General features: G+C 52.6%; 6 protein-coding genes across 14 annotated transcripts; 4 read left to right on the forward strand and 2 right to left on the reverse strand.

Moving 5' to 3' along the window:
• Positions 1 to 22,151: 22,151 nt before the first annotated feature.
• TMEM187 (transmembrane protein 187) lies at positions 22,152 to 27,355 on the reverse strand. The gene is made up of 2 exons (XM_028522924.2): positions 27,038 to 27,355; positions 22,152 to 23,239 (listed from the first exon to the last, which is right to left on the reverse strand). Exon 2 carries the CDS (start codon positions 22,978 to 22,980, stop codon positions 22,180 to 22,182), a length of 801 nt encoding a protein of 266 aa, XP_028378725.1. The 5' UTR covers positions 22,981 to 23,239; positions 27,038 to 27,355; the 3' UTR covers positions 22,152 to 22,179.
• Positions 27,356 to 28,070: 715 nt separating this feature from the next.
• HCFC1 (host cell factor C1) lies at positions 28,071 to 54,139 on the forward strand. Of its 6 annotated transcripts, none has more exons than XM_036016660.1 (26): positions 28,071 to 29,237; positions 35,435 to 35,583; positions 35,766 to 35,926; positions 36,710 to 36,918; positions 38,075 to 38,159; positions 38,679 to 38,785; positions 39,867 to 40,046; positions 40,173 to 40,532; positions 40,810 to 40,970; positions 41,911 to 42,108; positions 42,467 to 42,691; positions 42,834 to 42,938; positions 43,190 to 43,409; positions 43,713 to 43,855; positions 44,005 to 44,143; positions 44,350 to 44,570; positions 45,372 to 46,899; positions 47,154 to 47,317; positions 47,788 to 48,361; positions 48,786 to 49,109; positions 49,302 to 49,420; positions 49,507 to 49,644; positions 50,001 to 50,186; positions 50,883 to 51,183; positions 51,808 to 51,871; positions 52,101 to 54,139. In XM_036016660.1, the coding sequence occupies exons 1-26, from the start codon at positions 29,045 to 29,047 to the stop codon at positions 52,138 to 52,140; spliced, it is 6,294 nt and encodes a 2,097-aa protein (XP_035872553.1). In that variant the 5' UTR covers positions 28,071 to 29,044; the 3' UTR covers positions 52,141 to 54,139. The 6 variants fall into 6 exon arrangements, with proteins under 6 accessions (XP_035872553.1, XP_028378379.1, XP_028378380.1 ...); XM_028522578.2 differs by having other exon boundaries at positions 28,072 to 29,237; positions 47,785 to 48,361; XM_028522579.2 differs by having other exon boundaries at positions 28,072 to 29,237; positions 47,785 to 48,361; positions 48,789 to 49,109.
• A 3,235-nt stretch (positions 54,140 to 57,374) lies between these two features.
• Positions 57,375 to 65,596, forward strand: LOC114505727 (renin binding protein). Its single transcript, XM_028523475.2, has 11 exons — positions 57,375 to 57,463; positions 57,789 to 57,898; positions 58,047 to 58,122; positions 58,341 to 58,416; positions 58,596 to 58,768; positions 59,257 to 59,481; positions 59,981 to 60,062; positions 60,433 to 60,608; positions 61,267 to 61,398; positions 65,268 to 65,355; positions 65,442 to 65,596. Exons 2-11 carry the CDS (start codon positions 57,792 to 57,794, stop codon positions 65,561 to 65,563), a joined length of 1,257 nt encoding a protein of 418 aa, XP_028379276.1. The 5' UTR covers positions 57,375 to 57,463; positions 57,789 to 57,791; the 3' UTR covers positions 65,564 to 65,596.
• A 241-nt stretch (positions 65,597 to 65,837) lies between these two features.
• Positions 65,838 to 70,638, forward strand: NAA10 (N-alpha-acetyltransferase 10, NatA catalytic subunit). 2 transcript variants are annotated; one of them, XM_028522648.2, is made up of 8 exons: positions 65,838 to 65,996; positions 66,457 to 66,555; positions 66,894 to 66,952; positions 67,775 to 67,820; positions 67,907 to 68,022; positions 68,224 to 68,268; positions 69,532 to 69,616; positions 70,314 to 70,638. In XM_028522648.2, the coding sequence occupies exons 1-8, from the start codon at positions 65,976 to 65,978 to the stop codon at positions 70,548 to 70,550; spliced, it is 708 nt and encodes a 235-aa protein (XP_028378449.1). In that variant the 5' UTR covers positions 65,838 to 65,975; the 3' UTR covers positions 70,551 to 70,638. The 2 variants fall into 2 exon arrangements, with proteins under 2 accessions (XP_028378449.1, XP_028378451.1); XM_028522650.2 differs by lacking the exon at positions 68,224 to 68,268.
• A 3,896-nt stretch (positions 70,639 to 74,534) lies between these two features.
• On the forward strand, positions 74,535 to 94,168 carry ARHGAP4 (Rho GTPase activating protein 4). Of its 2 annotated transcripts, none has more exons than XM_036016290.1 (22): positions 74,535 to 74,679; positions 78,927 to 79,131; positions 79,207 to 79,369; positions 79,596 to 79,658; positions 79,891 to 80,079; positions 80,789 to 80,917; positions 81,005 to 81,226; positions 88,197 to 88,298; positions 88,451 to 88,642; positions 88,735 to 88,819; positions 89,104 to 89,131; positions 89,383 to 89,485; positions 90,041 to 90,101; positions 90,187 to 90,264; positions 90,349 to 90,483; positions 90,591 to 90,696; positions 90,792 to 91,025; positions 91,120 to 91,199; positions 91,281 to 91,464; positions 91,659 to 91,751; positions 92,067 to 92,160; positions 93,325 to 94,168. In XM_036016290.1, exons 1-22 carry the CDS (start codon positions 74,613 to 74,615, stop codon positions 93,556 to 93,558), a joined length of 2,847 nt encoding a protein of 948 aa, XP_035872183.1. In that variant the 5' UTR covers positions 74,535 to 74,612; the 3' UTR covers positions 93,559 to 94,168. The 2 variants fall into 2 exon arrangements, with proteins under 2 accessions (XP_035872183.1, XP_028378938.1); XM_028523137.2 differs by having other exon boundaries at positions 91,120 to 91,193.
• Positions 94,169 to 94,267: 99 nt separating this feature from the next.
• Positions 94,268 to 97,653, reverse strand: AVPR2 (arginine vasopressin receptor 2). 2 transcript variants are annotated; one of them, XM_036016291.1, is made up of 4 exons: positions 96,794 to 97,653; positions 96,232 to 96,285; positions 95,015 to 95,899; positions 94,268 to 94,748 (listed from the first exon to the last, which is right to left on the reverse strand). In XM_036016291.1, exons 2-4 carry the CDS (start codon positions 96,254 to 96,256, stop codon positions 94,507 to 94,509), a joined length of 1,152 nt encoding a protein of 383 aa, XP_035872184.1. In that variant the 5' UTR covers positions 96,257 to 96,285; positions 96,794 to 97,653; the 3' UTR covers positions 94,268 to 94,506. The 2 variants fall into 2 exon arrangements, with proteins under 2 accessions (XP_035872184.1, XP_035872185.1); XM_036016292.1 differs by having other exon boundaries at positions 94,268 to 94,824; positions 96,794 to 97,650.
• Positions 97,654 to 101,770: the final 4,117 nt, after the last annotated feature.

Below are 101,770 nucleotides of genomic sequence, written 5' to 3' on the forward strand. Positions count from 1 at the left end.
CTGGCATTGACTCCCCCCTTGCCTTTTTTAAATACTTTATTTATTTATTTTTAGAGAGAGTGGAAAGGAGGGAGAAAGAGAGGGACATCAATGTGAAAGAAAAACACCAATTCGTTGCCTCCTGAACATGCCACACCCAAGGGGTGAACCTGCAACCCATGCTTGTGCCCTGACCAGGGGTTGAACCTGTGACTTTTCACTTTGTGGGACAATGCCTAACCAACTGAGCCATACTGGTCAGGTTTCCCCCTTGCCTTTGACATTGTTCTTTTCATATAGTGTAAATGCCAAAGGACATTACTGGTGTTGTTTTAAACCAGTGGTGTCAAACTCATTTTCACTGGGGGCCACATCAGCCTTGAGGTCACCTTCAAGGGCCGAATGTAATTTCAGGACTGTATACATGTAACTACTCCTTAACAGTTAAATGAGAGCTCAGTGCTGCGGGATAAAACAAGGTGGAGGGCCGGATTCGGCCCGCAGGCCTTGTGTTTGCCATCTGTGTTCTAAACTGTTTTTGCTTATACTTACTCACATATATTCCCTTTGTAGGATCTCCATATTGTTCCATTATGGATCCCTCCCTCCCTTCCTTTCTTTCTCAAATTACTTCATTTCTTGGTAGAAAATAAGCTCAAGAAAACAGCCAGAGGGTAACATCAGTGTAAGAGGCATTACCAAATATGAGACATCTTCAGCTGTTTTCTGGTCCTGACAAGCCCCACAAATGGCACGCAAACCCTCCACTGGTTCCACAACAGAGATGTCAGTCTATTTTGAGTAACACTTTAAATAACAAATGTGTTATGATTGTCCTCTGTAACCCGAGGGAAATGCGTGTCTCCTTCATGTGTGTATTAAGAGGGCTGGGGCAAATACGCTACCGTTATTAACAACTTTGTTAAGACGTGATTTGGGGGGAGGAGGTATGAGGAAACTAAAAGGCAATGTACACAAAAACAATAAAGATTAAAATTTTAACAGAGACATAATTCACATGCCATAAAGTCCGTGTGTTGAAAGCATGCTATTCAACGTTTTTTCATATATTTACGGAGTCGTGCAACCACCCTTGTGACCTATTTTACAGCATTTGTATCGCCACTTAAGGGAACAAGGCACTCATCAGCAGTCAGTCCCTCTGCATCCTACCCTGTCCTCTTTCCAGCCTGAGGCAATCCCTAATTTCCTCTCTGCCCCTATGGTTTCACCTATTCTGAATATTTCATATAAATGGGACCATTTGAATGCAATCTTTGGTGTTTGACTTCTTTCCCTATATATAATGATTTCAACGTTCCCGCAGGTGGTAGCATGTGTCAGGACCCTGTTCCTTTCTATGGCAGAATAATGTCACATTGTATGGGGAGACCCCAGTTTGTTTGCATCCATTCATCTGTTGATGGACACTTGGGTTGTTTCCACTTGCGGCTACTATGAATAGTGTCATTATAAACATTTGTGTAACCATTTGCAACTGTGCATAGTGGCTGTGTCTTTGAGTGGCCATGTTTTAATTTCTCGAGAAGTGCAATTGTTAGGTCATGTTGTAATTTATGAGATTTAGTTCGTATCTATGTTGCTTAATGTTTGTAGCCTCCTTGACTCTGGGTTTTTGTATCTTGTTGTCAGCTTTGGAAACTCCTCAGCCAGCATTTCTTGAAACACCGCTTCTCCCCCCACCCCGAGTTGTGTGGGGACAAGCCAGGGTGACGGTGGTGCTTGCCTTCTACGTGCGCCCTAATCTCAGTGATTGTAGCGTTTGGAGTCACGTCTTTGCTGTTTGTTCTCCACTTCCTTCAGAGGGTCTGTTAGAAAATACATTTTGTCTAACTTATATAGCCATTTGCAGCGATAGCCCGATAGAACATCAAGGCCAGAATCAGGAGTCTCCAAAAGTTATCCCTGATTCCTCCTGTTCCCACACTCACACCCCAAACACCAAATGACCAATGTTTCATCTTCTTTCAAATATTTCTTTTGTTATATAAAGTTTTCATTGTAGTTCAGTTACAGTTGTCCCCATTTCTTCCCCATTACTCTCTGGTGCCCTACATACCCCAACCTCCCACATTCAATCCTCCCCATCCCCCATTGTCCTTGTCCATGGGTCCTTTATACGTGTTCCTTGACTGGACCCTTCCCCTTCTTTCCCCCATTATCCCCTTCTCCCTCCTCTCTGGTCATTCTTTCACCAAAAAAAAAAAATCTAAATCTCTCTCTCCCTCTCTCTCTCTCTCTCTCTCTCTCTCTCTATATATATATATATATACACACACATAGAGAGAGAGAGGTATATATATATATATATATATATATATATATATATATATATATATCCCATGTGCCTAGCACCATCTCCACGGCCTGAGCCCTAGCCCAGGGCACCATGATGTCTGTCAAGACGGAGGGCAGCATCCTACTGTGAGTAGCCCACCCCTGCCTTGCCCCTCAGCCTCCTCTCCTACCACTTGGGTTTCAGGGTTCTATGTATCAACATGACCACAGCAGGGCCACTCCAGAAAACTCAGACATTGAACTCTGCTGTTGGTTAACCCCCATTTAGACAGTTCTGTGCTCAGGCAAGCCAGAAGGAAGTCAAACTGAACCATATACTCAATTCAGCCACTAGTCATGGGTAAAAGGGCAAAACCAACGCCATTTTCTATTGTGGCACCATTTGCTGAGCAGGCCTGTGACCTTGACTGCCATTTTACTCTTCTGAGCTCTGTCCCCAGGACTAGAAATTACTGAAAAACAAGAACAGAATGTAACTAACCGCTCCCTACAGCCACAGGCAGGAGATAACACTGGAACACACTGCAGCTTCGGGTTACAAGGCCCAAACAGCCCAGGGCCACACAAAGCACCCCCCTCACCCTTTTTGAACACAATTGCTGATTATAATCCAATAAAGGCTCAAAGCCCCCACCCCTCAATGCCAATGTGTCTCTCCACACCATGCCCTCTTCTTTCTTGGAGAGTGAATAAAAACTTTCTTCTCTGCACTTTCTTCTCTTTGTGAATTCTTTCACAGCCTGTGACACCGACCACCCTAATAGGTAGGGGTTTTTTGTTTTAAAGATCTCCAAGAACCATGCTTGTGGTCTCCAGGCCACCAGTTGCTGCAGCAACCTTGAGCGAGCATTTGTGAAAGGAAGCTTGCTTTATATATTGTCAGCTGGAGGGTCTAGAGCAAGCACCATAAACAGAGGCTGCATATTAGGGCCAAAGGAGTTAAGGGGTCTTCTAGGGACAGGAGAGCAGAGAAATGATGCTGAGCTAGTGAGAAACAAGAAGCAAGGGTCGACTTGGCCCACACCATCATGTTTTATCCTCTCAGCAGATTGCAAACAGGACACCAGAAATCCCTCCTCCCTGTTGTTTTCCTGGAGGAGAATGAAAGCAGGTGAAGCAGCAAACGGGAGATTGCCCTCTGCATTGGGTTTTCTGCTGAGTCACTGCCTTAATGGCCACCCCAGATACCCGACTCCCCCTCTCTTTGCCTGTTTCTACGGCAACCAGTGAGCAGGTTGGGAGCGAAGCCAGCCTGGGATCACAGGGACTCCCATTCTCGGCCGGCCACCGTGTGGCCATATTTGTTTTCTTAGCCAGAACATTTTTAGAGGCCAATTTTTAAAAAACAAACTTTTTCTTTTCAAAATACTTGCTCATTACAAAGAAATTCAAACAGTACTGAAGAGTAGTGTACAGAGTAAAAAAAAAAAAAAAAAAAAAAACTCTTTTCACTTTCCTAGCCTGAGCTCTCCTCTCAGAGAGCAGCTTCCTGGTTCACCTCCCGTGACTCAAACCCCATTCGCCTGCCTGCACCTTGCTGCCTGGCCTAGTGGTAGACACCGAGGCTGCTCCATAGCATGCACATGAGCCTTACTTTTGTTCTTCTGCAGAGCCGCAGAGTAGACGCTGTATGAATGTACTGTCAAGTTACCTAACCGGTCCTCTGGGAAGAGTCAGTTAGGTCGTTTGCAGTTTTTATGCAAACAGGTTGATGGCAGCTTTTGCCAACATGAACGATCCTACATCCTTGTACTCACACTTTTGCACACTTAGGCAAGGATATCTTTAGGCGAGACCCTCTAGGAGCAAGAGAGATGAAACCAAAGTAGCCTGCAAAACACTGGGTATTGGCAAAAGTTTCACTTTTGCAAATTTCATCAGTAAAAAAGCTTATCTTGCTTTTTTCATTGGCATTTCTTTCAGAATGAGTGAGGTTGGACATTCCTTTGTCTTCATGGGCCTTTTGAATTTGAATTACTTTTCAGTGAGCTATCTAGTTATATATGTATGTGGTCAGACTTCCCCTGCCTGTGGGGTCTTTTTCTTATTGGTAGGAAGACTTCTTTCCATATTCAGGACATAACCCTTGGTTTCTCAGTATGTGTTACAAATATCCTCTCCCGGTTTTTGATGTGTCTTGGACTTTGTTCATGGTACTTTCCATGCAAACATTTACTAATCTTTTCCTTTACAGCCTCTGGCTTGCAATATCAGACTTAAAAACGGTTTCTCCACTTCAAGATCATTTTTAAAAAAGCCACTTGTGTTTTCTTCTGGTATGAAGTTATCTTTTAATGTTTAAATATTTTTTGGTTAAGCATTTTATTTATTTATTTTTAGAGAGGGAAAGGGGGGAGAAAGAGGGAGAGAAACATCAATGTGTGAGAGATGTATAGGTTGGTTGCCTCTCGTATGCCCCCAACTGGGGACCGGCTCGCACCCCAGGCATGTGCCCTGATTGGGAATCAAACCAGTGACCTTTTCGTTCACAGGCCGGCACTCAGTCCACTGAGCCACACCAGCCAAAGTTAATGTTTAAACACTTTATACAAAAGACCAATATTGACCTGATAGGTATACACAGAGAACTATGCCCAACAAACAGAGGATACTCACTCTTTCCAAACATGCATGAAACTTTCAGGAAAATATTGTGCCGTGGGCCACAGAGAAAATGTCAAGCAATTCCAATAGACCACTAACTGCAACACAAAGAAATTAAGATGAACTGCGAAAAGATAACACTGCCTCCCTGCAAAATGTCCAACTAGAGATTTAAAATTGCCCTTCTAAATAAGGCGGGCTGGGTTAAGGGGGAAATTAGAATGAAAAATACTAAATGCTACATATAATTCGATGACAATACACTTGAAATTCTAGAGTAAATGAGCAACTTTCTTTGAAAAATAAGAATTTCCAAATTTGTCTCAAAAAGAGGTAGAAAACTGAGTGGAACACATATCACTTGAAATGGAGCTGCCAGCCACAGCACTAAGCCTCCACACAGCCCGAGGCCCTGCGATGAGACGGGCACAGCCCATGGTTGTACAGATCATTCTAGCTTTTCATAAAGGCATTCCTGCAAGGTGGGGAACTCAGAGATCCTCGTGTGTAAGCAGAAATGAGCTCATCCCAGACTTGGGGGTCTTGCCTCGCTGAGGCATGTTGCGGGACGAGGGGCTGCATCAGCTCCTGCCCTGTGTGGCCATCTGGATTTTGACAGTATTCTGCATCTTTGGCTAATTAACTTGGGAACTGAGCACAACCTCCGTTGAGAATGTGTGTGTGGTTTCTCTCGACCTGTGTGCAGCCACCAGAGACACTTGGAGGTGATAAAGGGGGATTTCCCTCATTTTTTCTAATCGCAGTTGTTGGCTGTAGACTCCCCAGAATGGCCGCCTGAAAAAAACTTGTTGATCGGGCAAAGTTGAGTTTACCGGACTCACTACAATGAACAACACCGTCTCAACAAAGGAAGGCGGGGAAAATGCCCAGGTGTTTAGAACTGGTGGCAATTTCCAGGTGGTGTTCCGGTAGAATGAGCAGCCAGAGAATAAATAAAGGCAGGGAGGAGGTGGGATACGTGTCCCACCCACTGACTCAATAATCCTTGAAATTCTATGTATCTTTTCCACTATCTGGGAAAGAAAGTCTTTGAAACTGTGCTTTCATCCCAAGGCCTGATAGGCTGACAAGAGCCCCTAGTGCCTGAAGGAAGAAGCCCAGGAATAGCTTGGGGTATTCACACCCATTGTCCTGAAAAGCTAGCACCACCTTTATCTGTCAATCAATATGCAGCTTCCTCAATCCTGCGAACAATGTAAATCCTTAGAACAAAGGGGCTTGGCTCTGTGGCCACTCAGCCTCAGGCCACCTGGCCTCTGGCTGTGTGAGCGCTCACCACCCCAGCTTTGGCCTCCCTTACCTTTGCAGCCATTACCCTGCTTTACCCTGAACCTATGCCTTTCAGCCCCAACCCTCACCATAATTAGGCTCGTTCTCTTCCATGACAGCAGATCACTAATAAACTCTGCTAGCATGCTAATAGACTAGCTGATCTTTAATTCTTTACTGCATTGGCGACAAGAACCAAGTTTCTGGGAGTTTCTCCCATGACAGTGGGACCTCAAGGTCAGGCGAAGGTGATGACATTGCTTTGAACTGGTGGACACAGCAGAGGCCAAGCCCAGACAGGGCCACGCGATGAGGATCCACAGTGTTGAGGCATAGACTCACCTCCCAGGAACAAGTATGTCCTGACACCAGAAGTTACTTTGCTTTGCTCTGTTCCCAGTTTGATAACGTAATGGGAAAGGATTCCCAATCCCAGACTTGCTTGTCATGGCGACAGGAAGGTGCGTTGGCTTGCAGTGTGGTTTCACATGGGGCTAGGAAAGGATGTTGATTTAGATTTCACAAGTAAGACCCCTAGGCCACTGTTGGCTCCCCCTCCCCTATAAGACCTCCAAGATGACTTACTGTTCAAGCAAAACCAACATCATTGCAGAGAAAGATACCACAAACTTGACAGAGCCTTAGAAGCTTCTTGCAAGGGTGAGGTTAAGGGTGGGGTGTTTCTAATTAGGTTTTTTCCGAGTCTGGCTTAAGACAAGTCTTTCAATGAGGAGACCCGACTGAAATGGAGCAAACCTTGTTTATGTGGGTGGATACTTCAAAGGAGGGCTTTGAAGGTCACCTTGAAGAATAAAGAGCCCTCTGAAAAGCGAGGCTGAGCAAGCTATTGTTCTCAGCTGGGGCCTATTACCAGGAGGAGGGCTAGTTGAATAATCTAAAGTTTGGATACATGGATTTTTCAGAAGTTCCTGAAATCAACAAGTAAGTTATTTGCAACTTCCTCTTCCTGGAACCAAATTTCCTGGCACTGTAAAGACCAGTTACTACAGGGGGACCAGAGGCTGGGTGATTGGCTATGGTTTCAGTTCTGACTTGAGTGGCTCACATTCTGACGTCTAAAGCTGCTGTCTGGAGGAAGCCACCTCCTTGGGGCTTGCTGAGAGGCGCAGAAGTGGCCCTTCCAACACCACCACTGCTGAAACACCACCCAGACGATGAAATGTAGCATTTGCAGGGAGTTCATGGAGGAAGGGGGGCTTGTCCTCTGCAAGGCCCAGGGAGGGGTACCCCAGAATAACTCCTGTATACTAGGGGTGCTTGGATCGTCCCAGTCTCATCTGGAAGTGGCAGAGCTTCCCCCAGCACTGGGGGCTGCGGCGACCCTTAGGCAGAGCAAGGAGCTGATGGGTTTCAAGTGGGCTGTCTGTCTGACTCCTACTCATGAAGGTCTCCTGCTGAGGCCCCCAGCAGCAAGACCTTTGGGGTTAGCTGCCTGCAGCAGAGCTGAGAGGCCAGGTAGAGGTAGGACACCAAGACAGATGGACTCCCCTGCAGGGGAGTGCTTTGAACTGGGTACAAGGGTAATGTTTCAAAATGAACACCACTGTTTTCAAGGACCATAATGAGACTAACTATAGGAGACCTGAAAAATGACGGCCTCGGCCTCTGTGGTCTTAAGGGACATTCGGTATAACCCAATGGCAGGGCAGTTGCTGATAAATCTAAAGCCATTCCGTGCCCCTGCTTCCAAACTGTTGAGACTACTACAAAGATTTGTTGAAGGCGTGAAACCTGATGGGAAAAGAGAAAATAAGGCGCAGTCTCAGATCAGGCCAGGTGAAACCCAGATTCAGGAGGTGGCCAGGCAACTCCGACCCTGCCTTACAAGCCATTCCAGCAGCCCCAGATGCCTCCAAAAAGATGCCTCTCTGACACCTCGGCTGTCTCCCACCACCACGGGCAGAGCCCTGGGCGGCAGAGGAGCCCTCTCCACTGTGGGGACCCACTGCCAAGAGGAACACTGTGCCTCATGTCACCAAATGAGACTTGATATTGGAAAGACAACAGCTCTCTTGTCTCTTGGTTGGTTTTTCTCACTGGTGGGATTGCTACAGGAAATGGGACCGAACAGGTCCCCCACTGCATTTGCTAACTTGGTTTTATATGGAAACCCACTCTTGTTTGGTATGGTGTTCATTTGTAAACAGCCAAGTGGCTGCATTTATTTTTAGGAACTCTTTTTCAGTTGACCTTCTCAGACTTCTCAGTTGCACAATCATCTTATTTACAAACAATGAGACTTTTGCTTTGTCCTTTCCAACGTGTATTCTTTGTATTTCTCTGTTTCACTGTGAAATAATAATGGTGATCATGGGAATATTGTCTTGTTCTTGGCTAATGAAAAGGCTTCTCCCTTAAGCATACCATTGCTCTTTGGCTTGAAACATATATATATATATATATATATACGCGCGCACACACACACACACACACACACACATACACATACAGTATCAGCTCGTGAAGCTATCATCTGTTGCAGCTTTCATTTCCTACAAATGGCTAGAACAATATTTCCCATCCCACTTGAGTTTCTAAGACATTTCCATGCCCTCGTCAAGAGGTGGAGTCCCCTGGACCCCGGGTGGGCCTCTGTCACTGCCTTGACTAGATAGAGTCTGAAAGGAGGGACACTGGTCCAGACTTCCAAGGTTAGGTCCTTCTCTTGGGATGCTCACCCTGGGAAGCAGACACCATGCTGTGTGGAAGGTGACATGAGGCCCACGTGCCAAGGAACAAATGCCCTCTGCCCTCTGCTCTCAGTCCTGGCTGAGCTCCAAGCTAACAACCAGCACCAAGTTCCCCACTTGCCATCTTGGTTTTGGAGGCTTTAGCCCTCAGTGGGCTTGCTCCAGCTGATGCCACACAGAGCAGAGATTCAGATCCATAAGCAAAACGAATACTTGGAATTGTTTTAAGTCACTGTTTGGGGTAGTTTGTTCTGCAGCCATAGTTAACTAGAATAGCATCAATTCCAATTCCTATGCATTAAGAGAACTAAATTTTGTCAAATACCTGTTTTCTTTATATTTCTAAAAAAACTTTATTTATTTATTTTTAGATAGGGGGTAAGGGAGGGAGAAAGAGAGGGAGAGAAACATCAATGTCTGGTTGCCTCTCACATGTCCCCAGCTGAAGACCTGGCCCGCAACCCAGGCATGTGCCCTGACTGGGAATTGAACCAGCGACCCTTTGATTCACAGCTCACACTCAATCCACTGAGCTATACCAGCCAGGGCTCTTTATTTATTTATTTATTTTTTTTTCTGATTTGCTGAATTTTTTTTTAAGATTTTATTTATTCATTTTTAGAGAGGTAAGGGAAGGAGAGAGAGAGAGAGAGAGAGAGAGGGAGAGAGAGAGAAACATCAATGTGTGTGTGGTTGCTGGGGGTTGTGGCCTGCAACCCAGGCATGCGCCCTGACTGGGAATAGAACCTTCGGTGCCTGGTTCGCAGCCCGCACTCAATCCACTGAGCTACGCCAGCCAGGGCTTTATTTATTTATTTTTTTATTGTGGTAAAACCTACACATCAAATTTACCATTTTGACAATTTTTAATGTACAGTACAGTAGCAATTAAGTTCAGACCATACACATTGCTGTGTAACCATCCTCACCATCCACCCCAAGAACTTTTGCATCTCCCCAAACTGAAATCTGTCCCCATTAGACACTAACTCCCAATTACCCTCTCCCAGTCCCTGGCACCAACCATCCTACTTTCTGTCTCTGAGAGTCTGACTCCTCTAGGGACGTCATGTAAGTGGAATCACACAGTATCTGTGCTTTTGTGACTGGCTTATTTCACTCAGCATAATGTCCTCAAGGTCCATCCATGTGGAAACAGGATCAGAATGTCCCACCTTTTTAAGGCTGAAGGACATTCCATAGCATGGACCGATCACAGTTTGTTTATTTGTTCGCCCGTCAATGGCCACGTGGGTTGCTTCTGTCTTTTGGCTACTGTGGGTAATGCTGCTGTGAACACCAGTGTGCAAGTATGTGTTCTAATTCCTGCTTTCAATCCGTTTGGGTAGACCTTCAGTTTTCTTTGCAGTGTGTGTGTGGCTGTGTGATCTTTGTCCAGTCTGGAAACTAGATTCATTCAGTCAGTCAGCCCAGGAGCACCTACTAAGCAGCAGATGTGGCTCTGGACTCTGGGAATGGAGCAGTGACTGAGACACGGTGTCCGTTTCTGTGGTTACTAATATTATTCTAGGAGAGAAATGTTCTTCTGGTTTCATGAAACACATTTGGGAGCTTTTCTTTACTTCCTTAACACACTGCAACTACCCATTTCTGAAAGGCCAGAAAGAGTTCATTGGAGGCGTCAGGCTGTGGCAGTGCTGTCTGTCTACAAACCCCCTTTCTTTTCTGTTCAGCTGCTCTTTCTTCTGGGGTCAATTTTGGCAGTGTCAGTTCCCCCTGCAGTACCCCATGTGTGCCTTCAAACCCTTTGCACCGTGGCAGTGTCAGGGTCCCTCCTGGCCTGTCACTTAAGGCCACCTCTCAGGCCCAGACAGAACATACCTCGCCTTGGGTTACAGTGGTTCAGGAGTGCGGAGGCCAGCCCTGAGGGGCCCTGTGCTTCTCCCTGTGGGACCCTCCCCCTCCTCGCCGCCTCCCCTCCCTCTCTTCCCACCCCATCACCTCCTCCCACTGCTGTCTCCTGCTCTCCCCACTAGGACAGAAGCAGATGAAAAGATGTGCAACCCCATTAGTCATGGGGAAATGCGAGATAAAACCACAATGAGATAGCTGTACGCACACGCCAGAATGACTAACACTGAAAAGACTGGTCATACCAAGTGTTGACAAGGACATGGAGCCAGGGGGGATGTAAACTAGAGCAGCCACTTTGGATGACTATTGGGCAGTTTCCTATGAACTTGAACTTCACCTGTCCTAAACAAGCAGTTCCACTTCTAGGTGTATACCAAAGAGAAATGAGAGCATATGTTCACAAAAAGACTTGTACTTCAGTGTCCATAGTACCTTTATTCATATGAGCCAAAAACTGGAAACAAACCAAATATCCATCACCAGGTAAACAGATAAACAAAGCTGTCATATATCCTCACCATAGAGTGCTACTCCATACTGAAATGGAGTGAATGTGGTGATATCTGTATGAATGTCACATACACATGTGTTGTGTGCTTCCATTTCTATGAAGTTCTAGAACATACAAGACCAGTGTGAATGGCAGAGGTCACAATAGTATTTACCTTTGGGAGGTAGTTTCATGGATACTCCACTGCATAAGTAGGGAAAGTTCAAGGTGCGCACTTAGTATGTTTGGGCTCAATAAAAATAATTTAAGCCCTGGCTGGTGTGGTTCAGTGGATTGAGCACGGGCCTAAGAACCAGAGGATCGCTTCCCAGTTCAATTTTCCAATCAGGGCACATGCCTGGGTTGGGGGCCAGGTCCCCAGTAGTGAGTGTGCGAGAGGCAACCACACATTGATGTTTCTCTCCCTCTCTTTCTCCTTCCCTTCCCCTCTCTCTAAAGATAAATAAATAAAATCTTTTTTAAAGAATCTAAAAAGCATAATTTAAATATGCTAGCTTCTAAAGATATCAATTTCACTTTAAGTACCTCTTTCACTATCACCCACCAGTTTTATTATGCAGTTATTTTTATTAATGTAGTTCCAAGTATTTCAAAACTCTCATTATGATTTTTAAAACTTTGCAATGTATGCCAATTATGTGGGCATGCATGCACATGTGCACATGCGTGCACACTGTTGACCTTAAACCCAGTCACATTGTGCCCCAGCCATGTGGTCCGACACCAAGTCTTACAGCTTCCTTGCGTCTTGCTTTATGGCTAGGATGCCTTCATTGTCTTTAGATGCCACTTGTGGACATGGGGTGACCGGGGAAGACACCAACCTGTCACAGAGCCCTTAGTCACAGGCTCGTTCACATTTTCTATGTCTTTATAGAACTGTTGTCTGCTTGACCTAAATACCTTCAAGGGAAGCCCGTACAAACCTCCCTCTATTTTGCTAGATGTGTCTATTTCTTCCTGGATTTCTCTGTCAATGTTTTGCTTCATGTATTTTGAACCTATTTTAACATTATTGCTAAAATGTTCTTATTTTATCCCAAAGTCTATTTTGTCGGATGTTAATATAGCTACACCACGTCTCTCCTGATTGGTAGGTGCCTAGTCTCTTTTTTCTCATTTTTTCACATGCACTCTTCCTGCAGACATATGGTTTAGGTGTGTCTCTAGTAGACAGCATATGCCTGGAGGCTGTGGTTTTGATACAACATAACAATCTCTGTCATCTCTGACAGTCCCTTGATCTGAAGTCCTCTTTCAGAGGTGACATCTGTTATCTGTTGTACCCACTCCTGCAGAAGCCTCCAGTGGGGCTGGTTCAGCTCACTGTTGGTGTGATAGGCTCAGCTCCTCCATCTATTTGGGTTGTACCATATAAAGAACAATCTGAGGGGGGGAAGCCCATCTGAATGGCAAGGATGAAGAGTTTCCGATGGTAAACATTTCTGAATGGCTCACCTGGCAGGGCCGGGTGCTGTCTGGTGAAGCTGAGAAGCTAGGGGCGGGGCGGGGTGGCCTCAGTGTCTACACTTTACCCCCTGACACATCCAAGTGCAAGTGCTATTGCATTCCCGATTAAAGACTTTTGAAAATGAAGAATGTACTTTCAAGCCATAACGATACTACCTTCACACTCACTAGGATGGGTATAATAAAAAGTCTGTAACAAGGGGTGGTGAGGATGTGGAGGAATTGGAACCATGGGCCTTGCTGGTGGCAATGTGAAGTGGTGCAGCTGCTGTGGGAAACAGCATGGTGACTCCTCAGAGGGTTAAACATGGAATTGGCATATGACCCAGCACTTCCACTCCTAGCTATGTGCCCACGAGAAAGGAAAATGTCTGTTCCCACTGAAATTCATACAGAAATGTTCACAGCAGCATTCCTCACAGTAGCCAAAAGGTAGAAGCAACCCAAGTGTCCATCAGCTGATGACTAGGTAAGCGATGCATGGTCCATCCATACAGTGGAGCACTGTCCAGCCATAAAAAGAGATGAAGCCCTGACACATACTCCACATGGATCAACCTTGTACACGTGATGTGGAGTAAAAGAAGGCAGGCACAAAAGTTACATATCGAATGATTCCATTTATATGACATGTCAAGAATAGGCAAATCTATACACATAGAAAAGTGGATCAGAGGGTGCTGGGGGCTGGAGAGAGGTGGGTGGGGGATGAATGTGTATGGGTCCAAGGTTTCTTCTTGCGTTGACAAAGAAGTCTCACGTTAGATAGGCATGACAGTAGCACAACCTTGTGAATATACTAGCCACTGAAAAGTACACTTTAAAATTGTAAAACTGTGGTATGTCATTTATATCTCAATCTTTTAAAAGATTTTAGTTATTCATTTTTAGAGAGAGGGGAAGAGAGGGAGAGAAACATCAATGCGTGCTTGCCTCTTGCACACCAACTGGACACCTGGCCTGCAACCCAGGCATGTGCCCTGACTGGGAATCAAGCTGGCGATCCTTTGGTTCACAGCCCGAGCTCAATCCACTGAGCTACACCAGCCAGGTTATATCTCAATTTTAAAAATGTATTATCAAAATAAAATTTGAATCCCAAGTTGAGGTGGCAAGGGCTCCGGTTACACACAACAGAGTAGCAGCCAAGAGCAAGGGCGGGAAGTGGTAGGACAAACTACACCTTGGCCGCCTCCTACCTCCCATGAACTTAAAGGTCATTCAGCTTCTCTAAACTCACTTTCCTTGAAGTGAGCCCTTGGTCACTGTTAGCTAGTCTCCAGAATGATTCATGTCTCCGCATCTACAATACAGCCATGAGAAAACAGCACAAGGCCATGAGGAGCCGGCAGTCCTGACGCGCCCCCCCCGCCCCCAGCTGCCCGTATGGGTCACCTGCTCTAACCCCCTCAGCCATCCAGCACCACAGGAGACAGGTGCTGCTGGGATCTCCTTTTAGAAAGAGGAAACTGAAGCACAGAGATTATGAAACTAACCCAAAGCTTCCCACCTAGTGAATGGCAAAGACCAATGTTGAGTTTTTTATAAAGGGGTTAAATACAGATACCATAAAATGCACTGTTTTCATGACTTTTCAATGTATAGCTCTGTGGCACTAAGAGCTTTCATATGTTGTGTCACCATCACCAACATTTGTCTCCAGAACTGTTTCATCTTCCCCAACTGAAACTCTGTCCCCATGGGACACTAATTCCCCTTCCTCTCCTTTCCCCAGCCCCTGGCACCAACCCTTCCACTTTCTGTCCCTATGAGTCTGACAACTCTAGGGACCTCACAGAAAGGGAATCACCCAGTATTTGTCTATTCTGACTTGCTGGTTTCATTTAGCATCATGTCCTCAAGGCTTATCCATGTTGTAGCGTGTGTCAGAACTTCCTTCCTTTTTAAGGCTGAATCATTTTCTACTGTTTTGTCCATCCATTCCTCTGTCGATGGACCTTTTGCTTAATGCGAAGAATACTACTATGTACATGGGTGTGCAAATCTCTTAGAAATTCTGCTTCTAACTTTTGGGGGTATAAACCCTGAAGTGTAATTGCTGGATCACATGATAACTCTGTTTATTTTATTTTTTTCAGACAGCCTTACTTTTAAGCCAGGAAAGGCAAACAAGAAGGAAATGAAATTCTACTTCACCCCTATCAGATCGACAGATAGTAAATCCTCTAACAGCACCAAGTAATGACGAGATGGTGGAACAGTGGGAACTCTGGTGGGCAGTAATTTCAGTAACCACTTTGGCAAGGGATTTGGCAATTTCCAGTCAAGGTGAAGTATAGCTGTGCTGCACATGAGCGCGTTCCCTTGCAAAGCACTCACACATAAGCAGAGGCACTGCCAGCAGCACTGAAAGAGGAAGTACCCAGATGGACACCCAAGGCCTGGGGAAAACTCGCACCAATAGGGTCCCACAGCCAGTGGGAGCAGGATCTGCACCGCATGGTACACTTACAGAAAGTTACAATGCACACAAGATAGTACAAATATTGCTGGTACACATGCGAGGTCGTCAGAAAGGCATGAAAGCATGCCGGGGAATGGGGCATACCCAACTCCGGATGGTGGTTACCGCTGGGATGGACGGGCAGGGATGGGACTCCAACTCTGTTAGGGTTTCATGTCTTTTAAAGGAAGAGACCTGTGCTGGCTGAGACAGTGGTGGTAGCGACCAGTAGAGGCCCCCGTGGAAGTTAGGCGGGGTAGAGAAAGAAGAGGCAGAAGTAAAACCAGAAGTCAGCAGTTCTGAAGAGAAGCAGAAGGCAAAGATCAAAGTGAAAGGTGGGAAATGGAGAAAAAGATTAGAAACGCATAAAAATGGTTAGAAGGATCCTCCTGTGCTACCATGGCCCAGGCTACAAATAACGTAGTTCTCCGAACCCACAGGGGCTGGGCGCTGGCAATTGGCCAGCCCCCTGCCCAGTCGTGTGGTCCAACAGCCATCAGGCCACCTACCAGAGAGGCGGCAGGGACCCAAGGGGCATGTAGGACAGAGACTGCTTATCTTAGCAACGAGCATGGGTGTTGTAGAACTATATTAGAGCTGAGAAAAAACAGGGCCCAAAGTTCCACTTAGCAGGGGAAGAGGCGCCCTCTCATTGTATGACTATTTCGGGGGCTCACTTGAGGACACAAATCACTTAGTTGATATTCATCCAAAGATTTCTACTCATGGAGATCTTTAGAGGTGAGAGGAAAATGTTTTGCCTGTTGGACATGCCCAGTTTTAACTGCTGAGAAACAAAATCTCCTTTGTTCCCCCCACTCCGTGCAGTGAAACATCCTACACAGGGTTTGGGCATTTCCTCTCCTCAGTGACACGTGATCACTACGTGTGCCGGTGAACTATGCTTTGCTGAACCACTGTGGTGACAACGACGATAGCGGCTCTACTTTATTTCTAAATGCAAAGTATAACTACTTTTATAATAATTATTGTCTTGAATATTTTTCTAATGAAAAATATCTGAAGTAGATATAGGAGAATGTTAAGATTTGACAAAGCTAAGCCCTGACTGGTGTGGCTCAGTGGGTCGGCCACTGTCCCACAAAGCAAAAGGTTGTTGGTTTGATTCCTGGTCACCGTTGATGTTTCTCTCCCTCTCTTTGTCCCTTCCTTCCCCTCTCCCTAAAAATAAATAAATAAAATCTTTTAAAATGTTGACAAAGCTAGCTAATGTGTAGAAAAGTATAATCTAGAAAACTAGAAAATTGTTTTTTCTTAAAACTTTTATTTATTTGCTCTTTAGAGAGAGAGGGAGGGAAGGGGAAACAGAGGGAAACATCTATGGGTTTCCTTTCTAACCCCAACTGGGACTGAACCCACAACCTAGGCCTGTGCCCTGACTGGGAATCGAATACCCAACCGACTGAGCCACACTGGTCAGGGCCAGAAAACTGTTTTAAGCAACACTAGGAACCCCAAAGCTATGAAGGAAAAGATGGACATACAGACATGTATGACAGCATTGATCTTCAAGCATGTTGCTTTAGGATACCTACAAAGTCATAGATTAAGAAAATGAGACAAACCATAATTAAGAAAATATATTTATCATCTGTATGACAAATAAATAGTTAATATTTACAATAAAAAAGAGCTTCTAGCCCTGGCTGGCGTGGATCAGTGGATTGAGTGCCTGCCTGCAAACCAAAGGGTCGCTGGTTTGATTTCCAGTCAGGGCACAGGCCTGGGTTGCTGACCAGGTCCTTGATTGGGGGGGCACACAAGAGATAACCACACACTGACATTTCTCTCCTTCTCTTTCTCCCTCCCTTCACCTCTCTAAAAATAAATCAATAAAATCTTTTTTTTAAAGAGTTTCGAGCCCTGGCTGGCGTAGCTCAGTGGATTGAGCGCGGGCTGGGAACCAAAGTGTCCCAGGTTCGATTCCCAGCCAGGGTACATGCCTGGGTTGCAGGCCATAACCCCCAGCAACCACACACTGATGTTTCTCTCTCTCTCTCTCTATCTCCCTCCCTTCCCTCTCTAAAAATAAATAAATAAAATCTTTAAAAATATATTTATAAAAAAAAAGAGTTTTGGCACATTGAGAAGAATGAGAAAAGGATATAAACAAATAACTTCCAGAAGAACAAATGTGAACTTCCAACAGACAAATGCACGAGCACCGGTTGTGTACGTGTGTGATGTGTGTGGAGGAGGCATGAGATAGAATCACAATGAGATCTCGTGTTGCACCCCCCCAACTCAGATTGGTACAAAATGAAAAAGCATGCTAACAGGTGGGTGGGGGTCCAGGGAACCCTCTCTTGTCAGTGGTAGAAATGTGAATCCTAAGCGTCAGTGGGAAAATCAACCCAGGGATTTAAAATCCACATGCCCTTTGATCACACTTCTGAGACTGACCCGGGGTAGGTGAGCTCCAGGGCCTGGAGGCGCACATGTTCACTCTCTACCAGGGGGTTAGTGTGCTGGATGAGGACAGGGTGAAGCAGTCAGGTGCCAGCCCCAGCTGCGCATGGGGCGCCTGGGGCAGTGTCTGCGCCCCTCACTATGAAGTGGGGAGAACAAGTGCATGGGAGTACATGACCCATAGTGGAGCCACCAGATTCCCGACAGTCCTCTGATAGGACCCATTGTCCACCTACCCCGCCACCACGAGCCTATGTTACTTATAATCAGAACAAAACCAACTCAGCTATTTTCACTAGGGAACAAATCTCCAGGCCATGGCATGACAAGGATATCCTTAGCAACACTATTGCCACTTCTTCCAGGGAGAGCTAGAACAATAGAGGTGGATAGAGCTTTGGTCCAGAACGGGAGGGGGGGGGGGAGGCCTGGGTTTCTAATGCTCAAGTGTTGCAACTTGCAGCCGAGTAGAACTTCTAGAGTTTCAGTTTCTGTGAAACGTGGGGGTTGATGCAGATGGTTTCTAAGATTCCTCCCAGCTTTGGAGCTTCTAAACCGTTAAGCCAAACGTGGGGAGAGGGCCCATTGGGTAACCTTTGGCTTCTCAGCTGTGCTGTGTGTGTGGGTATAAGATGGAGACAGTGATAGTAACAACAATGGACAAACGAACAGGGAGGGGCAGCAAGGACTTCTGAGAGCACAGTGGGCTGGGGGCACAGCCCTAGCCTCCTTTCTCCAGTGTGTCAAACACTGCTAGCACCCTCGAACCCCAGGGCAGGGCTGGGGCGGTCTGTGGTCCTGGCCCCAGGAGCCATGGCTCAGCTCAGCAGAGTTGGAGGAGACCAGGAAGCTGCATGGCTAATGCTGGCCAAGTGTTTTGAGAAACACTGATCAAAAATGGGGCAGAAAGAAAAAGTTCCAGGCCTCTGCCTTTAATTGGCTTGGTTCAATATAGAGTTATCTGATTTAACAAATAAAAGACATGTCCAGTTCAATCTGAATTTCAGGCAACAACAAATAATTTAAAGAACAATATTTTCTAGGAGAATTTTATTTTATTTTTTTATTGATTTTTTATTGATGAGACTCGGGAGAGAGAGAAAGAAACATTGTGTTGTTGTTCCACTTATTTATATATTCATTGGTTGAGTCTTTTATGTGCCCTGAGCAGGTATCAAACTCGCAACCTTGGCATATTGGGATGACATTCTAACCAACCGACCTACCTTGCCAGGGCCCCAGTTTTTCAATAAAAAGCACACTTGATAATGATATTTTGGACATACTGGTACTAAAACATTATTCACTGTCTTGCATTTCATCTGACAACCTTGGATGGGAGCCCCTGCGGGAGAGAGTGGGGTTGGGCTTCTGGAGGCCTCTGCCCTGCTCCAGCTGTCGCTTTCACAGGAGTCCCGAGGGTGGGGCTCACCCTTCCCAGGGTCTCCCCCAGCTCTGGAGTGGTAAAGTCCCCCTGTGGTTCCCCTCGCCCCGGCAAAGTGGTGCTCTAGTTCTCTGTGAAACTGTCTTGAATCACCCTGATCTGAGCGTACCACCTGTTTCCTGTGGGGACGCAGCCTGACATGGGAGCAGAATAAAAACCAGAAGGTTCTCAGGCTTATTTATTAAGTAGGTATTGGTAGAAATAAAATAAGTTATTGGTGCTTGTGGCTCAAAGGTGTGGAATGAGCAAGACTATGCAAAGCCCCAACAGTGGATCCACTCTGTCAATCAAGCAAACAACGACTAAGAGACAAATAGCAAGAAGGGCGCAAGTCACCCAGATACCAGGTTAAGAGCCTGCCCCTTTCATTCCTCCGCCCTCCCACCCCCCTTTCTAACTGAGCCACCCAAGGAAGCACGTCTTCCTCTCTCTCTCCCTCTGGCCTCTTTGAGATAAGGGCACCCAGTCTTTTCCCTCTTCTAGGGCATATAGAGCCTTGCAGACAACTGTAATGGAGTAAAGCTGCCTTCCTAAGGAAGTGCTGCCCCTACTCTTCCCCTGCTGGCATGCCCTGCCTCGGGGTTATAGTCCTGCGCCAGGCCCCACCATTTGCCCAGGCCTTGGGGAAGAGGTGGAAGCTGGTCGGCAGGCACCTAAGCACAGGAAATGCTCATGGGCTCACACCTGCTGGGTTCTTCAGGTGACGGCTTGGTTGAGACCCATTGCCCATTTTAAAGTTTTTTTTTTTTTTAATCCTTACCCAAGGACATGCTTATTGATTTTAGAGGAAGGGGAAGGGAGGGACAAAGAGAATGAGAGAAACATTGATGTGAGAAACATCGATTTGTTGCCATTCGTATGTGCCCTGACTAGGGACCAAACCCACAACTTAGGCATGTGTCCTGACAGAATTGAACTTGGACGTCCTGGTTTGCAAGACGATGCCCAAGCAACTGAGCCACACTAGCCTGGGCCACCACCCATTTTATTTTTAAATTTTTATAAAGATTTTATTTTATTTATTTTTAGAGAGAGGGGAAAGGAGGAAGAAAGAGAGGGAGAAAAACATCGATGTGTGAGAGAAACATTGATCGGTTGCCTCTCACACACCAACTGGGGACCTGGCCCGCAACCCAGGCATGTGCCCTGATTGGGAATCAAACCAGCTTTGCAGGCCAATAGTCAATCCACTGAGCCACACCAGCCAGGGCCCACTACCCATCTTATATGTGCCCAGGCAGGACAAGACATCTGGCCCAAGAACCCAGTTTCAAAAGCATCTCAGTAGTCAGTCATAGCAATAGTCCACATGCCACCCTGAGAGACTCTGGGGGGGGGGGGCTCAGAGGGGCACTGAGCTAATGTACATGTGCGTCCAGTCCTGGTATGCCATTTGTCAGGGACTGGGCATCCTCTCTCTGTCCCCATCTTTGTCTTTAAAGACCCCAGGCTATTCAGGGAACTGAGGGTGAAACAGGCATCTAAAGAACACATTAACAAGCAAGGAGAAAGAATGCAGAGGAGGGATGTTCTCCAGGGGCGTGCAGCGGGCAACCCAAAGAGAATCCTCAGCTCCAGAATCTCTTGAGCTGCAGAATCACCCCCAGGCTCACCTCCAGGCTCACTGGCTCAAACATTGCCATTTGCACGAGAGGCATGCTGAGGGGTTTAAAGAAGCCAACTCCAGGGACCCACCCTGAGATGTCATCAGGAGATGGTTCCTAAGGACCTGAGGTGACAGGGATGTGGGGACTACTCAGACCACACTCTGGGTCTCTCCAATGGTGGCCGACATATGACACTTACATAACCCTAAGGAATTCAGCAACCCCACGGGAATTTTTTTTTTTTATTTTTAGAAACAGGTGAAGGGAGGGACAGAGAGAGAGAAACATCTGTGTGAGAAACATCGATCCCTTGTGTCTCACATGCACCCCAACTAGAGCCATACCTGCAACCCAGGCATGGGCCCCACTGGCAATTGAACCCATACCTTTTGGTTTACAGGATGACCCTCCAGCCGAGCCACACTGGCCAGGGTGCCACAAGGATTGTTAAAACATGGAATACCCAACTATTTAGTCAGGGGCACTGACCTCTTTCCCCTTAGATTGTCAAATTAAAAAATGATAACAGCCAACACAGCCATCCGGTGTGAATGTATCAAAACTATACCACTTTTGTCAGATTGGCAAAAAATATATTTTTTGGTGTGCTGCAGAATTTCAGTAATCATCAGCTTGTGTGTGCCATGAGATGAAAATGGTTGAAAATCACTAAGCTAAGAACATCTAAGGCACACCCTGCCTCTGAGGGTAGACCCACTAAGTGATGTTCTGTTGAGATGGGTGTTTCTTCACCTAGACACACCCTGCTTTCTTCCACAGAGGGTATGAGGTGACGTGGCTTCCTTGTGACCTGCTGTTAGCTTGGTGGTTAGGATGTCATGGTGACCTAGTGCTCTTGCCTTCTGATTTCCCCATCAGTCTGCTGGGCATGCATTTCATGTGACTCACTCTCCCTGAACCCTCACCCCTGGGAACACTCACTGGTAACCTCACTGCCCGGCCCGGTGCACTGGCCAGCAGCTACACTACCCCTCTGTCACAAGTCCACATTTGTAACCTGCATCCTGAAGTTATTGCAGACAACCATTCTCTCTCCAACTGCATCATGGATTTCCTTTCCATGTCATTTTCTCCCAACATTTTATTGTGAAAAATTTCAAACTACAAAAAAGTTATAAGAATAATACAATAACATTTCTCCCCTAAATATTGAAGCCCATAACTTTGAAGGAAGGGACAGTCTTCTGTAATAATATCTTACACACTCAGGAAATTTTTTAAAAAGCATCCATTTATTGTTTTATTTATTTATACATTCATTGGATTCACTGGTTGATTTTTGTATGTGTCCTGACTGGGGACTGAACACACAACCTTAGTGTAACAGGACAGTGTTCTAATCAACTGAGCTACCGGACCAGGGCACATCCAGGAAATTTAACACTGAGGACAACATGTCATCTGTTTGTCCATTTTGATGTTGGGGGTGAGCAGCTATAAGGTCTTTCCACACTTTACTGCATCTTCCCCTCAGGAGGGAGTCTCTGGCAAGTGTTAAAATTTGTCAGAAATAAGAATGCGAAGTGGAACTGAAGCACATCACAGACTTTGGACCAGAAGTGGCCTGTGAGCCGCTGGAAGAGATGCCACTGCACCAGCTGATGGTCACACAGCTTGAGGACCACAAAGCCCAGGCAGGAGAGCACTCCCAGAACCAAGTACACTCCTGAGCAGTTGCTGCCGTAGCACCTGTGGACACGCAGCGCCTGACCCACGGTGACAGCGATGTGCGCACCCAGCGCAACCTCAAACCCGCGGGGGTGCAGCAGGGCAAGGCCATAACTGAACAGTGAGAGGCACTCGATGGCAAGGAGCAAGCGGGGCTCCCAGCCCCTCTCCAGGTAGAGGCACCAGGCCACTGGCCATGCAAAGATGGGCAAGGTGAACCACTGGTCCAGCACAGCAGTGGGGTGCGTCTGCAGCCCAATCCGCAGCCACTGCACGGGGCCGTAGATCAGGGCCATGCCTGCAAAGACATCCTTCAGGTAACAAACATGCCTCACCTCATCGGGGTGCCCTATGGTGTCGACATTTCTCCGGAGCCAGTATACTCCTAGGAGCACATAGGCCAAGTTAATGAGTGAATTGAAGGGCATGGCCAGGAAGGCAGGGAAGCTGGCTACTGGGGCTTCCGCGTAGTGCTCATAGCCCACTTGCACAGCAACACTTTCAAAAATGCCCATGTAGACAGTGCCCATACAGAGGCAGCTGGCCACAGCCACGTGGCAGAGAGCCTGCCTTGACTGGGGCTTCATCTGGAACCCTAGTTGTGACCTGGGGCAAAGAGCTTAAAAGAGTGGCAGCCTTCGCAGTTATTTCAAAATTCAGACAAACAGTTTTTGCAAAACGCTCCTTGGCCTCCCAGCTGAGCCAACAGGAAGAAGTCCTGTGATTTCCGGTGACTTCCGATGCAGATGCTGTGACCTTGCCCTGGAGTGGCAGTGGCAGGCCAGAGGAAGGCGGGGGTTCTGCTGATTGGCTGGCATGAGCAGAAGACCGTCCTGCCTTTTTCCTCTGTGGTTAGAAAAAGAGTGTGGTTAGAAAGAAAACCATCCAAAAAAAGAGTCTCCATCTTGCCGACTCTCGGCCTCAGGATCCATCAACAGTTTTCATCAGAAAAAAAAAAAGTGAAGCAATAGCTCCAGTATGTTCACCTTCTTACACATGGGCTCTAGAATCCTCTCTTGCCTAAGCATTTCGTGCCTCTCCTGATACCTATGCTGTGCTCTCATTTGTGGACCAAAAATCCTGCTCCTGCCCTGACTGGTGTGGCTCAGTGGATTGAGTGCCAGCCTGCAAACTGTAAGGTCACTGGTTCGATTCCCAGTCAGGGCACATGTCTGGGTTGAGAGCCAGCTCCCCAGTTTGGGATGTGCAAGAGGCAACCGATTGATGTTTCACTCCCTCTCTTTCTCCCTCCCGTCCCTTCTCTTGAAAAATGAATAAATAAAAATCTTCTTAAAAAATCCTGTGCCTTGCCCTACTTCCCTTAGAGCCACTGTATTTACAGACTCCAACCTTTCCTAGGTTTGTTCTTAAAACTCAAAACGGGCTTTCCCACTTCACTGATGTCATAAATGTGGAAGTTTCCAGGCTAGCCCCAAAACACTTATAACCAAATAGCCAGCTGAATGAGAGACTGAGCCGTAGTCTGAGTTCTCAAATCCAAAGCAAGAGATGGTGTGGTGCTGGAGGAGGAGGGGGAGGAGGGTAAACATCTCCCCTCTGCTTCTTGGGTGTGAGGCCAGGCAACACAAGGAGCTCTCCGAGCCTGCTACCCTGGCTTGCCCCCCTGCCGTCCCCAGAAGTGCCATACCATCCCCAAATCACCTAAGCTATTTAAAACAATGTAGACTTATCATTGACTGTCAACTGCTTTGAGGCCAGCTGTGGGGTGATTTGGCCTAGTAGCCTAGAAACATATTAACAAAGAAAGAAGAGGTTCAATGCTCTGAAAATGACTCAAGGCCAAGACAGCTGTTGTGCAGGCATGGGGAAGAGAACTGTGTTCAAACCTCCCCCCCCGCCCCGCAACCTACTGTGTGACCTTAGCCATTCGGAGCCTCAGTTTACATACCTATAGAATGGGGATGCTACCGGTACCTCCTCCACAGAGTCCTTGTATGAATTAAAGGAGTTCGTATGCTTGAAGGCCACTTAGCACCATTTTAAAAAAGATTTATTTATCTTTACAGAGAGGGGAAGGGAGAGAGAAAGAGGGAGAGAAACATTGATCAGTTGCCTCTGCTACGTGCCCCAACCAGGGAGAGCCCAGGCATGTGCCCTGACCAAGAATTGAGCCTGCAACCTTTCACTTTGCAGGACGACACTCAACCAACTGAGCCACGCCAGCCAGGAGTAGCACCATTTATTTTTAGTGGCACAATCTCTACCTCCCCTCCCGCAGTTTAGGACCTGAAAGGGCAGGACAGGGGCTGATTTTTTGCTTTCCCTTTGGTGCTCAGCGAAGACCCACTCATTTTCTTCCCTTTTTTCATTTGTAAAGTATATTTATTTAATGTTTTTAAATTTTTTAAGATTCTTTATTGTGTTTTTCCATTTCCATGTATTCCCCCTATAGTCTCTTCCACCTCCATCCACCTCCATCCACCTCCACCCCCTCAAGACCTGCTCGATTTCCATTCAATTTCATTCAAGCACCAAGCCAGCATCTTTACTCTTTCTCCTTATTCTTTCATTGGCCCTGTTTGCCACTTCAGTTCTTAGCAGGACCAAGGGGGCCCACCTGCATTCTTTGGGGAGGGAGCTGCTGGGCATCATGCTGACCTTTCTTGCTCTCACCTGTCCTGCCTTAGGGGTCTGCTCTTAAGGAGGACCAAGCGGCTTAGCATTTCTACAAGTGAATGGAAACCCTCACCCTGACTCTGCATCTGCTGGTTGACCACAAGCCTCCATCTCAGCATGTGGCACTGTTGGCACCTCCCACTCCCTCTTCTCTGGCTAAGGAGCTTCCAGGCCACCCCTGCCCTGGGGTTACCACTTCCAGGCTGGTGGCCACTAAGGTGGTTTTGCCGTGGTTTGCACACAGCAGTCCCCCCAGGGTCTTCCCCAAATATCCCTGAATCGGATCACGTCAGCCCCTGCTCAACACCCTTCAATGGCTGGCTCTTCATGCATAACCCCATCCCAGCCTCTTGGCCAGACATCAAAGTGTCATCCCCATGTAGCGCTGAGAGCTTCCCAGGCCTGGTTTATCCTCCCGGCTAGAACAAGACTAGTCTTCCTTCTCTCCTGCACCTGGCCTGCTCACACCCCCAACTTGGCTGTCATTTCCTCTCAGGTGCTTCCCCACTGAGCTCCTGATTCTGGCTGGGCTTCTGGCTGGGTGGGGAGCTGAGGCCTGCCTGGTGTCCCTGGGTCCCTCCCTGCACCCATCTGGGGCCTGGCTTCCTGGTGTGAAGTACCAGGCCTTCAGGGCCCCATGTAGCCCAAGCTAGCCTGACTCTCCTATCTGCTAGCAAGCATAGAGGAGAGCCAGGGACAGAAGTCAAACACTGTCAACCTGATAGAGAAGGAGGTCCAGGAAGGACATGGCAAGTGACTCTTCCCTTCTGCTACCCTGACAGAGTCCACTTGAGCCCTTTTGCAAGTTGAAAATGACATGTAATTAAACCAATTTCCCAAGTTCACCAGGAACACCACTACTGAGTGCTTTATGATGTAGCTCCTCTACACCCCTGAAGTGCCATGACCTTTGTTGCATGACACTCCAAGTTCTTCATAGATTTCCCCAGCCCCCGGCACACAAAGGCCGAAGGATCCATAGCATCAGCTCCCTGTTCTGGGGTCTTTGGGGGAAGTCCTGCAAAGGGGCTAACACACATTCCTTAGATTCCCTTGCTTCCTGGGGTGATACGCATTTAAGCAGGAAACACTATCACCTGTCACAGTGATGGCTTCTTTGGCCTGTAGCATTTGACAACTGCTTGTTGTGCCCAACTACCCTAATCACCCTTGCTGCCTTTCTGCACATAAGGGGATGCCAACCCTAGGGCTTCAATGTGGGACACCCCAAAATGAAGTCAATCTGAGCCACCTGAATGCCCAACGAACCTGGAGCAACCATATGGACCCCTGAACTCTGGGGAGGGTGTTGCTGAGTGTGGGTAAGGGCCCTGGGAATCAGCAGCTCAGCTTCCTTATGTTATAGGGGAGGGATTCAGGGTCAGAGAGGGGAGGTGAATCTCAAAGGTCATTTAGGGCAGTTGGTAGCACTGCCACACAGGTGAGGCTTCTTTGGCTTTTCTCAAACAATTGCTTCCAAATGCAAAAGTAAAACAAGAGAATGACAACATAAATATGTCAAAAGACAGTTACTAAAATAGTTTTGAAAATGTGAGATTATGGTAATATATGTGCTTCTTTACTAATAGGTTAAATTTCAGGATCTACAGGTAGGTTAAATAACTACAATAATTTCAAAGTAGTTATTCTGCCTGCCAGTAGGTCTTGTCATTTAATTTCAGGATATCTACAACAAAAGTTATACGATCTACAATGATCTATCATTTTCTCAGGTGACAAAGTCACCTGGCTAACGGTCTTTGCTCTGCGGCTTACATTCATAATTGCGGGAAAAGCCAAATTTTGGCTAAAGGCTGGTGAAAATAAAGACAAAATAAATGTGACAGTGAAAAAAATCATCCGTTGTCACTCTCAGCTCCCAAACACCGGTGCAGGGCTCCTGCATTACAGCCTGTGTCTGGCATTGAGCCTGACGGTGCAGCGCCCAGGCGGCCTCTTGTAAGATTTGTAACTGACTTGGAACCCGGGGGTAACGTCAGTACCCACCTCTCAAGGTTGCAGTGAGAACTCACAGTATTGGCGCGAAAAGGCCAGCGATCACCATCCGGGTATTTTGTCTCTCTCGCTTGGCTAGGGGAAATTCAAATCCTGAGAAGGGCGGACCCGAAAAGCGGTCTTGCGCCTGCGCGCGGGGCGGGGCGCGGGGCCCTGGGAAGCAGGCGGGAGGCGGGGCGGGGTGACGCGAGGCGACACGGAGCTCTCCCGCGCCCGCCCGCTCAACTCGAACGGCACTTGCCCAGCTGCCAGCCCTGCGGCCTGCGGGGCTGGGGGCGGCCCAACGCGCTGCGGCGCCCTGGCGCGCAGCTCGGCTCATTTAGTTGGAGCGCCAGTGGAGGCGGTGGAGGCGCTGCTCCCGGGGGGCGGAGCCGCCTGGCCTGGGAGCCTGGGAGCCGGATGCGTCACCGCCCACTCTCGCCCCGCCTCCGGCTGTCCTCGCTGTGAGCTCGCCGGCTCTCCAGCGGACGCTGGGTGTACGGAGCGGGAAAACGTCCACCCCCAGTTCCAGGCGCGACTCTAGTGTCTCCTGTCAGCCACCCTCAGCAACCTATGTCCTGTCCCCACTGCTAGTTAAAAACAACTCGGGTGTATGTACCTTCCGTGACCCGGGGCGGGGGACCTTCCCGGGGGGGCGGGGCTAAGCTCGTCTGAGGCGTTCTCATCCGGGCATTCCCCAGATGCCGCAGCCGCCATCTTTGTTTTGTGCTGAGAGTCGCTATTGACGCCCGCGGACAGCCGGGCGACGGGAAGCGGCAAGATGGCGGCTCCCAGGGCGGAGGCGTGGAGGAGCGTTGAGGGGGCTCGCGGGGCTGGGCGCGCTTGCACCTGACACGGGCGCAGCCTGAGCCCTAGACAAGCGCGCAGTGACCCCAGGCCCTCGCCGCGGGGCAGTGCAGAGGCTTCTTTTAGAGGCGCGCCAGAGACGTACCCGAGCGAGGGCTGGAGGTGGCGGTGACGTCACCCAACCCCGCCCCTCGCCCGACCGTCGTCGCCGCCATGTTTAGTTGTTACTTCTTCACACAAGATGGCGGCTCCCAGGGAGGAGGCATGAGCACCCTGCCGTTACCGCTCCTCATGCCGTACAGGTGCCACTTCGGGGCGTAACTCTGGCTCTTTGAAGCGGCTCCTGTGGGAAGGAGTCATAAGGCGGGAAGCGAGGATAGGACGTTTCCTTGCGTTTGGTTTGCAGTGGAAGAACTGACCCAGGAGGAAGAGAATAGGGGAGAAAGGGGAGCTAATCTCAAGATGGCGGCTTCCAGGGCGGCAGGCGCAGCCTGAGCAGCAGAGGCGGACTGAGGGGAGAGGTTCGAGACCTCACAAGCCGTACAGTGCAAGCCTCCGAACAGTCCCCGAGAACTCGAGCTCATTCCACTGGCCTCCGGCGCGCCTCTATTCCTTACGAGTGTCGAGACTGTTTCGGGAGCGGCGGCTGCACTAAGTGCTGGGAGGGGAAGCGGGACGGTCTCAAGATGGCGGCTCCCACAATTGTGGTCTGAGCACCGGCGGGGCTGGGACAACCGCGGCGCTTGTGGCTCCTTTCCACCCGCCCCGGAAGCCGGCCAGTGCAGGGGACTTGGGGGGTGTGGGAACCGGGCCGGGGCTCCGCCATTTCCGGCGGGTGAGGGCTACGACTGAGGAAGGGAGGAGAGAGAGGCGGCTCAAGATGGCGGCTCCCAGAGCCTCCCACTCCAGCTTGTAAGCAGGAGCGTCCGGACGAGTAGTCAGAGCGGCGAGACTCGACGGCCTCCAGCTTCTCTGGCCTAGGCGCTCGACAGTTTCGGGGCGCTCTTGAGGAGTCGGGGTGAGCGAGAAGGAGGGGAAGAGCCAAAGGGAAGGAGGATAGTTAAGATGGCGGCCTCCATGGAGCCGTCCACCGCTGTGTGAGGAACTGCTTGTCTGTGAGAGCTGCCTTAGACGAAAGGGGGTGTGTGGGAGGTGTTGGGGGGCTCCCTTCCCGCTTGGTGACTTTTTCCCACCGTGCCCTTTCCTGGAACTATGGCTTCGGCCGTGTCGCCCGCCAACTCGCAAGCGGTGCTCCTGCAGCCCCGCTGGAAGCGAGTGGTAGGCTGGTCGGGTCCAGTGCCCCGACCCCGTCACGGCCACCGCGCCGTGGCTATCAAGGAGCTCATCGTGGTGTTTGGCGGCGGCAACGAGGGGATAGTGGATGAACTGCACGTGTACAACACGGGTGAGTGCAAAGCTCGCTGGGTCCTCGGATCTTTCCCTCCTTCCATCTCCTCTCTCCTCTTCCCTCTCTCTCTTTTCCCTCCCTCTATCACTTTCCTCACCTGTCTCCTTTCTTTCTCATCTTCCTTCTCTCTCCCTCCTCCTATTCCTCCCTTCTCCTCCTCAGTGATCTGCTTTCTCTGACCCTTTGGTCTGCTGTGCCTTTGCTCTTTTCCCTGATCTTACAATCCCTGACTCTCCTGTTTTTGAGTGGTTTTTTCATTATTGAAGAGGAACTGTCTAGTCCGGCTGGTGCGGGGGCGTCGTTAGCGGTGGTGACTTCAGACATACACCGTTACCCGGGCTGGCGGGCTGGCGGGCTGGCGGGCTGGCGGAAGCGTCCCTTTGGCGCAGGCAGATTCCCACCCCCTCCTTCCCTCCCTCTCTTCGTCCTCCTGCGCCTGCTCATCTATTCATCGCTAGTGCTCATTCGGGAGATATGACAACTTCTAGATTGCAGATGAGTTCTGTCTCGAGAAAGGGGGCAGAGTCGAGCAGCCTAAACCCAATTTCTGGGGGTTGTGGGCAACCTTTCTCAGATGGTGCAGGAGCCTTGGGAAACCACAGGTCAGGCAGCATTGCCACCGCCTCTTCTTGGCATTCACTTCTGCAATGCTTCTCTGCAAATTACCGGCTTTCTTGGTCCTTGGGTGTAGGAGATAAATTCTAGTGCCCCTTACCTGGCTAGGTGGTCCCTTTCCTGACTCTTCTCTTCCTGAGAGCTTGAGGAGGTTAGGTGCTTCCCCCAAACCCAAGGCCTCATTCTTTCCTTGCGAGGGGCGGGATTGGATGGCAGACTGAACACTGTGCTGCACCCGTCTTCGGGTATTGGTGGCATGTCAAAGGCTTTCAGCCTTTTGCCAGGTGTGCTTGCTAGGTCTCTAGGACTTAGCGTCCTCCTGCAGCCCCCTTTCCTATGGTGGCCACTTGGCCTGGTTTGCACACCTATTGCCTTATTCTGAGTGGGCTGTTGAATGGCTGGTGGCCCATAGCGCCTTGCCTTGTTCGAAAGGAGGGGTTACTGTTTCTGTTCTGGGTGAGAGCCTGAGGGACTAGGGCATGAGCTGGGAAAAGCCCGCGCCCGACCTCCCCCCCCCCCCCCCCCCCCCAGCCATCAGACAGTAGTCTTTTAGGAAGCTCTCCTTTGCTGCAACAGGGAGGTGTGTTTCCTTTGGACATGGCCAGGGGCCATCTGCCAGCTCTTTCCCTCTTGCCATCATATCTAGCAAAGTCCGTTTGCTCCAGATCTACTTTTCCAGGGCTCTGATGGTACCAGTATTGGGTCCTTGAGTCTGGGCACCTCCTCCAGTTTTGAGGTTGCTCTAGGGTGGAGAGTTGGCAGGCTGAGGGAGAAGTTAGTTAGAGTGGCAACGGTTGGAGGAGCCGGGTTCGTGGTTGGGTGCGCCCCCCTCCACCGCCCGCCCCATCCCCAGGCAGAGTGCAATTTTTTCTGAGCCTTGCAGGTTGTTGCCCCCAACCGACCCAGTTGACTTTCAAAGGCTGGGGGGTTGCAGTGACCCTTTGCATTCCGGGTCTCAGCACCTGTTGCCTCCAGCGAGGCCAGGCTGGTTGGTGGCACTCTGTGCCAGCTCAGACAGCTGCGGTGGCAGCAATTAGCCCAGTAAGGTAAGGCTGAGGGGCATGGCTGTTTTTAGAGAGGCCGTTGCCCTGAGCAGAACCTCAGCTCCTTGGACTGACTTTATTCTTGCAAGGCCTGGAGCAGGCTCTTTGGCAGGGAAATACCATTTTAGAAAGTAGGGCAGGGGCCTAATTAGCATCAGCTCCAAAGTCCACTTCTTCCTAGGGCCTCTACATATTCGTTTGTTACAATGAACTGATCGTTTTGGCCTTGATTTATTCCCAGACTGTAAGGATATGTTGTGTAGTAGCAGATAGCCAACCCTCTGAAGGGCTGCAGCCTCAGTTCCTCCAGGGGAGCACTTTGGAAATTGCCCTAATCAACTCCTTAGGTGACTTCCCAGGAGAGCGACTAGCAACCCCACTATCTGTTCAGGAGTGTTTATGCTCCATCAAACATGGTCAAATAACTGAACAGGGATCTCTCTGGCCTTTCCTGTAGCTGCAAGGTTCTTGTGTTCTCTGAAGAGATGGGGCTTGGTGTTGCCCCTCTCCCACCACTGGTGGCGCAGATGTCTGTCATCCTTAGCTGTCGCCTGCCCCCACAGCTGCTTTCCTGCTTACCTTTGTTTTGTTTTAAATGAGGTCAGAGCATATTGTCCTTAGGCCTCTTCTCTTGCACTTTATCTTCTGCAGGATGAGTGCTCAGAGACTTGCTGATAAGGAAGCATTCCTGTTGCTAAGATAAAAGACTCCAGGGGGCACATTCAGGGGGTGTATATGCGCCCTTGTACTTTGTGCTTAGACTTTGCTCCTTTGGTTAGCTCAACAATCTGGGGATGACTAGGGGCCGAGGGGTGGTAAGCTTGTGAGAAAAAGTGCTTGTCCTTCCTCTTCTGCTGCAGTCACCATAGCACCTGTGGGACACTTGACTGGCCTCTGGGAGGTCTTAGGGTAGCTACTGTCCTTGACCTCAGGGAATTTTATTTCAACCTAGCAAAGCCGATTACACAGAGGACCTGGTGCTGTCAGGGTGGGGTGTGACCTGGTGAGGGGAGGGCAAAGCTGGTTGCCAAACAGTCACCCGAGGCTAGTTGGCCTCAGTGGTTCTTTAAGGTCTGCCACCTGTTTCAGCTGGAAGGAGCCTTGGAAAACGTGTAATAGAACTTCCTTGTTTTTGCACATGAGGAAATTGGGGTCCAAGAGGGGAAGTGACAGGTCCAGGGTCACCCCACCAGCTGGTTGTGGAGTCTGGCGGGTGTACAGACCTTCATGGAGACTGTTGGGCTGTTTCTTTCAGTTAACAGGCAGAGGCCACCACCTTGGAAACACCTCCCTGTTCTTTTGTCCCTGTAGCTAATTGGTCACTGAATTAAACTTGTCTCAAATCTGTTCCCCCTCCTTCCGGGCCCTCTCTTCTCACATGGTTCTTGCAGTTACTTCCTGATTGGCCCTGTTAGTTTCATTTGTCGGGAAGTCTTGTTCACCCTTCGAGGCCTGGCTCCAGTGGTCACCTCTTCTGAGAAGCTTCCCCCCCCCCCATAATTGCCCCTGCTCAGTGCAGACCTCTTTCCAGGCTGCTCTTCCCATGGCAGGAGGAGGTCATGGCAGCCTCCCCACTGGACTGGGAATCTGAGTACGAGAGCTGTCTCCTCCGTGCTCAGTGCCTCCCAGCACCCGGCACCGTGTCTGCCACACAGGAAGTGTCTCAGCATGACAGAGGGAACAAAAAGGCAGCTGGTGTAGCTTGACCATCTACCTACCCACTGTATTGGGATGGGTCTCTAGGTGGTGATGTGTAGAGGTTGACGGGGTGGCAGCAACTACAGACAGAGGGCACAGTATGGGGGGAGCTGATAAAACACAGAAGCTGGGGTTTCAGTGTTGTTGAGGAGAAAGAAGGTGGAGTCGTATTTCTGGGCAGCCCGTGAAGGGTCCCAGGTGCAGGCAGCCTCCTTTCCTCAAACCCTGCTCCCAGCTGAGAGTGGTGACAAAACCAGAGCACATCGAGAATGGGGGACCCAGAGCTTAGGTTACACGATGCCCTCCACTAGATGAGTTAGAGATACTATTAAGGGGTGACTGCAAGCAGCTGTTGTATTTAAGAGATGGTTGTTTGTGCCATCTCGGAGGCGGAATTGGGACTGTGGATGAAATGAAGAGACAGAGTTGGCAATTTCATACTAGAAACTGCATTGCCTGACAGAATGCTGCTGATGGGGGTGCAGAGGGCCTCTACCCTGCCTGGAGTGTTCTAGAATGAGATCGAGACCTCTTGGGTACCATAGAATGAGCTGGTAATTGTGAGCTCTTAGGACATCCCAGGTTACTTGTAGCCTGGCAGCTGGGTCAGGGATCAGTGTGGCGGGAAAGCTGTGGGCTGATTCCATTTGCCATGTTGTTTTGTCCCAGCTCTGAGTGATGGCCCCATAGCTATGTGTGGCAGCCACAAGAGTGCTCGGGTGAGTGAGGGTGGCCAGTGCTCCCTGTGCTTGGGGCCCAGAGGTGGGCACCTAATGATCACTTTAAGTTGATGATGAGGTTCTTGTCTGTTTTTCTCTGTGACCTCAGGTAAGTCACTTCCCCTCCTGGGTTCTGTTCCTTTATCAGTTGAAGGACGTTTGGCCGAGGTGATCTCAGAGGTTTCTGCCAGCTTTTATCCCACTGACTTGGATGAGGTCCCTTTCAGGGACCATTACTTGCAGGGCAATTCGCCTCAGCATGAGAAGCTGCTGGCTTTTCTTGGTGTGTGTTTGCACTAGGAATGAGAGCAAGGCACTGACCTGGGACCTGGGGTCTGGGTGCCTGCGCATGGCAGGCAGTACAGCATTGTATCTGTACTCAGAAAGTGGCAGAGGAGGGGAGAGGAGGATTGGTGCTAGGCATCTTGAAGTCCCTGTGACTCAGCTAAACTACAGAGGGGACAGAGAGCTTCTTCCAAACCAACCTGTGCAGTTGGGTAGCGGGCAGTGACAGAAAAGGCTGTAACTGTCTCTGGAGGTGCACTTGTGGTTGTAGATGAGGGCAGGCCTTTTGGGGTGAAGTGCATGTTGGGCCTCGGGGGTGATGACATAGGATTTGGGTTACCCAGCATGTAGAGGAGGGATCTGGGTCAGTGACCAATTGCATGCTTGGCGGAAGGTCAGGCAAGAAACCGTGAGCAGCTGGGGCCTCCCAAGGCCCTCCCCACTGGACTAGCTTAACCCCCACTCAGGTCCTAGGAAGTGCTACATTTACAGCCAAATCCCAATCCCTTTGCTTGCTCATGTTGACCAAAACAGATTAAGGGGCATGGAAACAAGCAGAGTTGATTCTGACAGCCCCCCCTCCATTTGATTTTTGGAAAGAGTGTGGCATATCATCTAGAGGACAGTCCTTTAAATAACATGTGATGAAAGGGACTCCTCAAAAGAGAGGAGGACGTTTGCCCCATTACTTTTCCAGGAAGCCCTGGCACCTCTGGTATGAGGGGTGTTGAATGCAAGGACTCAAAAGAGGGCAAGTCATGAACATCACAGAAGGCTGGGCCACCAGGCTTGCTGCCTGGCTTCTCATTCACCCTCTTTCTTAGTGGCTTTCCCAGCCCACCCTCCAGCTAATGGTGATGGGCTTTGGGGAACCTTCTGTGGCTGGCAGAGACTGAGACTGCCGCAGAAGCTCAAGTTACTGCTGCTACCTCTGGCTTCTGACAGTGTTCTGGAGGGGTGTGGTGATGGCATAGGGAGAAGGTGACTGTGGACCATAACCTAGGAGACACCAGCAGAGATTGTTCTTGTGTGTCCTCGCTACCCACCCCCTGACCAGCAGGCCAGGCTGTCTTGATTGGCTTCCTTCAGGTGCCCTGAACCTGCAAGGAGGAAGGACACCAGCCAGTACCAGTCACAATTTGAGCCACTTAAAGCTACAGCCATGGCCCCAAGGAGGAGGAGCGTGGGGCCACTGAGAGAGTTAGAAGTTTCTTTGTTGAAGACCCACCAAGTGGTAGGGGAAGGAAGTCAGTGACCATATTCTCAGAAGCTGATGAATTACCTTGGTCAGTAGTGACTCCTGGCTTATTAAGGCAAACTTGATGAGAAACAGGGTGCTTGCAGGCTGTTTTGAGGTAGCCTCTGAGGTCAAGAGCTTTTGAAGATGGCTGAGATAGAGGACTGACACTTGAATACTCAAAGGAGAAAGTCCCCATATCCTTGGGAATAGAGTCGATGTGTCAGCCCCTCCTTTCTTGGGCCATATTTTGAATGAATGAATGAATGAATGAATTTAATTATTTATGTATTTGAAGTGGGGATGGGAGGGACAAAGAGGGAGAGAAACATCTATGTGCAAGAGATACATCCATAGGTTGCCTGTTGCATGCCCCCTGGGTTGCAGGACCTGGCCTGCAACCCAGGCATGTGCCCTGACTGGAAATTGAACTGGTGACCTTTTGGTTCGCAGGCTGGTGCTCATTCCACTGAGCCACACCAGCCAGGGTTTGGGCTGTATTTTGTCAGCAGGTAGATTTGGGGAATGAGAGGTGTGGGGACTCTGGTTCTAGGAGTTTCCAAGTTGTCCTGACTTCTGCTTCCTTTTGTTTGCCAGCTACCAACCAGTGGTTCATCCCAGCTGTGAGAGGGGACATCCCCCCTGGGTGTGCAGCCTATGGCTTTGTGTGTGATGGGACTCGCCTGCTGGTGTTTGGTGGAATGGTAGAGTATGGGAAGTACAGCAATGACCTCTACGAGCTCCAGGTAACAGCCCCTGGTGTGCTTCTTACAGTTGTGGCTGGGGGGTGGGGTGGAGGTGGTGAGGCGGGAATGAGGTGGTGAAGGGGCTGCTCAGGAGGCTGGCCGGCTCCTCCCTACATGACAAATAGCCAGGGCCCAGAAGACAGGCTCATCGCTGATTTAACCACCCAGTCTTGATTTTGCAGGCAAGTCGCTGGGAATGGAAGAGACTCAAAGCAAAGACGCCCAAAAATGGGCCCCCTCCATGTCCTCGGCTTGGGCACAGCTTCTCCCTCGTGGGCAACAAATGCTACCTGTTTGGAGGTTTGGCCAATGATAGCGAGGACCCCAAGAACAACATTCCACGGTGAGGCTGTGTCCTCTTCATGTAGAATCCCATACACCATCCAACCAACACGCCTCACCGTGCCAAGTCCCTTTCCTTTGTGAAAAAAGAAGTGGCACTAGATATTCTGTAAGGGGCTTTTGGGCTCTGAGGTCTCTAACCCTGAGGAGGAGATGTCGGGAAAGATAGGCCAGGGAGTCAAAACCGTCTTTGCTTTGGGCTGGTTCCTACTCCTTGGATTCAGTTAGAGCCAGCGATTTCTGAGGTTTCTGCTGCCTGAAGGGTTAGTGATGGTTTTTATTTTTAGAGAGAGGGGAAGGGAGAGAGAAAGAGAGGAAGAGAAATATCAGTCAATTGCCTCTCACACTTAGCCAACGGGGGACCTGGCCCGAAACCCAGGCGTGTGCACTAACCAAGAATTGAACCAGCGACCTTTTGGTTTGCGGGACGATGCCCAACCCACTCAGCCACACCGGTCAAGGCAGTAATGGTTATTTTTATTTTTCAAGGCCGGTAACCAAGGGCCTTTCTAAAGTCTGGAAGTAATACCAAGCTGGAGGCCCTGATAAAATGCCCAGCCTTGTGCAAGGCAGCCCAGCATGCCCTGTCCTGCCACTCCTCTTGGACTCATGGTCATCCTTGGTAGCTTTTGGCAGTGCCTCCTTGGCAGCGAGGGTAGAAGAAGTTGTTCATGTGACCATAGCCCCCTTTGTGTCCCAGGGAACCCACAATTCACCCATAGAAGCTGGTGAGCCCTCTGGCACCTGGAGTTGGGGCTAGCCATAACTGACCTTTCTTTTCCAGGTACCTGAATGACTTATACATCCTAGAATTACGGCCAGGCTCCGGAGTGGTAGCCTGGGACATCCCTATCACTTACGGCGTCTTGCCGCCACCACGGGAGTCACATACTGCCGTAGTCTATACTGAGAAAGACAACAAGAAGTCCAAGCTGGTGATCTACGGAGGGATGAGTGGCTGCCGGCTGGGGGACCTCTGGACCCTGGATATTGGTAAGATGTGGGTGCAGCTTTTCTGGTAGCCTCAGAGCAGAGCTGGTCTGCTGGGTGGCCAGCATAGGGTGGTTGGGGTGGGGCTCACGGAGAGGAGGGTCCTGCTTGTCTCTTTGTCATAGGAAGGTAAGGGAGATACCCTATTTGGGACAGTCATCTTTGCCTTGAGTTTACGGCATTGCTTTTAAGAAAACTTGTCTGCCAGCTCATAGGAGAACAAGGGGAGAACGAGTCTTTCTAAAATTGAATTGTCTAGCTCTAGCTGGGGTGACTCAGTGGACTGAGTGCTGACCTTCGAACCAAAATGTTGGTGGTTCAATTCCCGGTCAGGGTACATGTCTGGGTTGCAGGCCAGGTCCCCCACTGGGGGCGTGCGAGAGGCAACTGATCGGTATTTCTCTCTCTTTTTTCCCCTCCCTTCCCATCTCTCTAAAAATAAATAAATAAAATCTAAAAAAGTAAATTTTAAAAAGTAAAATAAAACTGAGTTGTTTAGATTAGGTGGCATTAGTCAGTCCTTGCCGATTTATCGGTGGTCAGGCTGTACCAGGAGTCATGCATCCTGGTTTGTCAAAGTCAAATGGGATCTTGAGCCCATGAAACTTCTGGGGGCTGCTTGGGCTGGTAACCAGTGGGGTGTTAGGAATGGTAGGAAAAAGAATGGATTTTCAACCTGAAGAAGGCTGAGGAGAGAAGGCGGCTGACAACATATCTTTGGAAAGTGGATTAGGTCATCGTGGGTACTCAAAAGAAGTAGGTTTTTGTGAGTGGAATTCCCAGGAGCGTGATGCTTTCCCACGCTCAGTCTGTAGACAGCGGAGGTGGTGTGTGTGTGAATGTATTTTGTGGAGAGTAGGACCCTCAGTGGCATGTCTCACACTCCCTGCTCCTACCCCAACCCCAAGAGCAGTGCCAGCACGTAGCAGGTCTTTGAAGAGACATTAATTGCCAAGATTGTGAACACAGCTTGAGAAATGCCAGGACCTGACCCACTGGCCTCCCGTTGGCTATAGGGAGGCCAGGCACGGAATTCTTGGACTGGATTGGCTGGTACCCACCTTCCAGAACCTTTTCTGAGGCCAGGAAACTTCCTCTGGGTCAGAGGGCATGTTTCTGATCACTTGTGGCTAACTCCTATCTCCATTGCTCTGCACAGAGACTCTGACGTGGAATAAGCCCAGTCTCAGTGGAGTAGCACCTCTTCCTCGAAGTCTCCACTCAGCCACAACTATAGGCAACAAGTGAGTAGCTAGCCATTGCTTTTCTCTTCCTAGCCCTCTCCCTGCCCACCATCACCCCTGGCCCCAAAAGGCTCTCAGTTTTGTTCCAGTAATTCTGAGGAGGCCTCTTTCTGCCTGGACTGGTATTTAGCAGCCCTTTGTTTTCATTACCACCCTAGGGGATAGAGAGAAGACAGACTCAGGGTAGAGGGGCACAGACCATTCTAGATTCTCTGCGTATAAATAGCTGGGTGTCTTTATCAATACCAAGGTCCCAAATTGAATGTAAGAATGATGGGGACTGAGATGAGCTTTAGATGAGCTAAATAGTGGTTCCATATAGTGGAGGTGACACAGTTCTTGTGAGGGCTGAGCCACCAAGCAGAAGAGGGCAACATTGAGAGCTTCGTGCACCCTAGGGAACTCTCCTGGGGAGAGCTAGAGGACCAAGTGTGTTTAGAACTTTCTGGATGGAAGAGGTGGCCTCTAGCTTGGCACCTCCTCTACAATCGTCTCCTACTCTTCCCTCCCTCGTCCCAGAATGTACGTGTTTGGTGGCTGGGTGCCTCTCGTCATGGATGACGTCAAAGTGGCCACACACGAGAAGGAGTGGAAGTGTACCAACACACTGGCTTGTCTCAACCTGGGTATGGCCTCCTCGGGCTTGGAGTGGCCTATGGAGGGCTGTGAAGGTTGGCCCTTCTTGGCCCCGAGAGCTGTGTGGGATGTGCAGGGAGCAAAGCCTCTGAGGCCTGTGCCTCTGGAATCTATGAGAAGTAGCCATTGGTCAGAGTGTTTGGAGAGACCCTCTTCATTTGATGAATAGGCTCTTCTTGCACAAGGTCTGACATACAGAAGTACATACACCTGAGGGTGCAGAGCCTCCCATTCTGCTTCTCAGGGGCAGCCACTTTGGTAGTTTCTCATCCCCCTTGCAGGGACTTCTCTGTAAATACAAGCATTGCCTAAACGTTCCTTTAGAAACAAAACGGGAGCCTGCTCTACACAGAGCCACACCTGGCCTTTTCCGTTTCCTCTGTCTTGGAGACCATCCCATCCCCACATGCCAAGTGGCCTCATTCTTTTGAATTGCTCTCCTGGTGCTGAAACCTGCATAGACACTGCTGCCTGAGTATCCTTGCACCGTTGTCACCCACGTGCCAAGTGTATTTGAAGGGTGACAACCTCAAGATAGAATTGTTGCCGAGCTGCCCTGCACGGTGGCTACGCCCGCGTAGACACCCCTAGAGTGCCAGCACAGTGACTGTCAAACCTTTTGCTCTTCACCAAACCCAGTAAGTGATTAAGTCTTCCCACGGGCCAGCCCCGTACCCCCTGCTCACCTTGAGCCCCGGCTGCAACAGGCACTGAAATCAGACTGCCAGCATCTTACAGGTTAAGTTTGTACTTCTCTTATTTCGAGTGTAGTACTTCAATTTTTTTTTAGATCTGTTGCCTTTTTCATAACTTACATTTCTCCTTCCCCGTCTCTTTTTATAAGATCTTGTGTATTTTGATGGGCAAGAGGTGAAACGTGTGTTTCAAATAGTTTTCCCAGATTGTAGGTCAAGGCTTAGCATTTTCTTGTTTTTTTTTTTTTCTAGCTTAGTGATCTTTGATGACTTCCTGGCTTTAATTCTCCATCCCTGACAGCAAAAGGCCAAAGGGCTAGTAGGAGTTGTGGGATCCTCTGCCCCCTTGCTGACCTCCGCCTCCCGCTCTCCCCAGATACTATGGCCTGGGAGACCATCCTGATGGACACACTGGAGGACAATATTCCCCGGGCCCGAGCTGGCCACTGCGCTGTAGCAATCAATACCCGCCTCTACATTTGGAGTGGGCGTGATGGCTACCGAAAGGCCTGGAACAACCAGGTCTGCTGCAAGGACCTGTGGTACCTGGAAACAGGTAAAGCCAACTGGAGGAGGCAGCCTTAGGGCCCTCCGCAGTGCAGCTGAGCCTGAGGGCATAGCCTTCCCTCGCGCTCACCCCTGAAGCCTCTATTTCTTCCTCACTGACTGTGCTCTCTTACAGAAAAGCCACCACCTCCAGCCCGGGTACAGCTGGTACGAGCCAACACGAACTCCCTGGAGGTGAGCTGGGGGGCAGTGGCAACCGCCGACAGTTACCTTCTGCAGCTCCAGAAATATGACATTCCTGCCACGGCTGCTACTGCCACCTCCCCCACACCCAATCCAGTCCCGTCTGTGCCTACCAACCCTCCCAAGAGCCCTGCCCCTGCAGCAGCCGCACCTGCTGTGCAGCCACTGACCCAAGTAGGCATCACACTCCTGCCCCAGGCTGCCGCCACGCCCCCGACCACCACCACCATCCAGGTGTTGCCGCCGGTGCCTGGGAGCTCGATTTCTGTGCCCGCTGCAGCCAGGACTCAAGGTGAGCTGGGGCCCAGGCACCTGGCCCACCGGGAGAGTATGTCCCTGAGTAAGAGCTGCTAAGCAGCATGCCTGGCAGTCATTAGTGCAGGCTTGTTAGAGTGCTAGTGCTTGGGGTGGGGAAGCAAACTCAGTCCCTCCTGTGGAGACTGTCACCAGAGGGTATTTGGAAAGGCCAGACAAGAAGCACCAGTGGTTCGTGTCTAAATGCTGAAGGATCCAACAGAGGGACTGCGGGGTGGGGGGAGCCTCTGCTCATGGCCACCCCCTCTCTCCAGGTGTCCCTGCTGTTCTCAAAGTGACTGGTCCTCAGGCTACAACAGGAACCCCATTGGTCACCATGCGACCTGCCAGCCAGGCTGGGAAAGCCCCTGTCACGGTGACCTCCCTTCCTGCAGGCGTTCGAATGGTTGTGCCTTCACAAAGCGCTCAGGGCACGGTGAGGAGCCATTTTGAGATTGGGTTGGGTGGGGCGGGACTTGCCAGTGATTGATGGTGCCCTGACTGAGTTAGAATCCCACCCAGCTGCAGCACCAGGGCCTTTCTCATCAGTAGAGCACTGATGAGGTGACCTTTCATTGCCAAATTAATAAGAATGAACAAGTTAATGCCTCAGAAGGACCACCTTGCCATCTGATCCCAAAGGCCTTTTTGTAGTTGTTTTTGTTTTGTTTTGTTTTAATTTTGTTTTAGAGAGAAGGGAAGGGAGGGTGAAAGAGAGGGAGCGAAACATCGATTGGCTACCTCTCACATACCCCCAACTGGGAAACCGGTGGCATGGCCCACAACCCAGGCATGTGCCCTGACCTAGAATTGAACCAGCAACCTTTCCATTAGCAGGCCAGTGCTCAATCCACTGAGCCACGCAGGCCAGGGCCCAAGGGCCTTTTGAATTTTTTTAATATTTGTGAGGTTTTTATAAAATTTTTATTGATTGGGAAGAGAGATCAATTTGTTTTCTACTTATTGATTGATGCATTCATTGGTTGATTCTTGTATGTGCCCTTACTGTGCATCAAACCCACAACCTTGGTGTGTTGGGATGATGCTCTAACCACCTGAGGTACCTGTCAGGCCCCTAAAGGCCTTTTAAATGTGAACTTTCTTATTCTGAAGCTTGAGGGTAGGAGCTGAAGGTGGGGAGGATGGTTGACCCAGGCCCATGAAGAGGGAGCCATCTCTGACTGGTCTTTAGAAAAGATCCAGAGCTGCTGACAAACTCCTGCCTTGGGCCCACTGTGCCTGCTCAGTGGTAGGAGTCCAGGTTTGGGGCCAGAAAATTTGAGGTGCTCCTGTGAGGAGCCCTGGGCGGGAAGGAAGCTCCCTGGTGAAGTCTGTGGAGCCAGTCCTCTGGTTCACGCTCCCTGTGAACACCACAGGTGATCGGCAGCAACCCACAGATGAGTGGGATGGCTGCGTTGGCCGCTGCAGCCGCTGCCACCCAGAAGATCCCTCCTTCCTCGGCGCCCACAGTGCTGAGTGTCCCAGCAGGCACCACCATTGTCAAAACTGTGGCTGTGACACCTGGTACTACCACCCTCCCTGCCACTGTGAAGGTGGCCTCCTCGCCAGTCATGGTGAGCATCCCTCGGGCCTGGTTCTGAGCCAATAGCCTTGGGGCTAGGGGCTTCTGGGCAGTAAGTATAATCTGACAGTGGTCGCTTCTCCAGGGCTTCAGACCAACCCAAGAGGCTGTTGGTCTATGATTGGTGCTTGCATTGGGCTCTGGAATAACCTTTCACCCTTAGGAGTGTCACAGCCTTAGGCTAGACCTGGGGTTGGGTTGTTCAGTCAACCAAACCAAGCTTTTCAGTCTGGCAAGGGGAAAGGGGAAGAGTTGGAAAAGGTGAGCCGACCTGTAGGCCTGCTGGGACCTCCTAGATAGAGGCTCCAGCTCTTGGTTCTAACCATGGCTTGTCTTTCTCCCCCGCCCAGGTGAGCAACCCGGCCACTCGTATGCTGAAGACTGCAGCTGCCCAGGTGGGGACCTCCGTCTCCTCCGCTGCCAACACATCCACTCGCCCCATCATCACAGTGCACAAGTCGGGGACTGTGACTGTGGCCCAGCAAGCCCAGGTGGTGACTACAGTTGTGGGTGGGGTCACCAAGACCATCACTCTGGTGAAGAGCCCCATCTCTGTCCCAGGAGGTAGTGCTCTGGTGAGTGATGGGTGCCACCCTGCTGCATATGACAACTGCCAGGCTCTGGTACTGTGCTGGGCCTGAGCCAGGAGAGCCCCAGCCCAGGCCACGCCCTTGACTGGTTTCCGGATAACTCCCTGCTCCATTCTTTGCTTTTTAGATTTCCAACCTGGGCAAAGTGATGTCGGTGGTCCAGACCAAACCAGTTCAGAGTTCGGCGGTCACAGGCCAGGCATCTACGGGCCCAGTGACTCAGATCATCCAGGTGAGCTTGTGTGTCCCAGACTCTGCAAGTCAAGCAAGTAGAACTTGCATCCCTGCCTAGAGAAGATCCCTTGAAACTCGTGTTGCACAGAAAGTCTTGCTGCTCAGTCGTGTCACCACGATCTTCAGAATAGTCCCAGTGCTGTTTGGGCTGCGGTGGAGGATAGTCAGACCAGTTTCCATCAGACTTTGTTTCCGTCCTGGCAGTGATGCCGGTCCGCCTTGCCCTCCTCCACCTATTTTCCCTTGCAGACCAAAGGGCCCCTGCCAGCCGGGACCATCCTGAAGCTGGTGACCTCAGCAGATGGCAAGCCCACCACCATCATCACCACCACGCAGGCCAGTGGGGCTGGGAGTAAGCCCACCATCCTAGGCATCAGCAGCGTGTCCCCCAGTACCACCAAGCCTGGCACAACCACCATCATCAAGACCATCCCCATGTCAGCCATAATCACGCAGGCGGGCGCCACAGGTAGTGGTTTCCCCTAGTGGGTGGGCACCAAACTGTTAGGAGGCTAATGCCAGACAGGCATAGAGGCCAGGGTCTGGCATGCTCTTGGTTTCTGTTTGTTTTTTTCCCCCTCTTCTCTACCCTTTCCTTGCATTTTGTTTACGGTTCGTAGGGAGGTGGCAGAGTGTGGCTGTAATTGGCACTTCATCCTTTTAAGTGAGGGACATCAGGAGTAACTACAGGAAATGGGATGTGGGAGCTAGCGCTAGTGGAGCTTCAGGAGCCCAGCCTGATGCCAGCCTACCCTTTCTCTGCCCTGTCCAGGTGTGACCAGCAGTCCTGGCATCAAGTCCCCCATCACCATTATTACCACCAAGGTTATGACTTCGGGAACTGGAGCACCCGCAAAAATCATCACTGCTGTCCCCAAAATTGCCACTGGCCACGGGCAGCAAGGAGTGACCCAGGTGAGGTGTGCCTGACCCTCTTTTCACCCCACTGTCCAGTCCAATATCTGAGCAGAGCAAATGTGTCCTGAGGGTCCTGGGAAGGGGGGACATCATGGGATCCGGCCAACCTGTGAGTGATATTGGGGATGGTTTCCACTGTGTTCCAGGTGGTACTAAAGGGGGCCCCTGGACAGCCGGGCACCATCCTGCGCACCGTGCCCATGGGGGGCGTCCGCTTGGTCACCCCTGTCACTGTTTCTGCTGTCAAACCAGCAGTCACCACATTGGTTGTGAAGGGCACCACGGGTATGTAGCTGTTTTGAGTATTTTTTCTGGGTCTCCCTCCCATGGGAGGGTTGAGGGAGGGTGCACGTACTCTCTCTGGAGCTTTCGGTTCCTGTTGGGAGCAGTCTAGAATTCCCAGTGCCCCCAGCCCTGTCCAGGGAGGGAAAATGCTGGAAAAGAGGTACCAGCAGCAGCTTCATCTCCATCCTGCCTCTCTCTGCCTTTAGGCGTCACAACCCTAGGCACGATGACCGGCACTGTTTCCACCAGCCTTGCTGGAGCTGGGGGCCACAGTACCAGCGCCTCTCTGGCCACACCCATCACCACCTTGGGCACCATTGCCACCCTCTCAAGCCAGGTGATCAACCCCACTGCCATCACTGTGTCAGCTGCTCAGACCACACTGACAGCGGCCAGTGGTCTTACCACCCCCACCATCACCATGCAGGTAAAGTGGGTTGGGAGTGCGTGGGGGGTGTAGGGGGGTGTCAGTGAGGGCTGTGGGAGAGCATGGGAGCCACAGCCTGTTCTGCTACTGTGTGCGCCAGGTGTAGCACCCATGGGATGTGTTCCCTGTTGCAGAATCACAATTCTTCATTTTTAAAGATTTGATTTACTTAGTTTTAGAAAGGGGGTAAAGGAGGGAGAAAGAGAGGGAGAGAAACATTGATGTGTGAGAGAAACATCCACTGGTTGCCTCTCACACGTGCTCCAACCAGGGACCTGGCCTGCAACCCAGGTGTGTGCCCCAACCGGAAATAGAACCAGCGACCTTTCGTTTTGCAGGATGCTCAACCAACTGAGCCATGCCCGTCAGGGCCAGAATCATAATTCTTGATTACTAACAGTCTGTCGTTGAGATACATTTTGGTCATTTAGTTTTTGAACACTAGGTTCTTCCTTTTTGTGATGTAGACTACATGACCAATTATCTTAACGTACATGCAGCATTTTTCTTTCCTCATATAGCTTAAGCTGAATTCCTGGAATTAGTGAAGCATCTATTGCTGGCCTTTGTGTGGTGCAGGGTTCCTTCCCTAACCAGGGCTGGCCCCACCCAGGCCCTGTGGCCCTTGGGGCGAGGCAGCACCTCTTCTTTGTTCCTTGAGCAAGTCAGTGTCTTGGGATCAGAGGGTGTATAGGAACCAGGTCTGTGGTCTCAGCTGCTCTGGGTGACACTGTAGGACATTGCGAAGGACAAATAGATGGAAAGCTGTGGCACTAACACTTCTGTCTGGCATCTTTCCAGCCCGTCTCCCAGCCTACCCAGGTGACTCTGATTACGGCACCCAGTGGGGTTGAGGCCCAGCCTGTACACGACCTCCCTGTGTCCATTCTGGCCTCACCTACTACGGAACAGCCCACCGCCACTGTCACCATTGCTGACTCTGGCCAGGGTGACGTGCAGCCTGGCACCGTGACACTGGTGTGCTCCAATCCACCCTGTGAGACCCACGAGACGGGCACCACCAACACAGCCACTACCACCGTTGTGGCTAACCTTGGAGGGCATTCACAGCCAACCCAAATGCAGTTTGTCTGTGACAGGCAGGAGGTAGCCGCTTCTCTTGTGACCTCAACGGTAGGGCAGCAGAATGGCAGTGTGGTGCGCGTCTGCTCCAACCCTCCATGTGAGACCCATGAGACAGGCACCACCAATACGGCCACCACTGCCACCTCCAACATGGCTGGGCAGCATGGCTGCTCCAACCCACCCTGTGAGACCCACGAGACAGGTACCACCAGCACCGCCACCACTGCCATGTCGAGCATTGGCACCGGCCAGCAGCGAGACACCCGGCACACCTGTGTGGCCACCACCACCCCTGCTATGGTTCGGGTCAGTGCGGCTGCTGGGGCACCGGAGGGAGCCCTCGGTTCTATCAAGTCTTCATGCCAAACTCGCCAGACCAGTGCGACCAGCACCACCATGACTGTGATGGCCAGCGGGGCCCTGTGCTCAGACAGCCCACTTCTTGGGCACAGTCTGGCACTAGAGGCTGGAGACCACAGCACTACTTTTGCTCAGTTGGCCTCTACAAGTAGCCAAGTTAGGCCCAGCGGCCCCAGCAGCAAGGACAGCCCTGTAGCCGATCTGGGTCAGTTGGTGTCCATGGAGTATCAGCTGGAGGGACATCACACCCACACAACCAACACCCCCACCACAGCCCTCTCCACCATGTATACTGGAGAGCCTGGTGAGATGCAGGGGATCCCCATACTTGCATATGAGAGCTCACCGAGCTCTGCTGCGACTGTGACATCCCTGGAGGCGCTGCTGTGCCCCTCGGCCACCGTGACCCAAGTCTGCGCCAATCCACCGTGCGAGACCCACGAGACGGGCACCACCAACACGGCCACTACCTCGAATGCATGCAACGCCCAGCAAGCCTGCTCCAATCCACCCTGCGAGACCCACGAGACAGGCACCACCCATACACCCACCACGGCCACTTCCGGTGGAGGTGCAGGCCATCCTGAGGGGGGACAGCAGGCCCCTGCTAGCCGCCCCTGTGAGACCCACCAGACCACGTCCACTGGCACCACTATGTCGGTCAGCGTGGGTGCCCTGCTCCCTGACAGCACCCCCTCCCTCAGGACCCTGGAGTCCGGGCTAGAGGGGGCAGCACCGCCCACCATTGCTCCCCAAACCAGTGCTTCATTGCTGGCTCCTTTCCCAACACAGAGGGTGTGCTCCAATCCCCCCTGTGAGACACACGAGACAGGCACCACGCACACGGCCACCACCGTCACCTCCAACATGAGTTCAAATCAAGGTGAGTGCAGCGGCCAGCCTGGCATCCGTGGGCTTCTGGAACCCAAAGCTCAAAGGGTGAGGGAAGTGGTGGCTGAAAGCTCTATTTAGCCAGTGCCCAACAGATTCTGTGGGACTCAGTTTACCTACAGGTGGCCCTCCTGACAACTTCATCTTCTAGTGGCAAACCTAGGTAGAGGCCCTGGGGCTCCTATCCAGCCTCACCCCTAGGCCCCTGCTGGCTAAGTGACTGTCACCTACTTTGACTCCCCACAGATCCCCCACCAGCTGCCAGTGACCAAGGAGAGGTGGAGACCACCCAGGGCGAGAGTGTGAACATCACCAGCTCCAGTGCCATTATGACAACTGTGTCCTCCACGCTGACACGAGCTGTGACTACCGTGACACAGTCCACACCAGTCCCTGGCCCCTCCGTGCCGGTAAGAGCCCGAGAAGGATCCTGCTTCTTCCCATTGTGCTTTTGGCCCATGCTGTTCTGGAGTCGGACACTGGGTGTCGCTCTTGTACCAGGCACAGTGTTGCTCCTGGTCCCTTTTCCAGATTGAAAGAGCAGCTTCCTGCCGTGATGGGGCCAGGGGCAGGAACCCCCAGTCCCATGGCTTGCTCTTTCATTGTAGCCTGTAAGAGTGGCAAGGCGGTTATCTGAGCATCCCTTTTTGACTAGACGAAGAGGGTTCTCTGAGGATGGGTTAAAATTGGCCAGCAGTTCTCAAAGGTCTTTCCTTTTGCCACACCTCTGCTGCTCAGTGACCCGACGACCCCCTCCCCCATTTAGTAGGGTTATGCTGGTCCATTGAGAATGGGAATCCAGGTCCACAAGGAAAGATGGAGGCTACCTGGTTCTGGCCTCTCCTCCCCTCTGACAGGGGCTTCTCTCCCTTTCTAGAAGATCTCATCAGTGACTGAGACTACCCCAGGGGCTCTGACCACCGAAGTCCCCATCCCGGCCACGATAACAGTGACCATAGCCAACACAGAAACTTCTGACATGCCCTTCTCTGCTGTTGACATCCTGCAGCCCCCAGAGGAGCTCCAGGCCTCCCCAGGGCCTCGCCAGCAGCTGCCGCCGCAGCAACTCCTGCAGTCTGCCTCCACACCCCTGATGGGGGAGTCCACCGAGGTCCTGTCAGCCTCGCAGACCTCTGAGCTCCAGGCCGCTGTGGATCTGAGCAGTACAGGGGACCCATCCTCAGGCCAGGAGCCTGCCAACTCAGCCATGGTGGCCACTGTGGTGGTCCAGCCACCTCCACCCACACAGTCTGAAGTAGACCAGTTGTCACTTCCCCAAGAGCTGATGGCCGAGGCCCAGGCAGGCACTACCACCCTCATGGTAACAGGGCTCACCCCTGAGGAGCTGGCGGTGACTGCTGCAGCTGAAGCGGCTGCCCAGGCTGCAGCCACGGAGGAAGCCCAGGCCCTGGCCATCCAGGCTGTGCTCCAGGCCGCACAGCAGGCCGTCATGGGTAGGTGCAGGGGATGAGCAGCTCATCACACTGTCTGAGGTGAAGGCCAGACAAGAGCCCCAGAGGGAAGGTGACGGGCCCCTTGGGAGGAGTGAGGACACAGGGTTGTGGATCCCCCCTGCCGATGAGCAGCCAAGAGAAGAGGAGGCCTGTTCCCTGCCACGTAGCATGTGGGTCAGACGTGATGGAGGATGGGCACGTTGGCTGGGCTGGGCACCCAGAAAGGGGGCAGGACCCCTTGGTTGGGGAAGGGCAGCGTAGAGGTATGCCAAGAAATAAGCTTGGTGGGATAGGCTTGCAGGGTCTGTGTCCCTTAGCACTGCCCATAGTATTGAGTGGGACCCTGGAGGTGCTGTTGGGAAGCCAGGGATGGGCTCTCCCTGGCTGGTGTCCCTTTTGAGTAGTAGTTTTCTCCATCCTGGAGCAGGCAGTGGGGAGCCCATGGACACATCCGAGGCGGCGGGAGCTGTGACACAAGCGGAGCTGGGCCACCTGTCAGCGGAGGGCCAGGAGGGCCAGGCCACCACCATCCCCATTGTACTGACGCAGCAAGAACTAGCCGCCCTGGTGCAGCAGCAGCAGCAGCTGCAGGAGGCACAGGCCCAGCAGCAGCACCACCACCTCCCCACGGAGGCCCTGGCTCCTGCCGACAGCCTCAATGACCCGACCATTGAGAGCAACTGCCTCAGCGAGCTGGCTGGGGCTGTCCCCAGCACTGTGGCCCTGCTGCCGTCCACAGCCACTGAGAGTAAGCAGAGCCCAGTCTGGCCACGTGCACATTTCCTGTAGCATCGTCCTAAGGGAACTCATTTGACTGGGGAGAGGTTTAGGGGGTATCTGGGCCTCCATGCACGAATGGGTTGTGGCCTGGCCCGAGGGAGGGACTCCCACACAGAAGCCACATGTCTCAGATCTTTCCCACTGACTCCTTTCCCCCCAGGCCTGGCTCCCTCCAACACATTTGTGGCCCCCCAGCCAGTGGTGGGGTCCAGTCCCGCTAAGCTGCAGGCTGCTGCTACCCTGACTGAGGTGGCTAATGGCATCGAGTCCTTGGGCGTGGTGAGTCTGGTCTGATGGGGCTTCTGGGGTCCTTGCTTCTGGGTCCTGAAGGCTGAGGGCCTGACATCTTTTCTTCTGTCTTCCAGAAGCCAGACCTACCACCCCCACCCAGTAAAGCTCCCGTGAAGAAAGAGAATCAGTGGTTTGATGTGGGGGTTATTAAGGGCACTAATGTAATGGTGACACACTATTTCCTGCCACCAGATGATTCTGTCTCATCTGATGTAAGTGTCCCCAGGAGTTGATGTCTTCAGGTGGGTGGAGCCTTGGCCATGAGGCCCATACGAAAGCTCGAGGAAACTTCTGAAGCTCCCCAGGGATGCCCTCCACCTCAGGGCCAGCCCCAGGACGGCCACGTGCAGAGCTTTCCCCGGCACGCCCTCTGCCTGCTCCCCTTGAAGCAGTGAAGACGCTCGGTTCCCCTCTTGTGAACGGGATGCCATTACTCCCCTCCTCCCCTCCCCTCTCCCACGTGGACCTCCATGGTCCCCAGGTTGGAAAAAAGGTTCTGCCTGCCCTAGTAGGGTTTATGTCACTTTTCTTCTCTCCTTCTTCCTATTCTTCCGGCCTTTTTACCCAGGACGACTCGGGCACTGTTCCAGACTATAACCAGCTGAAGAAGCATGAACTGCAGCCTGGCACAGCCTATAAGTTTCGTGTTGCTGGAATCAATGCCTGTGGCCGGGGGCCCTTCAGCGAGATCTCAGCCTTTAAGACGTGTCTGCCTGGTTTCCCAGGGGCCCCCTGTGCCATTAAAATCAGCAAAGTGAGTCTTGCGGCAGAGCGGCCTTTTTGGTCCCTGGCAGGTCCCCTGCCCAACTATAGCAGAGCAGGCCACAGCTGAGTTCACACACAGTGCTGGGCCGGGTGGGGTGACTCACGAGGGGGCCACAAGATGTGGGCAGAGTTGGCCAGGTCTGGGGTGAAACTATTACTCGTACTGTCGCCATTTGCCAGGCTGACAAGGGCAAGTTCCTTCCTGTCCCCTGGCCTCATTCTTCCTCTCTAACAGGGCAGCTGATATTCATTGAGTATCTACTACATGACATGTTCAACGTGTTGTTTTTTTGTTTTGTTTTGTCTTTTTAATCTAATTCTTAGGCTATCTTGAGGAGGTCTGGGACCTGTTAGCTCCATTTTCCCCAAAGAGGAAACTGAGGCAACCAAGAGGCTGACAAATCATTAGGTGTCAGATTGGGTATAGGAAGGCTGTATTCTATGTTCCTGTTCATTTTATTTTGCCATTACATACACAAAGCTGCTCTTCAGATGGAGGCAGATGAGGCCATCTCTCTGGAGCTCCTTGAACTCTGCCATGAAATAAGTCTGTTGTGCTAGGAGGAGTGGTGAAGTATGAGCCGTCAGGTCCGGAAGTTGTGGAGTGGTTTTGGCACAGGCAGGGTGAGATCAAGTCGCAAAGGCTGAGGATAGCACAACTCGATCTCTGCCACCTTGGTTCTAGAGTCCAGATGGTGCTCACCTCACTTGGGAACCGCCCTCTGTGACCTCCGGCAAGATCGTTGAGTACTCGGTGTACCTGGCTATCCAGAGCTCACAGGCCGGCGGCGAGGCCAAGAGCTCAGCCCCAGCTCAGCTGGCCTTCATGCGGGTGTACTGCGGGCCCAGCCCCTCGTGCCTCGTGCAGTCATCCAGTCTCTCCAACGCTCACATCGACTATACCACCAAACCCGCCATCATCTTCCGCATTGCCGCCCGCAACGAGAAGGGCTATGGCCCAGCCACCCAAGTGAGGTGGTTGCAAGGTACGTGTCGTTCACAGGGCTCCTTGGGCAGCCTCTGGGGAGGGGCAGGTTGGTGAGTGGAAGCCCCTGGCAAGCATCAGGTAGGTGGGGGGGTCCAGCTCCAGGTTGAATTTTGGGTCTTTACCTATCATCTTGTGGGGGCGGGGGGGAGGGATGGCCTAGGGTACTGTGGAGGTGTCTTGTGGGGGGCACCCTGCTTCATCTGAGGGTTCAGGGAAAGTTTCCCAGGGGTGTTTGAGGTGAGACGGTGTGGAAAGGACTAGAAGAGCCTGAAGTAGGGGGCACGAGGTGTGGCTGGAACCCAGTGGACAAGGGGCAGGATGGTGGAGGCTCCAGGCTGCCCTGTCAAGTTACAAGCTAGCTCCCACAAGGCTGACCAAGGAGGACAATGAGGGGCTCTAACCTGAGTCCAGGGCCACCCTGAAGGGTAGCACACAGGTGGTCAGGACCATGGGGAGCGCACCCACCAGAGGGGCCGTCATGTTCAGCTGGTCATGCTGCAGGGCTGAGAGGCTGTGGGTGCAGGGGTGGGTACAGGTATGTTCTCAACCTGAGGATGGCTGTGTGATGGAAGTTATGTGACCCACCATGCTGTGTTGCTCAATTCTCCCTTTTTCCTTTTAGAAACCAGTAAAGACACCCCTGGCACCAAGCCAGCCAACAAGCGGCCCATGTCCTCTCCAGAAATGTAAGCAGGAATCTCCTTTTTGGGGGGAACTTTCTGGGACTGAGGGTGGATGGCTTCTGGGAAGAAGGAACAGTGGCAATAGTAGGGGACTCCACTTCCTGAAAGACTTGAGGGGCCTAACTGGGTGTGAGCCTCCATTGGGTACCAGCCAGAAACCTGCAGTGAGTCTGCAGTGTTAGTGTTGTCAGGAGACATGCTAACGCTTTCTCTTTTCCTTCCATTTTCCCAGGAAAACCGCTCCAAAGAAATCTAAGGCAGATGGTCAGTGAGAGGCAGCTGGCTTGCACCTGGATTCCTCTCCCGACCCCCGCCCCTGCTTCAGGAACATCACCTTCCAGGGCCCTACCTGCCCATCCCACCCACCTGGCGCTCACACCCTCCCAAGCTACTGGCCACCATTCATTCTCTCTCCTTTCTTGTCTGTTTATAAAATAATATCAAGAAAGCACATTTTACCATTGCTGTTGGGTGGAAGCAGAGGCAGGTCTGGAAGAGCAGTGAGCCAAGTGAGAGCAGTGCGCCTGCCCTCTGAGTCCAGAGGCCCTGATGGGGAGAGACACAAACTTAGAGCAAAGATGCAAAAGAAGTGGAGGCGTGCACCTCTGCATCCTGCTAGCTTCTTGCTGTTTATCACCCTTGGCTCCAGGGGGCAGTCAGAGGCATGGTTGAGGGGAACTGAGGCCAGAGCAAGGCCACCCCTCAATCCTCCTCCCCTGCTCTGCTCCTAGAAGCCAGAGAGGCTTTGTGGGGCACCCTGTGCTGGGTGTGTCTGATTTTATTTTCTTCCCATTGCTTTTCCTGCCACTTAACAGCCCACCCTCAACTTACCCATCCCATCTTTCATGATCCCACCAGAAGCTTATATTTTCTCAGAGGCCTTCTTATCTACCCCACCTCCTCTCCCTTTCTGTCTTCTTTCCCATTTAAAACAAGAGGAGAAAAAGGGGGAGAAGGGGTCCCATGGTGGCCTGAACAGTGTTCTGTGAAAACCTGACTCCCACTGGGGCTTACAGAAGCCCCCTCCCCTCCAGCCTGGCTTCGGCCCCCCCAGGTCAGGGCTAGGGGCCACATCACCAACTGCTGCATTTGTTGTATTTTTTTTAAGTTGAAATTGAAGCTAACATTTTTATTGTAATTTTAGCCTTAGCGTGTGGGGTTTTGTCCCTTTTTTGTTAGCCATGTACAGAATGTGTATCTTTTTTTTTTTTTCCTTTTTTTTTTTCTTTTTTTTTTAATTCTCTCCTTGGCTAAGCCTTGGCAGGCATCTTTTCGGAGGAAAAGCAGGGGGCAGCCAGGGCAGGAGAGGCATGGATGGAATCCCCCTTATGGACCTGGTGTTTGCTGCCCAGCTCAATTTCCTCTTGTTGGCCTCTGCCTGTCCCTGGGCCTCTGGGACAAAGGAGGGGTGAGCTGTCAAACTTTACTCCCCATGGGCGAGTGCTCCACATCACACCACAGGATTGAGCTTGAAAATCTGAGAGCCTAAAGTCCGGTTTCTGAGGACAGCCCAGAAGCAATGGGTCCTCCTGGTCCTGGTTCACAGAACTCACCACCCCCCACCCCCAGGTTCCTTCCTTGGCATACATAGCTGGCTTAGAGTATCTGACACACTTTAATCGCAGCTTCCTGCAGCCACCCGCTCTGCAGGCAAAGTTGGAAGGAAAAGGTGAGGTGGGGGCATGAAGGGGACCCCGTTTTCAGAGGTAGTCTGAGAGGGTGAGTGGCCTCACCCAAGAGGGAGCCTGGGGGTGCAGGAGGCATACAGCACCGCCCCCCTGGTCTATGAATGTGCAGCATTGTCCCCAGGCTGTGCAGTCCTAGGATCAGACTCGATGGAGGCTCTCCTTTGAGGTGGCTAATGAGCTACTTTCTGCCCCACACCTAAAGTTTAGGCAAGGAGCAAGGCTTACAAGCAGGTCACACAAGATTGAAATTGAGTGGCCCATCGTCCCAGACACCCTTCTCCCAGTCTGCCCTGGAGACCAGCTGTGGCTTCACCACCACCACCATGCTCCTTCTGGGGCCTCTGGTTTGTTGTATTATAGTATATTTCGCTGTGGAAAAATGTAATGTTTAGTCACCTTGGAGCTCACTCGCCTGGTCCCGTTGTTTCCCTGTCCCTTGTCCCAAGCACCCTTTAATTTCTCTTGTTTCTGAGAACAGTACACCCGTTCATCTATTGTAGAGTAACCCCTGTGACTCAATATTACCATAGTGCAATGTCGTTTTGTGCTATTTTGAACAATTAAAAGACTTTTTTTGAAATAACCACCTGTAGTCTCTGTGACTGGAGCTGCCATGGGAGGGGGCTGGGTGTGGGGAGCTGGGATCCCCAAGCCTACCAAATCCCCAGGGCCCCGCTTGCAGGGCCTGTCTTTGAATGGGATTCTATTTCCCAATTGCCTCCCAAGTTTTAAGGTTCCATCACAGCCCGCGACCTTGGGTAGGACTGAATTGCCCTAGGTAGTTCTGCCAATCTCCCTCCCTGACCAGAGGACAGGGTACCAGGGCAAAGGGTTGCCAGGTCACCGGTTGGGGAGGGCTTAACCAGACCTTCCATCAGGACTCAGGACCTCAAGGAAGCCCCCAGAATATCAGTTTCCGGGACACTCACCCATGGGGTGGGTTCATGTCTAGCACTCAGCACACCCTGTAGGAGTGGATTCTCCTGGCTGGCTTCCCTGTGCACTGGAGCCAGGGCCCCAGAAAGGAAGAAGCAGAACTCTTGAACCAACTGTGTGGTAGCCCCGCTGTTGGGGTGGGGCGGTTCTGCTAGGGTATAGCCAAGATTAGGTACACCGAATTCTTGGTGCCAACCAGCCTGGGGCCCTGGAGAGCTTGGATGTGGCCAGGTGGTCCCCCTAGTGCTAGTGCTAGGGGCAGAAAGCAAGGGGAGAATTCAGTATGACTGCCTCCTTACTCCACCCCTTTGCAATTTCACTCTGGTACCCAAAACTGCTTCATCTCTGCCTGCTAAGTGCACACTCCCATGCAGGACCAGCTCACGGTTGCAGCAGAGGCTGGTTCAATTCATCTCTACCAGGAGCCTCTTGGGGCCAGCTCTTTTCCCTGGTGCTCAGTCCACTGGGCTCTTGTGGGGTCCTGTTGATCCTGACCCTGGGAGCCATAGCCCTGTCTTCCCCACTGCACCACCTCTGACCTGACAATCCTGGGGCCTCCAGGGGTCCTGACCTCACATGTCCCTCACATTGGAGCAGCAGGAGCAATGCTCAGTGGTGGGAGGATGCAGTTCAGCTGTAGGCAAGAGTCTGGGGCTGGTCCCAGAAAGGGCTGGGTGTCGTGCAGATCTGTCAGGTGTGTGACAGATGACTGTGGATGCTTAGCCTTTAGAAGGCTTCATGGGTTCTTCCCACACACCTTCTGCTTTCTCGTGCTCATCTGCCTTAAGGCAGCCTGTGTGGCACTAGGGAAGGCAAGGGCCACACCAGTTGGTGCTGGTCTCAAAATAACAGGCTCACCATTCATCAGCCTCCTGGGGAGAGACCTGCGAGGGAAGAGGAGTGGTATCAGGAGACTGGCCAAGGCCTTGTCTACCGGATCCAGGGCCAGGGGGCCCACCAATAGGAACCTCAGAACCCTCCATGTACCAAGGCTTGCCCTTGGTTGGGCATGAGCGAGACAGAGTGCAAGAAAGGCAGGGGTGAGACTGAACATAAAGAGGTACACTATAAATGATGACAGGCATCTGGGAACAGGGCAGGTCAACACAGACCCCCCACTGGGCCCAAAGCAAGGGGTGAGCCCCGCTAAGCATGAACTAGGGTGGAGGGTAGAGGCAAAACAAAAACTGCAGTGCACAGGCATGCCTTGTTTTCTTTTTTTAAGATTTTAGTTATTTATTTTTAGAGAAAGGGAAAGGGCGGGAGAAAGAGAGGGAGAGAAACATAGATGTGGAAGAGAAACATCAATCAGTTAGTTGCCTGTCGCAGGTCCCCAACTGGGGGCCCATTATTTTGAGACCAGCACGAACAGATCTGGCCAGCAACCCGGGCATGTGTTCCAACTGGGGATAGAACCAGCAACCTTTTGGTTTGCAGGACGATGTACAACCCACTGAGCCACATCCATCAGGGCTGGCATACCTTGTTTTATGTACAGCATAGATGTTCTGTCTTTCACAAATTGAAGGCAAGACACTCGACCAGCAAAAAGATTACAACTCATGCTCTGGGTTGTGGGTTAGGGCCCCAGTTGGGGGCATGCCAGAGGTACATTGATGCTTCTCTCCTCTTTCTCCTTCCCTTCCCTTCTCTGTAAAAATAAATTAAAAACATATTTTTAAAAAGATTAGAACTCACTTTATTGCAGTGTCCTGGGACAGAACCCGCAGAATCTCCAAGGTATGCCTGTAACCCTACCCACTGAGAGGTCAGTCTTATTCTCAAGCATTGCAAAGGGGATTTGTTTGGGGTTGGGAAGGTCAACCCACAGCAGGAAGTCGGCCTGCCGAGCAACCAGAGCCTGGAAGGAGTCAGCTACTGTGACATCAAAGACCAGCACACAGCGGTGGGAGCTGCAGCATAGGGCCATGCCCAGGCACTGGAACCTCTGCGTTCTGGCAGAATTCTGGAGCTGCACTGATGAGGCAGGGAGGCCCACTTACACTCCTGGGCTGCAATCCATCCTTGCAGAAGAAGGGGCGACCGACCCAGAAGTCCAAGCTCCCACAAGCCATACTGGGAGCCCAGGGCCCTCAGGCAATCCGGCCCCTAGATCACAGCTTCCACATAATTATGCCCACCCCAGGGCAAGTGAGGGACAGTTGGTCAGCCAGCCTTGCTCAGGGCACCTGATCAGGTCAGACAGTCACAGAGTCACACAAACCACATCTGGCCACTGGAAGACAGGCCTGGAGAACTTGGGGACTAGAAGACAGAGGTCCCAGGACACCCACTCTTACCTGCGCAATTGATGCCTGGCTTTTGAGCTGCATCACTTGAGCCAAGAAGTCAATGCCAACGGTTGCCCTGTACTGACCCTGACGACTGAAGCAGTTGATGAGGAGCTGATTCGTCCAGAGGAGTTGCTCACTCTGTGGGGTCACAGGTCAGAAGGGCCTCAGTTCGTGCACTTCCAGCCATCCCCTCTCTTGCTGCACCTGAGCCTCACACCTTTGCTGAGGCCAATGCCCGTGGTCTCTCCCCTTGGCCCAGCCACACTCCCACACTAGGGCCCCTCTCAGGATTTAGTTCATGGGTGGGGAGAGACGGCTGGACAGGGAGAGCTGGCCCACGTTCCCCAACACACCCACACTTCTAGCGCCCCCACCCCGCCTCGTCCCAGGCCTTCCTGCAAACTCACCCAGAATTTCCCACCAGAAAGATCTTGAGCTGACGGCCCCAGTGGCAGCGATGGCGGGGTTCAGCCACTAGAGGGTCGCAGCCAGCCCGAGTGTGGGGGCGGAGCCGGAATGGGGGCGGGGCATAGCGACTTGTCGAGCCCCGCCCCCATCGCGGCCCCACCCCCAGGCCCTGCGGAACCCCTAAGGAGGGGGTGGGTGGGGCGAAGCTGGGTCAGCTGAGTGACAGTCACGGGATTGTGACCATCTCTGTCTGGCGTCCTGGAGGAGAGGTAGGGATGAACGGGGGGGTGGGGGGGTCCTCTGAGTGTGGCGGCTCAGTGGTGGGGCCCATGGGGATTAAGCTTTTGTTTCGGTTTGGTGGGGTCAGTCTTGGGGCTGGTTCCAGGCCAGAGGGCAGCGCTGCACACGAGTTGGGGGAAAATCAAAGGCTGGATCCCCAGGCCTGAGGGCCTGGGGGAGACAGGTCAGGCAGCCCCGGTGCCCACTCAAGCCTAGGGTGACCTGGGGCACAGGGGAGCCCGTTCAGGAGGCTGGGATCCAGGAAGATGGGGAGGTCTGTGGGGGAGCTGCACCTCCAAGTCCCAAGTTCCCCAGGAAATGGAGAAGGAGCAGGAGACTCTGCAGACCTGGAAGGAGCGTGTGGGGCAGGAGCTTGACCGTGTGGTGGCTTTCTGGATGGAGCACTCCCACGACCAGGAGTATGGGTGCGCCTCGCCCTCCTTCCCGTGCCCTCAGCAGGGTCTTTGCCTCACCTGAGCCCCTGCCTCACTCTTAGCTGTCTCAGATCTGCTGGGCCCAGCAGGCTGTTGGGGGTGCAGGGCCCCTTCCCTTTGCTAACGCTGTGTCCTACAGGGGCTTCTTCACGTGCCTCGGCCGTGATGGGCATGTGTATGACGACCTCAAGTATGTCTGGCTACAGGGGAGGCAGGTAGGGATGTGCCCAGGCTTGCTTGCAGCTTTCCCAGGGGTGGAAGACAAAGCCAGCTTGGTCTGCCCTGCTTCGGTCCACAAGTGCACACACATGACAAAGTCTGTCACCTCGACACTATCCCTGCCCTGACAAGGGCACCTAGGACTCCCCCTCACCCCAGCCCTGAGGACCCTGCTGCCCCTTGCTTAAGCCACATTCCCTCTGCTCCTTCACAGGTGTGGATGTATTGTCACCTGTACCGCAAGTTTGAGCGCTTCCGCTGCCCTGAACTTCTCGATTCAGCTAAAGCAGGTGTCCTCTCCCTACCCCTACCTCCCCAAAGGCCACTCCAAGTTTACGCAATAGCTCATATCTGCCTACTTTCTAGAGGGGTCTAGAAACAGTGAAGAGCCTGGGGACGCTCACAGGTGGGAAGAAGAGGTGAGAGTGTCCTCACCTGAATTCTAGCATGTCAGTTTTCCAACCACCAGGTGGCGAATTTTTGCTGCGTTATGCCCGAGTGGCACCTCCTGGAAAGAAGTGTGCCTTTGTCCTGACACGGGATGGCCGCCCGGTCAAGGTGCAGCGAACCATCTTTAGCGAGTGTTTCTACACCATGGCCATGAACGAGCTGTGGCGAGTGACAGGGGAAGCACATTACCAGGTGCATTGAACAGAGGCTGCCCTGAGGATCTCTGTGCTCTCGCCCGTGCTGGGCAATAGCCACCTGATGCACTCCCGCTCTGTGTGCAAGCCTTTCCCCCAGGCCCTGTCTGCAGGCTGGGTCTGTTGTCAATGTCAGTCCTTCCCCTGGGCCCCCATGGCTCCAGGGCTGCTGGCAACACCCCTCCGTATTGCACTGTATTGACACAGTGTCTGAGGGTATCCCCACAGAAGTCTTCTTCACTTCTGAACTCCTTCCCCCTCCCCGCACCTTCACAGGGACCCTGGGTACAGAGGGGCCGATCCATGGCCAGCCCCCACCTGGGTGGGGGCCTCTCCCTCTTCCCTGGTGCCCCTTGTGCTCCCAACCTCATTGCTTGGGAGTGGCATGTACTCCCAGACTGGGAGCCCTGAGGCAGCCTCAGCCTGGGCTTCCCCTCACCTCACCCCCACTCAGCCTGGGCCTCCCCTCATCTCGCCCCCACCCAGAGGGAAGCGGTGGAGATGATGGATCAGATCGTATACTGGGTTCGGAAAGACCCATCGGGGCTGGGCCGGCCCTGGCTCCCAGGGACTCCGGCCTCAGAGTCCATGGCGGTGCCCATGATGCTGCTCAACCTGGTGGAACAGCTTGGGGAGGCGGATGATGAACTGGCGGGCAAGTACGCCGAGCTGGGGGACTGGTGCGCCCAGAGGATTCTGCAGCATGTCCAGGTGAGGCAGGAGGCTGGTGCCAGCTGCCAGACGGGACCTGGGTGCCGGGAAGCAGGGTACCCCCACTCCTCAGGGCAGCTCCTCCACCTGCACCCACACCAACCTGGACCCTGGTGGTCCCCTTTAAGATAAGGAGGCTCAGCCCAGGACCCTTGGGAAGGTGGAGAGCCCAGGGAACTGGGTGGAGCCAAGGGCAAGAGGAAGGGTGCCAGAGCCTCAGGCACATCAGAGAGCAGGATACCCAGCCAGACCCAAGTCCTTCCAGGCTTCTGTGGGCAGCTTAGCCCACCCAATCTCGGTGCCTTCAATGTCCCACCATTGTCACCTTGGTGGGCCCTGTCCAGGCCCTTGGCAGTGAGTTAGCCTCTCCTCAAATGCCCCTCTGAGCCAGGCCTGCCCAAGCTTGCAGCTTATGGAGGGAGGGAGGGAAGGAGGGTCTTTATGGTTGGATGGTGGGGGCTGAAGGCAGAATTACTTTCTCCTGCTCCTCTCCTGGCAGAGGGATGGGCAGGCTGTGCTAGAGAATGTCTCAGAGGATGGCAAGGAACTTTCTGGTTGCCTGGGAAGACACCAGAACCCAGGTGAGGGGCAAGGTGGGCTGGGTGCCACCCTGGAGGAGGGAAGCACTCAGCTTCAGTCTCTAGGCATCAGATGAGGGGGTACCTGGGAGCCGCCTTCTTCCCTTCACCCTCTCCCAGCCAAGGACCAGACAAGGAAGGGGTGACAGACCTCCCAAGCTGGGGCGTCAGCAGCAGGAGGGATAGTCCGGGACGGATTGGTGTTGGGGGAGCAAGCTTTCTATATGGGAGGGTCTGTCATGTGGGCCGGGGAGCTCTCAGCAGCTCCGGATGTTAGGGAGCTAGGAAGGGAAACACGGTGGTCATTGTGGGGGCTTGAGCCTCCCAGCCGAGGGGAGGATCCGCAGCCTGCCTTACCCTGAGCCTTCACTAGGCCACGCCCTAGAAGCTGGATGGTTCCTGCTCCGTCATGCCATCCGGAAAGGTGACCCTGAACTTCGAGTCCACATTATTGACAAGTTCCTGTTGTTGCCTTTCCGCTCTGGATGGGACCCTGACCACGGAGGCCTCTTCTATTTCCAGGATGTGGATGGCCTGTGCCCTACCCAGGTGGGAATGTGCTCAGGGCCACGTGATACTAACCTGTTCAAAGCTTTCTGTTTTGAGAGGTTCAGAGCTTGCTCTCATCACCCATTTCACAGAGAGGGAGCTGGGCTCAGAGGGGTAAACTTGCCCAGCATGACCCCAGTGGTAAGCTTTTGACTTCGGTACCAGCGGTCCTTGAGCTCGTGTGCACAGACAATGCCTATGCAGAGGCACTTGTTCCCTTCACCTTGAAAAGGCTCTCTGGGTGATTTTAAGGTGTTAGCAGGGGTAGCAGATTTGCTCCCTTATGCCTGGTCCTCTGATTGTGCCTTGGTCCTGCTGACATTGGCAGAGTGGCTGACTCTGCCACTGGCAGGAACTGAGTGTCCTGGGGGCTTTAGACAGACTCGCAAGACAGACAGGTTTTAATTCCAGGGCTAAAGGAAAGCCTGCCCATCCTTGCCCTTTGGTGTGTACTGGGTCCAGAAGCCACTCCTGTTCGAGGGGCCATTCAAACTCCCAGAGATGTCCATCCAGGACATCTCTGTGATTAAGCTCCAGGTGCTTGGGCCAGATGGAGTCTGAGCCAGGGCCTGAAAGATGAGGGTGACTTTGCTGTTGAGAGAGGTGGTGGAGGGTGGGACCCTGGGCTCTCAGATGCCTTCGTCTGCTCTGCTCTCAGCTGGAGTGGTCCATGAAGCTCTGGTGGCCGCACAGTGAAGCCATGATTGCCTTACTCATGGGCTACAGTGACAGTGGGGACCCTGCCTTATTGCACCTCTTCTACCAGGTGGCTGAGTACACCTTCTGCCAGGTAAGTGCTGCTTCCTGGTCCACAGCCCTCTATGGGCTCAGCAGGAGTGTGGAGGAGACACAGGCAGGCTTTCCTGAGCTGTGGGAGAAGGCTGGCCAGGGATGGTGAGGGTCATCCCACACCCCCTAGGTGCTCTCTGTTCAGTCCACAGAGCAGTCCCTGCTCCCTTGAAGCTTATATTTCAGTATGGGGTGGGGGGACAGACCATAAACAAGCGAGCAAACACAGATGGCAGTGAGAGCTGTGGAAAATAAAGCAAGGTCGGGGGGCTGTGGGAGGAAATAATAGTGGCAGGGATGCTCTGTACAGAGCTGTCACCTTGCCTGATTTAGGCATTACTGGGTCCTGGGGCTTCAGGAGGGGAGGCTACAGGGCATGGGGCAAAGGCAGGGAGACAGGAGACTATAGCTGTCCTCCTGGCCAGTGAAGATGGGGCCTGGCCTGGGGTGGGAATTGCAGTGTACAGATGTATCAAAGTCCAGTTAAGTGGGAGAGGTCTGGGCCAGGGTTGTTTGGGTGTTATAAGAGTATAGATGAGCCCCGGCTGCTGTGGCTCCATGGATTGAGTGCTGGCCTGGGAACCAAAGGGTCGCTGGTTCAATTCCCAGTCAAGAGCACATGCCTGGGTTGCAGGCCAGGTCCCCGGTTGGGGACGCACAAGAGGCAACCACACAGTGATGTTTCTCTCCCTCTCTTTTTCTCTCCCTTCCCCACTCTCTAAAAACAAATAAATAAAATATTTTGTAAAAACAAGAGTATACATGATACTGGAAGCCAGGAGACAAAGTAAGCTTCTGAAAGTACAGAAGGAGAAGAGGGAATAGGAAGCCCAACAAAGGAGACAAGAATCAGCTTCAAGGTAGGAAGGAAGCTGAGGCCTCCCGGAGGCCAAAGAGTGATGAGCTATACCAGCTACTGCTGAGGGGTACCTCAGGTGCTGAGCCTGGTGGCGAATAAATGAAGATTACTGTTTAACTTCTAAAGCCACACCGTAGTCCACTGGTAAACTCCAGAATGGGAGAAACTATAGCAGGAGGTCTTATTCTGCTATAAGAGTCCATGGGCTTCAAAACCTGAAAGAAAATTACATCTTTATTTGTACTAAGCTCTAACTGAAATCTAGCATTTATTCCCATTATGAATGGAGGCAGTGACCATAGTAGTATTAGCAGCACCCAAATTTCTCACCAATAATAATTCCAAATAGGACCTGGCTGGTGTGGCTGAGTGGATTGAGCATCAGCCGGCCAAACAAAAGGTTGCTGGTTCGATTTCCAGTCAGGGCACATGCCTGGGTTGTAGGCCAGGCCCTCAGTTGCAGTCTTGCAAGAGGCAACCGGTCGATGTTTCGCTGCCCCTTTTTCTTCCTCCCTTTCCCTCTTTCTAAAAATAAATAAAATAAAATACTTATCCCTGGCTGGTGTGGCTCAGTGGATTGTGTGCCGGCCTGCAAACCAAAGGGTCGCCAATTCGATTCCCAGCCAGGGCACATGCCTGGGTTGTAGCCCGGGTCCCCAGTAGGGGGCATGCTAGAGGCAACCACACATTGATGTTTCTCTCCCTCTCTCCCTCCCTTCCCCTCTCTAAAGGTAAATGGATAAAATCTTTAAAAAAAATTTTAAAACAAGAAATCTCAAATATGTTCATGTTACATTGTACTTAGAGAGGCATCTCCAAGTATTGCACAAGCTCATCACTACTTCCAAACCCAGGAGTCATGAGACCCAATGCTGTATCTTAATATTGAATGCATTAATAAAGAACGTGTGTTAGAGGCCACCAGTTTTAACTGCCTCAAGTTAAATTTAAGGAATGCATTTTAAAGAGATAGAGATTGCATTTGAACAATTACAAAAGTTATCACCAACAGGTCAATCATTATACACTAGCCAACACAAACTACAAAACGCAAAAATTTAGACACCCACAGAAAAACTGGACAGGAAAACAGTTAAATTCTTTGTTATCTATCTTTCCATGTCAGATCAAATAGTTAAAAAATGAGTGAGGACACTATGTCTCTAGAAAGATAGAATGAATAGATACAGAACTAGTTTTACCCCCTACAAAGAAGACAGCAACTCATGGGCCCTAAGTTAAAGAGATCCTTTTTTTTATTGATTGAGTTTTAGAGAGAGACAGAGAGAGGGAGGGAGAGGGAGGAAGGGAGAGAGAAACATTGCATTGTTATTCCACTTATTTACGTATTCATCTGTTGATTCTTTTATGTGCCCTGCCTGGGGATTGAACCCAAAACCTTGTTTGTAACAAAACAATGCTGTAACCAACTGAGCTAGCAGAACCTGAAAAGACAGTTTGAGCCTTAGCCTAAGTGGCTCAGTTGGTTGGAGCATTGTCCTATAACCAAAAGGTTAACAATTTGATTCCCAGTCAGGGCATACACCTAGGTTGCATGTCTGTGGCATGTATGGAAGGCAACCGATTGATGCTTCTCTCTCTCTCTCCAAAGATTTTATTTATTTTTAGAGAGAGAGGAAGGGAAGGAGAAAGAGAGGGAGAGAAACATCAATGTGTGGTTGCCTTTCACATGCCCCCTACTGGGGACCTGGCCTGCAACCCAGGCATGTGCCCTGACTGGGAGTCGAACCAGCAACCCTTTGGTTTACAGGCCTGCACTCCATCCACTGAACTAGAGCAGGGCCGATGCTTCTCTTTTGCATTGATGTTTCTCTCTCTCTTCCTCCATCTTTAAAAAAAATCAATGAAATAGGGTATTAATATTTAATAATAATTAAGATACTTTAAAAAGGTTGTATTTATTTATTTTTAGAGAGAGAGGAAGGGAGGGAGAAAGAAAGAAGCATCAATGTGTGGCTGCCTCCCATGTACCCCCCACTGGGGACTTGGCCCACAACCCAGGTATGTGCCCTAACTGGGAATTGAACTAGCAACCCTTTGGTTTGCAGGCTGGCACTCAATCCACTGAGACACACCAGCCAGGGCAGATACTTTGATAGTGGACTTCAATGTCATTGATTTCCTCTATGACCTTTCTCAGAAGGGGCTCGATTCCATTGAAGTCTCTATCCAGGAAGGAAAAAGGACTGAGGCTAGGGCTCTGAGGTCCATCCTGGGGCGTGTGAAAGGAATTGACAAGCCTCTCTGGACAGGTGGCCAATGGGATTCAAGCAGGAGAGAAGGGAGGAATGCGGAAGGGTCAACAGAGTTGCTGGGCAGAGGCAGACTTCAGGTGGCTCTGAGGGAGGGGGAGGTGCATCTGGGACCTGTGTGGAGCAACGCAGGAATCAGATCTCGGTGACAGACATTCACAGTGTCAGCTACTGGAAGACAAGCCTGGGCATTAGGGAGCAGGGACTCCAAGGGACTAACTTGTTATAAAGTTACCTGACATACCAGCACCTCCATCAGGGTTCTCTTTTTTCTTTCTTTAAATCGACTTCATTGAAATACAAGTTATAGACACTACAATGTGTCCATTTGGAGTGCCCAGTTCACTAAGACTTGGCAATGTATACATCTGTGTAATCACAAGCACAATCAAGATATATAACGTTTCTATAATCCCTAAGCAGGGTTCTTTTCAGTCCGTCTTGCAGTATTTAATCTATCAGGCTGTGCTCCTTTCCCTCAGTGGGTTATCTAGCTATAGACTCTCAAACCCCTGCAGAAAAGAGAGGGGGGAAAGCCCCTCGCTTTTATCCTCGTCCGGGATGCGGTGTGGTGTGTTGTTCTAAGAGCACCGATTCTGGAGCCAGGTTACCTGGGGTCAACCTGAGCTCTGACCCGGGTCACAGTGCAGTGGGGACAGTGAGACACCCTTCCCTAGGCCTGTCGCAAATGGGCGGCTCCTGCAGATGCTAGCTGTCAATGTCTCATTGTTATTCCAGTTTCGAGATCCAGAGTACGGGGAATGGTTTGGCTACCTAAACCGAGAGGGGACTGTTGCCCTCACCATCAAGGGGGGTCCTTTCAAAGGTGAGTGGGGGACGGGAGGCTCCACGGGCTACGGGAACTTGGCGGACCCCGGTCCTCCCAACCCGCCATCTGTCCTCTCCCCGCAGGCTGCTTCCACGTGCCGCGGTGCCTAGCCATGTGCGAGGAGATGCTGGACGCTCTGCTGAGCCGCCTCGCCCAGGTCCCTGATCGCGGCGCCGCGTCCCCGTCCGCCGATCCCGCCTGCTGAAGCGCTGAATAAAGCTGAGGATGCTACACTGCCCGCGTGCGCGTATCTGTGGGGTCGCCGGGGTTGGGTGTAGCCGCCGTCCTTGCAGGACGGCACCTGTTCGCCCAGATGGTAGCCCGCCCGCCGACAGTCCTGACTGCTCGGTGCATTAGCCTTCCCCGAGCACCGCCCCGCCCGCCGACGGTACCGCCCCAGCCCTCGGGGATCTGGCTCATTGGCCGTGCGGCCGAGAGGGCGGGTGCGGCGGCGAGCACTTCCGGCCGGTGGCCAGTCTCGGAGCGCACCTCCCCTTCCGCCCCCGCCCCCGCAAGCCCGCGCCCGGCCCCGGCCCCGGCCCCGTGTCACTTTGGATCGCGGCGGCAGCTGACTGCGCGTTCACGAGCCGCTGGGAGCCGCGATCCCCGCCGCCGTTATGAACATCCGCAATGCGAGGGTGAGGGGCCAGGGCGGAAGGCTGTCCGCGCCGCGTGGGTGCAGGTCGGGTGGCCGCGTGCGCATGCTCCCGAGGGGCCTGCCGCGTCCCGGGCCGGCCGTCCTGCGCGGGGAGGTGAAGGCCAAGGTGTCCGTGGGGTGGACCTACCCGAAGAGGGGGCCGGACCTACCCGAAGAGGGGGCCGGGGCTGCGGACCCCGTCTTTGCGGGATGTCGGGGTTCAGTTGCGTGGTGTCCGGGAGCCCCCCGTGGCACCCACGTTCATACCACGGACAGACGATTTTTGCACGGCGCCTGTGGGCCAGGCCTGTGTAAAGACAGCCACTGGCCGGCTAAGTCCTGCGGGGGGTGGGGGTGGTCGGTGACTAGACAGACAGCAGGAAGGCTTCTGACAGGACCGAGGCCTGCTTAGTCACCGCAGTTCCAGGCCTGACTGCATTCCACTGCCCTCCTCCCCGCAGCCAGAGGACCTGATGAACATGCAGCACTGCAACCTCCTGTGCCTGCCAGAGAACTACCAGATGAAATACTATTTCTACCATGGCCTCTCCTGGCCCCAGGTGGGCAGCTGGGGGATTTGGGGACTGCAGACATCAGGCATCAGTTTGGGAGGAGTGGGTGTTTTCACCCAGAGTGGGTAGCTTAGAACTGGACCAAGGGAGGGAGGGACAGGATTCACACCTCTGTCTGTTCTCTCCCTGGGAAAGAAAGGGGCGCAGTGTGCTGCGGGGAAACCAAGCCACTGGGCCTGGAGGTCAGGAGCTGTCACTGTACTCACCACTTGATGGACTTCTGTCTGTCATGTAGAGGGCGGGCTGTGGGCCGAGGTGTCCCCTAAGGGCTCCTCACCTGGGACAGGAAGTTGTTTTCTGACTTCTTTTTCCTCCCTGTCACCCAGCTCTCTTACATCGCTGAGGATGAGAATGGGAAGATTGTGGGGTATGTCCTGGCCAAAATGTGAGTCACCAACAAGGGAGAGAAGCTGGGTGTGGGAGCTGGGTGGGGAGGGGGCGGCGTAGGAACACTGCACGTGTTTGGTGGATGCTGCCTGGGTTGGGTTTTTTCTTTTTCTTTTTTTTTTTTTTTCATTAATTTACAGACTGTTTTTTAGTTTAGTTTTAAGCTCACTGCAAAATTGAATGGGAAGTACAGAGTTCTTATATACCCTTTCCCCCCTAGTTTCCTTTATTGTTAAGGCCTTGTGGTATATTTGTTACACTGGATGCAACAGTATTGCTGCATTGTTAAAGTCTATAGTCCCCATTAAGTTTTATTCTTGGTGGTGTACTTTCTGTGGATTTACACAAATATCTAATGACATGTATCCACTATTAGAATGCCATGCAGAGTAGTTTCACTGTCCTAAAATAAAAATCCTCTCTGTGTGCTTGCCTCTTTTTCCCACCCTCTTCCTCCTGGCAACTACTGATCTTTGTACTGTCTCATAGTTTTACCTTTTCCAGAATGTCATTCACTTGCAACCAGAAACTATACAGCCTTTTCAGATTGGCTTCTTTCACTTAGTAATGTGAATTTGTTACTCCATGTCTCTTCATGGCTTGCGAGCTCATTTCTTTTTATCACTGGACAATATTCCATTGTACTCCGTTGACACTACATGTGGCTGCTGTGAAGGGTGTTGGGTGTCCCAGCTGTCCCCCCATCCCAGGTCTGGGGGAACTTTGGGGCCAGCCAGAGGAGTTCGTGCTCCTGCCATGTACATATGCGGGGTGGGGGTGCAGGGTAGTAGCTGCATCCTTTCCTTTCTTCTTGCTCTAGGGAAGAGGACCCAGATGATGTGCCCCATGGACATATCACCTCACTGGTGCGTAGGGCCCATGCAGGCTCTGATGGGGGTGGAAGTAGGGGTTAGTTGGGGCAGCCCTTGAGGACGCACCCTTCTTTCACCAGGCTGTGAAGCGTTCCCACCGACGCCTTGGCCTGGCTCAGAAGCTGATGGACCAGGCCTCCCGAGCCATGATTGAGAACTTCAATGCCAAATATGTTTCCCTGCATGTCAGGAAGAGGTGGAAGCCAGGGCCTAGGGAAGGGAGGAGTAGGGAGGAGATACCGTCTTGATGTGGATCCTGGGGTGCCCTGGCTTTTGGAGAAGATCTGGAAGTGGGATTAGTGGGGAGGGGGGGCGCTAGGAAGAGGGATAGGACCTGGACGTGCTATCCCTGCCTGACCGAGCCTGTGCAGCTCAGTAGTGCCTTGTTCCCCTGCAGTAACCGGGCCGCCCTGCACCTCTATTCCAACACCCTCAACTTTCAGTAAGTAGATCTAGATTTTTCTAATGTAGTGGGGGTGGTCTCAGGTCTGGCTCATCCATGTGGCTGGGATGGGCTGAGCTGACTTCCAGGCAGTGGGCTGGGGGAGGCTGACACGGGGAGCAGGTCCTGGACTCCACACACGTTGTCAGGGTGCCTCCTCCACTCTCAGTGGTGACGGCACTTACCTGCTGCCATCTGCTCAAGGCATGAGATGCAGAAGGATGTGTGATATGTCTTGCTCAGTGGAGGAGCGATTGCTTGATGCCGGCCGTGCAAAGGTGAAGAGCACACAGGCTTTCCAGTGAGGGTTCAGGAGAGATGAGGGCTCAGGACATGAGCACAGGCTGAGGAACAAGACTCAGAGTGGTCAGGCACCTGGAAGCATCTAAGTGGGGCCAGAAGAAAGGAGAACATGGTGCTACAGAAGCCTCTGCACGAGGAGTGGAGGGAGCTAGAGCCCCGGGCATCCTGGTGGATGAGGGTGGGTCCACTCAGGGACAGCAGGGTCTCTGTGTGCCTGGTACAGGACAGAAAGAGCCTGGCAGGGAATTGACGCACCCAATACATGATGGCAAAAGCTACTCGAGTAGGAGGCCGGGATGGCCTGTCCCTGGAGGGCCCACTGAGATGGTACTCAGTCTGCGTTTAGTGGGGGATGAGAAGGGACTGTTGTGAAGGGTATTTGAGGAGGGATCTTTGACCCAGGTGCTGATACCTTCAGTGGTCAGCAATTCCAGGGGCTTAGGTATGGCACAGCCTTTCTAGGCCATCAAGTCCAACTACTATTCCAGTGGCAGGTACCCAAGTCTGCACACACACCTCCTGAGCTGCTAGGGCTGGGGGCCACACTGCCTGGCAATGACTATCAGGAGCAGAGGGTGCAGCACCCCTCCTCCCCTGTCCCAGCTGCTAGGCATAGGAACTGACCATGCAGTCTCAGTAAGTGACAGGGAGCAGGTCAGGGAGGGAAGAGGATGGCTAAACTCCAGGCCTCAACTCACAAGAAACCACAGAAAGATCTTGGTAGTCAGATTAGGGATGCTGGACCATGGCAGGACCTGGCAGAGGGGAGAGAGGGATAAAGGCGCTGGGTATTACTCTCTGCTGGAGAGAGCAGAGGGAAGGCTATGTTGGAAATGGGGCTTGTCTACAAAAGGGTCCTTCAGGGGGAAACGACACCCTGCCCCACTACATGATGCCAGAAGGCTGAGGAAAATTGGACCACTGATTTGGGTCATCCTTCTATCCACCCCCTGCCCACAGGATCAGTGAAGTGGAGCCTAAGTACTATGCAGATGGGGAAGATGCGTATGCAATGAAGCGGGATCTCACCCAGATGGCCGATGAGGTAAGAGTGGGGCCAGGGCCACAGTCCCCACAGATAAAGAAAAGCAAGGCAAGTAGGGGAGGCCCTGCTGAAAGGAAGGTGAAGCTCCCAGGGGCCCTAAAACAGCAGGAGGGCTGCAATGGCTGGAGGTGAGATGGACCAGGTGCCAGCTGTTGTGGCCACATTGCTGGGAGTCCTGACCCTTGTCACCTCCGTTTCCTCAGCTGTCAGGGAGGAAGCTGGGCCTTGTCAGGGCTTTGAAGGAGGCTACATCGGCCCAAGATTCCATTTTCAGGAAGAAGCTTGTGCCGCCCTGAGGCGTGATGTGAGAGGCAAGGGAGGAGGCCCCTGGATGCGCTGAGAGTGAGGGCTCCAGGATAGCAGTGGGGGCCTGGGGACAGCCATGGCCTGCCTCAAGGCTCAGGGGTAAGACAAAACAGGGCTGAGGAGAAAGTCAAGGTCCTACAGCAGCCTGTGTGAGGGAGGCATGAGCAAACTCCCTTTACAGGAGAAAAAATGGGCCCAGAGAGGGCAGAGCCAGAATTCAACCCAATGCGGTCCTTTGTTTCCTGCCCTGGCCCTGCTGCCTCTCACTGTGCCCCCTGCCCCCAGCAAGTGACAGGCACAGAGTCCCCTGGGCTGCTTGAGAGGGCCTACGTGGTCTGGAGACTTAGTCCTATCTCCTTCCTCCTGCTTCTCCCTGGGCTCCCAATGGCAGCTGAGGCGGCACCTGGAATTGAAGGAGAAGAGCAGGCACACAGTGCTGGGCGCCATCGAGAACAAGGTGGAAGGCAAGGGCAACTCGCTTCCAGGCTCAGGAGAGCCCTGTCGTGAGGAGAAGGGCCTGGCTGCAGAGGACAGCGGTGGTGACAGCAAGGACCTCAGCGAGGTCAGTGAGACCACAGAGAGCACCGACGTCAAGGACAGCTCAGAGGCCTCCGACTCGGCCTCCTAGAGCCTGCAAGCACTCATCTCCCTACTCTGGCCTGCCCATCCCATCCTCACCCGAGGTTTCACAATAAACTTCACCCAGTGGCCTTGGGGGATTTGTGTGTGCGAGTGGGCACATTTGGGGGGTGTGTGCCTCAGGCCCTTCTGTGTCCCTGTGGAGGTGGACCTCACAGCCTTTTGGCACAGCGTGTCCTGGAAAGCCCAAGTAGAAGGGAAGAGCTTTGTCGGGGCTTTGGAGGTGGAGCTCCCAAGTCTGTTGGCTTTCAGCATCTTTGGGCCCTAGGGAGGAACACCCTGGAGTTCTGGATGCCACACCCACCTAGGGGGGCAGATGCTCTGCCTTCTGAGCCCTGCCCAGTCACTGCCTTGCTGGCCTCTAGACGCCTAAGTCCAACTGCTCACTGGGCTTATCTACTGATGTCCTATCTGGGTTATGGCCCAACCAGCTACCATTTGCGGAAGTCCTGGCAACTGCCCTTGATTCATCTCTCCCCTGCCATCCAAAAGGTCCATGAGTCCTGTGTGTTTGACCACCATAGTACTCCTTGAATCTACTCCCTAATCTAAGCCTTAATTTGAAAATAATTAATAGACTTTTAGTAGTTTTAGGTTTACAAAATGGACTGATAGTACAGAGTTCCCATGTACCCCCTCTACCCCCCGCAGTTTCCCCTATTAACATTTTGAGCATTGTGTTGCATTTGTTACAATTGAGCCAATATTGATATATTATTAACTACAGTCCAGGGTTTACATTTCCCTCTTTGTGTTGGTACATCCTATGGATTTTAAAAAAGATTTCATCTATTTATTTATTTATTTTTAGAGAGAGGGAGAGAAATATCAATTGGTTGCCTCTCGAACACCCCCCCCCCAACTCAGGACCCCCACCCACAACCCAGGCATGTGCCCTGACTGGGAATCGAACCAGTGGCTGTTCAGTTCACAGGCCGGTACTCAATCCACTGAGCCACACCAGCCAGGGCTGTACATTCTATGGATTTTGACAAATGGATAATGTTATTTCATGCAGAATATAAAGACCTCTGTTTTGCATGGCTTCGCTATAACCCCCAAATTTGTTCCTGTGCCTCTTCCTTTGGCTGCAGCACCATCACTTGCTGCTCCTAGACCCTGAGCAGGCTGTCCGGGCTGCCCACCTCCCAGCGAAGCTCAGCACTCCTGAGCTGTCACTGTCCCTTAAGTCCCTGCTACTGCAGATGGCACACTACTTCCCCCGCCAGGCTGAATGTTTCGCCGCCAGGCTTGAAGCTCAATTCTCTTTGGCTGGCGCTTGGCACGTGATCAACAAGCAGCCGGGGAAGCTGTAACTACGGGGTGGGGATGGTGAGGATTGAAAGTTGAGTCTGCGCATGCCTGCCTGCTCCCTGTCTCGGGCGAATGCTGTATTCTGATCGGCTCAAATCGCGGTCCTCCCTGCAGGGGTGGCAAACAGATACTTGTCCCGCCTTCTGCGCCGGGCGTCAGAGCTTTCCGCTTCGCGAGCTGCGGCGGCCTCGTTCCCAGGCTCTGATTGGTCCAGCGGCAACGGCGAGGCGTCCCTGCGTTACTCAGCGGCGCCCCAGCGCTGGAGGGAGGGAGCCGTGACGGCTTGCGCGGTTCCTTTGTGGATCCCGCCTTCCTCCCTCTGCCCAGCCCACAAGAACCCGGCCCGCCCTTTGCCCTTGGTGCCCTGCGTCCTTGGCGGGCGCTGACGCTTAGCCGCCCCCAGGCAGTTCGGTTTCCTGGGCGGAGGTGGGAACTGCTAGGGGAAGGAGGGGAAGCCGCAGGCCCGACTGGCCTTTGGGGCCCAGCACTTCCCTCGCCTCTGGGAGGGGCCGCTTTCGTTCCAAAAAACCAAGTTGTGGCTGGAAGGCTGATAGAAGGAAAGAAGGCTTTGCCCTTCTGGGGTAGGCTTCAGGGACCTTCTCCCCGGCCCCCCATGAACCTATATGCTGAGGTGCATAACATTATACCTCATTGTTAAGCTTCTGGAAAGCCGATTTGTAGGAAAATAGGAGGGGGCCTCACTGCCCAATTCATGCTTTCATCTATTGTTGCTGTAATGTGGGCTGCTTGTAACGGCTTCCCTTTTCATTGATCTCTCTCCTCTGGTTTGTCATCCAGGCTGCAGACCTGACCCCGTCAGCACTGTGGTCACCCCTGAGGACCAGTGTACACTTCACTCTTCACTCGTGGACAGGTTTAGCAAAGTCCTTTGGATCTGGTCTTTGCCTAATGCATGATAATGGGATTTTGGATTCTTTGGGAACAATGGAGCCAAGGATAGAGCAAGCCTTAAGTGCCAAACGAGTGCCCTGAAAGCCAGGCTAGTTACTTGAGGTTTTAAAGCAGTGGCTGAATGGGGCATCACGTCTGCATTCTGGAGTCAGAAAAGCACTGAGGAGAGCATTTGAAAGTAGGGGCTGGGGTGAGTTCAGCAGTTTCCAGTGGTCTTGAGCCCTGTGCCAAGCTCTGTTGAATGGGTAAGGGACTTTTGGGGACCATTCAGGGCTTGGATGGGAAAAACGGGGCCAAACTGTGTTGGGGTTAGCTGATGAGGGGTGTGGATTCCTGACCAGGAGCAGTTTCCAGGGTGGGTGCATCTTTTCATGCTTTGGGAAGAGGCAAGAGGCTCACTCGCCTGCCTTGCTGGAGGATTTGAACAGTTGGTACAGCTCAAACCAGCTACTGGCAGTCTAGGTCCTGGACCTACTGGGGACTGGCCAGCTCCCAGGTCTTCCAACCCCAGACTCTGTGGACACATAGCATCTTAGAGAAGGCCCTTGGTTCTGGGGGGTGGGGAGGTCTGCAGCAAGCTTAGGAGTTATGTTTTCACCTTCTGGGTAAGAGAATTGCTTGTAGTTGAAAGGCAGGAAGTACCTGCATAGCCTGCCCTCCCTCCCAAAGAGCTGCAGGTCTAGGTCACGTGTGCTCACATGTACACAGAGCCTGACTTTGACATCCATGCACACAAAGGCTTGGACCCTTTGCACTAGTACATACAGGCTTGCATCCCCAAGCACAAGCCTAAGTGCGTCATCACTCCTCCCACGATCTAGACCCCAGGGATTTTCCTCCCAGCCAAGGGAAGACAGTTAAATAGTCTGGCTTGTCACCTGCCACCTGCATCCTGACTTCCCAATTTGCCAGAGAAAAGCTGTTGCCCTGTGGCTGTGAGTTGGTAGAGAGGGAAACTACAGTACCCCTGGCTAAGGGAGGCCTCAGACTTGCCTCCAGGCTTGCTAAGACCTTACTCTGAGGGGGTAGTTGGAAAGCTGTGTCCCCACCCCCAGGCCTAGGACAAGACAGGTGCAAGCTGCAGGGGAAAGGAGACAGAAGAGTCTCTTCCGGCAGCAGGAAGTGGTAACCACCTATGGGGAAACAAGGCTTGTTCCTCCCTATGGGGTGGAGAAGGGGAACCTTAGCTGGACACTGATCTCCCCCTCATGTGGGGGTCTGAAAAGAACAGCTGCTGAGGTCCTGTTCTCTGGTGCTGACTTTCTTTCCCACCCCACACTGGGAATCTCTCAGGGCTGTGACTTGAGAACGCTGGGCCGCATCCGATGTCCTGGGGATCTGGGGGAAGCTGGTGACTGAGGGGAGTCCAGGGCCTGGAGCAGCTATGATGTCCCCACCCACTGGCATTGAAGGCCAATGGCCATGCTGTGAAGGGTGTTGTCTGGCAGTGGTGGCCAGATAGCCTTCTGGGGGGGAGGTGGGAACCGCAGCCAGAGGCTGCCAGCTTGCTGAACACCTTGGGGCTCTCACACTGGCCCAGGCTGCTTAGCAGGAGAGCTTTGGGCACAAGGCAGTTCAAGTATGGCCCAGCACCCAGTGGGAGGGAAGGCAAGGACCCAAGTTGGTGGGACTCCCACAGAACCACAGAAAGCCCTTGAGGGCAGTACAAAACCTTGGTCGCCCCGCCCCCCGGGTCTCTCTGGGGGCGGAGAGGGGCGGGGCCGGTGCAGGGTGCTGGCTTTGGAACCCCAGGTCCCATTGCCCAGCCTACTAACGGCTGCTGCATGAGAGCAGTGGGGCTCGACGGCGCCGCTGCCCGGCTTCCATGGCCACGCACGGGAAGCTGCGTCGGGAGCGGGGGCCGCAGGCCGAGTATGAGACGCAAGTAAAAGGTGAGAGGGCGCTGGGCTCTCTTCTGGTCCAGTTCCCTGCTGAGACCCCAAGGCTATGGGGGAGCCCAAAAAGTGCCGCTGCCACAATCCCAGGTCCCCGTATCCTCCCCTAGCGACAAGGGTTGGGTGATGGAGGAAGGAGCCGGAGCCCCCTGCCCGCTTCTCTGCACCCCTTTGGCCTCAACCGCCCTGCTGTTCTCCCTTGCTTTCCCCCTTCCTTCACTCCTTTATCCCTCCATCACTCCCTTCCTTTGGTCTCACTACCCTAATTGGTTCTCTTTGCACCTCACCCAGTGAGCCTGAGGAGAGAAGGGGGCCTTTGGGTACACCGAGGTGCCCCCCCCCCCCCCCCCCCGCAAAGTGGCATTCTAGCCAAAATCAAACACCCTGATGTTGCTGACAGGGGCCAGCTAAAGGAGTCTGGGTACCTAGGTGGATGGCTTTGTCCTTAAACCACTTCAGTGCCTGTAGCCCAGTCCCTTTGCCCTCCCTTGGGCACTGAAGGGGCTCAGAGCTGAGGGCGGTGGTCTCTGGGTCAATCTGGCACAGTGCCTCTTGGCCTGAGAAATTCAATGAGGCCAGCCTCTCAGCCTTCTGAAGAGTAGACCTTTTCAGGTGCTGATAAACACTCTGTACAAATTGCATGCAAATCAGCTTTGCAAATTCTTTGTCGGCAACTTCTGTGGTTTGATTTGGGGGTTTTATTTAGGGCGTGGTAACTCTTACAAAGGGAAGGAGGTAGCATCCAAGCACCAGCAGTTGGGGGCCAGAAAGTTTCCCAGTGTCTTTCATGTCATTCTCAATCACTGTTTATGGATGGAAGACACTGAGGCTCTGAGGAGCGGTGACTTGCTCATGGTCATAGAATGCCACAGCTCCTAGGAGGCAGAATGAAATGACCCTTGAAGTTCCTTCCAACCCAGAGGTGCAGGTTCCAATGTAATTACCAGTGCAAGCCATTTACACCAAAGTATGCCTGAGTCCTCCCCAGGTGAGGGAAGCGGCCTGCCAGCCAGAGCCAGCTCGAGGCAATGGTGCGGGGTGAGCCGGCTCTCCAAGCCTCACCTTTGTCATTTCTGAGGGAAACAATGACTCCCATCCTGCTGCCCCAAAATGCCATGAGGATGAAGGACTTTGGAAACTCTTTAGCCAGCAAATATGGCTCAGTTAATTCACACCGAAAAATTGAGAATTTCAGGAAGGCTGTCTTTAAGATGTTTGCCTGCTGTGGCCCTCCAAAGATTTCAACTTCTGTTCCCTGCCCCCCACCTCCTCCAGCGCTGAAAGAAACTTCCTACCATGCTAGAAAACAGGATCATTGCCTTGATACCCTGAATTATGAAAGGTCAGCATAGTCGTGGTTGGGAGGCCATCTTCTCTTCTGCTTTGCTTGTCAGCAGAAGTGAGACCTGGGCCTTGCTCACAGGAAGTGCTGGTGGGGCCCGAGCACAGCAGATTCCATCCTTCCCTGTGACAGATGTTTTGTATGCCTCTCCTTTGCCCCAGGCCCTGGTAATACAGTGTTGAGCAAAAGGGAACCAGTCCTGTCCCTCCTAGAGCTCAGACACATCTGATAAATAAGGAATCACACAGTTTCTATTACGATGCTAACCACTTTAAAGGGAAAGCCGGTGGTCAAGAAAAGGGGTGGGAAGAGGGCCAGTCCTAGTTTGGGGAGCGGTCAGGGGGTGGTTGTCTGATGAGTGCATCTGAACTGAGATCTGGGAGGTGGACAGAGACACAGCCCAAAGCACTAGCTCCCAAATCTCCTACTTGACGCCAGCCAGTGCGTTGGTCTGGATCCTGACTGAGGCGTGGCTGCCCTGAAGAATAAGTGAAACAATTTGGCGGGCTGGTCCATTCAGCACTGTTTAGTTGTCCCCAGGGAGCTGTTGCTGCTCTGGGAAGGTGGGGCAGGTGCCAGAGGAAGGTGTGGTGAGCTGGGAGGTCTCAGACATTTCTTGGAATGAAATGAAATATACTTCTATTCACAAAATGTTACTGCGATTCAATGAAGATTCTCCTGATTGCAAGTGGAATAGAAACCGCTCCACCTGGCCCACGGAGCTGAGAGTCAGCCGCTGGAGCCTGGCCTCAGATAATGCAAGGACACTGCTTGGCTCTGCCCTGGTCTGCATTGGTTTCACTGTCAGGAAGCACCAACCCCCCACGCCTTCCCGTACCCCAGGCTTCCACTTATGTAGCTTGACCCTCAGTGGAAAAAGAGCACCTGTTCAGTAATTCTAATGAAAGTGTGGGGACCGTGGCCCCAGCCCCATCACCGAGCCAATGGTGGATAGGGATGGAGGTGCCGAGGGACTGGTTATGCAGGCAGCAACATCTGGAGCAGCTGGAGTCAGGGAGAGGGACCCAGGGGCTGAGAATAGGAAGCAGGTGTTCTCCAAAGGGAGGTCAGAGTCAGAGATGGGGATGCCCAATGGGCAGAACCCACTGAGGCTACTCCACACTCCACAACCCCTGGGAAGTCACTGGCAGCCCAGAAATCCAAACGGTACTGGTAATGAGCTGTTCACAGTGGAGTCCTCTCATACAGCCACCCCGGATCCTGCCACTTCACGCATCTTCCCAGGCTGGCTCCCTGGTCTGAGCCCTTACTGTCTTTTGTGTGGACTGGTGCAGTAGCTGCCAACCTGGCTGGGCGCTTCCCTCTATCACCTGGCCTCCTCCTGGGCTCCCCATGGCAGCCCCAGGGAGTTGTGGCTGCCCTCCCTCGGCTTCAGCCAGGTGTTACCTGGACCTGGGTCCCTGTGCATTTCATCCCCACTGGCCTCTCGCACTCCGCACTCCCTCGCTTCCCCTGGCACAGCTGACCGCAGCCACACTGGCTTCAGCCACCTTTACTGTTCCCTTGGCCTAAGCACTCCTCCCCCAGGCGTCCCCACAGCAGCCCCCATCACTTCCTTCAGTTCTTCTCCAGTGTTACTTGTTCCTGACCACCCTCCTCTAAAATAACCCTTCCCCATCCCCCTGCTCTGATTTGTTCGCTGGCTGTCTGTGCCCCCAGCCCCATCACAGCTGCATGAGGGCAGGCGCTCAGTCAACCCTCTTTGCCACTGTATCTCTGTGTCTAGCATGTAATCAGCATTCTGCTGGATAAAGAAATCAATTACTGCCCCTCCCTAGACACATGACAGATTCATAAGTGGGTGACCTGCTTGTCAGAGCCAAGATGGTGACTTATTTTATTTATTTACTTAATTATGTTTTGGAGAGAGAAAGCCATCGATTTGTTGTTGCATTTACTCATGCATTCACTGGTTGATTCCTGTACGTGCCCCAGCTACTGGGGATCAAACCCACAGCCCCGGCATATCGGGGTCAATGCTCTAATCAACTGAGCTACCTGGCCGGGCCTGGCAGTGACTTATTTACCCAGGAGCCCCAGTGCCCACCTGGGCACGCAGTGGCTGGTAAAAGTGTTTGCAGAGGTTGCTTAAGCTTGTCATTCAGGCAGTTCTTTGTTTTAGGCCTATGTGGGGAAAGCAGTGTTGCCCAATCGAGCCAATGATAAAGTGTCAAAAGCCATAAGTGTGGGGGCCCTGGGTGTGGCTCTGTCTGCTGGGAGGTGGGGCTCCGGTTGCCCTTGGGGGTTGTGATCAGGAGTGGGAACTGGGGGCCAAAAACAGGCCTGTTTCTTCACTCTCTTCACTTGTCAGACCCAATCAGCACTCCCCGGCCGCCGGCCTTCAGTATGGGGCTGCTCTTTGTCACAAGTCTGCTGCAGGTTTGGCAGAGCTGCAGCTGCCTTGCCCCCTCGCAGCCCTGTGTGTCTGTGTTTGCAGGGAGGCTGTTCTGCCTGGGATCCTGGACACCTGAGGGGCAGGAAGTGGCAGGGGAAGCAATTCAGGGGCTTTCCTGGAACCAGAGAGTTACGGGCAGCCTAAGTGAAAGGCGCCTGGCTAGGGCAGCTGTATTTTCTCACCATCACAACTGGTTCCACCCCTCCTCTATCCGCCAGACTCCTTGTCACCTGTAGGCCTCTGCGCAGCTCTCCTCTTACCCTGAAACAGCCTTCCCATTCCTCTTCAACCACTTGGGCCCGGCTGGTTTCCTTCAGCCTCAGCCTAGAGGTCCCTTTCCTCAGAGCTGTTCTGAGCTCAGCTGGACAGTTGAACCTGTAACTTCTCCCTGGGAGCCAGTCTCCTTCTTCCTCCACAGCCCCAGCCTTCACCCTCAGGGTGGACAGGATGGCCTCCTGCCCAGGCTTGAGCCATGGTTCCCCACAGAGATGCGCTGGCAGCTGAGTGAGCAATTGCGCTGCCTGGAGCTGCAGGGTGAGCTGCGGCGGGAGCTGCTGCAGGAGCTGGCTGAGTTCATGCGGCGCCGTGCCGAGGTGGAGCTGGAGTACTCCCGAGGCCTGGAAAAGCTGGTAGAGCGCTTCTCCAGCAGAGGAGGACGCCTGGGGGGCAGCCGGGAGCACCAAAGCTTCCGGTAGGTTCTCGTTGGCAGGATGGTTGCAGTGGGGCCCAAGTCCTGCTCCCATTCTGAGTGCCCCTCTGCCCCCAGAAAGGAGCCTTCTCTCCTGTCGTCCTTGCACTGCTGGGCTGTGTTGCTGCAACAGACGCGGCAGCAGAGCCGGGACAGCGCAGCCCTCAGTGAGGTGCTGGCTGGGCCCTTGGCCCAACGCCTGAGTCACATTGCGGAGGATGTGGGGCGCATAGTCAAGAAGGTAAGGCCCTTACCCTGGGTATAGGAGATGTGGATAGCCTTAGGATCTATTGAGGGCAGTCTGTGGGTACTCAATCTAGAGGCATCAGGGTTGGGAGGGCAGAGGAAGCCAAATGGGTATCAGGTGGCAAGGAACTGGGTGTAGCCTTTAGTGCCAAGCTGAAGTGACTGCCCCAGTGTGTGCTGCACTGAGGTAGTGATTTGGTCACACATCCCTTCTTCCCCAGAGTAAGGATCTGGAGCAGCAGCTGCAGGAGGAGCTCCTGGAGGTGGTGTCAGAGCTTCAGACGGTGAGGATGGGGTAGGGTTCACCCCAGTCAGAGCGAGGCTATCACATTGCATCTCATCAAGCCAGGCTCAAGGAGAATTGGGTGCCTTTCTCCCTGCCCTAGGCACAGGGTTGGGGGGCTAGGTGCTCACATGGGATTGCCTAGCTCTCAGGTCTGAGTACCAGGAAGAGGGGGAGGGTTGGCTGTGGCCTTGGCCTACAGCAGGGTTGCCTGGTCTTGGGCCTCCTTGCAGGCCAAGAAGACGTACCAGGTATACCACACAGAGAGCATGAATGCCGAGGCCAAGCTCCGGGAAGCTGAGCGGCAGGAGGAGAAGCGGGCCGGCCGGAGTGCTGCTGCTGCTGCCACAGCCACCACCAGCACGGAGGCGGGGCCCCTCCGCAAGTCCTCCCTCAAGAAGGGATCACGGCTGGTGGAGAAGGTGGGCTTGGAGGACATTGGTCTGTGTGTGAAGGCTATAGCTCCCGGCCTTTGTCCCTGTGAGTCCCTGGCCCACACTGGGGCCTATGGGAAAGTGGTGCATGGAGGGGCAAGACGAGGCTGCGGAGGACCTGAGCCTCTGGCAAAGCTGCAAGGGGAGGGCCTGGGCCTGGACCTGCTTAGCCCTGCCGGCTCTGGAAGGCTCCCCATGACAGAGTGGTACACAGAGACGTCAGGAGGACAGTAACTGTCTCCCCTGTGCTCCTAGCTGTCCCCCACCCCAGCAGAGCTGGGGTGAAGAGAGCTCTGGTGCTTCCAGGCCTTTCTCCCCACCTTCCTTGCTTCATACAGTGCTATGAGGTTTCAGAGCCAAGAAGAAACGTAGAATGGGTGATTGGGTACTATACAGGGATAAAGGGCATTTGAAGTGGGCCCTGAAAAGAGGATGAGGAGGTTGAGGGTGGCAGAAATACCAGGATGTGGAGGTACCAAGCTGGGAGGACCTGAGGCAGAACCGGGGCTGCCAGCCCGAGACAGGAGGGTTTGTGCACAGCAAGGCGGGCTGGGGGAGTGCGTCAGGGCTTCTGGCCACACTGTTGAGGGGCCTGTGGGACTTCAGATGTAGCTGTCCACATGGAGAGGACAGGGGAGAAAGACTATGAAGTCTGACTAACTAGATGGCCCTGGTGTACTTGTGTGGTTTTGAGCAGCGTCAGGCCAAGTTCTTGGAGCACAAACTCAAGTGTACGAAGGCGCGCAATGAGTATCTGCTCAGCCTGGCCAGTGTCAACGCTGCCGTCAGCAACTACTACTTGCATGATGTCTTGGACCTCATGGACGTGAGTGCTGGGTGGACAGACGGGGTGTGGGGGGCAGCGCCCAGTGCACTGTGGCCTATCCAAGCTGTGTCCTTGCTTTCTCCTCAGTGCTGTGACACCGGGTTCCACTTGGCCTTGGGGCAGGTTTTCCGGAGTTACACAGCTGCCGAGAGCCGCACCCAAGCCTCCCAAATGCAGGGCCTGGGCAGCCTGGAAGAGGCAGTGGAGGCCCTAGATCCTCCAGGGGACAAGGCCAAGGTGCTGGAGGTGCATGCAGTTGCCTTCTGTCCCCCGCTTCGTTTTGACTACCAGCCCCACGAAGGCGATGAGGTGAGGGTTACTGCCCCTGCCCCTTAATGCCCCCAGAATTGATGCCAAGGGCTTTGTGTTGTCTTCCCATGAGGTAAGTCAATGAATTTCACTTTGCTAAGGAGTTGAAACTCCTGAGTGCAGCTTATTTCTCAGACCCTCAGTCAACGGCTTGGAGGCAAATGAGGTGTCCCATTCGCATCTGAAGCAAACAGACTTCTGTAGGACATTGCAGTTCATCCAGGGCACAGACACCCCCCACAAGGCAAACACAGCAAAAATGTCACTGTTGACACCAGGTGGCAGGTGGGCATATAGCTGTCCACATACACTTCTTCCAATCATTCTGTATGTTTCAGACACTTCATAACATAAACTTAGAGGCAAAGAAACCATACAAGCAGGAAAATGTAACTAGGCATCTTTTTACTTGGCTCTGAGCTTTTTTTTTCCCCTTTACCCATTTATCCTAATGGGTACTGCGCATGGGCTGGGATTACATGGAGCTTTTAGTTATTTTATCTGTATTTTGACCAAAGTAATAGTTTAAAAACCTAGAGGTTACTGAAGGCTTACAATGGCACACAGTTATTCTCCGACTCACCCTTTCTGTTCCCATTCCCACTCCCCAGAAATACCCACTTCCCAGTCTTCTAGCTGCTGCCTCTGGAATTCCCTCTGTGTGTTCAGATCATGCAGCAGGCTGCTAGCTGCTTTTCAACTTGCCGTAGGCCCGACCAGCTTCCTGTGGAAGATCCGAGCTCAGGCTCTCCCCCACCACCACGTAGTAGGGCTCATGGCCCTGCCTCCACACCAGACAATCAGCACCCTCCCTCTTTTTTTTTTCAGAGCTCTGCTCTGGAGCAGATCTGAAAATGTCTGTATTCTTTCCTTGAAATTGATTGGTAGTTTAGCTGGATATAGAGTTCAAGGTAGAAAATCAGTTTCCTTTCACTATTATAGGTGAGAAGTGCAATGCCATTTCATTTCTGAGTCTTTGTACACGATCTGTAATTGTTCTCCGTGAAGCTTTCAGGATAGTCTCTTTTCCTATTGTTGTAAAATTTTAGGATGCTATACTTTGGGGACTCTCTTCCCTTCATGATGCTGGGCAAACAGTGAGTGGGTCCTCTCAGTCTGGAAAGTTGTGTCCTTAGGTTTTGCTTGTATTATTTCTTTGATAATTTTCTCCCCTAATAGTCTTTTCTTTTAAGAATTCTTATAAGTATGCATGGAACTAGAGGGTATTATGCCAAGTGAAATAAGTCAGGCCAAGAAAGACAAACATGGCCCTGGCTGGTGTAGCTCAGTGGATTGAGCATGGGCTGCGAATAGAAGGGTCGCTGGTTCGATTCCCAATCAGGGCACATGCCTGGGTTGTGGGCCGGGTCCCCAGTGGTGGCTGCACAAGAGGCAACCACACATTGATGTTTCTTTCTCTCTCTTCCTCCCTTCCCCCATCTCTAAAAATAAATAAATAAAATTTAAAAAAGACGAATAAGATTTCACTTATATATGGAATCTAAAGAACAAAGTAAATGAACAAACAAGACAGAAACAGACTCATAGACACAGAGAACAGACTGATGACTGCCAGATGGGAGGGGGTTGGGGGCTGGGTGAGAAAGGTGAAGGGATTAAGAGGTACAAGTTGGTAGTTACAAAATAGTCACGGGGGTAGAAGTACAGCCCAGGGAATATAGTCTATAAATATTGTAATAACTATGCATGGTGCCAGATGGGCACTTGAATTATCGGGGGGATCCATTCATAAGTTATATACTTGTCTAACTACTATGCTGTACACCTGAAACTAACAGAATAATATTAAATGTCAACTGTAATTGAATGCACAATACAAAAGATTTCTTATAATTAAATGTTGGACCTCATGGGTTAATTCTCTAATTTCTTTATCTTTTTCTCTATCCTATTTCCTATTTCTATGCCTTTTAATTCTGATTTCTTAGAGGTTTCTTCAACTATCTCTACCAACCCCATGCTGAAATTTTTTGAAATTTACTGTTATACTTTTTTTTCTAAGAGTTCTTTTTTGTTTTCTAAATTTCTGTTATAACCCTTTGTTATTGTTTCACGAATACAATATTTTCTCAAATCTTTCTGAAATGTTTATCTTTGTTTTCTTGGTATTTTCTCTGTTCCTTGCATTTTCTCTGTTTTCTTGCAGTATTTTTTAAAAAATTGAGTTGAAGGAGGGAAGGAGAGAGAGACAGACACATCAGCTTGTTGTTACACTTATTTATGCATTTCTTGGTTGATTTTAAAAAGAACATTTTATTTATTTATTTTTAGACAGGGGGGAAGGGAAGGAGGAAGAGAGGGAGAGAAACACCAATGTGTGGTTGCCTCTTACACGCCCTCTGCTGGGGACCTGGCCTCCAACCCAGGCATGTGTCCTGACTAATCAAGCCAGTGACCCTTGGGTTCTCAGGCCAGCACTCAATCCACTGAGCCACACCAGCCAGGGCTCCTTGGTTGATTTTCGTATGTGCCCTGACGAGGGATTGAACCTACAATGCTGACGTATCAGGATGCCACTATAACCAACTTTACTGCAGAACTGCCAGAACTACCTGGCCAGGTTCTCTTGCAGTATTTTTTTAAAACTTGCTTTGATCTATGTCTGTCATTTTAGAGCTTTCCTTAATGGCTGGTTTGGCCATCAGTTCATATTTAAGAGGGGGCACAGAGAGGGAATTAGATACATGATGTGCGTAAGCCGTGCTGGTCAACAGTGCTGTTCCCTACAGGGTGGCTGGGCAGGAACTCAGATCATTGCTGCAAGCGAGACTCATACCTTGAGGGGAACCAGGGAAGTGAGTCTCAGGAAAAACTCTAGGACTTGGGCTAGAATCGGGGTGGGGATTGGGGAGAGGATTGACTCTGGCTTGGATGCTGTCAGAAAGCAAGGGTAACTTTGTGTGTCTTATTTATTTATTATTTTATTTTAATTGTTGTTCAAGTCCAGTTTTGTGCCTTTTACCCCCAGCCCTCTCCACCTCCCTCCCGTTTCCACATCCCCTTGTTATTGTCCCTGTGTCCTTTATACTTGTTCCTGTAAACCCTTCCCCTTTTTTCCTGAAATTCTCTCTCCTCTCCTCTCTGGTCACTGTCAGCCTGTCCTCTATTTCAGTGTCTTTGGTTCTATTTTGCTTGTTTGTTTGTTTTATTGTTAAAGGTGAGATCATATGGTATTTGTCTTTCACCGCCTGGCTTATTTCGCTTAGCATAATGCTCTCCAGTTCCATCCATGCTGTCGCAAAGGGTAGGAGCTCCTTTTCTCTCTGCTGCATACTATTCCATTGTGTAAATGTACCACAGTTTTTTGATCCAGTCATTTACTGATGGGCACTTAGGTTGCTTCCAGCACTTGCTTATTGTAAATTGTGCTACTATGGACATTGGGGTGCATAGGTTCTTTTGGATTGGTGCTTCAGGGTTCTTAGGATGTCTTGATAAATCTTCTAGAAGGCAGGGTGGGGGATGAAGGGAGAGTAAAGCTGTCATTGATGAGGAAGCAGTAGTCATTCATGAGCTGGGACAGGGTCAGGTTTACTTGTTTTTGTGGCTTGGCCAATATGTGTGTGTTTGTCTGTGCTCAGACGTGATTACACAGTGGTCTTGTTTCAGTCTTCAGCCATCATGGTCACAAAGGGGCCTTGTTTGATGCTGATTGTCTATGACGTTCCTCATGTTCAGTGGGACAGCAGTAAGACCCAGCTGGGGCTGCTCCACATGGTGGCGGCTGCTCCGCTCTTTCTCATCTGTGGGGGGTTTCGCCTCCTTCTTCAGCTGTGACTAGTGTCCCTGAGTCCAGAATTCCCCCAATTTATCCTTTCCAAAGAGTAAATCTCTAGCTTTCTGTTAACTGTAGGTTTGAGGGGGTGATTCTTCTAATGTCATTGCTACCTATGGTATAGAAAGACTTTTTTAAAACAATATTTTCTTTAATTTTATTTTTTTAATTTATTTTTTTTAAAGATTTTATTTATTTATTTATTAGGGAGGGAAGGGAAGGGGGGGAGAGAGAGAGAGAGAGGGAGAGGGAGAGGGAGAGGGAGAGGGAGAGGGAGAGAGAGAGGGAGGGAGAGAAACATCAATGTGTGGTTGCTGGGGGTTATGGCCTGCAACCCAGGAATGTACCCTGGCTGGGAATCAAACCTGGGACACTTTAGTTCCCAGCCCACGCTCAATCCACTGAGCTACGCCAGCCAGGGCATTAATTTTATTTTAATTGTTGTTCAAGTACAGTTTTCTGTCTTTTACTCCCATCCCAGCCCACCCACCCATCCCTCCCCACCTCCCGCCCATTTCCACCCCCACCCCCAGTTTTTGTCCATGTGTCCTTTATACTTGTTCCTGTAAACCCTTCCCCTTTTCCCCTGAAATTCCCTCCCCTTTCCCCCGTGGTCACTGTCAGCCTGTTCTCAATTTCAGTGTCTTTGGTTATATTTTGCTTGTTTGTTTTATTTTTTAGAAAGACCTTTTTTTTTTTAAATCAAGATTTATCTACCACCCTGGCTGGTGTGGCTCATTGGATTGAATGCCAGTCTATAAACCAAAGTGTTGCTGCTTGGATTCCCAGTCAGAGCACATGCCTGGGGTGCGGGCCAGGTTCCCAGTAGGGGGCATGCGAGAGGCAACCACACATTGATGTTTCTCTCCCTCTCCCTCTCCCTCCCTTCCCCTCTCTCTAAAAAAATAAATAAATAAAAATCTTAAAAAAAAGATTTACCATTTTTGTAAACTATGAATTTTCTAAAAGATTTTTTTTTTTTTTTTATTTTTACAGACAGGGAGAAAGAGAGGGAGAAAAACATCAACGTATGGTTGCTTCTCACATGCCCCCAACTGGGGACCTGGCCCACAACCCAGGCATGTGCACTGACTGGGAATCAAACCAGCGATCCTTTGGTTCACAAGCTGGCATTCAATTTACTGAGCCATACCAGCCAGGGCCGAGATTTACCATTTTAAGCATACAGTTCAGTGACATTAAGCCCATTAACCACAACCACCATCCATCTCCAGAACTTTTCATCTTCCCAAACTGAAATTCTGTTCCTATAGACACTTAACCCCCGCATTCCCCTCCCCCAACCCTAGCACCAACCACCCTGCTTTCTGTCTCTGAATTTGACTACTCCAGGGATCTCATATAAGTGGAATCCTACACTATTTGTCTTTTTTTAATTTTTTTTTTAATTTTTAGAGAGGGGAAGGGAAGGAAGAAGAGAGAGAGAGAAACATCAATGTGTGGTTGCCTCTCGGCGTGGTCCCCACTATGGACCTGGCCTGCAACCCAGGCATGTGCCCTGACTGGGAATCGAACCTGGGAGCCTTTGGTTCACAGTCTGTGCTCAATCCACTGAGCTACGCCAGCCAGGGCTCTAGTTGTCTTTATGTAACTGGTTTATTTCACTTAGCATAATATCCTCAGGGTTCATCCATGTTGAAACATGTATCAGAATTTTGTTCCTTTTTAAGGTTGAATAACATTCTGATGCATGGAGAGACCATGTTTTATTTGTCTATTCCTCCATCGGTGGACGCTTGGGTTGCTTTCACCTTTAAATTTTTTTTATTTATTCATTTTATATAGAGAGAGGAAGGGGTGGGGGAGATAGAGATTTGTTGTTCTACTTACTTATGCATTTGTTGGTTGATTCTTGTATGTGTCCTGACTGGGGATCGAACCCGTAACCTTGGCATATTGGGCAGACACTCTAACCAGCTAAGCTACCTGGCTAGGGCTGCTTCCATCTTTTGACTACTATGAATACCTCTGCTATGAACAGAAGTATACAAATATCTCTTCTAGAACCTGCTTCCACTTCTTTTGGGTAGATACTCCAAAGCACAATTGCCAGATCATGTGACAAGTCTATGTGTAATGTTTTGAGAAACCATGGTATCATTTCCTAGACAGACTTTTAGCTAGTCCCCTGCACCTGGGAGGCACCCACTGCCTCCACCTTCTGAGTTTTTCTGGCTTCAGTGGCTGCTTTGACTGGCTACTGTCTGAGCTCATTTGAGTCAGATACTCCGGTCTCCATCTTCCACAAAACTGTTGACATTTCTTCTATGCTGTCGTCTCCTCCCCTCTCCCGGGTGTCCCTGTGATTTCTACCTTCATGCGTCCCTTTATGGTGGAGCATGGGGGAGCAGAGAGCAGGTTGTGTTTAGCCTGTCATGGGTAAGGGAAGCCCTCACTCTCAATTTGAACTTGATGTCAGAGTTTTCTGGGTGTTTACGTGTTCTTTGCTTCCTAAAGCTTTCTCCTCCCAGCCCCCCACCCCCACGTTGCTCATGGGAATCTATTTCTGCCTGATTAGAGTAAGCCGTTTTTCTGCCCTCTGCTCTCCCCAGGAGAGGTGTGGCCAAGCCTTCCATCTTCTGACTCAGGCCCCAGCCTTCCTGACCATTAAAAAAAATAAGTAGTCACTCCCATCCCTTCTCCCAGCCCCTGGTGTGCCTGCCTCTATAGATCTGCTCCTTCTGGACATTTGACGTAAACAAACTCATACCATATATGGCCTTTTGTGTCTGGCTTCTTTCACTCAAGAGAATGTCTTCAAGGGTCACCCATGTTGCAGCACATGGCAGGCAGGACTTCATTCATTTTCGTGGCTGAATAATATTCTATTGTGTGGATACAGCACATTTGCTTACCCATCCATCAGCTGCTACACGCTCAGGCTGCTGTCACCCCGGGGCTATTATGAGGGTGCTGCCCGAGTGTCTGTGCACAGGCCTGGGTGTGTGTGGTTGTGCTCCTCTCCCTTGGGGCAGTACCCTTGCCATTCTCCAGGACCAGATGTGCGAAGCATCGAGGCCTGGTGGTCCTGTGCATCAGGCAGTGGAACTGCACTCAGTTCCCTCATGCCCTGGAGACCCTGCTGTCTGCTGCCCAGCCCCACTCCCACTCCCATGTTTGAGTCCTCAGTTCCTCGGATGCTGCCCTTTGTAGGTGGCTGACATCCGGGTCGAGGTGGAGCTGCGGGATGAGATTCTACCCAGAGCCCAGAATATCCAGAGCCGCCTAGACCGACAGACAATAGAGACAGAGGAGGTATGAATGGCCTGGCCTGTGATGGGGACAGAGACTTGGAGACACTGAGCCAGGTGGCCATGGCCACCCCTTCCCTTTTCTTCAGAGTTGGACTTCTTGTCCCTTGCCTGTCCCCAGTTTTTCCTGCCCTGAGCTTCCTGCCTTCTCCCCAGGTGAACAAGACACTGAAGGCTACACTGCAGGCCCTGCTGGAGGTGATGGCACTGGAAGATGGGGAAGTGGTCGACTCTTTCCAGGCCAGTCCCTCCACTGAGTCCCTCAAGTCCACCAACTCGGACCCAGGTGCTCGGCAGGCTGGCCGCAGGAGGGGCCAGCAGCAGGAGACCGAGACCTTCTACATCACGGTGGGGAGGGCTGGGCTGGAGGGCAGGGGTAGGGTACAGAGGGTGCCCAAAGCTGGGACTAAAACTTTGGGTTTTGGGGGGGGGCTTCCCAGAAGCTACAGGAGTATCTGAGTGGACGGAGCATCCTCGCCAAGCTGCAGGCCAAGCATGAGAAACTGCAGGAGGCCATTCAGCGAGGTGGGCCCCGGTCCTGGTCTCCTTGGTCCCTTCCACTCCACCCCAGGGGCCAGGAGCGCCACCTGCCCTTGGCTCTCCTGCCTTGGAACCTCACCCAGCCCGTGCTGCTCTCTGACCAGAGAGGAGCTTTGCTGGTGGGATGGAAATAACCCAGCAAAGGTCCTGGCCTCTGTTGTGCCCTTGGCCCCACTAAGCGCCCTTGGCCTTTAGGCCACACGTTTCTCTCTGTGGAGCATCGAGAGCCTCCTGGCCTGAGAGGCACACCAACATTTTCTATCCCCCAGGTGACAAGGAGGAACAGGAGGTGTCATGGTGAGTCCTTCATGGAGGCTGGTTTGTTTTGAGGAGCTGGGGCTCTGCAAGGGTCAAGCTGTGATGTCCCCTGTCCCTTCTCCTCGGGGCCCAGCTCTGCTTCCCATTCCTCTGTGGCTTCCATTTTCCACTTTGCCCAGTGGGTTCCGAAGTAACTCTCAAGCTCCAGGGCCCTGTTTGGTTGGGCTGGGTGGTGGGGCACCCTATTCCCCATGCCCGCAACCCTCAGAGTCAGCTTCCATTCACTACAGGGCCCAGTACACACAGAGAAAATTCCAGAAGAGCCGCCATGCCCGCCCCAGCTCCCAGTATAACCAGAAACTCTTCGGGGGAGATATGGAGAAGTTTATCCAGGTACTTGCTTTGCCTCCCGCTCCAACTGAATGCAGGCCCTCCCCTGCATTCTCGTCTCTCTCCAGCCCCGGGCCGCCTCTGTAACCCGGCTGCCTGTGACCCTGGTGTCCTTCACTGCCAACCGCCTTTCCTGGGCAGGCCTCTGCCAGGCCTCCGCTGATCAAAGGGAACATCCTGAACTAGAAACAGGCATCTCCCCAAAGCCTCAGGCAGCATCTATTATTTGTCATGATATGATTATGCATGTACACATTCCAAAGAGTCAACAGAGCATTTAAAAGAACCAATTTGAGTTGTGCACTGCTACTTGATTCGAGGTCAACATGCAGAATCGGATGCCATTTGCACATCCTGGCAAAGTTAGCAGGTAAAATGTAAGGCTCTGCCTAAAACGGCACGGGGGACATCAGACACTTGGGACTGAATCTTGCAAGCCGCATGCTGGGCCTCATTGCCAACAACCATAACGCATTGTTAGGATAAAATAAAAGCAAGCAAATGATGTGGTGGGACTTGCTGTGCCCAGAGAGAAGTGAACACCCTCTCTGTCCCCAGAGCTCAGGCCAGCCCGTGCCCCTGGTGGTGGAGAGCTGTATCCGCTTCATCAACCTCAACGGTAAGCCTGGCACCCAGTACCTGGCACCCATGTGGAGGGTGTGGGGAGAGGACTCGGTGCCCAGTGGCTCTTTGTCCTCCTGCAGGCCTACAGCATGAGGGCATCTTCCGAGTGTCGGGTGCTCAGCCCCGGATCTCAGAGATACGCGACGCTTTCGAAAGAGGTAGGGACAGGCAGGGTAGGGTGGCGGTGGGGGGCTAGCTAGAATGGGTGTGATCAGCCTTCTCGTACCTTGCATTGTCGTCAGGGGAGGACCCGCTGGTGGAGGGCTGCACAGCCCGTGACCTGGACTCGGTGGCGGGAGTGCTGAAGCTCTACTTTCGGAGCCTGGATCCCCCACTCTTCTCCTCAGACCTGTTCACAGAGCTTCTGGCTTCTGCTGGTGAGGCCAGGGCCTGAGGTCGGCTGGGTGGGAGGGGCCGATCCCCAGTGGCTGTGTCCACACTTGTGGGCTTTTTTCCTCTTTTGGGGTGGTGGCCTTGGCCACAGAGCTGGAGGCCACGGAAGAGCGGGTGGAGCTTGTGAGCCGCCTTCTGGCACAGCTGCCGGGACCGGTGCTGGTGGTCCTGCGTTACCTCTTCACCTTCCTCAACCAGTGAGTACTTCTCAGGAGGCAGGAGCGGCTGATGTGGGGGGTGCCCGGGACACTGGGCAGGGAGTTCCCTGCTTGTGACTTGCATGTGCCCCCAGCCTGGCCCAGTATAGTGATGAGAACATGATGGACCCGTACAACCTGGCCGTATGCTTTGGGCCGACACTGCTGCCTGTGCCCGCTGGGCAGGACCCTGTGGCCTTGCAGGCCCGGGTGAACCAGCTGGTGCAGACGCTCATCGTGCAGCCTGCTCGGGTTTTCCCGTCCCTGACCCTGCTGCCAGGCCCTGTCTATGAGAAGTGCATGGCGCCGCCTTCTGCCAGCTGCCTGGGGTATGCTGTTTGTGCTGCCTGGAGTGGGGCGGGCCGTCCAGCCGAGGGGAGCCCCATCAATCACCCATCTTCCTCCCTCTGCTCTGGACTTCAGGGACACCCAGGTGGAGGGCCTGGCAGGGGACAACGAGCCGGAGCTGGAAGCTGGGACCCTGGCCCAGGAAGATGGTGAGGGTATTGAGAAGGAGGACCCCACCCTGTCCCCACCCTGGATGCCCACTTCACCCCTCCCACTGAGATCCTCTCTTCTTCCAGTCCTAGAGGGCGTTGTGGAGGCCGTGGCCTGCTTTGCCTACACAGGCCGCACAGCCAAGGAGCTAAGCTTCCAGCGTGGGGATGTGCTGCGGCTGCATGAGCGGGCCTCCAGCGACTGGTGGTGGGGCGAGTGTGCTGGCAACCGGGGACTCATTCCCCACAAGTACATCACGTTGCCTGGGGGGTAAGTGAGTGCCACATGCTTCCGGGGGGCTCTCCACAGCTTCCCTTCAACCCAGGTCTTGGCCGTTCCACCAACCCAAGTCCCAGTGTCTGGAGGCTTTCTGTGTACCTTTCTGACTACTTCTGGCTGGCACTGAGACACGAAGCCTGCCACCCTCCTCCAGCATCCTAAACAGGCCATTTTTCTGACCACAGAGCAGAGAAGCCATCGGTGGGCCAGGGGCTGCAGGCTGCAGGGGAGCTGGTGAGCAGTCCAGAGGGCCTCCTGGCCATGGAATTTTTCCATCGGTGAGCAAGGGGTATTCGGCCCGTCAGGAAGACCCGTTCTCATGGCCTCACTTGCCCACTCCCACCTGAGCGCTGTTGGGGGTTGCCAACCCTGTCCCAAGCCATGAACAGGCTGGAGGGGGCTGGGGTCAGGCTTTGGGCACATGGAGAGGGGGCCACTTAGGTGAGGGATGTCAGTGGATGATAGGATGAACCCTCTGGGCCAGCCCCGCTGTCTTTTTCCCTTGGGCACACCCTGAGATGGGAGGAGCCACTGCCAGTTCAGTGCAGGGACTTCCCAGGGCCCCTGCCGGGCTCACTGTCTGTGCCCTGCAGGCCAGAGCCATGCACCTCACCCGGGGGCCCTTCTGGGCACAGACGGCACTTCGTGGTCCCAACCTCCCCAGACCGACATGTGGAGGTGGATAAGGTGAGAGCGGGCACTGGCTGAGTGGCAGGTGAGAGCATGTCTCTTGGGGGTCTCTGCCTCCCCTTATGAATCAGATTCTTCCTTCCTAAGATTTAAGTCTGCCTCTCCTGGCCTCAGACAGGCTGCTTGAGGCTAACCCAAAAAGTGACAGGTCAGCAAGGGTATAAGTTTAAGGGGAAGGACATGCCCAGAGGCAGGGGACAGGGTGACATGAAGGCACATGCATTTGGGTGTTATGGTTGGTTGAGCAGGAAGTGGTTAGTGGCATGGGCATGGGCTATCAGACAGGCTTTAAGGCTGGAATCTGGAGCAAAGCTAGGTGACAGATGGTGACATGGCAGGAGCTTGGTGGGCCAAGGAGGATGAGAGGGACAGATGGAAAGAGGCTGGAGGGGGTGGCTGGCTGGGGAGCTGGGCAGCACAGTGGCTCTGTCAGGAGGAGAGAGGAGGTGCTGTGTGCAGCCCCGGGAGGGTGCACAGCCTGGGGAGACCCAGCCCCTGCTCTGTCTGATGAGCCCATGTTGACTACCTGATGGGTGCTCGCTGTTCCCAGCCAAGACAGAGGCTCTAGGGACAGTCTGCGCTCACAGAGAGAGCTGGAGAGCACACTGTGTCCTAGGTATAGCCCAGTGGCCAGGCCTGGGAACACAGGGACAGGGGGCTGAATTGGATCAGCAGGCGGTAGGAGTGGGGCAGTGCAGCCGAGACATTCCGGGGGGAGGCAGGCAGCAGGCAGGGCCAGGCGAGGTGCAGGCGACTGCAGACCTGGGAGGTCCTGCATGCTGGTGGCCCCCGAGGTCATGTGGCAGGTCTCAGCCACGGAGAGAGTAGGTATGAGGCTCCCACACATCAAGGCTGGGTGAAAGTTGCTGTCCCCAAAGGAGGTTGTGAGAATCCCACTAAAAGTGGCAAAAGGTAAACTGGGCAAGGGAGGAGGGACAGTAACTGAGGGTGCATAGAAAGGAAGGGCCCGGTGACAGGTTGGTGGCAAAGGACTTTGTTTTTGGAGTGGGGAGTTCTGGTGGAGGCTCGGACAACAGAGGGTAGGAGGGCCTCATGCCCGGGTTAGTTGTCATCTCACTGACCCGGGGGGCGGGGGGGGGAGTGGCCGGGCAGTGGGGGACACTCCTACCAGAGGCCCTTCTTCTCTCACCTCTCTGCCAGGCTGTGGCACAGACCATGGACTCGGTGTTTAAGGAGCTCTTGGGCAAAGCTGCTGTCCGTCAGGGCCTTGGGCCAGCATCGACCAGCTCTCCTGGCCCCGGGCCCCGTAGCCCGAGGCTTCCAGGCTGCAGCCGCCTCGGCAAGCACAAAGGCTTCTCCCGCAGCCCTGGGGCCCCAACCTCACCCTCAACGTCCCACCCCCAGGGCCCGGACTCACCCCTCAAGCCACACTGAGGTGCTGCTGGCTCCTCAGCGGTCCCCCCACCCTAGGGGATCACTGGCAAGACTCTACCCTTCCCAGGCCCTTTGCTTCTCCCTGCCCTGTCCAGCCCTGTCCAGCAAGCACTGAACACCTGCTCCTGACCCTCTGCAGAGAGAAGGACATGGCCGACCAAACAAGCCCCTGCCTGCCCCAGCCCTGGCTTGGGCCCTTTTAGGAGGCAGCCAAAGAGGGAGGCTGGGGGCAAGCCCCTCCCTGGCTTTTCTGTGAGGGCTGTCGGGTGGTGTGTGCCCTTGCTCAGGGGAGCATGCCTGTCAGTACCCAGGCCCATCTCTGCTTCAGCCAAGGACGTGAGACTGGCAGGGCTTGGCAGCATCCATAAAGACTGACCCCTGACATGAGCCAGTTCTCTTGTGTTGGTGGACTGGGCAGGTGGGTGCAGGGCCAACCCCCTGGTGCCCCTACTGTTTGAGGCCAGATGCCAGGGTGTTCAACAAAGGGGGAAGGTTGGGCAGCCGGAATAGCCTCTGCGGGCAGCGGGAGAGACTTGGCATAGGGCTGTGTGGGCTGGGGACTTGTACATTTGAAGGCTCAGTCACCTGCATCATGGGTTCCAGAGTCACACATGTGTCTGTGGAGCTGTGTGTATTCGGGGGCTTCTGAGAATGTCTTTCCATGTCACCTTCAACCCACTGTTAGCCTGATCCAAGGAGACTCACTGGGTGGAACATGAGCTGATACTTTTATTATTATTATTATTAGAGAGTGAGAAGGGACACAGAGGGCAAATACACAAGTGAAGAAAGGAAGCTCCCCTGGCCTCGCCCTCTTTCCTTCCTTCTGGGCTCCCCGGGACCTCTATCTCAGGGGCAGGTGCTGCCTAGGGCAGAAGCCATGGACCACGCAGTGCCACTGCAGCCCCTCCTCATACCTGGTGCCAAGGAGCTGCCCTGGGCCTGTCACTATCTGGAGCCAATTCCCAGTTGGCCCTCTTCTCTCTGAATGCCAGGACCAGCCCCTTGACAGGCAGCTGAGCTCTGTGGAGCTTCTGGAAGGAAGGCGCCCCCTGGCTTCTCAGGAGGAAGTGTCCTTAGCCAGGAAGGAGCTGGCAGTGGCACAGGACTCCTCTTGGGGCCCCAAGCTGGGTGGGGTGCGCCTCCTAGTGCAGCAGAGCAGGCTGCGCAGCTCTGAAGAGACACTGCTGCTGAAGGAGGCATAGATCCAGGGGTTGGTACAGCTGTTGAGGCTGCCCAGCAGCATGAGCAGCACGAAGGGGGGGCCTGTGTAGGTGGAGGAGAAGGGTTGGGGCTGAGGGTGCCCAGGCAGAGGCACGACCCCATGTGCCTGCTAGCGGTTAGCAATCCCACAGCTAGATGTTCGTGTGTGGGGGCGGGGGGGGGGCGGTGGGTAGAGGCGCATATGCATCCAAGCCCCAGCCCTCCCCGTAGCTCTAGCCACAGCCACACCTACCTTCCAGAGGTGCCTCGGGGTCCCACGCTGCCCACAGTTGTACAAGGAAGAAGGGTGCCCAGCACAGCACATAGACAATTACAATCACCAGCGTCATTCTCACGGTCTTGGCCACAGCTGCTGACACAGGGGCTCTCTCGCCGGGACTGCCTGTCTGGGACCCTCTTCGGTGCCTCCCAGGCCTCTCCGCTGGCCCCAGAACCAGGCTGGCATGAATCTCCCGGAAGATGAGCACCTGACAGGCAGCGATACCCAGGGCAGGTGCTACAAACACCATTAGGGCAATCCAGGTGACATAGGTACGAAGGCCCCAGGGTTCGATAAAGTGACCCCAGCAGTCGAAGACCCCGCTGTTGGCTCCCACCTCACGCTGGGCAAAGATAAACAGCTGCGGCAGGCTGAAAAGGAGCGAGAAGGCCCAGGCCGCCAGCACTGGCCGGTTCCAGTGAGCTCCACCTCCGTGGCGGTGTGCCAGCATGGGATAGCAAATGGCACGGTGGCGGTCCAACGTCATGGCCAGGATCATGTAGGAGGAAGCATACATGCCCACCATCTGCAGGTACTTGATGATTCGGCACAGGGCATCAGGCCCTTGGAAGCGGTCGGTGGCATCCCAGGCCAGCTGGGGCAGCACTTGGAACAGAGCCACAGCCAGGTCAGCCAGGCACAAGTGGCCGATGAAGACGTGCATAGGTGCCCAGCGGCCATGACGGCCCCGTCGCGCCAGAGCCCCCAACACCAAGCCATTGCTCAGGACCACAGCCACAAAGACTACGGAGAGCAGGGCCACCTCCACCTGGGCTAGCAGCTGGTTCCGGGTGTCTGCAGGCTCCTCCTTGCTGCTGTTGCCAAGTGGGAGAGGTGGAGAGACGGCTCCAAGAACAGCTGGGCAAGGATGGGGGGAGAGGGCAAGTTAGGGAGGGTACTGTGCAGGGGGATCAGAGAACCAAAGGAGGTTCCAACTAGACAGGCAGAGCAAGTGACCTGGATCTTCTGCTTCCCTTCCACCAGCAGAGCGCACATCATCTCCCCACCTCAGATGATATGGAGGGAAGGGCAGCCCCAGCCCCCATGGGCAGCCTTGAGAGAAGGGTGAACGAACTGTCTGAAAGAGGGGCTTCTTGGCTTCTTCCAACCCCACTCCAGGCGACTCCACTCAGCCCACCTGGCTCATCCCAGTGCAGGCAGGGGTAGGGACCCAGTGGCTAGAATCTTACCAGAGGTGGTGGAAACCACAAGCATGTTGGGGCCGGGATGGGTGTCCTGAACACCTGGAGGAGAATAGGGTGGCGAGCTCAACCTTCCATCCAAAGGGCCCGCCCTGCTGCCGGGAGTCTGTGGACAGAGGCCCTTAGAAAGGTGCCAGGGTGGCAGAGTGTCTGTGTGTATGGTGGGGGGGGGGGGCTCCAGCCTGTGCATGCAGCTGTGTATCAGCCATGAGGTGCTGGGGTTTGTGTGTGTGCATGTGTTCTCCAGCAATTGGGAGCTAGGTGCACACCCTCAGCTCGATCAAGGTTGGTGAGGTGTGGCCCCATTGAGCAGGCATGGACCTCGGGACCCTGCTATGCTCCTCCCAGGACTGGGCAGGGGGAAGACAGAGAAAGGGGAAATTAAATAGTTGGACAGACTGAGCCTAGGACCCAGCTAGGCAGTCCACGAGACCCAAGGCAAACATCTAGAACCTCCTGCCCTAACAGAGGCCAAGAGACGGGACATGGAAGGGCTGAGGACTGGGTGGGAAGGGCCAGCATGCCTCCGGTACCCCTGGCAGCCCCTTACCTGGCTGGGCTCCTGGATTCTTGGGAAGCTGGGCAGCAGTGGACTCGAAGGTATCCCAGGAGCTCAGATCTGCTCTCCATCGCCTGCCCCGCCCCAACCCAGCCTCTGGGAGTGACCTGCCCAGGAGGGGACTTCCTCCCCGCTCCCCATGCACCTCCCCTGGCCTCCTGCCTGTGGCACCGGGAAGGACTGCTTCCCTTCCTGCCCCCAGCCACTCCAGGGACTTTTCCCAGGACTCCTTTCCCCTACTCCGTTCCTGAGGGCATTGAGGCTGGTCCCCATCTTGACCCAGCTGTGACCTTTAGGCCAGCTACCCTCCCTCTTCTGTCCTCTGAACTGCCCCCACCCCTGCAGGGACCAGCTTACTGGAATGTCGGGTCTGGCAGGGCTTTGGGAGATCGCTTAGTTCAGGGTCCCCATTATAAGTGGGGAAACTGAGATCAGAGATGGGTGGGACTGGCTCAGGATCATACAGCTTTTTTTGTGGCAAAGCTTGACTCCCCTTTCCCAAGCCAGGCTCCTTCTGGTCCTCTTTGGGCAGGGGTAAGGAAAGGGTGAGAGCTCAAGGAATCCCCACTAACAGAGGGACAGCCCTCCCAGTCCCACAGAGGCCCCTCCCCCTCCTCAGTGAGGGCCGGCCGGAGATGAGGGACAGGAAGGGAAGAGGTGGGGTGAGATCAAGCCGGGTCTTAATGTGCCCAGTGAGATCCAGTTTCCTCCCCAAGGCCCAGTGGAAGCCCGGGACCCTCTGCCCTCTCCCCCCTCCCCCCATCCGAAACTACCTGTCCTAGGAAGAGGAGGCTTCTGAGCTCCTGCACTCAGGCATATTCCAGGTCTCCCTGTCCCCGCCTCAATCCTGTCTCCTCCCTGTCTCTCTCCCTCTTCCTCTCCCTCCCTCTTCCTCTCTCTCTCCCACACCCCACACCCTCACATACACCCACAAAGGCATATACACAGCATCGTAGGTAGACAGACAGACATGGACATTTCTGCACCCTGTGTAGGAGCTTCCCTGCCAGGGTCTGTAGGCAATGACCTTCCCTGCCTCCCTTCCCCTTCTCAGGCTCCAGGACTTTCTCCAACCAGCAGCCCATTGGTGTCCCCACCCCAGGCGCCCTCTTTCCACCCCTCCTCTGCCCTTGCCACAGGCCTTGACCTCCTCAGCCTAGAAGCCCAGCGCAAGCCAGTGGCCTGCACACTGCCAAAGGCCAGGCTCTGAGCTGAGTTCAGCTCTTTTTTCCTGTTTGTCCGTCTTCTCTGTTGACCTGCAAGCCTAGAGACCAAAAACAGCCCCTTAATGACCAGGCCCAAGTACAACCAAGTCCAAGGCTTCCTCTTCCTAGCCAGAGAGGCTGGCTGTGCCCCAGCCCCTCCTAGCCTTTGACCTGGCAGAGGGGACGTGAGGACAGGTGTCTCATACACTCGGCACACCCCTACCCTACACTCCGCAGCCACACATACAGCAGCACACAGCGCACACTATTCCTACAGGTGCCGCACAGACAGCACCCAACGCACACACATGCACACCACACACACACCCTACCCCCCGACATCACACATGTGCCAGCCTGGAGTGACCTCTGTGCCCTCGGTCCCCAAGATTCTCCCAGACTTGCAGGAGATATGGGATCTCTCTGGTCCACACCAGGAACTGAGGTGCCTACAGAGGAGCACATGTCCCTGCTTTGTCATTCCCCAGCTGTGCAACCTTGCACAGGCTATGCCCAGCTCTCTCCACCTCAGCCTACTCCTCTATACACTGGGCATCTAATAATTGAAGGTCAACCCGTGGTCATCAGATGGGCAAAGACCTGGAACCAGCAGGTGATAAGCCTTCACAAACATCTGGTTGTACTAATGTAGGGCAGTGGTAGAGGCTTGGGGAAGGAAGCTCCTGGGACTGGCCAGGAAGTGGTACCAGCCTTCCTGGATAATCATTTCCTTATGAGTTTCTTTGCTTGGGGTTGATATAGGCCATGCAGGGCTAGATCCCGGTGGAGAGCTGCCACAGGGCGGGGCCCCTGAGCCATGAGGCTAGGCCCGTGACCATCTCTGTTCTGCACACTCCTGGTTTCCTGTTGTTGAGCCCAGGGAAAATTCTTGGGGAAGGCCCCCCCCGCCACCCCCCCCCCCCGCCGCCTGTGGCTTTTTCTGGGCTCCAAGAAGCAAGGGGAGGGGATTGTGTCCACTCCAAGACCGGAACATAAAGGGAAGCTGTTCACAGAACCACTCCTCCCCGTCCCGTTAGCCAGGACTTCTGAGAAACTGAGACCTACCAAGGCAGAGGGTGTGCCAGAGAGTCTGGTTCTTCTGCTGAGAGCCCAGAAGGCTCAGGAACCCACAGTGCATGTGCTGGTGCTGTATGGGCGCTGTGCCAAGGCCCGGCTGAGTCCTATTGCCTATAGTAAGGAGCTGGTCAGAGATGAGAAGCCCCAGGCAGGCCTCTGCCCCAGCTACCCCACAGGGCACAAGAAAGATGGGGCTTGACAGCAATTTATGGAAAGAAAGGCTTACTAGAGTATTCATTGTCAGGGCCACATGAGTCAGCGGAGATGGCACTGGGCTGCCCAGAAAGCCCTGTCCCCGGGCCAGCGTGAACTGAGAGTGGGACACCTATGTGGAGACAGGCGGATGGGTGGGGTCCTGGAGAGGAGAAAGAAGGCAGGATCCATGAGAAGTGTTTAAAGAGGTGGCCTAACCGGCCCATGCTCACCCCAGGGAGCACTGGGAAACTCATTGTGGAAGGCTGGAGAAGGGCCTGGCCCTGAGGCTGACCTGTTACCCTCAGTGGGCCTCAGGCCTGGGCAGGACTGAGCAGGCACCTTTCTCACACTCCCAGTTCCCCCAGGGCAGCCCCTCTGCCCTGCTTTCCACCATCTCCCTCTAGGATGGCATTTGCAGAAAGAGTTCTGTGAGTGGTCAAGGTGTGGGTCTTCGTGTCCACTAGCCCAGTGTCTGAGCAGAAGAGGACAGGGGGCCCCAGGAAGCAGGGGCACTAACTATCCCAGGCATCGGCTGCCGGGCCAGGAGATCAAAGCTGCCAGGATCTCAGATCTGCCTGTTCTGCTCTCTCACTGGCTGGCTATAATCAGAACCTTTTGCTCAACAATCAGCAAGTTCTTCTGGCCCTGCACTGTGGGTGTGGCGGTGAAAGGACCTGGGCCCTGCCAGGAGGAACACAGGGTTTTGTGTGAAAGGAGTGAGGGCAGAGCCCATAAAAAGCACCCAGGGGAGAAATGGTGGGATACGGTTAATGACATCAGGTAGTGGGGATGGAGAGGAAAGGCATTTCGTAGGCCCTGGATAGATGGTTGAAAAACATTTGGGAAGAAAGAGTAAGAGGAGCCAGGTAAGGACATGGAAAAGAAGTGATGATAAAGCAGGAGAGCTTGGGTTCATAAGGCTGTGAAGAGAGAGGTACCCCAAAGGAAGGAAGGACACAAGCAAAGCTGCTGAGAGGCCATGCCTTGGGAAGGAGACAGGAGCCCCAGCTGGGCATTCCTCCCGACTGGGTGCGCATCACACATGGGGGACCCTGTGTGGCAACGAGAAGAATGAATGCACTCATACCAACTGAAGTAATACACAAGGGGCACCGTGAGGAGAGCTGGCTGTCATTGAAATGCCTAGGAGAGGCTTGGATGGGGTGAAAGAGCTTTGGGTCAAAGGAATCAAAGTGGGGAAAGTGTGCATGTGTGCATGCAAGCGTTCACTGGGACATGCGTGGGCCAACTACAACAGGAAGACAGAGTGTCCTTGAAGTAAAGTGAATAATAATTTTCAAAGTTAGACAAAGCCCGTTTGCAAGTTGTGGGAGGGAGGAGAGGGGTACCTGATGGATCAGGAGCCCTTCAAGCTGGGAGGGGCAGAGTGCCCAGGAGCCTCTGGGGTCACCACTGTCCTGGGCTGGGGAGTGGTATTTTATTGGGATTTTATTTTGCATTTTCCTTATGACTGATGCTGGTGAGAATCTTTTCATACACTTATTTGTCATTTGTATATATTCATTGGTAAAGTATGTAGTCAAACCCTTTGCCATTTTTAAACTTTATTGTTTTGAGAGAGAGAGATGGAGGGAGAGAGAGAGATATCAATTCGTTGTTCCGTTTATTGATGCATTCATTGCCTGTCTCTGGTGCCCTGACCAGAGTTCAAACCTGCAACCTTGGCATGTTAGGGTGACACGCTAACCAACCCAGCTACCCAGTGAGGGCCTCTCAATTTTTTTAAGGTTTTCTCAATTATTGAGTTGTAAGATTTTTTTTATTTTCAACATATTTTGGTTTCTAATCCTTTAACTGATATGTTTGCAAATATTTTCTCCCAGTCTGTGGCTTGCCTTTTCATTTTACTAATAGTGTCTTTTAAAAAGCAAACATTTTAAATTTTGATGAAGTCTAATTTTAAATGTTTTTTTTTCATGGTTTGTGTTTTCTGTGTCCTATCTAAAAAAGTCTAATCCAATGTCACAGATATTCTCCTATGATTTCTTCCAAAAGGTTTTATATTTCTAGCTCTTATATGTTGGTGTGAAATTCATTTTGATTAAATTTTGTGCATGGTATAAGGTAAAGGACTAGGTTCATTCTTTTGCTTATGAATAACCAGTTTTCTGATACCATTTGTTTAAAAGACAGTCCTTTCCTCATTGAATTACCTTGGCACCTGTGCCACAAATTGATCCTCTGTATGCGTCTGTGTTTGGATTCTTGATTCTGTTCCACTGATCTATATCCTATCCTTATACCAATGCTACATTGTCTCCATTGCTGTAGATCTGTAGTGAGTCTTGAGCTCAAATAGTACAGATCTTTCAACTTTGCTCTTTCTCAGAATCACTTTTGTTAATGCAAGTAATTTGCATTTCCATGTAGATTTTAAAATCAGCTTGTCAGTTTCTAAAATAAAAAAAAAAGGCCTAGCTTGTAATTGCCAGTACATTGACTCCATAGATGAGTACGAGGATAATTGACA

Source organism: Phyllostomus discolor, chromosome X (assembly GCF_004126475.2).
Source record: "Phyllostomus discolor isolate MPI-MPIP mPhyDis1 chromosome X, mPhyDis1.pri.v3, whole genome shotgun sequence".
NCBI classification, from domain to species: Eukaryota; Metazoa; Chordata; class Mammalia; order Chiroptera; family Phyllostomidae; genus Phyllostomus; species Phyllostomus discolor.

Coding starts and splice junctions, on each gene's coding strand:
- HCFC1 (XM_028522578.2), top strand. CDS start 29,045: ATGGCTTCGGCCGTGTCGCCCGCCAACTCGCAAGCGGTGCTCCTGCAG. Junction 43,856..44,004: donor GGCAGCAAGGAGTGACCCAG/GTGAGGTGTGCC, acceptor ACTGTGTTCCAG/GTGGTACTAAAGGGGGCCCC. Junction 49,645..50,000: donor ATGATTCTGTCTCATCTGAT/GTAAGTGTCCCC, acceptor CTTTTTACCCAG/GACGACTCGGGCACTGTTCC.
- TMEM187 (XM_028522924.2), bottom strand. CDS start 22,980: ATGAAGCCCCAGTCAAGGCAGGCTCTCTGCCACGTGGCTGTGGCCAGC.
- ARHGAP4 (XM_036016290.1), top strand. CDS start 74,613: ATGGCCACGCACGGGAAGCTGCGTCGGGAGCGGGGGCCGCAGGCCGAG. Junction 79,370..79,595: donor TGGGGCGCATAGTCAAGAAG/GTAAGGCCCTTA, acceptor CTTCTTCCCCAG/AGTAAGGATCTGGAGCAGCA. Junction 91,026..91,119: donor CCTTCTGCCAGCTGCCTGGG/GTATGCTGTTTG, acceptor TCTGGACTTCAG/GGACACCCAGGTGGAGGGCC.
- NAA10 (XM_028522648.2), top strand. CDS start 65,976: ATGAACATCCGCAATGCGAGG. Junction 65,997..66,456: donor TGAACATCCGCAATGCGAGG/GTGAGGGGCCAG, acceptor TCCTCCCCGCAG/CCAGAGGACCTGATGAACAT. Junction 66,953..67,774: donor GGGTATGTCCTGGCCAAAAT/GTGAGTCACCAA, acceptor TTCTTGCTCTAG/GGAAGAGGACCCAGATGATG.
- AVPR2 (XM_036016291.1), bottom strand. CDS start 96,256: ATGCTTGTGGTTTCCACCACCTCTG. Junction 95,900..96,231: donor TGTGGTTTCCACCACCTCTG/GTAAGATTCTAG, acceptor ATCCTTGCCCAG/CTGTTCTTGGAGCCGTCTCT. Junction 94,749..95,014: donor CCCCGAGGCACCTCTGGAAG/GTAGGTGTGGCT, acceptor TGCCTCCTTCAG/CAGCAGTGTCTCTTCAGAGC.
- LOC114505727 (XM_028523475.2), top strand. CDS start 57,792: ATGGAGAAGGAGCAGGAGACTCTGCAGACCTGGAAGGAGCGTGTGGGG. Junction 58,417..58,595: donor TCTCGATTCAGCTAAAGCAG/GTGTCCTCTCCC, acceptor TCCAACCACCAG/GTGGCGAATTTTTGCTGCGT. Junction 60,063..60,432: donor GGGAAGACACCAGAACCCAG/GTGAGGGGCAAG, acceptor AGCCTTCACTAG/GCCACGCCCTAGAAGCTGGA.